The sequence below is a fragment of the Hibiscus syriacus genome, unplaced genomic scaffold (genome assembly GCF_006381635.1).
Source record: "Hibiscus syriacus cultivar Baekdansim isolate YM2019G1 unplaced genomic scaffold, ASM638163v2 tig00111000_pilon, whole genome shotgun sequence".
NCBI classification, from domain to species: Eukaryota; Viridiplantae; Streptophyta; class Magnoliopsida; order Malvales; family Malvaceae; genus Hibiscus; species Hibiscus syriacus.
In genome coordinates this window covers 55,633-198,517 of record NW_024062947.1, presented here as the reverse complement: position 1 = coordinate 198,517, position 142,885 = coordinate 55,633, and the positions used below count along the sequence as shown (strand labels likewise).

At 34.9% G+C, this 142,885-nt stretch overlaps 14 protein-coding genes, 1 long non-coding RNA gene, 1 other non-coding gene and 3 pseudogenes across 19 annotated transcripts; 6 read left to right on the top strand and 13 right to left on the bottom strand.

Moving 5' to 3' along the window:
• Positions 1-2,941: 2,941 nt before the first annotated feature.
• LOC120149291 (bidirectional sugar transporter SWEET14-like) lies at positions 2,942-4,592 on the bottom strand. The gene is given in 7 exon segments (XM_039162130.1): positions 2,942-2,950; positions 3,116-3,235; positions 3,818-3,976; positions 4,056-4,144; positions 4,147-4,265; positions 4,349-4,385; positions 4,550-4,592. Coding segments are annotated over 7 exon segments (576 nt in total).
• A 573-nt stretch (positions 4,593-5,165) lies between these two features.
• Positions 5,166-8,840, bottom strand: LOC120149264 (probable serine/threonine-protein kinase At1g54610). The gene is made up of 7 exons (XM_039162109.1): positions 8,481-8,840; positions 8,104-8,388; positions 6,728-7,045; positions 6,325-6,552; positions 6,015-6,115; positions 5,819-5,942; positions 5,166-5,600 (listed from the first exon to the last, which is right to left on the bottom strand). Exons 1-7 carry the CDS (start codon positions 8,838-8,840, stop codon positions 5,253-5,255), a joined length of 1,764 nt encoding a protein of 587 aa, XP_039018040.1. The 3' UTR covers positions 5,166-5,252.
• A 7,483-nt stretch (positions 8,841-16,323) lies between these two features.
• LOC120149335 lies at positions 16,324-38,385 on the bottom strand. Its single transcript, XM_039162153.1, has 3 exons — positions 38,379-38,385; positions 17,254-18,977; positions 16,324-16,656 (listed from the first exon to the last, which is right to left on the bottom strand). Exon 2 carries the CDS (start codon positions 18,946-18,948, stop codon positions 17,293-17,295), a length of 1,656 nt encoding a protein of 551 aa, XP_039018084.1. The 5' UTR covers positions 18,949-18,977; positions 38,379-38,385; the 3' UTR covers positions 16,324-16,656; positions 17,254-17,292.
• Positions 20,276-31,846, top strand: LOC120149338. The gene is made up of 3 exons (XR_005518468.1): positions 20,276-20,289; positions 31,509-31,517; positions 31,718-31,846. It is a non-coding gene; the product is annotated as an uncharacterized LOC120149338 (long non-coding RNA).
• On the bottom strand, positions 23,731-25,933 carry LOC120149337 (putative mediator of RNA polymerase II transcription subunit 24). Its single transcript, XM_039162154.1, has 2 exons — positions 25,014-25,933; positions 23,731-23,979 (listed from the first exon to the last, which is right to left on the bottom strand). Exon 1 carries the CDS (start codon positions 25,927-25,929, stop codon positions 25,081-25,083), a length of 849 nt encoding a protein of 282 aa, XP_039018085.1. The 5' UTR covers positions 25,930-25,933; the 3' UTR covers positions 23,731-23,979; positions 25,014-25,080.
• LOC120149336 lies at positions 28,039-32,074 on the bottom strand (annotated as a pseudogene).
• On the bottom strand, positions 33,217-38,375 carry LOC120149334 (annotated as a pseudogene).
• Positions 38,386-53,687: 15,302 nt separating the features above from the next.
• On the top strand, positions 53,688-60,497 carry LOC120149289 (protein MHF1 homolog). The gene is made up of 4 exons (XM_039162129.1): positions 53,688-53,846; positions 53,957-54,033; positions 54,694-54,748; positions 60,323-60,497. Exons 1-4 carry the CDS (start codon positions 53,722-53,724, stop codon positions 60,495-60,497), a joined length of 432 nt encoding a protein of 143 aa, XP_039018060.1. The 5' UTR covers positions 53,688-53,721.
• A 5,563-nt stretch (positions 60,498-66,060) lies between these two features.
• On the top strand, positions 66,061-73,633 carry LOC120149270 (protein MEI2-like 1). Its single transcript, XM_039162113.1, has 16 exons — positions 66,061-66,481; positions 66,976-67,171; positions 67,374-67,419; positions 68,048-68,338; positions 68,817-69,241; positions 69,367-69,525; positions 69,690-69,806; positions 69,896-70,044; positions 70,372-70,454; positions 70,565-70,626; positions 70,756-70,960; positions 71,220-71,874; positions 72,245-72,329; positions 72,452-72,520; positions 72,621-72,800; positions 72,960-73,633. The coding sequence occupies exons 2-16, from the start codon at positions 67,094-67,096 to the stop codon at positions 73,122-73,124; spliced, it is 2,769 nt and encodes a 922-aa protein (XP_039018044.1). The 5' UTR covers positions 66,061-66,481; positions 66,976-67,093; the 3' UTR covers positions 73,125-73,633.
• On the top strand, positions 70,511-98,234 carry LOC120149272 (calnexin homolog). Its single transcript, XM_039162114.1, has 8 exons — positions 70,511-70,519; positions 75,685-75,690; positions 95,544-95,669; positions 95,756-95,825; positions 96,236-97,362; positions 97,450-97,521; positions 97,605-97,718; positions 97,813-98,234. The coding sequence occupies exons 3-8, from the start codon at positions 95,589-95,591 to the stop codon at positions 97,942-97,944; spliced, it is 1,596 nt and encodes a 531-aa protein (XP_039018045.1). The 5' UTR covers positions 70,511-70,519; positions 75,685-75,690; positions 95,544-95,588; the 3' UTR covers positions 97,945-98,234.
• LOC120149288 lies at positions 75,123-77,085 on the bottom strand. The gene is made up of 6 exons (XM_039162128.1): positions 76,939-77,085; positions 76,704-76,823; positions 76,511-76,603; positions 75,996-76,364; positions 75,900-75,945; positions 75,123-75,412 (listed from the first exon to the last, which is right to left on the bottom strand). Exons 1-6 carry the CDS (start codon positions 77,083-77,085, stop codon positions 75,123-75,125), a joined length of 1,065 nt encoding a protein of 354 aa, XP_039018059.1.
• Positions 78,131-80,816, bottom strand: LOC120149276 (succinate dehydrogenase assembly factor 2, mitochondrial-like). Of its 2 annotated transcripts, XM_039162120.1 has the most exons (5): positions 80,716-80,816; positions 80,524-80,634; positions 80,300-80,426; positions 78,598-78,666; positions 78,131-78,514 (listed from the first exon to the last, which is right to left on the bottom strand). In XM_039162120.1, the coding sequence occupies exons 1-5, from the start codon at positions 80,799-80,801 to the stop codon at positions 78,368-78,370; spliced, it is 540 nt and encodes a 179-aa protein (XP_039018051.1). In that variant the 5' UTR covers positions 80,802-80,816; the 3' UTR covers positions 78,131-78,367. The 2 variants fall into 2 exon arrangements, with proteins under 2 accessions (XP_039018051.1, XP_039018050.1); XM_039162119.1 differs by having other exon boundaries at positions 80,524-80,816.
• TRNAT-CGU lies at positions 83,564-83,635 on the bottom strand. Its single transcript has one exon. It is a non-coding gene; the product is annotated as a tRNA-Thr (tRNA).
• Positions 91,986-93,811, top strand: LOC120149273. The gene is made up of 4 exons (XM_039162115.1): positions 91,986-92,016; positions 92,177-93,012; positions 93,085-93,243; positions 93,414-93,811. Exons 2-4 carry the CDS (start codon positions 92,182-92,184, stop codon positions 93,639-93,641), a joined length of 1,218 nt encoding a protein of 405 aa, XP_039018046.1. The 5' UTR covers positions 91,986-92,016; positions 92,177-92,181; the 3' UTR covers positions 93,642-93,811.
• A 61-nt stretch (positions 98,235-98,295) lies between the features above and the next one.
• LOC120149287 lies at positions 98,296-103,861 on the bottom strand (annotated as a pseudogene).
• Positions 103,862-110,506: 6,645 nt separating this feature from the next.
• Positions 110,507-115,646, top strand: LOC120149269 (chaperone protein ClpD, chloroplastic-like). Of its 2 annotated transcripts, XM_039162111.1 has the most exons (12): positions 110,515-111,338; positions 111,911-112,071; positions 112,164-112,393; positions 112,533-112,641; positions 112,722-112,852; positions 113,171-113,272; positions 113,357-113,638; positions 113,720-113,823; positions 113,953-114,247; positions 114,479-114,712; positions 114,849-115,082; positions 115,301-115,646. In XM_039162111.1, the coding sequence occupies exons 1-12, from the start codon at positions 110,677-110,679 to the stop codon at positions 115,610-115,612; spliced, it is 2,856 nt and encodes a 951-aa protein (XP_039018042.1). In that variant the 5' UTR covers positions 110,515-110,676; the 3' UTR covers positions 115,613-115,646. The 2 variants fall into 2 exon arrangements, with proteins under 2 accessions (XP_039018043.1, XP_039018042.1); XM_039162112.1 differs by lacking the exon at positions 115,301-115,646 and having other exon boundaries at positions 110,507-111,338; positions 114,835-114,978.
• A 491-nt stretch (positions 115,647-116,137) lies between these two features.
• Positions 116,138-118,968, bottom strand: LOC120149274 (superoxide dismutase [Fe], chloroplastic-like). Its single transcript, XM_039162116.1, has 9 exons — positions 118,856-118,968; positions 118,729-118,772; positions 117,969-118,043; positions 117,360-117,548; positions 117,102-117,273; positions 116,888-117,006; positions 116,728-116,754; positions 116,598-116,621; positions 116,138-116,471 (listed from the first exon to the last, which is right to left on the bottom strand). The coding sequence occupies exons 1-9, from the start codon at positions 118,908-118,910 to the stop codon at positions 116,253-116,255; spliced, it is 924 nt and encodes a 307-aa protein (XP_039018047.1). The 5' UTR covers positions 118,911-118,968; the 3' UTR covers positions 116,138-116,252.
• Positions 118,969-121,293: 2,325 nt separating this feature from the next.
• LOC120149286 (probable pterin-4-alpha-carbinolamine dehydratase, chloroplastic) lies at positions 121,294-124,298 on the bottom strand. Its single transcript, XM_039162127.1, has 3 exons — positions 124,283-124,298; positions 123,101-123,483; positions 121,294-121,773 (listed from the first exon to the last, which is right to left on the bottom strand). The coding sequence occupies exons 1-3, from the start codon at positions 124,296-124,298 to the stop codon at positions 121,549-121,551; spliced, it is 624 nt and encodes a 207-aa protein (XP_039018058.1). The 3' UTR covers positions 121,294-121,548.
• Positions 124,299-124,579: 281 nt separating this feature from the next.
• Positions 124,580-127,207, bottom strand: LOC120149275 (polyadenylate-binding protein 1-like). 2 transcript variants are annotated; one of them, XM_039162118.1, is made up of 6 exons: positions 126,932-127,086; positions 126,732-126,834; positions 126,196-126,261; positions 125,438-125,629; positions 125,229-125,353; positions 124,580-124,985 (listed from the first exon to the last, which is right to left on the bottom strand). In XM_039162118.1, the coding sequence occupies exons 2-6, from the start codon at positions 126,792-126,794 to the stop codon at positions 124,940-124,942; spliced, it is 492 nt and encodes a 163-aa protein (XP_039018049.1). In that variant the 5' UTR covers positions 126,795-126,834; positions 126,932-127,086; the 3' UTR covers positions 124,580-124,939. The 2 variants fall into 2 exon arrangements, with proteins under 2 accessions (XP_039018049.1, XP_039018048.1); XM_039162117.1 differs by having other exon boundaries at positions 124,585-124,985; positions 126,191-126,261; positions 126,932-127,207.
• Positions 127,208-142,885: the final 15,678 nt, after the last annotated feature.

Here is a 142,885-nt window from a genome sequence, read left to right as displayed (position 1 = left end):
AAAGGTCAAGTTGCCTTGAAATTTTTGTTTAACTATTTAAAATAATTTTAATTAATTTTTAAAAAAATATTATTTAACATTAATTATGAATATATATGAACTGTAATATTATAAAAGTTGAATAGAAAATTAAATTATTGGATTAAAATCCATAATTATGAGCACATATTTATAATGTGTATTGTTATCATAAAATATGACATAAATTAAACGAGCAATTATGTTATAAATTCGTAAGATATTAGAAGTGTCACGGTAATAGAAGTGTAGATACTATTAGAGTTGTATTTATAATTCGATGAGGGACAGAGTTATAAGTAGACAATAGCTGATTCTAAAATCAACTATATAAAGGGGTTATGCTCCCCAAGAAATAGACAATCTCGTATTTACTCTTATCTCCGTCAGAGAGTTTTTGATCTCAATTATACCTTTGTAATTGAGGCCCCTAAGAATTTTCGATCTCAATTATACCTTTATAAGTGAGGCCCATATTTTTTTCAATCTCAATTTCTACATTTATAATTAAAGCTTCTAATTTTTTACAATTTCATAAAATTTTCAATTTCTCATCCCTTTCTCCATCTCTCTAGTTAATTCATTTACTTTTGAATTCATTTAATTTTGAATTAAATCTAATTATATTTGTTATTCTAACGATAACATAATATGTTATTCTTTATTTTTAATTTATTATTAATAATAAAACTCCATATCATAATTTATATCCACGTTTGATTTTTTTGTTCTCTTAGTTGTATTTAAGATGTTTTCTTAACAAAACAATGAAATTAATATTAAAAAAAGTTTAATAATTTTTCTACGATATTAAATTAATTGTTTAAAGTAATGGAGTATATTTTCCTTCAATCAGGGCCTATATTTTTTTTGCTCAGGATCCCGAAAATATTCGAGACGGCTCTGGTATGGCGCTTTCTTTTGGTTCTCATGGATTTTTCATACCTTCAGAATCTTCAAGCCCAAATTGTCGCAATATCAGAGTTAAGGTCTGACGGGACATGCGGCCTTAGACGCTTCTGGTCTTCTCTGTGACTAAGTACGCCTTACCCAAGCCTAGTGAGCATGTGTCGACACCGTTTTTTTCTCGGGCGAGGAAAGACCGATACCGACTCGGGGGTTTTCTCTTTGATAGGAATCTTTCAAAAGGTGAGGAGTCGCCACTAATCATTTAAGGTACAATTGGGACACCATAAAAATTGGGTGATTTTAATAAAATATTTTTTTTATCAAAACACTGAGTTTTAGGGTCTGCAAAAATCCAGAAATCATGTTCAAGAGTCAGTTACGAGTGGGGAAGGATTAGCATCCCAACAAGCGCCCAAAAATTGATATCTGATTGATTACCCTATATTTAAAATCGAAAATTTTGAGTTCGATCTTTATTTAATTTGAAAATCATTACGGATGCAAAGTTGAAAATGATATTATTTTATTGGGACCAATAACATTCACTCCCAAGCGTAAATGTGGGAGGTTAACTATTGTGTCTAATAACTGAATATTGCCTCGTTTTTAGAAAAGCATGATGCGGTCTCTGAAAAGGATGTTGACCTATTTCGGGAATCACCAGTAGTCACCCCTTGAACAAACTTGCGGGAGATGTACCATTAATTCCCTAATACGTGAACATTGTTTTGGGTTTGAAAATAGAATGCGATCAAATTTTTTTTATTTAATCCTAATTAAGCTAAGGTAAATTAAAGGCTTTTTCTAGCTTAAGGTGTCAAATTATGAAAATTAAAGGACTTAAAGGCACAAACCTAGAAGTGTAGGTTCTAATATTAACCTTATTTGATTTTTACTCAATTATTGAATCGAATAACCGAGATGGCCCTCGAGCATTTACGCGAGGGCCTACTCGAATTATCCCCTAAATTAAAAGACTAGTTTGAAATCTAATCTAAAATGGAGGCTCTATTTAATTATGTCAAAATTAAAATACTAATCGGAGTTTGGGGACTAAAAGGACAAGATCTAAAAGTATCGATTTCTAAAAGATTTAAAAGTTTAGGGACCTAAATCAATAAATTCCAAAGGTTGAGGACTAATTAATAAACCAAAATTTTAAGTATTATATAAATTATTAAACCTAAAGTATTTTTTAGAAAATATTATTTATTAATAAATTTTAAAAGTCGAGCAATCGATTCGAGTAATCGAACATCTTATGCAAAAGCTCGACTCGAATTGCTCTCTAATTAAACTATAGTGCCATCCTAATTTCTAGGTTCAATTCGAGTGTTAATCTAATTTAAAATTAAATTTAAGAATTTAAACTATGAAACAAAACAATTAATAATAAACTTAATTAAAATAATTAAAATAACAAATAAATAAATAAAAAGTAAAAAAAAACATAAACACAAGGACCTAATTGCAAGCTCAAAACCAAATAAATGAAACATATAATAAAGGATTAAATTAAAACAAAAAAACTTCGAAGTCTAAATCGAAACAAAATAAAAATAAATGAATTAGGGAGTAAAATACAAAACACGCCAGAAGTTACAGGGACTAAAAGGAAATTTTCTAATTTATTTAAGCCTAAAACAACTTGTTAAAATAAAAAGGAAAAAAATACAAAATCAGTTCACGAAACTTAAAAAAAATAAAATGTCACTACACATGACCAAAGTGCAAAAACACGGATCATTTTGTCACACGTCAAAATGATGATATACCACATGCCACATGTCAAAATAGTGATGACATGACATATGTCACATGTCGAAATTGATGAGGTAAAGCCCGGTGGGACTGAGTAAGTCTGTCTTTGATAGTGTATTCTCTGGGAGTCATCTCGAGCAAGCCGATGAATGGGGTATGGTTTGCTTTTTCTCGTTTAGCTTATCAGGTAGCTTTTGACAGTTGCTATTTATGTGCCGTTGGGTAGCTTATTTTGGGTTTTCATTAATGAAATTTAAATTTGCTAGAAAAAGAAAATAGATACCAAAATGATTATTCAGTTAAATATTAAGGGTATTTTTGACATTATGTCATTAAGGTGAAGAGATTGAATCTTCAAGTGGAATATAGTACAGGGACTAGAACAACAATTTAACCTAGCATTATGTATATTGTTAAAAATACTCACAGAGATATAGAAGTCTTTAAGGATGAGGCCATAAACGAACCACATGATGGCACTGAAGGCGAGAAACAATGATAAAGTGAATGGCATTAACTCCACGCTTTTGGTGTTTATCACCAACCTCTAGCCAAAATCAAAATACTAAGAATTAACAAATAAAGTTAATACAAATACATACATACATACATACATACATACATACATACATACATACATACATACATACATACATACATACATACATACATACATACATACATACATACATACATACATACATACATACATACATACATACATACATACATACATACATACATACATACATACATACATACATACATACATACATACATACATACATACATACATACATACATACATACATACATACATACATACATACGTACGTACATACATACCTACGTACATACGTACATACGTACATACGTACGTACATACATACGTACGTACATACATACATACGTACGTACATACATACGTACGTACATACATACATACGTACGTACATACATACATACGTACGTACATACATACATACGTACATACATACGTACGTACATACGTACATACGTACATACATACATACATATACGTACGTACGTACGTATGTACGTACATACATACGTACGTACGTACGTACGTACATACGTACATTTTAATAATTAATTAAATAAATGATACCATTATGCTCAAAGGAGCTGCAAAAACAGCCGCCGATGTCACCACACAAGACCATCCTATCACATGGATTCGGCCTCTCCCTTTGGCAAAGAAATGTGTAGTGAGCACCAAAACTAGGGCTCCCATGTTGAATACCACTAACAACTTCAATGTCAAGATCTGCATTTATTCTTATACGTCGTTAGTTAGTGAATCAGATATCGATAATTTTATATGAACAGTGTAAATATGTACATACCTGAGATTTCTTCGGAGCGTAAACGAGGAACACGACGATGTAGACGGTTTCCACGGCGCAGCCGATGGAGTTGATGGTCAACAGAAGTAAGCCTCGGATTTAAGCATGGCCTAATAGATCCAGAGCACGACGCTCACCAGGGCAACGACGCAGGAAAGCGATTCGAACCCTTCCGTCGATTTCTTCCTATACACATGAACAAACGTCGGCCTGCAATCCATCGATTCACATGTTATATACATATACAAAAATAACAAAATCTTTTCTAAAAAATGGGAGAAAAAAACACCTACAAAGGAGCTAGGTACACCATGCAAGAGAGGATGTTACCTATACAAATATTCATCATCATTGTTGGGATTTCAAAAATGAAAATAGATGTTAGTTATATGTATGCATGAGCATGCATGTATGTATGAGCATGCATGTATGTATGTGTGTGTGCATGTATGTATCATATCCATGAAGGAAGAGATGAGGAAATTCAAATATACCTAGAATGCCAGAGACAAATATCCATGGATGATGGAGAGCCATTTCTACTACTACAACTAATTTATATATAGGCTCAAATCATGGGGGTAGAATATGATTTGGACAATAACTGATTAAACAAACAAACTCGTGTTTTTTGGTTGCTCTTCCGATTTTAGAGTTTTACCCTAACTAATTCTAATTCGAATCGACCCGTATCGCTCACCAAATCTTGGTGGGTGAGTATGTCAGCAATAATTTTCTGCATATACAAGGATTTAAACTCAAAATATGATTAAACGATATCAAATTGCTTATCAATTGAATTAACCCATTTTCTTTTTTGTTTTTATTTAATTTTTTTCTTTCCAATGTTTTACCCCGATTGTAACTTATTTACATTAAGGAGACGTTTGATTCACGAAAAATATCATTACGGAAGGAATAATATTTTTACCTATATTTAATTTTGATTCATGCAGGCAAAATGAAGGAATAAACCTCAAAATTATACATTAAAAAACTGCATGACTAAATTGTGCTTGTTGAGAGACTGTACAACAAAAAGTGGGATTGCATCGGCAGATTATACACCAAATGATTTGGGATCTTGGCGTGGATTATACACCAGATACTTATATCATCAGATACAATTAAGGGATGGGAAAACTACATTTTCAAGTTCCTTAAAAACCAAAGGTTTATAAACTTGGAACACTAATTCTAATTCTGGCTACGAAGGACCTCGGACTTACCCCGGAATAGAAAATCCATCGATAGGCCTATCGAGGACGGTTTGAAACCGCGAATGAACTTTCGAGACGGAGCCCTCTGAGGGTCTTTATTGGTTTTCCTCCTCCTGGAAGGGCCGTCGGCAGGTCCGGGATTTTTAGCGGATTCGGATAACTTGGAGTTGAAAACCGATGAGGTGAAAGAAGTGTCGGTCGTAGCGAATGATAGAGGCCCTTTGTGTGATGCATCTAATGGATGCCCCACGGCTCCATCTTGATGGGGAGGTGGGAATTTCTCACTCTTGCTCTTGGCATTTGTTTGTGTCATCACTCTCCATTTCTGGAAAACCATAAAAGAAATCGCAAGTATCGACATCAAAATCCGAAGTTCGAGCTTAACTAATAAAACCAAGCATTAAAGTTTGAGCAAATATTATGCAGCAGCTTGGAAATTTCGTTTGCGAGAAAATCCCGAAAACAATTGCATTTGCCAAGTAGAGTCCTCATTTCTGGATTAAAGAGACACGAATTAGAACAAGAGAAAAGTCCCCCACTTACATCCAGGTTTGCTTGAATTTCAGCATTTGCTTCGGGGGCAGGAACCGCCCGGCTAGCACGTTCGCTAACTCGAGTTTTCCTTGCAACATCAACTGCATTAACCTTGCCAGCTAGACCTTGTTGCCTGAATGGAAAAATTAATATTAGTTGCCAGAATACAGCCGAACTGCAAAAAGAAAAAAGAAAGCCAGCCAACCTTCGCGCTTGCTCGTCTCTCAATCTTACATCCATTTCTTTACTGGGTGGATATTTTGGTAAACTCGATGGCTCACAAGCATATGGTTCAGAGGTAAAGAACTGCAAACAGGAAATTAAGTATTTCACAAACCAATGTATAGATAATGCAGCAAGTGATGGTGAGAAGTGAGAACGGAATGTCGAGTATCCAACACTGAATATTTGATTATTCAAAGGGTATAGATCACGCAAGTCCTTGGATTATAGGTAACACACGATTATTGATTCTTTTTCCCGAGAGTTGCATTTACAAAGCTGATACAACTCACTTCTCTGTTAAGAGCTGCAGTGGCAGTACTTCGTTCTTCGGGGTCTATTGAAAGAAGTGTTTCGATGAGAGGTAAAGAAGACGATGGGAAATCCTTGAAAGTTTCCGCTATACAGCGTTTATATGGTTTCTGTGGCTTAAAGAGAGTTGCATTTGGCAATTTGGATTTCTTCCAATATTGCTCAGAAGGGGATCCACATAACTTAAATATCTTATGCAGTTGCTCAACCTAAAGCAGGAGGAAAAAAAATCCGATGTTACAGATCGAAAATAATTACTTATTTAAACCACAGTTCACATTCATTTGACTCGAAAACACTGGTTCCTGATAGATTTACTAAAGATGAAAAATCTGATAACAGATTGTAAGAGCAGATTGACAAAAGAGACAGAAAAGTTTGTACCTCTGTCCTTCCTGGCATTATCGGCTTCCCCGAAAGTAGCTCAGCCAAAATGCAACCGGCACTCCAGAGGTCAACCCCAACACTGTAATAAGTTGCCCCAAGAAGTAGTTCCGGTGGACGATACCAGAGTGTAACAACTCGACTAGTCAAGGGTCTCTTCTGTTCAGGGTCGTAAAAGGTAGCCAGTCCGAAATCAGCAATTTTTAGAATTCCTTCATTGTCGATAAGGAGATTAGAACCCTTGATATCACGATGCAAAACACCTTGTTTGTGGCAATGCTCTAGCCCGGAAAGTAATTGCTTCATATAGCACTTTACCTGCCAGCCAGAAGGAAGAAACATCAAAAACAAAGCAATCATCTAAATTTCACCTCTTCTGCAATGCAAACTCCGTTAGCCAAACACCGACAAATGTAAATTCCGAATATCAAAAGCCTGAACCAGCCTTGCATGAGAATATATAAATAACCTCAATTTTACCTGCAAGTTAAGCATTTAATTTGAGATGATCATTATTAGGGCCTAACTGTTTCTAGCCTCTCCAAGAAAAGTAGAAATACCTTCACATATAGCACCAACATTACAACCTACTGCCATTTCTCAGCACTTTTACACATTCAGCAACAATTATCGAATTTCAGCCACAAACCAACATTCGAAAAAAAAAACAACAAACAACTATAAGCTTATATGAAATATTTATTTCCGGTGAATTTGTCTTTAAAAAGGTGGCAAATCACCAGGTTGGAGGGATGTCTTGATCACAACTGCAACCTCCTATGAAGAGAATCATTGTCATAAATATCTTAAAAACCTCGAGTTCATTTGCAGATAACTTAAAGAAACGGTCATCATTTCCTATTAGCTTCCAAGGAACAGAGTGTTAAAATGGCAGTGAATGTTTATAACTATAGCAGCTCATTCTGTTTCCGGTAACCGAAACATAACTAAGCTAATTTACTATTTAACTGTTGGAAAAAACAGGATCCTTTCCCCTTTTTGTCATGTTATATTACATTCATTCCATCAAGAAACTGTGGAAAACAACTCCAAAAATTGATGTGAAGCAGGAAATTTCCATGAATTCGCATACTCAAAAACAGTACAAAACCATTAGCTATGGGACCCAAGTAGCAAGCGAAAATAGTTGAGAGCAACATCAAATGCCACATCCAACACAAACAAAAAAAGGTACAAGAATCATACATATACATACATACATACATACATACATACATATATATACATATATAGATCATAAAATCTCAAATGGACAAGCAAGAGCAAAATATGGAAAGAACCCAAGAAAAGTAATCAAATATTAATGGTGAAACCCAGCAATAATTAAGAAGCCATTTGATGAAAGAATGGTGTACCTGAGGCTCAGTGAACTTAATTCCATGGCAGGCAGCAAGGCCAGCAAGATCATGCTCCATGTATTCGAACACCAAGTAAAGACTAGAAGACATTCTTGAAGTAACTAAGCCTTCAAGTTTGATTACATTAGGATGATCGAGCTTCCTTAATACAAGAATTTCCCTAGCCATAAACTTCACACTTTCTGGTTCCAAATTATCAAATCTTACCTTCTTTAATGCCACTATTTTACCTGTTAGTAGATCCCTGGCTTTGTATACATTGCTGTAAGTCCCTTGCCCAATCTGAAAAAAAATAAAACCCATAATCGTTAAAGATGTTTATAGCAAAGGAAGCTTTCAATTAAGCCTAAAAAGACAAACAGAAATGGATATACCTTGTCAAGTTTCTCAAAGGTGTTGGCGCGTCTTGGGGTCCATTCACGGATGGCTTCACCGGCTACAGCCATCAACCACGACGGCCACCCTTGCTGGTTCAGGTCTGAAGACGTCCGCCGTCTTTCCGGAGCAGGAATGGTCACCGGGAAATCGCGACTATGTCTAGCCTTCTGCTTTTGCGGTCTCTGTCTCTCCCGCTGTTTGACATCCACGGCTTCATTGACTGAAACGTCCGTGGATGTCTCACCGGAGCTCCGGCGAAGACGAGTACGTGGAGGATGTGATGATTCAACGGTGTTGCTCCGGTTCCGGCGATCAGATGACGGTGCCTGTGATTGCTTTCCGAAGACGCAACCCATTATCTTCCTCTCAAGGCAAATGCATTGGGAGGGGGATAATGTAATCCGATTAACGGAAAACCAGTAACGGTTTTGCAGTCAATAGGAAGCCTGAAAGTGAAAACGGCAACGTTTTTGCAATTTTCAGGCGAGTTTTAGAGAGAGAGAGAAGAAACAATGAAGAAAAACCGCAAAGAGAGCATAGCTTAGCTTAAGCTTAACTGAGAAACTGAAGTGAGATTCATATTCTAAAATAAGGAACCGACTTTCGAATAATTACGAAAATGCCATTCTATGGTAATAAAGAGGTCGACGGCCGTCAGAATTATGATAAATTAATAATAATTTTCTTTTTGGATTACAAATTAATTAACATGATAAATTGGAACCAAATTTAATTCAATTTGGTCACTATAATTTAAATTTAAAATTATTTGTACAAAAATTAATTTCGGATTACTTTTTTTAAAATATTTTTAATATTTTTATCGGACAAGTTACACCATAACTCATTCAATGATTAGTAAGATTATAAACGGATCACCCAATTTCAAAAGGCCACTATGGAGTCATTCAATTAATCAGGAAAGAAAATTAAAAAAAATAGACCAGGTTTTGAGCTTCTCAAAGATTGAGAACTTCATTCGATAATACAAACACTCGAGAGATGCATGTCAGATGAAGAATATATCCCACGATGGAGGCCATTTGACGGTGGACGAGACTGAAGAAGTTCAATAGTTTGAGGTGATTTCATGACTTTTAAGAGAGTTTCTCGGGAATCTAATCCGATGAATTGAACAAAGAGATCGATGTGAATATTATGGTGATAATTAGGGTTCATCAACTACTGTATATGATGGGTGACGACATTTGATGAAGTGACACATGATCTGAATCTCACCATCGATTAATTGAGTGACTTAGTTGTTACAAATCAATTAATTGAGTGGCTTGTTTGTAACATTCTAAAATTGAATGACCTATTTATAATTTTATTATTAATTACATGAAATATGATATAATTTACGCATAAATAAAAATTATACCTAAAATCATCGATTTTTTTTTACTCAATAATAGTTCAAATCTTAATTGACTTGCTTAAAAATCAATCTGATTTTATCAGTTGACAGGGTTAATAGTAAAAAGTGAAGCAATTTAGTAAATGGTCTCATGATGTAACTTTCCGATGGTTGAAAGTTATATTTAAATATATATTATCTTGTATTTATTTTATATTAATCAAAAGTTTTAGGCTTAAGTTTGATAATGTTGAAAAATCGGGTAAAGAAAACGGAAAGAACACACGAATTTTAACGAGGTTCAGCAATGTGCTTACGTCCTCTGTGTCCTAGGCGGCGCTAGAATTTTTATTCAATCTCTCATAGATTTTGGTTACATCTCCTTTTATAATAAATAAACAAACACTGGTACATATTTACAAAAATAAATATGTACCGTAGCACCCCCAACCCACATAATCGCAACCCCCACTACGAGACTTTCTTTGTAAGGACAGATGATGTTCGCTTCGCTCACTCCGATCCATCCTCTGTCCTCTTTAGTGATACATTTATGAGTCATACCTAACAGATAACCTTGTTGAAGAAACGAGACAGGTTAAATCTCGAGGAAAATCACTTTTGGGGGGAAAATGAGTATGGGATATCACAAAATACTATTTCAATATTTTTGCACAACTTATCTCTATAACATAAACTCTAAAAAGTTACAGAGATTACAAAAGAATTACGTATCTCTAAAATAATTATTTCTCATAATTCTAAATGCTAAGACATACTTTCTGTTTATACAATCAAATATTTGGTCACCAAGAATCTTCATTCCATAAGAATTTTTTACTAAATAAATTTAATCACCAAGTAATCTCCAATCAGTAGAATCCAACTTAATTTATAATTAAAATTTAATTCAATATCTAACAATCTCTCTCTCGACAAAAATCCCATTAGAAAATTCATAATAAGTGGTTATTTTTCGCATCTGTATAGGTAGGTAAAGCCAAATCACACTAAATTTTTTCTCTCATTCATGTCTTATTTTACCTTGATCTCACATTGGTTATTTTTTTCTCTTACAAATTCCTAACAATTTTGAATGGATGACATATTTTGGTAAAAAAAAGTACGAAAAATAGTCGTTTTGGTATTATTTGAAAACATTGATTGATGCACAAACCAAACGATTTCGGTGGTAAATGAATCATTGTTGTTATTTGATGTCTCGGGTTCAGCACTGTGAATGTTAGAGATGTGAACGTTCAATGTCGAATGGTTGAGAGTTATATTTGAACATATATTGCTATCATAGATTAATAAAAAAAAAATCTTAACAGATACCAAATTTTTATTGGAATTATGCTATTGTGTGAATACCAAAATTCATAATGCAAAAATTTTATACATTTTGCTATACCTAAAAATATTATGGCATTTTGAGTACCAAAATTTATAACACAAAAATGCTAAAAATATTTTTGTGTACTTAAAAATATTGTGGTATTATGGTATTTTGAGTACCAAAATTTACAACACAAAAGTAATAGCTCAAAGGAAATTGTTGGTGTACTATTTCATTGATTGAAAGATATTTAAAAAAAAAGAGTAAATTACATTATATAACACTAATCTTTAGTGTTGTCTCATTTATACCACTAAACTTTTAATTTTGTCAATTATAGCACTGAACTTTGATTTTCATTTCAGTTATATCATTGAATCGTTAAATTATTAACGACACAATCACGTGACCAACGACTGCCACCGTAGATACCTCACCAAAACTATATTGTTTTGATCTGGAAGGTCACGATTTAACGGTCCAATGGTATAATTGAAATGAAAACCAAAGTTCAGTTCTATAATTAACAAAATTAAAAGTTCAGTGATATAAACGATACAACATCTAAAGTTCGATAGTATTTTAAGTAGTTAATCGTAAAAAAAGAAGTCCATAATAATAAGAGACCGGAAATGGTCAGTCCATTATTCATATTATCCCGAGGAAATTTTGTCTGCCATTGAAATATTTTGAATGAAAAATAGTAATAAGTTAAAAACGTGAGACCTACCATTTTGTTGGTAATTCTCGTGTCATAGTTTAATTTAAGATTAATTTAATATGATTTTTAAATTTTTAATATTATCTTATTCGACTTAAATAGTTACATAATTTGTAATATTTTCAGTTATATTCGAAAAAATTTATATTATAATAGATTTAGTGTTTATAACTAAAAAGTTGTACGATTTGTTTGAATATATATTACTTTGTACTTATCCCTGATTAATCAAAAAATAATTATACGATTTGTAATAATTTTAGTTGTATCCGAAAACGTTATGAATAAGGTAACATTTTCGATCTTAACCTAAAATATTATCATGTCTAACCTAAAAGATTACGCTTCTGATTAAATTTTCGGTTGTAACCGATTTATACCGATGTTATATTAACAAGTTATATTTTAGAATCTCCTCTTATTAAAATTACTGCAAACATTTTGTGGGAAATCCATTTAATTGCACTCCAACTAAGTTCCAGTATATCAAGATTTTGTTATATGATACATTTAAGGCATAACAAAATATCGCCCAATATTTATCAAAATGGTCATTTTGGCCCTTATTCTTTTTTTTAGTATTTTGGCCTCCAACATTTCAATTTGAGACAAAAAGGTCTCTCTATAGATGAAAATCATTAGTTAAAACATGATTAACGCTCCAAAATAGGAGCTTTTTAATCTAAAATGAAACGTTGAGGGCTAAAATGCTCCAGAAAAAATAGTAAGGGCCAAAGTGATTATTATGTAAAATATTACGGATCTTTTTGCCCTAAAATAAAACATTGTGGGCCAAAATACTCCAAGAAAATAGAATAGGGGCAGAATTATCATTTTTAATAAACATTGGGGGGCTAATTTTGACATTATGCCATACATTTAATGTAGACAAAGAAGTTACATAAATGAGGCTGATAAAACTCACCTGTTTATTTTACTCGCTTTAATTGCCTTCCCACACCTCCTTACGTTAATAATTTGCACTTCCTTCCAACCTTTTTCCTTTTTGTCTCTTTCAACTTCGAATTTTCTGTCACTTTCTTATGCACGTTTTTGCATTGCCTTTGTGCTATGCCCTCTCTTTTTTCTTAATTTCATGTTTGTTGGCATAGATGGAACTACTAGTAGGGGTCCTGGTCACCCGGGATGGACTGAGAGGGCTGATGGGACGATCGTTTCCCTGAAATTTTTAAATTCTTATATAATTTATGTGTTTTCTTCATGGTTATCAAAACCGGACCGGACTGGCCTATTTAACCGGTTGAATCGGGAACCAGTGGCCTGTCCAGTCCGGTCAACTTCTAAAACCAGTTTTGCAATGAACCGGTTTAAAACCAGTAGAACCAGCTGAGAACCGGTAAAATCGGTGTGAACCGACTGAAAACCGACAAAACCAGTGTGAACCGCTGGTTCTCTTTTATTTTTTTTTAAAAAAATTAAACCAAACGACGTCGTTTATTAAACGAGCCAAGTCAAACTCGAGTATTGCTGAGCTCGACTCGAACTCAAAAACTTTAAAAGTAAGTTCAACTCAACTAAAAACTCGCGAGCTAAAAATTATCAAGGTCAACTCGAACTCGAAATATAATATTGAAACTCAAACTCAAAAAGGCTCAAACTAAAAAAAAAATCAGAAGCTCGATTGATGCCCAAAACTCGAGCTCGATTGAAGCGAAATAATAGTTCATTTTGTGCTCACCACAAGGCTCCGTGATTTTGAATGACAAATTATCTCTATTATTTATAGAAGTTAGTTGTGATGCTCTTCTATGTTTCATAGCCATGTGGGATTGTTTTGTTCTCCTATTTTTACTCTTCTATGCTCTTTAGGCGTTTTTCTGTAGTGATGTATATATTAATATTGATTTGAAAATTATATAATTTTTTAAAAAATATTATTTTATATAAACCGGTTCAACCCGGTTGAACCAGTACCTTCACCGGTTTAAGGTCCGGTCCAGTTTTAAAAACATTAGTTTTCTTTGTATTTTTCATTGATAATGCGTTTTTGTTGCCTTAAAATTTTATAAATCCGCTCCCCTAATTTAAAATCGCGCGTTTGTTCCTACTAGTCACCTCAATCTTGGTAGCTTTCCACACCATCTAATGCGTGAACACCAAAACTACTATTTCTAATTCTTTGTATCACTTTTATGTTATAGCAAAAATGTCAAGAGATTCGAGCATGACGTATGGGGAGTTAATCGGAGATTGTGGTTGTAGATATTACTGATTTAAAGATAGAGGGTTGAAGTTGGAAAAAATATTTAAAATTAAGATCGAATCGATATAATATATACATGATAAGGTCTAAATGTGTTATTGTATCAACTTAAAAAAATTATAGTATCATTTTCATTAAGATTTAACGACGGATGATCAATATTTTAAATTTTAAAAACATTGGTGATAAAATTTAAATTTTTTTTTAAATTGGATGACCAAAATAGAAGCAAACCTTAGAGTTGAAGATTACACAATCTATTATGACTGACATCGTCATTTATGATGTAATTGGAAACAAAACATTCGTCTTTCTCTTCTCTTTCTTCGTCACAGTTTGATATTTCTCGAAATTCCCTCGAAATCGATAAAAATCAACTTAAAGTTTCAACGTTATATTGATTTTGTTTACAATATTGGATGTAAAATCATCATGAAATCAAGATATAATATTTCCCCCTCCTTCGACCTCCTCACCGATCAAATTTGAAAGATAATACTTTGGCGTCAATGAATCAAAAGGGTTCAAAAATTTTGGTTTGGGAGAAAAGTTTCATGGGAATTTTGCATGAATTTACTTAATGATCGAGTGACCAAGAAAATGAAATTAAAAAATTGAGTGGTAAAAAAAAAATGAATGACCAAAACATAAATGTAATAAAAGTTGAACGACTAAATAGGTATGTCTGATTGAAGAGTTTTAAGATGTTTTAGAGAGATAATTGATAATCAATCATGTTGTAAGAAGACATCTCGATCTAAAAATTCTTAGATTCCATCCGAAAATCGGCCCAACTCAGATAATGTTCCATTTCGAAGATATTGAGACATTGGGGAGTTAAAATTTTGTCCAATATTCCCTTTGGTTGGTGAAGATTGAAGTGATATGGTGAGGATGGCACCAAAATAAATTAAAATTAGATACCAAAACATGACAAAAGTAATAATTTAGATATTAAACGTATAATTTACCCTAATTATAATATCTATGCTCCAATATCAACTTAAATACTTAATCCATGAAGAAGAATCTTTATCAACGATTTTTTTATTATAATTATTTAAATATTTATAATGAAATTTTATTTTAGCTATAATACTAAAATTTAAATATTATTTAAGAGGTTTAACGTTTAATTATATCATATGAATCAATAATTAATAAAAAAAAATGTTAATAATTGGAGTTGGTTAAAAAATATATTTTCATGTGAAGGTATATATATATGTGTGTGTGGGGGGGGTAAACTACAAATTTATTACTTAAACTATTAATTTTGGTTTTATTAGTACCTAAACTTTCATTTTTTTCAAACCATACCTAATGTTCAGTTTTCATTTCATTTTAGTATATTTCGTTAAAAACTTAACACGTTCAGTACCTAAACTATCGATTTTGGTCCGTTTAATACCTAAATTTTCAATTTTTATAAAACTTAACGTTAAATTTTGAATGGTGTACTAAAATGAAATAAAAACTAAAATTTTTAACGACAGGTACTAAAATGAAACAAAAACAAAACTTTAGATGTGGTTTTAAAAAAAATAAAAATTTAAATATTAAAATAAACTAAAACTAATAGTTTAGATACTAAACTCGTAATTTACCCTATTTATATATATCGAATTTCAATGGGCTTAAAGCCGCCCAATTTAAGTCCAAAAACTGCCACCCAACTTAGGATTCAGTTCACATCGAAATGGGCCAAATAGGGCACCCGGTTTTTCATTTAACTTATTAAAATATCTGGTTTTTTATTTTGCAGAATACGGAAAATACTACGGTGATGTTGGAACTCGTCACGTCGAAGTAACGAGTTTGTCCAAATAATTTTTTTATTCAAATTCGTCACCTCGAGATGACAAGTTCTAATAAAATATAATTTTTAATTAAATTTTATCACATAGGGGTAAAAGTTTGGAAAAAAATTATTTTTTATTAAAATTTGTCACCTCAATGTGACAAATTCGTCATCTCAATGTGACAAATTCGTACTATATAAAATATCGTAGATCCAAAATTAAAAGTCTAATAGTCAACTTGTAATAATGAAAAGACTTAGCAAAATAATGTCCTATAGTCGGATGACCATTTCTGAGCTTTACCCTAATTTTAAATACTTATTTGACTAAAAAAATGAAACATCTATTTGATTTTACTTTCCAAAAATAATAATAGATGGGCTGAATCTAACTGAAAAACAATTCAAGGTAGGTCCTTACCTGTTAAGGTAACACCCAGCAGAGGATTGCATCATTTAGGTTTAACAAAGAACAATTGCACATGCTTTAGACCCACACCTGTATACATACACCAACCACCAGACATCCGAGATACCGGTCGAAATCTTTCGATCCATAGCTTTCTGGTCATATACAGGAAGAAAAAAATCGAGATATCGATCGAAATCTTTCGATCGAGTAATATCCGAACGGGACACTAACAGAGGGTTGGTTCAGAAGAGCTGGAAAGATGAAATGCTTGCCTGTTTAGGCAAGCTTTGAACCAATGCAGCCAGATTCTTCAACCTAAAGCACAATCATAAATCATCAAATTCATCATCATTGTTCACCTAACTACCAAAACAATCAATGCTTATTATCATAATCTTTTGCTACTTTGGGGAGCTAAACCCCAAATGGTTCATTGCGTACCGTTTGACGGTAACTAAACTCGGAACAAATACAGCCGGATTCTTGAACTTGAATTGAAACACAACCAAAAGAATTATCATCATCATTGTGCATCTAACTACCAACTCAATCAATGGTTGTTGTTATCATCTTTTACACTTTAGGGAGGTGTTATGGGAAAAGCTTAACTAACCCCAAATGGTTCATTGTGCATCCAATGCTTGAACTTTGTAAGTTAAGCTGAAAAAAGGAAGTCTATGCAAAGTTGAAAAGAACTCGAGAAAGTTGCGAAAACAGAGCCATAAGATCACACATAGCTATGAAATCATTGAATTTCGGGCAATAAAACCGAATGCCAGACTAATTAGGTCATCAAAACCTAAGATTATGTCTCTACAACATGAACAATTGCACTAAACATATAATGTAGACTAGCTCTAAGCAAATAGACATCCAATATGAACAAAGGAAGAACACAACTATGATACATACAGTTCGATAAGGCCTCGTTTTGAAGATAACCAGTCATTGCTATGGCCTGGCGAAAACGCCCCAAATCTTACCCTTCCCGAGACTCTCCAATAGCTTCTTAGCCCCTTCAACATTCATCTCAACAAGTTTCTGCAGGTACACACGAGCGCCAGCAGCAACCATTTGCTTCCTACGTTTCTTGGAATGTACAAGTTCAGACAAGAGCAAAACAGGGTACTTTTTATCAAGATTTTGAATCGAAGGATCCAATAACATCACAGCGCTTACTATCCCTCTATCGTCCTTTCTGAAAAACTTCTTGTTACCGGCGTATAACATGAGCCTCGACAATGCCATCGCACCACCTTCTTTTTCTTCAACAGCTTTCCCATCTAGCATTTTAATCAATGGCGCAATACATCCACATTCACCCAATTCTTTCCTCGTTTTCGAGGAAAATCCGAGCTCGAAAGCGGCTTTAGCTGCCGCGATTCTTACCCCGGATGCCCCACCGTTCAAAGCAGCCACGAGACGGGCGATGAAACCACCGGCAACTAGAGATTCGGCAATGGGGTGAACGGATGATAAATGCCTAATGAATTCAAGAGCAACTTCAAGGCCTTTCGGATTCAGAGATGAATCCATAAAATTCTTCAAACATTTAATCCCACCTTCCTTTACGATCAATAGCTTCAAATTCGAATCACTGGAAACCAAATTACATAAACAGCCAATGGAATTCTCTTGTGCTAAAGCAGTCCCGGAAGAAACAAGGCCGATCAAAACAAAAACCCCGTTTTCTTCGATAATATTCTCTTTAATTTCATTGAAAGAAGTCAAGTTCCTCAAAACGCCGGCGGCGAAAGCTTGAGAACCGGGGGTTCCGGCTTGACAAATCTCTAAAAGAGACGAAATCCCACCTCTGGAACCGATCGCTCGAGCGTTCTCTTTCGAAAACGTCAAGGCTTGTAAAGCGATGCAGGCTTTCTCCTTCGCGAAACCGCTGCCGGATTCGAGGACTCGGAGGAGATGATTCAAAAGCAACAACCCTTCGGCGATCAAAACGTGTTTGCTGGACTCCACCGTCGATACCCTCGAAATGGCGGCCACGGTCTTCTCCTTCGTTTCAAAACAGCTCGAATCAAGTAACCGCATGAGAACGGGAACCACTCCCTGCGCCACGGCAATCATCACGTTCTTATCGTCCTCTTGGAGTAAACCCAAGAGCGAGTCTATAGCTGAGTTCTTCGATTCGGCCGTTCCGATTTGTAACCGAGTTATCAAGTTCCTCGACTCAACTCGCACCGCTTCTTTCTTCGAGGAAGAAGTCGATACAGCACCGTCTTGAAGAACTCCACTACGAATCAAAATCTCAGAGTCGGAGATGTGCCGGTTCAACTTAGCCAAAACGGCGTCGAGGTCGCTCTGGGTCTTGAGCTTTCCTTCTGTCAGACCGGCGGGTTGACATTTCTCAGAAAGTGAGATGGCGTCGTTTAAGGTTTGGGTTATCGAACGAAGCAGGTCAACGGCGAGGGGAGTGGAAGAAGAAGAAGGGAAATCGGAGAGGTCAACGAGTTGATCCTGGAGACTAGAAAGCTTGGATTTGATCAAACTCCATTTACCTTTGAAACTGTCGATGTTCTTAATTTGATCCGAAAGCGAAACCAAAAGACGCTTCGAAATGGAAATTGGGTCGTCTTCTTCAGGTACTTTCATGGCGGCTGAGACCAGCTTTCTATCTTTTTCTCAGGTTTGATGATTAGAAAGTTTGTGCAGAACGAAAAGGGCCAAAAGTGAGTATAAATTAGAGAGAGAATTTAGGGTTGAGAGTCTTCGATCCTAGAGAGGGAGAGGGAGAGGGAGAGGGAGAGGTTTACAATGGACGGAGCAGCGGCAAGTGAACTGGCTTTGCCTGGGGATATACTTTGAGAGACGTGATACTTTGTTTGAGTAGGACACGCAACTCAAGAGCGTGAAGTCACGTGCATTTTGACTTTAACATTTCTTACTTCACGCGAAGATTTATTTAGGATAATTATAAATTTGGTAACTGAATTTTATTATCTTTCCTATTTCACTCAATATATTTTATTTTTTAAAATTTTTTCATTGAACTTAATAGATTGAGTTTTTTATCACTAAGTCATTTAACGGAAACGAGACTTTTTATTTTTAATGGGTAAATTATAAATTTAATAACTAAACTTAACTCTCTCATATTTCACTCTCCAAACTTTTAATTTTTTTAATTTAATCACTAAATTTTATGCATTGGATTTTTTGGTAAAAAACCACATCATAACCGTTTGTGAGAAAATGACTGAGTGATTAAAAAGTTTAATGTATTAAGTTCAGCGAGGACATTAAAAAGATTTAAAGTATAATGAGTGGAATATGAGGGATAATAAAATTCAATTATCAAATTTGTACTTTACCATTTATTTATTTTTACTCAAATATCACTATAAAAACTTATTTTTAAAAAAAATTAACACTCATTTTCAAATAATTTATAAGATAATAGTGTTTGTTAATCGATTGTGTCATGTAATATAAAATGTGTCCTATCAACCATCTTTTTAAAATTACATTTGACAATAAGAACTTTTATCTATGATAAAATATGAGATTGGTCATTTTCTTTTAATTATTAAATTTTAAAAATTAAATTTTAGTCATTTACGTTATTAATTTATTAAATTTTGATAACTTATATTATCAATTATTATATTTTAGTCATTATTTGTTAACTATCGTTAATTTTGATGATGTGATATGTTAGTTAAAATAGATTAATTTTTAGTTTTACTTTTGAACTTTAAATATAATACTAGTTAGACCTTAAACTTTAATTGTGTTATTGTTGATCCTTAAACTTTAAATAAAATATCAACTTGATCTCTAAATTTTATAAAAAAAAAATTCTCGTCGTCGTCACCATGTACCATCGTCATTGACGATCACTATGGGTCGACATTAGCCACCATTATTGTCGACTGATAGACTTAAAAATTTACATTTCACTCCTCTTTAGATTCGAGTATTAATTTCATCGAAGTACTCTAATTTTATCTATACGTAATTGACTTCCAAACGTACTCTTGAAAAAAAATATAATATAAATATCTATATTATAATTAAACCTTTTAAATATTATATAAAAAATTTATCAGTGAACAAAATTGGAAAGTAAGAAATAAAATGGAGCGTGAAACACACGTGAAATAAATGGGCGAAGGGTGTTGAGAAATTGAACAGAAAACAGCCAAAGCGTGAAACACCAACCAGAGGGCTGCCACAGACAGAAAGTTATAAAACTTACGAATATTGTTTATTTAGGTATTTTGATAGTAAACGGTGTTAATTTTCATGTCAAGTAATACATGTCGCACTCTGGTAAATTTAAATTTTTTATTAGAAATTAAAAAAATTAAAAATATATTTTTTAAAAAAAGAAAACACAAATTTTAAAATAAACTTAAAACTTTGAAAATCTTCATTTTAATCTCTAAACCTATGCCGACAGTCGATGAAGCTCCACCTGACCTCCCTCCCCCGATAACCAAAACCCCTATGAAATTGTGACTGATCGACGATGAATCGACGTTTTATACTCTGTGAACCCTAGGTTGAAAATCGTAATCCCACGTGATTTCGACGATCAATCGGCGACAACTAAGACGGTGTATGACTAGGAGGATGTCAGGGGCTACATCGATGGCAGTAGGGATGAGCGTTAGATCGAACCGAGTCGAGTCAAAAAAAATTTGAGTTATTCGAGTTGACGAGTCATATTTTACAATTCGAACTTGATTTGAAATTTTTTTCTAGTCGAGTCGATTTTTGAGTTTCTGTTTAAATTTAATTGTAAATATTTATAATATTATAATATTATTTGATTCCAATTTAAGTGATTTTCTATAACCATATATACAATAAAAATATATTTCTTCATTTTTTTTCATATGTAATATACATATATCATACAAAGTCCAAAGACTCGAGTCAAACTTGAAAATAAATCTACTAATTACTAAAAATTTCGAGTTATTCGAGTTGCATTTTACGACTCGATTTGAATTTGAATTTTTTTCGAGTTGAATCGAGTTTATGAAATTACAACTTGAACTCAATTCGAGTTGAATCGAGTCGAAAAATTCAGTTTTTCGAATCGATTCGAGTTTTGCTCACCCCTAAATGACCATTGTTGTGGCCGAAAAGGGAGGCGACTGCCTGTTAAAATTAGGGTTTGGGGGTTTAAGGGGTTTGGGGCTATTTTACAATAAAAACAAACAAATTATGGGGTCCATTTTTAACGACTTAGATTCTTTTAATTAATTTCCGAGATCTTAGTTTTGTAATTCAAAAAGGTATAATGATAATTTAGTCCTTAATATTTTCATATTTTGTTACATTGACCTTTATCATTCTTATAATTTACATATTTTTTTTACTTTTTATCATTGCTTATTTCTCTTACAAAAATAATAATGTATTCAGACTCTGGGTTTATGTAAATTTATAAAATGGTAAAATGTTCTTCCACTGGAGTGTTGAGATATACAGAAGTACGAAAATAACTCTGTCCAACCTAAAAATTGTTCGCTTAATATTCATATAGACAGGGACGACTCCGCCCGATTTTAAATCAACTATCGGCACGAGCCTTCGAAATAGAAAATCGGACCATCTATTATGCTCTCTAGATCAAATCCATGGTAGTTACATGGAGAGGCATCCATGTTAGAGCTCGATAAGGAGTGCATTCTTCCACGAGTCTCGAGTCATACCACTTTAGGACATTTCCTCGAACAAGGAGAAAGTTGTTATACCTCCTCCGCAATCAGGTCACATTAAATTACATCTTTGGAGTTCCTTAAAACCTCCAGAGTTTTATGTCCTTCGACCAGTTATAACCTCATGATACGACCATCGACATGCCCACGTGATATACTAAGAACTGAGTCTACTTAAGTTGCCCATCTACAGATAACCGTTACGATCTTATGTTTGACACCAACACTAAAGGTCACATCTCTCGGTCAAGACCAAAAGAAAGATTTAAAACACTATACACCAATTTAACCTTGTGGTCTATAGTCCAAGATTCAATCGACATTGAATCCTTGGGGATCTTTTTCTTATTTCAATCGCAATATAAGTTAAATACAATATTTTATCATGATATAAAAAAATCTTTCGCTTCACCCAATCTACAGGTTCAATCCCCATCAATAATATAAAAAAAAAAATCTTGGGTAAACTATGCAATTAATACCCAAACTATCAGATTTAGTCCGTTTTAATACATAAACTTTCAATTTTTTCAAAATAATACCTAACGTTTAGTTTTCATTTTATTTAAGCACCCGCCGTTAAAAAATTAACACTTTTAGTACATAAACTATCAGTTTTGATCCGTTTTAGTACCTAAACTTTCAATCTTTTCAAAACTTAACGTTAAATTCTGAACGCTGATACTAAAATGAAACAAAAATTGAAGCTTTTAATGGTGGGATACTAAAATGATACAAAAAAAATGAACTTTAGATATGGTTTTGAAAAAAATGAAAATTTAAATACTAAAATGAACTAAAATTGATAGTTTAGATACTAAATACGTAATTTACCCAAAAATCTTTTGCTTCACCCAATCATCAGGTTCAATCCCATCACAAGCTCCTTTCATGTTCTCTTAATTTCCTGTTGTTGGGATATCATATCAATTAACAGCTCAATAACTAAAATTATTATTATTTTTCTTTAACACCAATTACTTTAATTAAGTACAAGTTAATGACAAAAAAAGAGAGGATAACTTAGATTCCAAACCAAACATCAAGTCAATGTCTAGTAATCCACATTCAACTAGGGATGGGCATGAGACTCAAACTCGACCTGATCGGGTCATTTATTTTAAAAAAAAATCGGGTTCGGATCGAGTTTTTTAAATGTGCTGTTCGGGTCGGGTCGGTTTTGGATTTAGGATGAAAAATACCCAACCCGAAAAATATATATAATTTTACCTTATATATTTATGAATAATTACAATAATACCCCTCTATATATTATTATTTTTCAATTAATTCAATGTTTTTATTGAATAAAAATAATATTTTATTATTATTTCGGGTCAGGTCGGGTTTTGAAGTTATATATCGAGTCGGGTTAAACCTAGTTTTGATCGGGTCGGATCGGATCTCGGGTGGATGATTCCTTGTTCTCGGGTCGGGTTGACCAAAAACCCGACCCAACCCAACACATGCCCATCCAATGATTCAACCCTTCACATGCATGAAATAATGATGGGAATTTAATCCCAATCCAGTCAAGTCAACTACAACATGAATAGTCAAACAAAGCAACTAAATTGCAGTTGAGACAAGGTATAAATGAAGAAACTAGGAATGCCTCATTTATTAAACCAACATAAGTCAGCTTATCATTAATGGCTCACTAACAAATTTATAGCAAATTTCATTGCAAACTTATGCACACCATAAGAAAAGGAACTTCTCTTCCTTACGTGCATGTGAATCAAGGCAAGGGAAATGTTCATCTTTGGCCTCCTCTCTCCTTTGTTCTGATGATAAGTGCAGGGATTAAGATTTGGCCGGACCAAACATACTCCGTTCATCGGTTCTGATTCGTAATTAATCAGACTTATATTGCTTTGCTTTGCCATGCCAAGCCAGGCACCAGTTTTAACACTGTCCTCACCAAGATGGAGGTTTTATAGGCAATTTCCTGTCAGCATATAATCCTCCTACATTATCTAGACTTGCCATTTTCTTAATATACTCGCATCCGACACATATTCGAACATTAATATGAGATTAAGATCCTCAAAATATATATAATCTAAGAAAACTTGAGCATACGTATGACGGACACATACCCATATCCGACATGAACAGCTAGCTGTTAAGAAGATATGGAAGATCCTAAAAGTAACATGATGAGAAAAGGAATCATTCATGCATATGTCCCCCTAAAACAGATCCAACAAAATGGCTTTGGCTTCAAGTAAAGGTCAAACAAATTAACATATCTGCTTCAAGAGGAAACGGCTCCTTGAATACATAAACTTCGATAACCAGAGCAAAGAAACATTTATCGAGTCATTGCTTCATTACAGAACTATCAACCTTCGGTATGAATACGCTACAGTAATCCCAACTAGGGTTGTCAAGGGCACAACACGCAGTCTAAGCACTAAACTCTAAAGAGTAGAAGAGTGGTCCATTCATCTACATATGATCTTTTTTGTTGATCAATATGCCTGATTTCCATATGGTCCACGTATAATGCTGAGTACTCTTATACTCAAATCAACATCCCTTTCTTACTAATAGAAAAAGGGAAACATAAGAGAACTTAATCGAGCAGGCTCTTTTATGCATATTATATTTCAAACCAAATACACTTTTCCTGCCCGAAAGTGTCCGAGACGCTTTTGCCAAATGCTTGGGCACATGCCGAGATTAGGATGACACTGATCACGGCAGCTCGTACTTCTCTAATATGTAATCGTAAAGAGGAAAAAAAACCATTTAATGAGAAAACGACAAGAGTATGATCTGAAATTGCTTTACTTTGTCAAGCACTTTCCTTTAACCAAACTAGAAGAAGCTAATGTTTTCTCAGTGTTCTCTAATAAAAATTCTCAGCAATTGTTAGAATTTAACTTGACAAAAGCATCTAAAACTAACCAAAAACCTACTTTTACTACACCAAAAAGAGGGTTAACATGAAGAAAGCTAATAAAAGCTTAAACTTACATTGCAATGGCGAATAAATATGTCCTTGCAAACCCCACTTTCCCCCAATAACCATTACTGGAAAACGTCATAAAAACCCTTTGCTAAGCTTCTGAATGGCACAAAACAATTTCCTCCTAGAACCAACAGCATTGATCCCCATATCCTTCAAATCTTCCAATGTCAGCAACGGCAAAACCTCATCATCCACTTCATGTATCTCGAAAAGACGGGCGTACCTTCCTAAACCCAAACCATTCAGCCATATTGTAACCCCATCATCCAAGGGTCCAGACATTGGCCTCCTCTGGTTGTTCCCATTGTAATCCACTTCCCTCTCATTTCCATGGATACCCAAATTATCCAAACAATGAATCGGGCTCTGTTCTTTGATGGGACTCTCCGAATTCTCCATGTCGAAATCGTCGTTATCCTTGCCGCCGCTGTATTTCTCATCCGTTTCGTTGTTGTTTCCGTTGATATTCACGTTGTTGCCGCCGCCGCCCCCGGAATCGTCGAATATGGGAACCCAGTTGGATCGGATCCGTTTCGTGGAGGGGGGCCGTTTCTTGAAATCCTTGACTCTCCAGCTACCAATTGCGATGCCATATAAATTGTTGTTGTGGTTGTCTTTGTTAGCTTCTCTTTTGTCGTCGAAGGTTTCGTTGGGGTTGGTAACGGCGCAAGTTTTTGAGGATTTAGAACCGACGCAGGAGACGGAGGAAAGGTGGGGTTGGTGTTTCCATTGCTTAGAGGCGGCGGAAGAGGAGGAGGGCCTCCGTAGATGAGAATCATAGGTTTGGTCGCCGCCGATGTCGCCTAATTGAACGCTGGGACGCCTCTGGCGTTTGGATCCAACGGCCTCGGATGAAACGACGGGGACTGTGGGTTGTACGACGCCGTTTAACTGGGCATCTGATTGCTGTATATCCGCCATGGGAAGTGGCTTCCGGGCTTGGAGAGAGGGTGGGAGAGTGATATAAAATGGAAGGGAAAGTTGTGTTGGGTGGGTGACACGTGTCTCCCTTTCCTACCGAAGGGGAGCCATAATAACTTTTGGAGTTAGTTGATTAATATGTCCTCAAACTATTATATTATTTCAAATTAGTACATAAACTTTTGAATATTCCAATTTAATTTCTAAACCATAACCCTCGTTCTAAATTCATCCCGGAACATTTAAACGTTTCAATTCATCTCAAACTATCGTATATGTTAATCACATCGAGTGTTAATAAAACTGTTAGGTCAAACCATGCTATTATATGTTTGAAAAATAAAAAATAGGCTAAACCATGATTGAAACTGTTAGGTCAAACTATCGCTTAAGCAATGTCTCAGGTTCGAGTCTTTGTGAATATAAAAAAATTTCGCTGGGAGACTCACCCACCAAAACCAGATGTGTGATCCGGGTAGATCCAGATTAATCAAGACGAAGCCTTAGAACTGGAGGGTAACCGAAAGAAAAATAACTAATTAAAAATAAACAAGTTATCGCCATATTGGGTGTAAATTATTTTATGTTACATATCCATACTTGATATATGTCATTTGATTCAAACGTCAATTAATAAGTATAACTTGTGACACATCAAAGGATCTCAAAATTTGGGACCTCACACTTTGAACTATCCCAATGTTTTTTTTACTATACACATGTGAGAAGAAAACTTAATTTTAAATGTTTAATTTTTTTTATTTTGTAAGAAACAATCGTAATATGAAATGCCGCATATCATGATGATGATGGAGGCTGCACATCATGATGATGATGATGGTGATAGAGGAAGATGGGAAGAAGAGATTGGCGACACTTATCAGACACCACCACCATCGTCCCTTTCTCCTAGGGTGAGTAACCGTGGTTCGTTAAGAGCATTTGCATTTCTGCATTCCCAGAAGACTCTCATAGTACTGGGACATAAAAGCATAATTTCTCCAATGTGATGAAAAATGCCGCAGGTGCATTCATGCATGAACCTCAAATTCGCAGATTCTCACCCGTATCAACAAATAAAGTCCAACGTCAAGCAAATCTCCACGAGTACTGTCGGAACCGAAGTTAGAGCTGACGCCGAAACTCTCGGATGAGTATATTCCGACGTTGTCGGCCGGATGAGAGCGGCACATTTGCGCGTTGACGAAGCGAAGAACAAGGTTCATGGAAACCGAAGAACAGAGCCAACCAATCGACAAGGTCCATGGAAGGAAGCCAATGGACAAATGGTAGCTTTCGGACGCCATCTACAGCGTCTAAAACCGGTACGACGGTGCATATTTCAGCAGGGACGAAGCCAGAAATTTTAAATTTCAGTGTCGTAATTTAAAAAATGAAAGCGTAGTATACAATAATAAGGTCACCAAATGACACCCCTCATTATATACCGACTCTGCCATGTACTTCACGATACTCTAGACAGGGATTATCGGAGTGGAGATTGCGTAATGGAATTATGCTGTACGGTCTGGAGGCGACGGCTGTGAGTAGGATACAACATGGCAACAGGACTGGAGTTGGCCGGTTGGGGTAGCTTGATAGGTTGTAATGGCGTTGAAACTGAGATTTTCAACCTAGATTTTAGGAGAAGGAAGGGGGAGAAAGAGGAGGCAAATGTAGCTCAAAAATGATACTTTCATTTTGGAACCAAACTCTTGAGTTTTTGGAACGATGATAGCGATTCAACTCGTTTAATTTTTGAAACGATGATCAGGGTTTCAAATCACGGTTCGAAAACGTGATTTCGTCAACGAAATAGCGATTTGTCGCCGTCCGAGTTACTTGCAACGCCTGCAATAGCGCCCAATAGCACCCGCGACGGCTGCAATAACGCCCGCGATGGTCACAATCATGGTAAACTCAAAATGACCGAAAACGCGATGGTGACCGCGATTTGAAACCCTGAAGATGATAAATGATAGTGATTAAAATCCGAGACGTAAAGTTAGGGGTATTAATGAATCGAGTTTGAACGAATTACGTTATGTTTGTTTTGTTTTTTATTGTTTGAAAATTCACATGAACTAGAGAACACCAAACGCACACAACTGAAATAGACATGCACAAAGCTTGGATCAAGTAATCATGCCTGCCAAAGAAAGAGAACAGGCCCCAAACGACAAATAATGCTCTGATTTTGTGGGCATTGATCAACCCTATTATTGCTCTACCAATAACTAAAAGGGAATCCCTTTAAAAACTTGAACTACTAAAAGGTATCATCTTCTTTGAAATGAATTATATCTCCTTCATGCCTCAGCAGTGGCCGGAATAGGCGCAGCACCGCCGGTGGTTGGCCTGAAAATAAAAACAATGAAAGATTGAATACGTTGAGTTTCCGATCTCCAAGCACAAGAAGTTAAAGCAAAATTTAGAAGGAGAATACTTACAAGCCAACGAAAACTTTAAATGAATCATAGATTCCCCATTGGGCTCCGGTAAGGGTTCCGATCATTAGAATACGAAGGGGAAGGCCACGAGTAAAAAGACCCACAGTCCAAGCCTCTTCACTGCCTGCAAAGTTAATATATAGGTCATCTCACCTCCTTTTTCTTAGTATTCTCGACCATTTGATAATAAACGCTCAATCATCGTTATAATTATTGGTACTCAAATTCGAGATCTCTAAAAATAAAAAATATTCCTCTAACTATTGAACTAAATCGTGGTTCTAAGATTATTGAGTCCTTGAAAAGTTAGTCAAAAGTTGATTTAGTATGCCTCTAACATTAAGATTAAAATCGAGTTCAAGAGTCGGTTACGCGTAATATAATACCCAGGTAGTATCTACTTACATCACCAACGGTTGCGCCTTTGGCATTGTTGAGAAAAGAGACGAGGTTGTCAGCCGGATGTGATACGACAGCACAGAAAACACCAGCAATGTATCCACCAACGAAGCTCACCCCAAGCTGCACCGATGTACTGCACTGCTCTTTCGGTGTTGGGATCGAATACTTGTACATCATCTCAACAATTGTTTCAAACGACGCGAATTTCATCATTGTATCTGCAAATACAAACAAATTTATTTCACTCCAAATCTCCAAACATATATTTATTCGGGTAAAATACACAAATGATCCCTCGATTATAGGATACCGTTTTACTGAGTCCATTCGACTATTAAAAATTATATCATCTGACTATTCATTATGTTCCAAACTCGTATTTTTCAGTTAAACAATTTATGGCAATCTGCGTTGAACGTTGACCTACTGACTAAGATATGATAAAATATGATCGTATAATTTTGAATGACTATCATATCTTAATCAATATGTTAATGTTCAACTCAAATGATCATTAATTTTTTAATAGAAAATGACGAGTTTAAAACATAATGAATAGTTAGATGATCATTCTGTAATTTTTAATTGTCTAGGAACTCAACAAAACAACTCTCTATAATCGGAGGATTATTTTGTAACTTTTAATAGTTAAAAAACTCAATAAAATAATATCTTATAATTGAAGACCATTTGTGTATATTACCCTATTTATATCTAACAAAACGTAAATAAATTTAGTTGGCTTACATGGAATCTGTCGACCCCAAAGTGGAACTAGTCCTTTGTACAACCTATAGGAACAAGCAAGATCATATAAACATGTGTGATATAAGCCAATTTAAAGTGCATTATAGAGGCTCTGGGTCGAGCATATAACTGACAATTTGACCGAATCCAATTACTCGAATTGATTTACTCGAATCGTGATCCAAAATATATCCGAACATAATGACCAAAATTTAACTTGAAAAATAGAATCAAACCGAAACCGACCCGAATTTTAGCTAAACCGAAAGTAACACGAACTGAAAGTAACTTGAATCGAACAGAAACCGTTTTGAGTTTAACCAAACCGAAAGTAACCCCAACCGAAAGCAATCGAACTAAAAATAACCTAAACCAAAATTAACCTGAATTTAATTTACCCAAACCCGATCTTTTTTACAAAAATATATCGATAATTTTATATACACTTAATTTGACTTATACCCAACTCAATCTGGATTGACCTGAAGATCCAAAGTTGACCCAAACCGAAAATAATTGATCGGATATTGACTTGACCCGACAATCAACATATCTGATTTGATCCGACCAGAAATCAACCGATCCGTTATTGACCTGACCCGACTCAACCCGACTTACTATAGACCCGAATAAAACTGAAACCCGAAATGACCCAAATTAAATCTAAACTGAAATGACCCAAACCGAACCCGATCCGAATGATCCTTTTGCCACCTCTAAATTTACAAGTGCATTTGAACATTTATTGTCAAATGATCGAAAGTTATTCGAATAAATACTATCTTGTAATCACTTTCTTCCTACTAGTAAAAAAATGCATTATAGAGAGATAACATACCCGGCAACGCCTTCGGATTTCACGATCTTGGGTAATCCATCCGATAAACCTTTGGCAAACCCGGGTTGAGTTTGCACTCGGACTTTGACGGCCTCCATGGGGCAAAGAGCCACATCGGCAATCACCTCGGCTGATGCCGAACCGGCGAGATATATGAGGGTTTTGTATTTGGCTGCATATTCCGGTCCAGCGATGTCGGAATAGTACTTCTTGAAGTACTCGTAGAAGCCATATTTGAAAGCACCTTGAGCACTGTAACCCAACAGCGTTGGGGCCCAACCCTTGTATAGCCCTCTAGCTCCTTGCTCCTTTAGCAGCACTCCAAACCCGGATGTGATGTTCTTGTACTTTGCTGGGTCAATCTGTGAATTTCAACGCCATTAGCATTAATTAATTTACTTTTATTCTTCAATATTTGTAATGAATATTCAACTCGGAGATACAAGAACACCTACTCTATGATATTACCTTTGAAATTTTCCTTTTTAATTTTTTATCTTAATTTTTTAGATTTTTTTCGAATTTTTAATCTCATAACATCAGGCTGTTTATTTTTTGGTTTTAATCGAATTAATCGACCGAACTGAATAGTTTGGTTAATTCGGTAGGCTACCGAATTAGTTCGGTCGGGCAACGGTTAATATATTTTTTAGAATTCGGTTAACGGTTAATTTGTTTCGAAATCGGTTAATTAACCAAATTAACGGAATTAACTGAAATTAAATTTTAAATATATTATATATAACATATGGGTTCAACCCAAACTATTTAAAACTCAATTAATAATTTAAGATCCAATAACTTTTAAACCTAAATCAATATTAATTAATTAAAAAAATCCATATAAAATTTTTATTTTATAATTATATATTATTTAATATAATTGTAAATTGTTTTTTGAATTAAAAATATTCAATTTTTATATAAATTGGAAAATTTAAAAATAAATTCAGTTAATTCGAAAATTAACCGAAATTTATTCGGTTCGATTAATATTTTCAAAAAAAATTGGTTCAGTTGACGGTTAAAGAAAAAAATCGATTAATTCAGTTAATGATAATTCGGTTCGGTCAACCGTCATTTAATCGAATGACCTAATAACATCTTCTTCCAAATCTCAATGATAAGAGATGAAGAAAGAGACAAACAAAGTGATTCCAAAGCTTCAGGAGGCAAAAGCCAACCAAACAATCCTCAAATCCCAAGCAAACAAGTTTAAGGGCATTTAATCAATCCATCATTTCTTCTGATGAACAACGAATTCGAATATTCGATATTAGAAGAAACACAGATCGTGAATTCTATCATATAAAATGAATTATGGGAATAATCAGAGATTAAGTAAAGGAAGAAAATGGAAATTACCTGCATATTACACTTGACGAGATCCATCGGCGTGACGGCGGTGTGAGTGAGGCCGCAGCACAGCAGCCCGCCGACGGTACACGCGGCGTAAAATGCCGGAGAGAACATTTCGATCCCCCCTTCCTTGGGCGACGCTACCACAAATCTGCTCCCTCTCGCCGCTACGATACCGTTCGACGACGTAACGGACGGCGATCGAGGCAGCGCATGATGATTATGATCGGAGTCCAAACACAGAAGACGTTTGGTCGAAGAAGGAGTGGAAGAATAGAGGAAGCTAGGGAGAAGAGATTGGCGAGAGTTATCAGACACCACCACCATTGTTTCTTTCCTTGCGGTTTGCAAAACGCAGATTCGTGAACTAATTTAAAAGCAAATTCGCATTCGCAAAACCGCGGGAGACTTTTCCACAAAAAGGTTCCTTCGTTCGTTCAGCGTTGGCCAACTCATCCAAATTGGTCAAAGTCTGATTTCAGTCCTAATACCTGTAGTAGTTCAACATGTCGTCCCTACATTTTGCATTTCCTCATCCCAAAAGGACTAATTCTTCATAGTTATGGGGACAAAAAACGTAATTTCTTCCATGGAAATTGTAAGAATTCGAGAATGTTTGACTCTTCTGATCAATCCATTGACGCCAGCCATGAGGTAACGTGTTTTACTTGCTTTCAAACCACCACCCTCCCTTCCACTTTCTAACGTTCGAGAAAAAGATTCAGATATTCTTTATGAAATTTGATTCGAAAAATTGATTTTTATTTGATTTGATATGAAAAAATTTGGTTCGAATTGACTTTAAGTTGTAATTTCATAAACTTGACTCGACAAATTTCATATTCAAATCGAGTTATAAAATACAACTCGAATAATTCAAAATTTTTAGTAATTGACTTTCCAGTTTGAGTCGAATCCCTCAAATTTACATCATATGTGTATATCACATATATATATATATATATATATATATATATATATATATATATATATATATATATATATATATATATATATACTATGGTTATAAAATATCATTTAAATTAGAATCAAATAATATCGTAATATTATAAATATTTATAATTAAATTTTAAAAAAAAACTAAAAAAATGAGTATACAAATTAGTCAAGTTTATTTGAGTCAATTTTATGATTCAATGAAATTACAAATTAAGTAGGATTTTTTCTATTTGTTTTCTCGGTTTTTTTAGATTTTACTCTAATTAATTCAGACACATCCGACTCATACACCTGACTTTAAATGGTGAATCTCTTAACAAGAATGTTCCGCATATACAAGACCTCAAACTCGAGACTACGTATACAAGACCTCAAACTCGAGACCGCATATACAAAACCTCAAACTCGAATTTTATTTAAACAATATCGATTGATTCCAGGGCAATGGGGTCAGAATCAGAATTTGAATGTGTTTCCATGAAAGCAAATTTAAGCGTACATTTTATTGTGAAGTAAACTGACAACATAATACCACCAGCACCAGCATATCCTCTTTCAGCCTACATGCAAATTCAGTGTTAGATGTACAGCTTCACTATTCCATAGCCAAGTAGTGCTTTTCAATGAAACAGACAGCATACGGTCTTTAGCCAGTTGAATCTAAAAGAACAAAAAAAAAAAAGAGTACAAACAACATTATCCAGAAAAAAAAAGGGTTTTCTATTTGGTTTTACACAGCCGGAACCGGATCTTCCAACGACTCCGGTGTCCCGCTGCTACCATTGAGAACCGTGACATTTCCGTCCGAGTCCACATCCACGATTACCGAATCACCTTCTTTGATTTCCCTCGCAAGCATCTTCTCAGCCATGCTATCCTCGAGGAGTCTCATAATGGCTCTTCTCAAAGGCCTTGCTCCGTAGCTCGGATTGTATCCTTCCTCCACCACCCTCTCTCTAAACCTCTCCGTCACTTGAAGCTCGATTTCTTTGGTTTTAAGCCTGTCAAAGACTTCCTTGAGCATTATGTCAGCAATCTCCTTCACTTCCAACTTGGTCAGCTGCCTGAAAACGATCATCTCATCCAATCTGTTCAAGAACTCCGGCCTGAAATATTGCTTCAGTTCTTCTGTCACCAGGCTCTTTATCCTGTTGTAGCTGCTGTCCTTCTCGTCATAATCAAGATCAAATCCTATCCGCCGTCCACCCTTTTCAATAACGCTGCTTCCGACGTTCGATGTCATTATCAGAAGAGTATTCTTGAAATCCACAGTTCTTCCTTTACTGTCTGTCAACCTTCCATCCTCGAGTATCTGGAGCATCATGTTGAAAACATCGGGATGGGCTTTCTCAATCTCATCAAAAAGTACAACGGTGTATGGTCGCCTCCTGACAGCCTCGGTTAGCTGACCACCCTCGGTATAGCCAACATACCCAGGGGGAGAACCTATGAGCTTGGAAACTGTGTGCCTTTCCATGAACTCACTCATATCGAGTCGGATCATAGCTTCTTCAGAGCCGAAATAGTAAGCAGCCAGTGCCTTTGCTAGTTCCGACTTTCCTACACCAGTTGGTCCAGAGAAGATAAAGCTAGCAATCGGGCGGTTGGGGTTCTTGAGACCAACACGAGCACGTCTAATAGCACGGCTAATGGCTTTGACAGCTTCATCCTGACCAATGACTCGTTTATGAAGTGTCTCTTCCATTTTAAGCAGACGGTCAGATTCATCGGTTGATACTTTTTCAACGGGAATACCAGTCCACGAAGAGACTATATGCTGAATGTCCGCTTCGGTCACAACAGGCCCTCCTTCCCCTGCCTCGGCCTCTGCTTTGTTCATCTCCTTGTCTTTCTCTTGGATTGCAGTTATTTGAGCCCTAAGCTCAATTTCTCGATCGCGTAATTCCCCAGCCTGTTTAAAAGGATGTATTACAATATGGGTCAAGCCAAATAAAAGTGGGTTTGCAAAAAACTGATAAGCCCCCTCCATAGAAAACAGCATAAAATAACTCCAAGAAACTGAACAATTCTGTACCTTCTCAAAGTCCTGGCCACGAACTGCTTCATTCTTCGACTTTGTTATCTGCCGAAGCTCTTTATCAAGCTCCTTAGCTTCCTCGGGGAGCTGTATCAACAGCAATGTCAAAAAACCAACTTTAGAAACGAAGGCTTATAAGAGCCACTCGTGACTGGACAGTTATACAAACACACCTGCGCATGCCGAAGGCGAACACGAGACCCAGCTTCATCAATCAAGTCGATTGCTTTATCAGGTAGAAAACGGTCACTGACCATACAGAAATCAGAGTGAGGAACAAAAATGGCAGTTCCATTTTTAGTCACTAAGCAATTACAAAGAAACTCAATGAAAATAAGACGACCATGTACCTGATGTACTGGTATGACAGCTGTGCAGCAGCAACTAGGGCCTCATCCGTGTAACGAAGCTTGTGGTGAATCTCGTAGCGCTCTCGCAAGCCTTTCAAAATCAGTATTGTTTCATCTACAGATGGTTCGGGGACTTTTACTGGCTGGAAACGTCTTTCCAAAGCTGGATCTTTCTCAATATGCTTTCGGTATTCATCAAGTGTTGTAGCTCCAATACACTACATTGATTCAGATAGAGTAAAGAATTGTCATATTTGTTTAGAATAAAGTCACATTAACGAAATACAAAAATTCAACAGTTGTCAAAGCTTAATAGAAAATTCCAAAAATCAGAGCAGTGGTCGGGCCTAACATAATTCATATAGAAGCCGGATATAAAATCAACCGTACAAACCCGACCGTAAGAACAAAATTTACCTGCAATTCACCTCTTGCAAGAGAAGGCTTCAAGATATTGGCTGCATCAATGGCACCTTCGGCTGCTCCAGCTCCAATCAAAGTGTGAACCTCATCGATAAACAATATTATCTCATCGCTTTGCTTGATTTCCTCCATTAGCTTCTTCAATCTCTCCTCAAACTCTCCACGATATTTTGTTCCAGCAACAAGCAGACCCATATCAAGAGTTATAACCTGATAAGAAAACAACCATAAACGTGACGATCTAACTGGAAGTAGATAATTAATAAACCAGCACACAAAATTGGTTGCAACTCCGAAGTCATGGAAAAGGAGGAAGAAGAATCAGTAAAAAGGAAATTCTAATGACATTGTTTGTTAATTCATACCCTCAAAAAATTAAGACGATAACACAATACCATCTTTTGACTGGCTCTCGACTAAACCTTGTAGTTCAGGATATCTCAGATTTGATGAAAGTGATAAAAAGCCTCTAAAACTTTACATGCTAAAATCACCACTAACCAAATATTTCTTTTGATGACTATTAATGTGGTAAAATGAAAAACGGCCCCACGGTGATGTATGTTATACACACATTCACAACATTTAACATGCAACTTGTACAAGATTGATGCATGCTTAACGTCAATTTTTTCAACCCCTTAGCTAAAATAAAATGCTTTTAATGCTGAAAGACAATGAATGCACCTTCTTGCCCTCAATTGTCTCAGGAACATCACCGCTAGCAATTCGTTGGGCAAGGCCTTCGGCAATAGCAGTTTTTCCAACACCTGGTTCTCCAATAAGACATGGGTTTTTTTGTCCTTCTACCCAATATTTGGACAACACGTTCAATTTGATCCTGCCTTCCGACAACAGGATCCAACTTACCCTAAAACAGGAAAAACCAGTTCAGAAACAAGCACATAAAAATACCCAAACGATAGGACAAACAGATAAATTCGCTTACCTCTTCAGCTAACTTGGTTAAATTGGTTCCATATTCCTCCAGTGTTGGCATTTTCGTGTTTCCAGTTGATCCTCCTGTAACAACACTAACTTCGTTTCCCTCACCAACCATACGAATAACCTAGTAAATCAAATAGAAAAGATAACCCCAGTTATGTTTTATTATTACAAAAAATTGAACTAAATATAAACAAGATCAAGTTTATAAAGGCATTTCTTGCCTGTGTGCGGATGTTACTTGGATCAGCACCCAAATTCTCAAGAACACGGGCTGCAACACCTTCACCTTCACGAAGCAAACCAAGAAGAAGATGCTCGGATCCAATATAGTTATGGCCTGAAATTTTATAACATAGAAATTGTCTGTTAATCAAAGTAAATTTTCCAAGTCCGGAGAGCATGCAAATGACTCAGAGGACTGTTCTATGAATAATCAACACAAAAAAATGAAAGCCAAATGACAGTTTAAAATCTGTTGTATAAAGGCTATCTATAAAGATATACCAAGTTGGCGAGCTTCTTCCAACGAGAGTTCCAAGACACGTTTGGCACGAGGAGTAAATGGAATCTCCACAGCAACAAAACCACTGCCCCTTCCAATTATCTTCTCGACTTCAACTCGCGCATCTTTAAGATTGATTCCCATGGATTTCAGAACTTTTGCGGCAATGCCAGTACCTTCACCAATAAGGCCCAACAAAATTTGCTCGGTACCAACAAAATTATGACCAAGTCGTCTGGCTTCCTCTTGAGCAAGCATGATTACCTTAATCGCTTTCTCGGTGAAGCGCTCAAACATGGCTTTAGGTACACATCGGCTTCCTCTACCACGTCGAGAAGAGATTGAAATTGCAACCTTAGAATGGAAATCTTGGCCGACTCTGACCATATTACCTAAAGAAGTCAAACCACGCAACCCAGAGAAACTACGTATAGTCAATCCATGTGTTGTTAAACTGCACATCATCTTAGCAGACCTTTTCGATTTTCCAGATTGTTTGGATGGACCATGACTTCGACAGGAAACTAGAGCAGGAACAACAGCCGACTGAGCCAAAAGTTTGGCCATCTCTCCTACCAAGCTATCTGCAACAGAACAAAGTAATCACAAAATCTTCTCTACATGTAAATTTTGCTATAAATTAAATGAACCCAATAGATTTACCCCGAACTAATACAATATAACTTCTTCCAACAGAGTTAACAACACGAGAACTATTAATAATTGATTAAGCATATATGCTATAAAACTAAGGCGCAATAATCCAATAAAAAACATGAAATACCCTTGAATCTATCAAGTGAAATACACTGAACCAAGAGCTTAAATTACAGAGAGCTTCGTACATTCCATATATTTAATTTAATAACCAAAAACCCAAAAAAAAAGCACCGTAAAATTATACAAATTTGAACAGGTGGGCTTATCATCAGCAATCAACAAAAGGGGGAAAAGAAAACAATTTTCTTTTCACACCGACAAAATCCATTAAATCCAAACAACCAACAAGCCTTGAAACCAAAACCCTAATTCAGATTTCAAGAAGAAACAGTCTCTTTAAACAAAAATCCCAACATCCAACAAGCCACGGAACCAAAACCCTAATTCAGATTTCAAGAAGAAACGAGGTCTTTAAACAAAAACCCAAAACTAAAACGGGATCCAAACATCAAACAAGCCATGAAACCAAGAGAAAGCGTCAAATTACACCTCAAGAAGAAGGAAAAAGTTCCACAACTCACCTAAAAGAAGCGATGAAGAAGAACAGAAAAAGGCTGAAATGGATAAAAGAGAGGGAAATATACTAAAAGGGGTATTTTCTTTTAGAAATTGTAGAGAGAAGAGACCATTTTTTCCTCCTTTTTCTTTTAATCTACTGGAAATAGTCGGCCTAAGAGCAAATAAAGAGGATAAATGTGGCTTAAATAAACACCCTCTATCTCTCTTATTATCTTCTATCAACTTCTCCGCTACACTTGTTTGGATGTATGGGCCCGAGAGGATTAAATTATGCTATCGTCCCTTTACTATGCTTCAATTTTTAATTTTGTCTTGATTTTTTTGTTTAATCATTAGTATCCGATCCATTGATCTACTATTTCGGATCAAGTTTTGAGAGGTCTATTATGGGATGACCCTCCCAATTCAATTTGCTTCATTCGTAAATGTCAGAATTCAAACTCTTGATCATACTTAAAGGATCTAATGTAATTCCTCAGAACCCGGGTCAGTAGTTCGAGTCAACCCGAAACCCGTAAGTCAAACCAGATAGACCTCTTAAGATAGTTGGACAATTCAAAAAGGGTATTGGGCTTAGGTTGGCCTAATAGTTAAAAGATAGTGTTGTTTTTAAAAATAAGTTAAAGGGAGAATGACTAAAAGTGTAGTTTACTCGTAGTTTATTTTAAAGGTTAAAAACCCCTTATCTCCCTTATTTTTCACGTGAGTCATTCCCCAAAAATATATTCCCATTTTTCTTCTTCTCCGGACTCTTCTTCTTCATTTTTTTACTTAGCTAAGATCAAGCTTTAAGGAATTTCAAGCTTATTTTGAATCCACCAAGGTAAGAGTCTTATTCTCCTTATCTCAAACTTCATTTCATGCTCTTAATCTTAGGTTTTGGTTAAGATTTATGAAATGAGTTTTTATGGATTTTAAGGAATCAAATTATTCAAGCCATTTTAGGAAAGGATTTGAGTTATAAGGAATGTATTTAAGTTTTATACAACCTTTAGTTGAGTAAATAACTTATTTTTATGACTTGTTAGTGAAAGAGGTTGAAGAGAGTTCAAAAGCCAAGGGTAAAATAAAGGTGAAATCCTAGTTGTTGAGAGAGGTTTTAGCATCCAAAAAATCCAAGTAACACACTATTAGCTTTTTCATATTAGTTGTAGAATCATTATAAAGGACTTTTAGCTAGAAAGTTGAGATAAAACATGTTTAGTAGCTTTCCATGGTAGATTTTATATTTAATGTTTTCAGCATGTTTCTAAGCCTTATTTATGCTCCCTTAATATCATATAAGATTTTAAGAATGTTTGGGGACCTCTTAAGGTCTTTATGATTGAAAAATATAGTTTTTCATGCTTGTTTTATGACTTATGCAGGTAGAGTATCGATCCTATAGGGTTATTATCGATACTTGTTCTTCATTTATAGGTAAAATCATGTTTTATGGGTAGAGTATTGAAACTCTTTTAAGAGTTTCGATACTTTGGGTCATAGTTTCGAAACTCCCAGAATGTATCGAAACTATGCAAAACATAATGTTTAAAAGTATTGGTACTTATATAAAGTATCGAAACTTTTACAGGAATATCGATACTCTTGGGCTAGTATTGATACTTTCATATTATTTTGGGCAAAAAAGTCAATTTTTGAGGGATTTAGACACGAGGTACCCAAACACTTCATTATATCATCAAATAAGACTACAAGTGGAACATTATTAATGTTAATTCAAACTTAGAAATCAAATAATTAGAGACAAATAAGACTAGCCTTGTTTGATACTTGGGAAACGATTCGGACACCCAAGTTTCTTTAGAAAAGCTAGTGGAATCGAAAGTATAGATGCAATCCATATATCCTTAGATAGGGTGCAATGTCTTTAAAACTGACTAACTAAGGCTGAGGCCTAACACTCGCAAGGGGTGGGTTAGTCAGGGATATGTGTCTGATGAAGAATTCTGGGGGCCATATCCTAATAAACTAGAGGGTTTGTGAACTCCGAGATACAGTAATCCCTGAACCGCACCATGATGTCTACAGTAACGTAGAGAGTGAGTATTACAAGAATATTCAATAAGCATATCAGATCAGTAGACTTCATAGCTAGAATTTTAATGATATACAATTAGTATGTTTCAGCTATTAGTATGTCGTTGAGCTAGTTAGCTCAGCATTCGAATTGTTTTTGTGGGCAGGTCAGTAGATCCAGTAGGTTAGGAGCAGTAGATAGACCAAAACCCAGTTTAGACCAGTACAGATTCAGAGTATGTCTCAACATTTTTAAAGGGCATATATTTGTAAATGTTATTGTCCAGTCGAGTCATAGTTTTAGTAGAGCGATCTGTATCATTTTTGTAAAATGTAAATATTTTAATTTGGAGCTCCCCAATGTAAAGATTTTAGTTATTATTCAGTTTATTTTACAGTTATTTTATATTTAAATAAAGTAAGAAAAAGTTGGTCAGTCACTTCGGTGGTTTCGTGTAGCACCTTAAATCGGTCGACTGTGTGTCGTACTGGTATAAGGTGTTACATTTAGTGGTATTAGAGCGTCAGGATTGACGTTTCTGGGGGTCGTGGGTCAGTATCAGTAAAGAGTTTATATGTATACATGCCCCTAAAGAGTTAAGTCATACTTCTATATCTGCAATAGTGATAGTAATTCTTTGTTACCTCTTAATTTTAGAGTTTTAGAGATGGACAGAAACTCAGATCATAGTAGAGAGGGTCGAGATGAGAGTATAGCTCTTTTAATTAGTGATTCAGGAGATGAATTCATCCCATACTCCAAGTATATAGAACCTGGAGACGCAGGAATTGATGAGGTTGCATTCTTTAGGAATTTAACCTCTACCTTAGAGCGGATTGTTAGAGTTATTCCTCAGGCACTTTCTATCCCATCTGCCCAGCCAATACATCATGTTCCTCCAGTTGTAGCACCTCAGGAAACCCCAATAGAGAGGCTCCGAAGATATCAGACCACTGAATTCTTTGGATCAGGGGATGATGATATAATCGTAACATACCAGTGGTTAAGGGAAACCCTTAAAACCCTTTGTCAGTTACATCTTACTCTTAAGGGAATGTTGGAGTGTGTTATCTCGCTGCTGAAAGGTGACACGATTGATTGGTGGGAGACAGTAGAGATGTTGTTAGAGCTCGAACGACCCACCTGGGACTGGTTTTTAGATGAGTTTCGCCGAAAGTATATAGGAGAAACCCACATGAATGCAATGATGAATCGTTTCGCTAAATTGAATCAAGGGGACACGTTAGTATTTTAGTACGAGGTAAAGTTCCTCAGGCTTAGTATATATGCCCCAGAGTTGGTTTCGTTTGAGTATCATTGTTGTCGAAAGTTCAGAAAAGGTCTTCGGTTGGATATATTGACTTACATAGCTGTCAATCCACCACAAGTCTTTGCCGAGCTAGTTCATCAGGAAAATGTAGTAGAGAGAGTTGTGGCAAGAGAGCATAAGAAGAATATACCACATCAGGTCATGACAGAGAAATGACAGAGTCAGTAGAATCAGTCAGTCATCTAAGAGGTCGAGAAAATCTCAGGAGCATAAGAGTGCCATGGTAGGCCAGTCTAGCCGATCAACATAGAGTGCTAGCGGAGGAGGGAGTAGGACCAGTCAACGTAGGAGACCATTGTTTACTGCACCAGTAGCTAGTGCTGAAGGATCGTCAAGAATGTATTCTCATCCTACTTGTTCACGCTGTGGTAGGAAGCACCCAGGAGTTTATAGGTTTGGGGATCAAGGTTGTTACCGCTGTGGGTCTTTAGATCATTTTCTCTGAGATTTCCCAGAAGCTCAGAGTGTAGTTCCACCTTCGACCCAACAGTCAGCTCCGACAGTCCAGAGGCGTGAAAGATTTCAGAGATGAGTAAGTTCATCTGTTTAGGTTGGTAGGGCTATAGTTCAGTCAAGAGTTAATGGAGAGACTATAGTTGCAGCCCGTCAGTATGCAATTAGAGCTCAGAAGGAGGAGGAGAAGGGTGCAGCTAATGAGATCTCAAGTAACCTTACCATATTTCCTATTCCAGTAACAGTCAAAGTTGACTTAGTAACCAGCCCTTAGAGTTAGATGTCCTAGAAGTTGAGATTAGTAGTATATCTCTTTCGAAATTTCAAGGACAAAATTTTCTATTAGGATGGGAGAGTTGTAATGCCCCGGAACCCGGGTCAGTAGTTTGGGTAAACTAGAAACTCGTAAGTCAAGCTAGTTAGACCTCTTAAGATAGTTAGACCAGTTCAAAAAGGGTATTGGGCTTAGGTTGGCCCAATAGTTAAAGGATAATGGTGTTTTTTAAAAAAAATGAGTTAAAGGGAGAATGACTAAAAATTTAGTTTACCCGCAGCTTGTTTTAAATGTTAAAAACCCCTTATCTCCCTTATTTTTCACGTGAGTCATTCCCCCAAAATATCTTCTCATTTTCTTCTTCTCCAAACTCTTCTTCTACTTAGCTAAGATCAAGCTTTAAGGAATTTCAAGCTTAGTTTGAATCCACCAAGGTAAGACTCTTATTCTCCTTCTCTCAAGCTTCATTTCAAGTTCTTAATTTTAGGTTAAGATTTATGAAATGGGTTTTTTTTATGGATTTTAAGGAATCAAATGATTCAAGCCATTTTAGGAAAGGATTTGAGTTATAAGGAATGCATTTAAGTTTTATACAACCTCTATTTGAGTAAATAACTCATTTTTATACCTTGTTAGTGAAAGAGGTTGAAGAGAGTCCAAAAGCCAAGGGTAAAAGAAAGGTGAATTTCTAGTTGTTGAGAGAGGTTTTAGCATCCAAAGAATCCAGGTAACACACTATTAGCTTTTTCATTTCAGTTATAGAATTATTAGAAAGGAGTTTAAGCTAGAAAGTTGATATAAATCATGTTTAGTAGCTTTCCATGGTAGATTTTATGTTTAATGTTTCAGTATATTTCTAAACCTTATTTATGCTCCCTTAATATCACATAAGACTTTAATAATGTTTTGGACCTCACTAGGGTCTTTGGGATTGAAAAATAGAGTTTTTCGTGCTTGTTTTATGACTTTTACAAGTAGAGTATCGATACTATAGGGTTAGTATCGATACTTGTTCTTCGTTTCTGGTAAAATCATGTTTTCTGGGTAGGAGTATCGAAACTCTTTCAAGAGTTTCAAAACTTTGGGTCATAGTTTTGAAACTCCCATAAAGTATCAAAACTAGGCAAAACAAAATATTTAAAAGTATCGGTACTTATATAAAGTATCAAAACTTTTACAGGGGTATCGATACTCTTGGGCTAGTATTGATACTTTCATGTTGTTTTGGGTAAAAATGTCAGTTTTTGAGGGATTTAGACACGATGTACCCCAACACTTTATTATATCATCAAATAAGACTACAAGTTGAACAATAGTAATATTAATTCAAACTTAGAAATCAAATAATTAGGGACAAATAAGACTAAACTTGTTTAATGTTCGGGAAACAATTCAGACACTTGAGTTCCTTTAGAAAAGCTAGTGGAGTCAAAAGTATAGATGCAGTCCGGATATATCCTTAGGTAGATCGCAAGGCCCTTAAAATCGACTAAGGTCGAGGCCTGACACTCACAAGAAGTGGGTTAGTCAGGGATTTGGTGTCCAATGTAGAACTCTGGGGGGCATATCCTAGTAGACTAGAGGGGTGCGTGAGCTCTGAGATGCAATAATACCTCAGTCGCACCATGATGTCTACAGTATCATAGAGAGTGAGTATCGCAAGGATATTCATTAAGTAGATCATATCAGTAGGCTTGATAGCTAGACTTTTAGTGATATGCAGTTAGTATGTTTCAGCTATTAGTGTGTCGCTGAGCTAGTTAGCTCAACCTTCAGATTTTTTCCATGGGTAAGTCAGTAGAACCAACAGGTGAGGAGCAGTAGATAGACCAAAACCCAATTCAAACCATTGTAGATTCAGAGTACGTCTTAGCATTTTTGAAAGGGCATGTATATTTGTAAATTTTATTGTCCAGTTGAGTCATAGTTTCAGTAGATTGGTCCGTATCATTTTTGTAAAGTGTAAATATTTTAATTTGGAGCTCTTCAATGTAAAGATTTTATTTAATCTTCAGTTTATTTTACAGTTGTTTTATATTTAAAGAAAGTAAGAAAAAGTTGGTTAACTATTTTGGTGGTTCCGTGTAGCACCTTAAATCAGTTGATTGTGTGTCATACATGTCTAGGGTGTTACATCTAATGTCTCATCCCACTTAAGGATAAACATAGGTTGGGTTTTCAATCAACCCGACCTGACCTAAAAAATATACACCCTCCACCTAAAACTTGACACAATCTAATTTTTAGGGTGACTTCACCCGACTCGAACCCAGTCCAACTTTTTAGGATAAAAATCGAACTTGATCTAACCCAACCTGACCCGAAACAAATAAATTTATTTAAAATTATTAATTTTATTATATAAAATATAGATCTAATTAAAAATAATAATATGGAGAACAATATTGTTATAATTATTCTTAAATATATAAGGTAAAATTATATTATTTTTTGGGTCGGGTTAAACACTTTTTATTTTAAATTCGAACTAGATTTTATCCGATTTGAAACCAACCTTTTTGAAAGAAAACAACCCAATAAGATCGGATCAGAATTAATTGAATTCAAGTCATGTGTCTATCCCTAATCTCACTAGATTGACTAATTATTGATTTTATCTTATTATTTTAATTTGATATAGTTTAATCAATTTCCCTTTTCAACTCATAGTTAACGGCATGGTTTTCAGAATCGGACCGGTTAACGAACGGTCATGCTACTGGTTCACTGGTTTAACCGGACGACGTCATAATTATTTAAAAAATTAAATAAAATACCAAAAATATTTAATAAAAAATAATTTTTTATATCACAAGTCATATTCAAAGCAAGTCATAACATATATAAGTTAAAAAACATAAAATCAAGTGAAACAAAATGATTCAAATTAACTACAACATAATCTTTAAGGTAAAACATATTAAATAATAAATATAATATAACTATAATTAAAAAATAAATTTGGGATTAAAAAATCATAACAAAATGATATTGTTTGGTTTAATTTTTTTTTAAAAAACAATCTCACATGGCTAAGAAACATAGAAGAGCATTTTCAAAAGTCTAAAGAGTAAAAATATGAAAACAAAACAATCTCACATTGCTAAGAAACATAGAAGCGTATCACAACTAACTTCTATAAATAATAGAGGTAATTTAGCATTCAAAATCATGGAGCCTTTTGGTGAGCATTGAGTGAACTATTCTTTCACTTCAATCAAGCTCGAATTTTAGGCTTCAATCGAGCTTCTAATTTTTTTTTGAGTTCAAGCCTTTTTGAGTTCAAGTTTCAATATTATATTTCGAGTTTGAGTTTAACTTGATAATTTTTAGCTTGTGAGTTTGAGTTGAGTTGAGCTTACTTTTAAAGTTTTCAAGTTCGAGTCAAGCTCAGCAATACTCGAGTTCGACTTGGCTCGTTTAACAAACGACGTTGGTTTATTTAAAAAAAAAACAAAAATCCCGGTTTTTACCCGTTTTTAGCCGGTCCGGTTCGAACGGTTCAACGGTTCTGGCCGGTTCACTAATAGCGGTTCAACCGGTTTAGATTGAACCGGATTAAACAACGCTTCCTGGTTGAACCAGCCGGTCCGGTCCAGTTTTCAAAACAGAGGTTAACGGTATTGACAATTTTGGCCAGTTGGTAGCGTTATAAAAATGGAAATGTTATATATCTTCTATTGAAATGTTATATATCTAATAAAATGATCAAATAAAAAATTAAAATAATATGTTAAATTTGATTTATTCTAATTAATTTTATGTATTTTTAATTAAGATTTATGTGTAATTTTGAAATTTATTTCAATTTTTTAATCAATACATATAAGTATAAGGTAGTATATGTTCAAAAAAATTTTAACTATCTTATATTGAATGTTTGGACTCATGACATTCATATTGCTCGAACACAAAACCTCAAAGAATAATAATAACTCTTTTATTTAGGGACGAGAATGGGTTGGGTTTGGGTCGGGTTTATGCCAACCTGACCCGACCCGAAAATTTTACATCCTTCATCATACCCGACCGACCCGACTTTTTGAGATAAAATCCGAACCCGACACGAAATAATAAAAAATATTATTTTTATTCAATAAAAATAGTGATTTAATTGAAAAAATAATATATAGAGAGGTATTATTGTAATTATTCCTAGATATATAAGGTAAAATTATATTTTTTTGGATCGTGTATTTTTCACCCTAAAACCTAATTCGATCCGACCCGAACATCACCTTTAAAAAACCAGACCCAAACCCAAACCCGATTTTTAAAAAAAAACCTAACCCTATTTGATCGGATCAAATTGAAACCCGTTAGGTTGAGTTTCCATGCCCATCCCTACTTTTATTATTAAGAGTAAGTTATATGAAATTGATGGTTAAAATATATTTCAAGTCCATGTGTTCTTTATACATTTGATTTATAGTCATCTTACTTTTATTTTTAGAAAATTAATCCTATTTTTATCAAAGAATCATCTCTAATTGTTAATACCGTTAAAATGTTTTCATTAAATTCATTGATATGATATTTTAAAATATACTTGAGGCTTACAAATGTATATCTACCAATAACCAGTTGGTCTAGTGGGATAAGACACTAGGTCCCTTAAGCAAGGTTAGGAGTTCGAATCCTGACGTTTGCGAATGAGCAAACTGGGTTAGGAGGGTCGTCGTCGCCTCTGCAGTACCTGAACTGGATTAGTCGATCAATAGATCGGATACCAATGATTAATTAAAAAAAATGTATTCATTAAATTCATTGATATGATATTTTAAAATATAAAAATATGAAGTTGAAAGTTTCGTAACCAAAAACATGGCATTGTAATAACTTGAATTTAAAATAAAAAAATAATATTATCCACAATTAAACTCAAGTTTTAAAATTCAAAGAGAAGAGAAATTAAATTCCAAATATATAAAAAGTACAAAGATTTAGGGTATATTTTAACATAAATAAAGGTATAAGGATTAAATTAAAAATATTATAATAACACTTCAACAATAATAATTAGTAGTATTAACAATTTAGAGTAACTAATAAAAGTATAAAGTTAAATTCAAATTTTAATATAATAAAAGGACTAAAATTGTAATTTGATGATTAAAATCTAGCCTCTGGACATTTTCAGTTTTATACTTTACGTCCATATATTAATCTCAGTCCCTTTCTCGTTCATAGATATTTTAGGTCGCTTTGACTAGTTTGCCCTTTCCCGGTATGTTATGAATTTAGGGGTGGGCACTGGGCACTGGGCACAGGTCAAGTTTCGGCCAACCAGATCTGACCCTAAAATTGTATCACCTTCACCCGACCTTCATTTGACCTGAATTTTTTAGATAAAATTCAAATCCTATCAGATCCAAAATAATAATAAAAATATTATTATTCAATAAAAATATGGATTTAATTAAAAAAAATAATAGAGGGGTATTATTATAGTTATCTCTAAATATAGAAGATAAAATTATATTTTTCCCTAGCCGAGTCGAGTATTTTTCACCTTAAACCCGAACTCAAACCTGACCCGAAAATCACTTTTTTTAAAAAAAACTAACTCTACCCGACCCGAATCTTAAGTTAAAAAAACCCCGATCCGAGCTCGGATCCCATGCCCATCCCTAGTTCTGACTGATCCCTTTTAATGTATTTTGGGTGTAACAATATTAAAAGAAGGTTAAATTACAAATTTCATCATTGAACTTCATACCCTCTCCTATTTTGCTCACTGAACTTTAAAGTTTTTAGTTTTCTCACTAATCTTCATATATTGGCTTTTTTTTTGTTATTTAACTTTACTCTCTTCTATTTTGATCATTTCGTCAATAAATAGCTAACAGTGTTAAAAAATATGTTGTTCTAAAACAAACTTTTACCAAAACGACATCGTTTTGCATCGATATAGCAACTCATTTTAACTTCATTAACTATTTAACGTTCGAATGACCAAAAACCCCAACATATTAAGTTCAGAGAGTAAAGTTCAGTTACCAAGTTTGTAATTTACCCATAAAAGAATCATTTAGACTTTAGGTTATCATTGTTATATTTTTTTGACACGTCATTTTTAGATATTTTTTAAAATTTTAAAATTTAATAAAAATATTGATATATTTTTTTAAATAAAAAATATTTTATGTTAAATTTAGATAATTAATTATTATTTTAAATTAAAATTTGATATTCATAATTTAAATTTTATTTAACAAAAGAGTATTTGAATATTGGAAGAAAAATTTGCAAGAATTAGGACCTCTAAATTGTCTTCTTTATGAAAACGTCAAGATTTTATTTTTGGGCTAAAAAACATCAGACGTTTTATTTATGGTTTCTTGTACAACTTTACTATCCTTCCTATTTGTGTCCTCTTCCTTACGTTTAATCATATTTTTTTACCCTTTTTCTAGAATATGATAAGAAATGGGTTATTATACAATTGCTCCCTGATTTTGGCTTCAATATGCAATTTGACACCTAATATTGTGCGCAATTTACCCCCTAACTTTTTAGTAGATGCAATATGGCCCCTAACTTTGGTTTTGATATGCAATTTGGCCCTTTAACTTTGACTTTGATCTATAATTTGGCCCTTAACTCGTTAACACCTAGACCACTTTCTAGCAGTGAGTAAAACTCGACTCGAACTCATGAGTCTCTTCTTTTTCATTGTCATATCCTCCATCATGCATCTTTTATTTGTGATGCATCTTTGTTACTTTCTTGGCTATTTTTCTTTTTGTTCTTCTTAACCATTTTTTTGGGGTTTGCTTTTTGTTGATTTGGAATTAGGGGGCTTCAATATTAGTGGTGGCGCTATAGGGATGATGGTCGGATCTTGGTTTTTCGGTCGGCCGAGAGGTCTCGGGTTTCGACGGTGGTGATAATAGTTCGGGTTTGTGGTGTTGGTTTGAGGATTAGTGACTGGTCGGGTTGGATGTTGGAAGGATGTTGTGCCTTGGGTAGGAAGGAACTTTTTCTTATAGAAGGAATTAGTTTTATTGAAAAGAGAAAATATCAAAAATCTCCAACAAAAAATAAATACGAATAGAATCATTCGAATAAAAGGTTAAAAACCTAACTAAAAACTCCAACAAACAATAAATACGAATAGATCTAACCGCATCGATAAATGAACTATGAAACAAATATAGATAAAAAAATCCTATCAAAATTCACTAGACAAAATCTAAATCCAAAAATGCAAAGTCGAATAAATCAATATAAATTTTACGATTTTTTCCCATCCACCACTATCTCATGTCATTAGGGATGGGCATGGGTTGAGTTGGGTCGAGTTTTTGGTCCATCTGACCCAACCCGATAACAAGGGATCCTCCACCCGAGACTCGATCTAATCCGGCCAAAACAAGATTTCACCTGACCTGAACCCGACCCGAAATAATAATAAAAATATTATTTTTATTCAATAAAAACAATGACTTAATTAAAAAAAATTATATATAGAAGGGTATTATTGTAATTATTCCTAAATATATAATGTAAAATTATATATTTTTTCCGGGACTGATATTTTTCACCCCTAAACCCAAACCCGACCCAAAACCAAAATTAAAAAATTCTGACCCGATCCGATCGTTCGGATCACATGCCCATCCCTACATGTCATGTAGGTATAAATACCAAAATTCTGCAGTTGAATGGTGAAGTCAAAAGCAGATCAAACGGATAGTACTATGGGCACTGAATCTCAACCCCAAAGCATACTTAAGAATTTCTTTTTGTCTTTCTTTGTCGTGTTTTTTATAGGCGGAAAATCGATTATAATGTTATTTAATATATCAAATACAATGTAAGATTATAAAATATATTCACAATATTATATTTTTGAAAATGTTGACGGGCGTATAAAAGATTCCAGGAATTGATGGGAAGAATGAATTTGCAAACAATTGTAGTCAAAAGATCGAATTGAGTAAAATGCAATGTTAATGGTCTAAATAAAAAAGAGAGCGCATTTTTTATAAAATAATAAGAATTGAAGTTACATATGTATTCTATATTGGTATATGAGGATGTGGTTCAAATTTGATAAAAAATGGACTTAAAATAAAAAATTAATTGAAGAAATAAGGAGAATTGAAAAATTGAGGGACTAAATTGAAAAATAGAAAATTTGTTATCGAAAAGAGAAATTGAAAGCACATATGTATTCTATGATGGTTTAAGATCAAATTTGGTTAAAACTAGACTTAAAATGAAGGAGTAATTGAAGGAATAATAAAATCATAAACTAAATCGTAAAACAGTTGAAATAAATAGTCAAAGTTTCGGCTTTCGAGTAACTCGAAATTCCAAATTTCAACTCGACACGAACTCTAAAACCGAATTAATTCAAGTTGACTCAAATAACTCGAAATTAAAAAAAATTGATTTTCGAGTCGAGTTTTGCTCACACCTAATTTTATCGAAAGAACAATCCGACGAAGGAATATATGAAACTATGGTATACAAAAGATCATATAAGCTAATCAACTCCTCAGGCTTGGTGACCACCTCACGCCTAGTAAGTTTCTCTCTTTGCAATGCTAACCAACAACTGATTGCGCTCAATTGTCTGTTGTCCTAGCACAGCACTAACGGCCTCATCAACGCAGACGTACGCAAGAATTTGTGTCAGGGGTGCGAACATAAAAGATTATTTAAAACTTTAGGGGGTGCGAGATTATTAAAAGTCTCAGGGGTGTGAAATTAAATAATTCATATAAAATATAAAGAAAATATATAAAATACAAGGGAATTTTAAATTTCTAGGGGGTGTGACACCCCCTTGGTCCATCCCTGCTTATCAAAGACCAATTAGGTCATCTTTTACATTTTCAGCACTACCTGCGATGGCCTAGAGTGTATGCTAAATCATTATCAGACATTGGAAGCTAATTTTTTCAGAAGATTTGACATATTTTACACTATAATAGACACATTTCTTACAGCCAAGCAGCAGGTAGCAAGTCACTCAAACGGGATACAGGCCACAGTATTCATGGTAATAAAAGATACTACCGATGCCTACAGAAATGAACTGACCTCTAGCTTTGATTTGAAGAGGTCCAGTGCAGGACCTTCCATTTCACCAATCTGTAAAATACATTGAAGCATGAGATTAAGCAGAAATATTAGCTATTAGGGATGGGCATGGGTCGGGTTGGGTTTTTGGTCCACCCGACCCAAAAACAAGAGAGCCTCCACCCGAGACCCGACCTGACCCGATCAAAATAAAGTTTCACCCGACCCGACCCGAATATATGATAAAAAAATCCGACCCGACCCGACCCGAAATAATAAAAAAAATATTATTTTTATTCAATAAAAACAATGACTTAATTGAAAAAAATTATATATAGAGGGGTATTATTGTAATTATCCCTAAAAATATAAGGTAAAATTATATATATATTTCGGATCGGGTCGGATTTTTTTTCACCCTAAACCCGACCCGAACCCGAATTTTTTTTTTAAAAAAATCTTACCCAATCAAGTCGGGTCGGGTTTAAATGCCCATCCCTATTAGCTATCTACTTTAACATTATACTGCATTATTTATATGCCTGGATACAATTGGAGATGAGCACAAACCTGGCACTTTTGAAATTTCTCAATGCAGTGTCCCAATTCCAGTCTTGCTCGAACAACAAATTCCCTTTCATATACGAGGCGTAGGCCTAAAAAAAACCAAAACAAGAGCAAATGTGAAGAAAAGCAGTAATGCTTCATAATTAAAACAGTACAAGTCATCCACAAACACTCTAGTAATTTAAGCATTCATTGCAATAAAATCGGAAATTTGATTAAGAGAATAGGTTCCAGACATCCCTAGCTTCACTTTTCCACGAGTACATACAGTATATGCCCAGAGCACAGTCCACATCTGGATATAGCAAACCCAACCAGGATTTTAAATAGCGTTTGTGGCCGCGTTGCGTTTATCGCGATTGCGGACATAACGGCTGCCATCGTGGTCACTGCGGGTGTCGCGATCGTGAATTTTTTAAAATTTCGCACAACTTATACTAAAACATATAATTATAATTATAATGAGTCATTTTCAATATCTTTAGAATGTTTTCTAAACGAAAATGACATATATATAATATAGTTTAATCAAATAGAATACTTTAAAAATCTGATGATAGAGTAAGATAATTAATAATGAGTTGATGACATTGTGAATACATTATTATTTAAAAGAAATAAGTTATTCAATCATTAATGTAAGAACATAAAACTATGACGTATAATAATTAAAGCCGCAACAGGACTAAATTGAATAGAACACGACTAAATTGAATAGAATTAAAATAAAAGTATAAACTTAAAGAACACAAACTTATGATTAAATTAAATAAAAATTAAAGTTTATATTCTAAAATAAGGATTAAATTATAAATTCTAAAAGATTGGAGGGATGATAAATTAATATATCCCTTAAAATATTTAAGAATTTATTTAAAAAATTAAAAAAATAGAAAATAGGAAATAGAAGTAAACGGCCCAAAAACAATATACTTATTGTTTTTTGAATTAAAAATCAAACATAAAAACAAAAGAACTTACCAGAAACTATTTAATATTTTAATATAATTTTAAGTCTTATATCTCTATTCTCTTCTCAATTTTAAGTTTAACCTTTCATTTTTCATAGGAGCTAAGGAGCATACTCTAGCATATTTTTCACCGGCGACGAAGCTCATAAGACTCCAGATTTTCCTCAAAATAGTTTTGTTTTGTCGGCTTGTTCTCTTTTAGGTTTGATCTTTGCCTTGATGACCTGTAACCGGTGAGTCTTCCTGATGATGTGTTTTCTATTTTTTCTAGAGTTTAAGAGTTTTTTTGAGTGATAATTTCAGCTTTTTTTACGTTTTATTCCGATGGTGAGTCTTTTCTGGTTAGATTTTTGCGTTTTTGGGTGAGAATTCTATTTTTTTCCAGTAACGGTTGAAAACGGTGATAGCGCTCTGTTATCGGCGCTATCCACCGTTATCCCGTTAAATTGAGGGCGTGACGGACCGTTACCGGCGTGAATCTATTACCTACCGTTAAACTCAACAAAATTGGTTTCGGACGACGGCGCGACCGTGAAATAGCGGACGCGATCGCGTTTGCGTCCCGCTATTTGAATCCCTGAACCCAACCAGAAAGAGAGAACTCATTCCCCTCACTGTGATGCCTCCTCAAACGATTTATGCAACCTCCTCAAACGAGCAGTGCAATACCTCCTGCAGCCCAAACATTATTCATTTAAATATTAACAATATCTAAATATAAGAACATTTCAATAATTCTCTGTTGAATGCTTTCCGAGATAGGTGCTCTAAGTCGGGCGGAATTGCGACCAGCGAATGTTGGGCTTTTAGTTTTCAGTTCTTCAGATTGTTGCTTTAACATTTACATCTGATTGTCAAGGTCGGGAAATTAGATCCCTAGATTCGAAGATGGAAATCGATGAAGATAGGAGCGATTTCGAGAAAGATGAAGAGGAAGACGACGACTCAGTTTCCGATCTCTTGAGAGATCGCTTTCGTCTCTCCGCCATCTCCATCGCCGAATACGAAGGTCCGTTTTTCACCCAATTCCGATTCTTTTTTCCGGCTTCTTTTTCTTAAATAAAATATTACAGGATTTCCGTATTGGACTGAATTGAATTTTCAAATCTTCAACTAATTGAAGCACAACTAAGAGAAACAGTATGGAGATTTCTCAACCGATTGTAGCTTGCATCACCGATTTGACCTTCGAATACATCGGTAACTACGCAACATTATGTTATTTTCTATTTCAGTTTTCCTTTTATGTTATTTCTACTTTCGTATTTTTATTTGAAAACATCTTAATGCTCGAATTCACTGGATTTGGTTTCTATATAATCGTTGTTTTATTGGGTTTAATGGTGTAGCTGAATGAATAAATTATTTTGATTTTGTGTCAATTTGCAATATCGGCCTCCATTGGAGGTTATCATTGCTGTTATATTAAGAACATCTATGAACTTGGTATTAACAATGTAAGAGTTGCTTCTGCATTTGCGAAGGCCTTGGTTACACTTTTCGTGGTGCGACAATCTCGGTTGCCATGAAACCGAAAATATCACCCGGTGCTCGAGCACAATCAGCTTTCGATGGCTTATGATATCAAGCACCATTGGACGCCATTGAGACTTGCTGCCCATTAGTGCTCGAGCATTAAGGCTGTTGGTCTAAGTATTATACAATTTGAAGTTATTTTGAATATGACTGTATATTTAGTATTCTCAGTATGCCTGGTGGGAATATAACTATAAACGATAACCCATTTTTAATCCTGGAAAGCGAGAACTTGTTGTCGCTCACATCACCCTTTGTGTTGTTTGACATTATTATGAAAAAGCTCCCCCGAACCAATGAACCATTCGGCTGCTTGAGTTGCAGGTCTCCTGGCAAAGGACCTTGATCTATTTGCACCCCATGCTGGTCGTAAATCCGTGACACCATGGCAGATGTCATAGTTTCTGGTGAGTGTGTCACTAATCTCAAATAATTGATTTATTTCTTCTTTTATTTTGAGTTAGTGACGCTGAAAATCATTATCATCTTCTAAGTAGTGATTTATTTCGAGAGAGAGAGAGACCCTGGTTCTTTCATATCGATGTGTTACAGTAGTGGATTCATATTTGTTCTGATTTATAGAAATATAAAACCTATTCACTTCAATTTCAGCTCATAGAAATAATCATTTAGTTGCCTCGTCGAGGTCTATTTCATATCAATAGGTTAGAAGTAGCCAAATCGTATCAATATGTTGAGGTCCATTTCATATAGACAGGTTAGAAGTAGGCAGTTCATATTTGTTCAGGTCCATTGCAACATAAAATCTATTCTCTTCCACTTTCAGCTCATAGAAATAATCATTTAGGTGGCGTTTGGTTCGCTGGGATTCCTTGGAATTAAGGGGAATTGGAATTCAATTCCACCACTTTCCCATATTTGGTTCAAGTTTTTAAAGAGGGAATTGGAATCTAATTCCATCAAGGGAGGGAAAGTAAATTTCATCCATAACATGATGGAATTGAAATCTTTTGGACGAGAGAATGTGAAATTTGATCATACTATCCTCATCAATCTTTTGCTTTTCGAGTCGGATTTTTTTAAAAAAAATTCGGGTTCGGGTCGGGTTTTTTTAAGTGTGATATTCGGGTCGGATCGGGTTTTTTTAAGTGTGATATTCTGGTCGGGTTTGGGTTTAGGGTGAAAAATACCCAACCCGGCCCGAAAAAATATATAATTTTACCTTATATATTTAGGAATAATTACAATAATACCCCTCTATATATAATTTTTTTTCCAATTAAGTCACTATTTTTATTGAATAAAAATATTTTTTTATTATTTCGAGTCGGGTCGGGTTGAATTTCTAATTCATATATTCAGGTCGGGTCGCGTTGGGTGAAACTTTATTTTTGGTCGGGTCGGGTCTCGGGTAGAGGTTCCCTTGTTCTCGGGTCGAGTCTCGGGTGGAGGTTCCCTTATTCTCGGGTCGGGTCGGGTGGACCAAAAACCCGACCCAACCCAACCCATGACCATCCCTAATTGGGATGATTTTAACTTATGATGTTTATTAATATGATTTTATAATTTATTGAAATGAATAATCAATCAATAAAATGAAATTTTAATATTTTTAAAATTTTTATAATATATTGCTACATGTAAGTTATAAAACAAATTAAAATTAAGCAAAAAAACAAAAAGGGATATTCTGTCATTTTACATTACTGAAATCAATTTCATCTGACATATCTGCGCACCAAACAGAATATGAAATTGGATTCCAATTCAATTTCCTGTCAACCAAACATGTTTCAGATTCATATTACAATTCTTTCACAGATTCCAATTCTCTCAGAAACACTCCAGCGAACCAAACGCCACCTTAACTGCCTCGTCAAGGTACATCTCATATTAACATGTTCAAAGTAGCCAATTCGTATCTGTTTCAGATCCATAGAAACATGAAATCTACTCTCTTCAATTCTCTGCTCATAGAAATGAATGTTTAGCTAATTCTTTGTGGTATGTATCATAATGATCCATATTTTGCTCAGTTCCATTGTGTTAGGATTTTCGGACGCTCGAATAGACAACCGGAAAGGTTTGCAAAGAGGGGTCAGAACGGTTTTGTGTTTAGGGAGTAAGAAGATTGAAAGATAGAAAATTGCACAGCGATTTAGAGTGGTTTGACTTTCTCAATCAAAGTCTACATCTACTACCTTAGCTCCTCACCAAGGATTTTCCAACAAATTTACTAATTTGTTCTTTCTTTTGAGGACAAAAAGATAACCTTACAACTCCTTAGTTTTTCCGGGCTAAACTAGAACCTTTCCCTAGCTTTTACATGGGATAAGCTAGAACCTTTCCCCTTTACAAAAGGATAAAAGATGTAAACAAGAAAACCTCTCTAAGGTAGGTGTTTACAAGATTGAGCTCACAAGAACAAAATATTTACAAGAGAAAGATGAAATAAGAATGAAAAACTCTTCTCTTGTGTTTGATTGCTTGGATAGTTGTTCTCTTACTTCTTCAAGTGTCCTTAACTTGTATTTATAGATTGGAATGTGTTTGATGTTGTATATAGTCGTTGGGGATGTTTTGGAGTCGTTTGGAGATGATTTTTCTACTCAAAAAGGCTGCCCATAACATGATGCATCGATGCATGATCAAGGTGCATCGATACCCCTTCATTAAATTCAAATAAACTAGTTGTTACTAGCCGTTGCAGCCTTGATGCATGGATGCATGGCAGGATGCATCGATGGCAGGATGCATCGATGCATGGCAAGGATGCATCGATGCACTAATTGCATTCGATGTTTGGATGCATGGATGCATTGCTTGATGCATCGATGCATTAGTGCAGATGCATGGATGCACTGCAGGGATGCATGGATGCACTGCAGGGATGCATGGATGCACTTTGACACCCTTTAGCATTTTTGCTCAAATCCGATTTTAATGGACTTTGAATTATTTTTGAAACCTTTTAAAACTTTGAATAAATTCAATTCAAATCCAAAAACATTTTGCAAATTCAATTCAAGTCCAAAAACATTTTGCCTTAAATTGTTATATCAAAACATAGTTCAACAATCTCCCCCTTTTTGATATAACAAAACATTTGAAAAATTGTTTTTGGTAAAACTCCCCCTTAATAAATTGTTTAATGAAAAAGATATCAATTGTTACCAATTGTTGGAAAATATATGAAAATGTTATGCTCCCCCTTTTTCATTAAGAAATTGAATATTTCAAACCAAACTTCTCCCCCTTTTTGTTATATAAAAAATAATTCAATCTTTGAAGTTCAAAATAACTTTGGAGAGTAAGTAGTAAATTTGACATTTAAAAATCATTTGAAAAATCAAAGCTCCCCCTCAATAAATGCATTCCAAACAAAATTTAGCTTTTAAGTTCATGACACTTAAACAAAATATTGAATTTCTACAAAGAATAACAAACATGTTAGAGGCACATGAAATTCAATATATCCAAGTCTAAAATACTTTATGCAATACCAATTGTTGAAATTTGATATTAATACCAATTGTTAAAATTAAGTGCATTTGCATAAAGTTTTCCAAAAATGTTATGCATTTTTAAAAATTTGATATCAATTGCTAGAGAGATATCATTTTCATTTAGACCAGATGCATAAACATTCAAATTTAGGCCAAAAATTAAAATTTATAAAATCAAAGTATTTTGAAATTTGATATCAATTGTTAGAGAGATATCATTAGCATTTAAAACCAATTTTGACCAAAATTCATTATGATGAACTAAAAATTCTCAAAAAATAATATAACTTTAAAATGTTCATCATAATCATCTTTTCAACATACATGAGATTAAAACAATGATGCATAATCATTTAAAACCAAAACTCATGCATGCTTAAAATCAAATGAGCAACCAAATAACCAAAATTAAAAGCATTAAGCTTAGAGGTTACCCATTCCTTTTTCAAGTGTGGCTAGAGCATCTTGAATATCATCACTTTCATCACCATTGCTCCCACACACCTACAAGAGACATTTATTTGGATTTTGGTATCCAAATTGCTTTGGATCCTTGAACGTTAGTTTCAATGCCTCTTGTTCCCTTAGGAATCCATACTTGTTTAATTTTAAAACGCTTTCCTTTCTTCAAAGGACAAGTATGTTCCTTATGACCATGATAATGACAATGTGAACATATTGTCATTATTGAACTAAATGAATTATTTAAAATGATTTCTTTTTCTTTTGTTAAGCATTCAAGCTTAACTTTTAAATCAAAATTTTCTTTTTCAAAACTTTCAATTTTTATTTTTGAAAGCTCTAAATCCTTTTTCAAAATTTCATTTTGGCTTTCAAAATCTATTTTTGTTTTCAAAAGAAAATCATTCTCGATTTTAAATTTTGAAATCATTTCTTATATTTGGAGTTCATGGTCTCAAACTCCGAATATAACCTATTAAAAGCATCTTGTAACTCATCAAACGTATAAGAATTAAATTCGTTTGAGTTAGAAGATACCTCGGGCTCTTCATTAGCCAATAGAGACACCACCTTTGTTGGTTCTTCTTTCTTGTTTCCATGGATTTCCTCGAGCTTATTCCAAAGCTCCTTGGCACTTGAACATGAAGAAACTCCTTCATAGATTTCAGGACCAAATGCACACAACACCATGTTCATGGCCTTGGCATTAAGTTGAGCTTTCTTCCGTTCTTTGTCACTCCGCTTATTCTCCTTCTTCTTTGGAGAAGAGTAGCCGTTCTCGATTATCTCCCATGCATCAAGATCATTGGATTGGATGAATACTTTCATTAATTTCTTCCAATGACGATAGTTGACTCCATTGAAGTATGGAGGCTTGTCGGTTGGTAGGGAGTCTTCCATGTGGAACGAGTCGGAGGTGGAAGCCATCTTCTCGGTTGTGTCGGGAATTGGTAGATCGTCTTCTAGGACCGTCTCAAGGTGGTTAAACTTTCTTAATGAGTTAGGCTCTGATGCCAATTGTTAGGATTTTCGAACGCTCGAATAGACAACCGGAAAGGTTTGCAAAGAGGGGTCGGAACGGTTTTGTGTTTAGGGAGTAAGGAGATTGAAAGATAGAAAATTGCACAGCGATTTAGAGTGGTTCGACTTTCTCAATCAAAGTCTACATCCACTACCTTAGCTTCCCACCAAGGATTTTCCAACAAATTTACTAATTTGTTCTTTCTTTTGAGGACAAAGAGATAACCTTACAACTCCCTAGTTTTTTCGGGCTAAACTAGAACCTTTCCCTAGCTTTTACACGGGATAAGCTAGAACCTTTCCCCTTTACAAAAGGATAAAAGATGTAAACAAGAAAACCTCTCTAAGTTAGGTGTTTACAAGATTGAGCTCACAAGAACAAAATATTTACAAGAGAAAGATAAAATAAGAATGAAAAACTCTTCTCTTGTGTTTGATTGCTTGGATAGTTGTTCTCTTACTTCTTCAAGTGTCCTTAACTTGTATTTATAGCTTGGAATGTGTTTGATGTTGTATATAGCTGTTGGGGATGTTTTGGAGTCGTTTGGGGATGATTTTTCTGCTAAAAAAGGATGCCCATAACATGATGCATCGATGCATGATCAAGGTGCATCGATACCTCTTCATTAAATTCAAATAAACTAGCCGTTACTAGCCGTTGCAGCCTTGATGCATGGATGCATGGAAGGATGCATCGATGCACTAATTGCATTCGATGTTTGGATGCATGGATGCATTGCCTGATGCATCGATGCATTAGTGCATATGCATGGATGCACTGCAGGGATGCATGAATGCACTGCAGGGATGCATGGATGCACTTTGACACCCTTTAGCATTTTTGCTCAAATCCGATTTTAATGGACTTTGAATTATTTTTGAAACCTTTTAAAACTTTGAATAAATTCAATTCAAATCCAAAAACATTTTGCAAATTCAATTCAAGTCCAAAAACATTTTGCCTTAAATTGTTATATCAAAACATAGTTCAACACATTGAAACATAAAATCTGTTCTCTTCCATTTTCTGCTCATAGAAACGAACATTTAGCTGCGTCGTTGAGGTCCTTCCGCGATGAGCTTAAAGGAAAGGAACCCCAATGTGAAAGGAAGAGGAAGAAAGTACTCAGAAAAGACGATAAGGCTATCGAAGGTATTGTGCATATCCCTGATCTCTGATTCCTGATTTTGGATAATTAACCCTATCTGCAAATATTGGACATTACAGGTCTTTTACACACTATAAGCTTACAAAAATATGCAAAACCATGATAAATGGTAATTCAATTTGTAATACAATCTATTTTCACCTCAAATTTATTTAGGTTAAGTTACTTGGTGGATTACTTGTACTACAAGATTGTTAGTTATTAAGCTGAGTTCAAATTACTCGAGTTACTGAGTGAATTGAATTCACATATATTAGCTCTCTGATTTGAGTAACTAAATAATGTAATCGACTTTTTCTATAAATATTTTGATGTTAATTTTCATTTCTAAAAGAATGAAAATATTTATAATATAGGGTAAATTACAAATTTGGTAACTGAATTTTACTCTCTCCTATATCACTCACTATACTTTAAATCTTTTCAATTTTCTCACTGAACTTAATTCTTTTTTTTTTCACTCAGCTGGTAAATAATTAACGGCGTTAAAACGGTCTGTTATATAGATGAAACGATGTTGTTTTTAATGTTGTTAACTTTTTAATGCCGGAGTGACCAAAATAGGAGAGAGTAAAGTTCAGTGACAAAAAACCCAATGCATTAAATTCAATGAGGAAATTGAAAACTTTTAAAGTTCAGTGATAAAAATAGGAGAGAGAAAAAAGTTTAATGATGAAATTTGTAATTTACCCTATAATGTATATATTACTGTTTTTGTTTTGAATAGTCTATTGTGTTTACAAGATAATATATATTCATAATCCTTCATAGTCGTTGATAATGTATACACACTCTCAAACACAACTGCTTGAACTCAAAACTTGTAGGGAGAACAACACTCCCTTTATCATTGAGGTCACTCGATCGGTTCATTATTGATTTTCTATATATTAAGAGGGTGTCTGAAGAATATGATCCCGATTTAAAAATCGAATACGAGTAGTGATGAACCGAGGGTGAGGCGGTCAAGGTCAGTCGCTCTCCTGAAAATTTTATAAATTCGCCCCTTAAAGTTTTGTAAACTCGTCTTCGTTATAAAATCTTGCATTCGTTTTTAGATACAAATATGTTAAAATGAGTTAATTAAGTTTGCATTAATTGTTTATGAAGTACCGAATAATTGTGAATTTATATTAAATAATCCACCGTCGTGATTGTGATAAGATAATTTATCAATATTGAGGAAGAAAAGAACCGACAAGAGCATGTTGGGGAAGATAGTAGAATCCATAATTAGGGAGAAATGTTTAGGTATTCCATTATTACAGGGATCATATTATTCCTAACTCTGCCTAATTTAGGTACTCCATTATTTCATTTTTTTTTTATTTTTGTGGTTGTAAATTATGATTTATATTTGATACTTGGTTTAATATAAAAATAAGTGTTTAAATTATACTCAAAATTTATTTTTGGCGTCTAAAAACTTTTTCATTGAAAACATGTGTTTATTGTTTTTTCTGTTACACTTTTAGGTGCTTACAATTAAAAAAAAATTATTAAGTAACACGTGTTACGTTCAGATTTTTTAATAAAAATATTTTTAAATATTATTTTATATTTTTTAAAATAAAAAATATAAACGTGAAACATGTCACTTAACGGTTTTCTTCAACGGTAAACACCTAAAAGTGTAACATAGAAAATATCAAACACTTATTTTTAACAAAAAAATAATTAAGATTTCAGTTCTTAATTCATATTTGAGGTAAGAGATTTGTCTTTATAATATATTTTTGTAGTATTAGGTGACAAATCTAGAAGTATCTTTAAGAGTAGATATATATATATATATATATATTAACAAAATAATCGTACGAGGTGAGTATAAATAAAATTTCAATGTGGACATTATCAGTTAAATGAATAATATAAAATTTTTTTTTGGATTTTAGAGTGAATATGTGTCTACTTTGAAAAAGTCTTGCATCTGTCATCTATAGTATTCGATTCGAACATATTGTAATCAATAAATTAAATATTAATAATTATAAAAAAAATGAATTTTAGGTGAAATTACAATCTTGTGATGAGAATGTGACGTACTAATAAATGACCGCCACGTGGAAATTTAAGCGTACCAAACTAACACGGCGCCGGCTAGAAACTTAACGTAGCTCAGCCGACATCTTCAAACGGTAATCCCCCACCGTTTTTTGATTTTCTAAAATTTATTATTATTAATTTAAACATTTTATTTGTATATTAAGAATAGTTTTGAAATTATTAAATAGTTTTATTGAACAGATAAAAATATAATAAACTATGAATCTCAACAAAATTATATAAAAAAATTGAATTAAAATAATTATATTGAAGATAAACTTCATCAACACTAAACTAAAAAAATCATATAATAATTATTCAACCTAATAAAAGAAGAGAGATAATAAAAGAACAGAAAAAAAATCAATAATATTTTTTATAAATAAAAAAATATTAATAAATAAATCAAGGATAAATTACGCGTTTAGTACCTAAATTATCAGCTCTGATCTGTTTTAATATCTAAACTTTTAATTTTTTTTCAAAATCATACCTAACGTTTAGTTTTTGTTTCATTTTAATACCATGCTGTTAAAATTTTAACATAACTATTATAACTTGAAACTTTTTTATGGGTACATTACGTCATTCATCCTCTAACTATCTTATCACTCCTATTTTGGTCATTGAAGTTTAATTTTTTAATTTAATTATTTAACTTTCAAATTACTCATAATTCAATCACTCTAACTTTCAAATTTATTTTTATTTTAACTATATATTAGTAAAATAAAAAATATCATGTCATAAAATATTATTAATAAAATAAATTAGAGTGATTAAAACATGAGTTACTTGAAAGTTGAGAATTTAAATTAAAAAATTTTAAACTTTAATGACCAAAATAGGAGTGAGCATATAGTTAAGGGATAAATAAAAGAAGAGATATAATAAAAGAACATATTTTTATGGCACGCTTTTTATGAATTTAGGTACGTTTTTCGTATATCTTCGTGGTCATTTTGTATTCATATAAGATATTTTTTTGATGAATTTGTCGGTAGTCAAGTATTGTCAAATCTCCTCTTAGGTAAATGGTTGTTTGTAGATATCAAAATTGTGTAATGAAGTAGCATGTCAGATAGTTTCGTTCGCTCACCACTCTTTTTTCACTTCGTAAAAAATCTCGTTCAACAGAGACAAGAAGTTTTTGTGAAGGTTACATTGTTTTTTTTATGTTGGTCGTCATTATCAAATGAATGATTTATTTAGGGATGGGCGTGGGACGGATTGGGTCGGGTTTTTGGTCCACCAGACCCAACCCGAGAACAAAGAGTCCTTCACTCGAGACACGACCCAAATCTGACCTGATATATAACTTAAAAATCCGACCCGACCCGAAATAATAAAAAATATTTTTATTCAATAAAAATAGTGACTTAATTGAAAAAATATATATAGAGAGGGGTATTATTGTAATTTTTCTTAAATATATATGGTAAAATTATATATTTTTTTCCGGGACTGATCGGGTCGGGTATTTTTAACCCTAAACTCGAACCCAATTTTTTTTTTAAAAAATCTGACCCGATCGGATCGGGTCAAAACCCGTCGAGTTCGGTTTCCATACCCATCCCTATTTTTTTTTATTTATAGTTTAATATTAATATTTTTGTTTTTTATTTTTATTAACAAAATCCAATTATCCTGGTTCAAAAAAGTTAATAGAAAAAATTGAGTTTACCATGATATTAAAAATATAGATCAAATCAACAATGAGTTAATTTAATCAAATAATATTAATTTTTTATGAAATTTAAAATTAAAATATTATAAATAATATAAAATAAATTTAATAATTATTTAATAATAAATGTATATAATATTTAATTTAAATTAATGTAGAAATGTTTTTATTAATTTATAAATAAATTGATTAGCGATAACTGAATAAAAAAATATGGGCGGAGGAGAGCCGTAAATAGGGATGGGCCTAGGTCGAGTTAGATCAGGTTTTTGTCCACCCGACATGGCCCGAGAAAAAGGAATCCTCCACCCGAGATTCAATCTGACCCGACCAAAACAAGATTTCACCTAACTCGAACCCGACCCGATATATAACTTAAAAATCGACCCGACCAAAAATAATAATAAAAATATTATTTTTATTCAATAAAACAATGACTTAATTGAAAAAATAATAATATATAGAGGGTTATTATTGTAATATTTCCTAAATATATAAGTTAAAATTATATACTTTTTTAGGTCCTGTCGGGTATTTTTCACCCTAAACCCGATTCGACCCGACCCAAACATCACATTTAAAAAAATTCGATATGAACCCCCCAATTTAAAAAAAAACCGACTTCATCGGATCAAGTTGAAACCTGTCGAGTTTGGATCTCATGCTCATCCCTAGCCATAAAGGCGTAAACGATAGAGCCGTCGGTCGTGTTTTAAGGAACATATCTTATTTCTCTTTATCCAGAAATGTAAACAAATAAATAAATAAATAATATAAATATCCTTTTTATGTTTTGTTTTCTCTCTTTCATTTATTAATTCATTTATTAATTTAGGATAAACACATTAGAGATTTATTGAATTATGCTCAAATAATAGTTTTAGTTATTAAACTTTCAAAAGTTACCTATAATCATTGAATGTATTCATCTATTATAAAATAATTATAAATTTTTATTTATAAAATGGTCATTAATATCAAACTTTATACTATGATCAATAAAATGATCAAATACTGACTTTATTATAATATTCTAATGATTACTCGGTAATCAGTTGGTCTAGTAGAATAAGGAGGCATTAGATCTCTTAAGCAAGATCAATAGTTCGAATCCTAACATTTGCAAATGGATCAAATTGGGTTGGGAGGATCGCTCTTGCCTCTGTAGTATATGATATGGGTTAATCAATTAATAGATCAAATATAAGTGGTTATACCAAAAAATTAATATCACGATGATTGTTTTATAATAGATAAATAAATTTAAGGGTAAATTACGTATTTAATACATAAACTATCAGTTTTGATCTATTTTAGTACCTAAATTTTCAATTTTTTAAAATCATACTTAACGTTTATTTTTTCATTTTATTTTAGTTCACGCTGTTAAAAACTTAAGGTGTTCAGTACCTAAACTATCAATTTTGGTCCGTTTCTGTACTTAAACTTTCAATTTTTTTAAAACTTAACGTTAACTTTTGAATGAGATACTAAAAGGAAACAAAAACTAAAGTTTTTAAAGGTAGGGTACTAAAATGAAATAAAAACTAAAATTTAGGTATGGTTTTGAAAGAAAAAAGAAGTTTATGTGCTAAAATGGATCAAAACTGATAGTTTAGGAGCTGAACATGTAATTTAACCTAAATTTAATGATCATTTTGTATCTTTTGAAATTTTAATGTATCAAAATGTGTATTTAAGTGACCTATAGTGTACTTTATCCATTTTATTATTTTCAAAACCAACTCTTTTTTTCCTCCGTTTATTTTGTTTTTTAATTCTGTCTAAAATCCAAAATCTATTTCTTTTTATCTGTTCAATTGTTTCTCTTCCTAAAAGAAACTCATCGGTGAGCGACCGGCGAGAATCCACATCTCGCCGGAATTTCGCTTTCTTGGATCTTAGGAATTTTGCAATTTCTTTTGCCTCTCGGGATCGAGCTGCCGAAAGAGGGATAGAGAATTAAATTTCATTTTTTTTCAAAAATTTATGTCAAATGATTCCGTAATTATGGTTTTGTAGAAGAAGACAGAGACCAAAAAAAAAACATAAAAAAATAATTCTCTCTCGTGTGGCGAGCTATGGCTTGAAATGCAGGAAAAACATGATTAGGTCCCTTGCTCTATCTTCTTCTTTTATGCCTTGAATTATTTTTCCTTCTCAGAATTGCTCTTTTTTAATATTGAATTGCGTGTTGCTTTCGACCCGGGTGTCATTTCATGAAACGGTTCACGGAATTTTCAAGAGATTTGGTTCAAAAGGTAAGGTTTGGTTTCTGTTTCATTGAGGTCAAAAGCTTTTTTCCAATCTCAACTTTGTAGGTTAATTTCAGAATTTAGGCATTTTTCGTGACTGAATTCCTTGATCTGATCTGCGATTTTGTAGGTTTTTCTTCTTTTTTATGGTTGAAGCTGAACAAATCATTTGTATTACTTAAACTGCATAAAAAATGCCGGGGAAAGAAAACTAGAATTTAGCATCATGTGTGGTTTTTTAATGGGAAATTCACCTTATTCAGCATCATGTATGGTTTTTTATTCACCGTTAAATTTTGTTTCCCCCCTCTTTCCTGTGTTCATAAATTCATAATTTAGGATTTATGATTTTTTTTTTTTAAATTGTCGTTGGTGAGTGGCTTTATATTTGATGGTACATATTGTATCAACTTATTTGAATTCTTTAGAAATGCTTTGAAGTTGTCAATTTTTGAAGAAAATATCTAGCTTTATATCCGATCTTCACTTCCTTTGAATAGGGATTGTTTTTGTTGAATGCTTTCCGAGACAGTGGCATTAAGTCAGGCGGAATTGCGACCGATGAATGTTGGGCTTTTAGTTTTCAGTTCTTCAGATTTGTGGTGTTGAAGCCGAAGAATGCCATTTGAGATCATGGATCAAAGGAATGCAGTGGCATCATCCCACTTTTTAGAAGACACTCGTTTCACTGCTGAGGTATTCTATGGAACAATGATACAACCAGTTTTATAATTTGCTTTATATCTTGAGTTTATTGGATGAGTCTGTATTTCTTGTTTTAGATGATATGGTAGGGTTCCTGTATGTGCTCATTTTGAATTGTGACCATTTTCTAGTCACTGTGGCAGAGAAATGTAATTCATTTCATGTTGCTTTAACATTTACTTCTGTTGGGCAGAGACAAGTTGGATTCTGGAAACCGAATACTATGTCTGATTATCAAGGTGAGATCAATGCTATTGTTAAACTGCTCATACTTTCTGCTGCTAATCGGTTTATTTTAAATGCATTGACGGGTCCAACTGGCTGTCAATTTCTTGTTAGTAGACTCAGATCAGAAAATCATAATTTCTAGCTTTTGTTATTGTTAAACTTAATAGATGACCAGCTCTTTATCTTGGTGACTGTGAGGAGATATGGTCCCTGACTTGGGGATTTCATTTGGGATGTATTTAAGAATTGTGATTAACCTTCATGACGGAGTGAATAACGCAAATATATTATTTCCAAAGTCACTTGATATACTTGGTGTCAGTCTTAGACACTTTCATTTCCAAATGCTTTATTTATTGTCTGAATTGACCCTCTAGAGAGATTTTCTTGGAACATGGGGTTTGTCTCTTGAGCACGTTAACCTCGATTAATTTAGTAAATTCACTTAGTTTTCTTATTATTTTTAGCAAATATGTTTCGTGTTTTGAGGAATTTTTGCTGATGTCACATGTTAAACTTCGGAAATCATTCCTAAATCTTGAATGTTTTAAATGAAAACCTTTTTTGTTTTTTACTTGTGTTAAAAGAAACCTTGTGCATGGTTTGTTTCCTGTGTGAAAAAACTTCTGGTCTTTGCAGACAAGGTCGTTAGTTCATCCCCGTTGGAAAAACTGTCTACCGAGCATATGGAACTACCCCCATCAAATTTGGCAAGAGATCAAGAAGATGGGGTAAACATTGATCGGAAGGGAATTACCAATCTATCTGAGACGCATTCATGGAGTTCTGTGAATCATGATCCAAAATCGATGTCAAATTTGTATACACAACCAGCAGTGAACTTGAATAGAAACAGCACCAATGGCAATGTGATCCAGCATGAAAGTAGTCTGTTTACAAGTTCATTCTCTGAAATATTTAAGAGAAATTGTAAGTGTTTTTATCTACTTGCATCAACCTTGTGTGCATGTCAATGGGTGTCTCTACTAATGTGGCAACTTAGTTTTGAATTTCATGTTTGCGCTTTTTCTCTCCTGATTTTCTAATATCAATTTCTTATATAGTTTTTTACATGTTGAATCTTTTGATTGCTGGCAATTAATTTCCTACCATGGCATGCAAAAATTTCTGAAAGAAATTATGATATTGTTCTATTAACTAATTATTCCATTGATGTCTATATTGTTCATCTGTTCATTCACACACATGTTTTCTCTATTTCCCTTTTTATCTACTAGAGGTTCATCAAAATAGGACATTTTCTCATCTGACTGTAAACTGGGGCTAATATTGATCTTCACTGCACTGATCATTTTCCCCTAATTTTTTCTGGTTACTTGCTGCCTTTTTTATTTGAATAAATTATAATATTTTATCTGTTATTTCCTTTGCTTTTCTCTGTATGCAGTGAGATTATTGGGGAACGATCTACCTTGTCAACATGCCGGTTCAGCTGCTTCACACCATGAGGGAGAACCTTTCAAACATATGGAAGAAGTTGAGGCACAGACTATTGGGAATCTCCTTCCTGATGAAGATGATCTCTTCTCTGGGGTGATTGATGACTTGGGACTTAAAACTCATGCCAGTAAAGGAGATGAATTAGAAGACTTCGATCTATTCAGCAGTGGTGGAGGAATGGAGTTAGAAGGGGATGATCGTGTATCCATGGTTCCAAGGAATTCAGATCTTGTTAGAGTATTGAATGATCAAGGGAGTTCAAATGGCTTAATTGTAGGTGAACATCCATACGGTGAACATCCTTCTAGGACACTTTTCGTTAGGAACATTAATAGCAATATTGAAGACTTGGAGTTAAAGGCTCTCTTTGAGGTTCGTGTTCCTTTCAATCTGTTTCACTGTTTATTGAGACTTTTTGCGTGGAAAATCCATCAATTATCGTTTTAAAGGGTACATGTTCAATTAAGTTGATTGACCAACCTGTTTTCTTCTGTCAGCAATATGGAGATATCCGAACTCTCTATACTGCCTGCAAGCATCGTGGGTTTGTTATGGTTTCTTATTATGATATAAGGGCAGCCCAAAACGCAATGAGGGCTCTGCAAAATAAATCACTGAAGCATAGGAAACTTGATATACATTATTCAATTCCAAAGGTTTGGCTTCAACCAATTTGTTCTGGATGATTATTGCCTAGTTTTGTTGTCGTTACCGTCACTGCTGGTTCAACTTACAACCTTGTTTTGTCCAATTTGTTGATGAATCTTCATGTGACTTGTTGCTGCTTTATCTTTTATTTTCCAAACTCTTTTGGCCTCAGGAAAATCAATATGAAAAAGATGTTAACCAAGGGACGCTGGTGGTTTTCAACCTTGATTCTTCTGTTTCAACTGATGAACTTCAACAAATATTTTGTGCTTTTGGAGAAATTAAAGAAGTAAAGGATTCGTTCACCTTCTTTTAGCTTCAAATGTTACTTATGTTTGGATGATAATGTATAAGTCATGTAGTTAATTTGTGTGGCAGATTCGTGAAATTCCACACAAGCATGACCATAAATTCATAGAGTTTTATGATGTTAGAGATGCAGAAGCTGCTTTTCATGCTCTGAATAGGAGTGTTATTGCCGGAAAGCAGATCAAACTTGAACCAAGCCGTCCATGGGGAGTTAGACTGTAATATCATAAACTGGTTCCTTTTTTCTTCACTTTCTTTTTGAAGAGTTTCCCCTTTTTCCCATTATCATGGCATGGCTCCTGAAAGTGGGAATTTGTTTTTATTTATTTATTACATTTTGATTCTATTTTTGGTTCTATGCTTTACTACTTCCGTACTTAAATATGAATTTGGAGTTGGTAAATCATGCTTGATATTTTCTAGATACCTTATTTGCATTTTGTTATACAAGTTGTATTCGTTTCCTTATTCTTTATATTTTTAAATGAAAAAACTACTGTTTTCTATGGCTTCTATAAAATAGTTATTCAAAGTTCCTTTTGTAGCTTTATGCAACAGCCCGAGTCAGAGCAAGATGAACCTAACCTATGCAAAAGCACTTTTGATGAGTTCTTATCAGGCAACGGTGGTATGCTCTGCCTTTAATATCTGCAATCTTATCAATTCATCATAAACTGTTGTTTCAGAGAAAATGTTTCTATTGCCTCATGGTTCCGACTTTATGATTCATTCTGACAGTTTCTCGAGGAATAACTGCATCTGGCTGCGTGGATAATGGGTCTACCCAGGTGGTTGTACCTGTGAGTAAATTTGTTGAACCCCCTCGAAGTTCGAGTGTTCCAATTAACTTAGCCTCTCCAGCAAGAGCAGCGCCTGTAGGAAAACAAATAAGCTTTCTGGAGCCTGACCACTCTCTAGATGAAGTGAAGTTTGCTAACGAAGGTGTACCAAGTTTCCATTCCCATTCCTTACCCGAATGTCAAGATAGCTTAGTCAATGGTATTTCATTCAACTCCTATAGCACCATAACGGACATGGCTAGCGGTGCCAGTCCCATGATGGCTGAAGGACTTGATAATAGGCACATTCGGGGACCACGGTCAAATGGCCACCTGATGCAACCCAACGCAGGAGGTAAGCTCAGCTGATTATGGTATTCAATATTAATTAAAAATGTTTTCCTGCATCTATGTTGCACTCCTTTGTGGATTCATATGAGTTTCGTAAGTCAGTATGTTAATATATTTATAGAGCTTCATAATTTATTATGTTAATTTTTTTTTTGTGTTGATGTAATTCTTCTTTCTTCTTGAATTCAGTTATGTTTCTTATGTTTTGAACTTCAGTATCTTAAGTTGCCTTTTCTAACTTTGTGTTACTAAAATCTCTCTAGTTATTGGGTCACCTGGAAATGGAAGCTTGCCACTTAATGGAAATCATTACTCGTGGAACAGCTCCAACTTGCGCCAGCAAGATCTGCCAAATTTTATGGTTTGGCCAAATTCTCCATCGTTTGTCAATAGCATTCATGCCAACCGCCTTCAACGTATCCCTGCATTTCCTAGGACGACTCCTGTAATGTTGAATGTAGGGTCACCTGTACACCACCACATTGGCTCTGCGCCACCAGTTAATTCTGCGTTCTGGGACAAGCGGCATCCCTATACCGGTGAGTCCCCTGAAGCTTCGGGTTTTCACCTGGGATCTCTTGGAAGCATGGGCTTTACCAGTAATTCGACATCGCATCCCTTGGAATTTGCTTCCCACAACATTTTTTCTCTTGCTGGTGGAAATTGTATGGATTTGACGAAAAATGGTGGGGTACACTCTTCTCAGCAGATAGGCAACCTATTCCTTGGCAGGAACCCTATGATTTCAATGCCAGCATCTGTTGATTCCCCTAATGATCGTGTTAGAAGCTTTTCGCACCGTAGAAATGACTCAAATTCTAGCAACGCTGATAAGAAACAATATGAGCTTGATATTGACCGGATCATACGCGGGGAAGACAGCAGAACAACACTTATGATCAAAAACATACCCAACAAGTACGTGAACTACTCCTCTTGCAAATTACAATCATTTTATTCTTTATGTCTAATGTCTTGAGTTGTTCTTTTTGCTATTACAATAATTTCATTGCAAGATATTGTATCTATTTACACTTTCTTATGCTCGAGGAAAATTGCACGATGGATGATCATTAAGTCGCAGATAGTCTGTGATGATTATCAACAATTTGCCTTTAAATTCTCATCATTGCTCCTAAATGGAGTAATTAATGACGGGCCATCAATTTTAAATGATTGATATGTTATGCAAGTGATCATACTTTGGATTTTTCATTGCTTGCTCTGTGTCCTTTCCCTATGCTTCTTATTTCAAACTGATTATCCACTCAAATGGTAATTTTTGCAGGTATACCTCAAAGATGCTTCTGGCAGCGATTGATGAGCACTGTCGAGGAACTTACGATTTTATTTATTTGCCAATTGACTTCAAGGTAAGTAAATTAGTCAATCGGGCATTTCCAAACCTCGACACCGTGATACATACTTGGTTGTGTTACATTTACCTGTAGTTGAGTTTGTTATTAACTGTAAATTTTACAAATAACTTTTGCAGAATAAATGCAATGTAGGCTATGCTTTCATCAACATGATCGATCCACAACAGATCATTCCCTTTTATAAGGTTCGATAATCTCACTAATATCTCTTAGCTGTGCAAGTATTGTCATTTCCATGTGTGTCGTCCAGTTTTATTTTCGGGTTAAATCAATACATCTTTTCAGGCATTCAATGGCAAGAAATGGGAGAAGTTCAACAGTGAAAAGGTTGCATCTATTGCGTATGCTAGGATCCAGGGAAAGGCTGCTCTTATTACTCATTTTCAGAATTCAAGCTTGATGAATGAAGATAAACGTTGCCGCCCTATTCTCTTCCATACTAATGGCCCGAATGCTGGTGATCAGGTAGGTTATCTTGACACCATGAATAAGCTCAATGCAATTTTTCTTTTCGTTCTTGTTTCCCGAAACTTATTGTTTGTTTTACTTGTGCGGCATACCCTATTCTTGTATCTGTAATAGAGAAGGATGTTTTGAGTATTTAACTCCTACTTTTTTTTGTAGGAGCCCTTTCCTATGGGTACCAATATTCGACCAAGACCAAGGAGACCTCGAACCACTAGTAATGACGAGAACCACCGTCATGGTAGTTCTTCAACTTTATCTAACACGGAGGAGTTTTCCAATGCGGTCGACTCATTGACGGGTTCTTCCAAAGACTCTGATTGAACAGTGTGCTTATCCATCTCTAACTTCCCAAGTTCCAAGTATCTGAACCATTTTTTTCAGTAGAAATTACTCTGTGTTTTGATGGTGGCCTGATGACTCTTTTTTTGACATAGAGAATCAATTCCGGGAACCAAAATGTATAACCGATACTAAACTCGACAAATTTTGTTTTTCACCGAAGCCCATTCCAAGTGTAGAGACCAGTGTAATAGTGGCTTCAAATTTTGGATAGTCTTTGACCGAAGGGGTATCGTGTTGTATAAAAGTACCCGTGCTTATGCACGACCTTAGGGATCCTTTCGTTGTTTCTGTTTTGTATCCCGGGTTACGCGAATTTCATTTTCTTGTCCCGGAGGTTTCGGAATCCGTACGATGCCCCTTCTTTTAGTCTGTCTGGGGTGTAACTGCTCCAAGAGAGGGAGCAATGAACAACACATCTAAGTTTTCTAGTTGTGAAATTTCTGAACTTTGTTCATCTTTAATGGAAATACATTTGTTCTTCTTTGGCCTCTTCTTATGCCCTCTCTTATTGCTATATTTTGGAACATACATCTTAGACGTCTATTTTGTGGTGAAAATTTTTCATTCTTCGAGCTACCACTCGAATATAGGACCTTGGTTCGAATAATATTGAAGAAGAGATGCACTCGGAGTCTTCGTTTGTCTTGAAATACTCATGTTTTACTTTTTTGTACGATGCATGGATATCGAAATATGATATTTACACAAGAGGTGTTAAAAAATACTCGACTCGAATTATCCGATCCGTTGACCTGTCGACCTGATATAAGATTGCCGAGTATTTTAGAGATAAATACCCGATTTTGCTGGTCGGGTACCCGACCTATTATTTTTGGCGGGTTTCCGGGTTGAGCCCTGGTCACAAAATTAACCTTAACGGGTACCCATCACCTGTTGATCCAGTTCCCTTTTCTTATTTTATTACTATTTTTATTTTAAGTTAGATTTTTCATTTTTAATTTTAAAATTATTTTACCCTAACATTCTAAATCTCTATTTTTTTCAAATTATTTCAACTCAATATTTAAATTATTTATTTTAATCTTAAATTATTTTAAATTTAGTTGTAATTTTATAATTTTATTTTTAGATTATATAATTTGAATTTATAAATTTATGTTTATTTTATTGTTATGTATTATAAACTTTTAAGTTTTATATTTTTTTATGTGGATTTTTCTAAAATATTAATATAAATTAAAAAATAAAATAAAATAAATATTAACCAGGTACCCGTGATCCGAAAATGCGGGTACCCAAGTTTTATGGCTACCCGACTTACGGGTATCCACCTCTTACGTGCCAGGTCATGGGCCGAATTTTTTAGACCCGAAAGTTCCGGGTACCCGACATTTCAGATATCCGAAAATACAGTACCCAAATTTAAACACCCTTAATTTACACTCGAATTCAAGTAACACAAATATATATTTTTTATTTCGATATTCGCCAGATTATGCTTAGTAAGAACAACAAGGGATTTAGGAGGTTTTGTCTGAAAATGAGAAGGGTGAAACTGATGATGATGGCAGATGCTTTCATTAGCCTAGGATATGAGTGGAGGTCTTGCGGATACTTATGCCAAGTTTCTTCCTAGTAGTTATATTATGCATTTTCCTCAAATGTGAGAGCTCAAATTTGACAAATTTTCCTATTGTTATTTTTTCAACTTAAAATAAAAACAATTATCATCAAATAAATTTTATATAAGTGTAATCTTCTATTGTTATTACTAAATAGTTACTCTTAAAATAAAATTTGAGCATAAAAGTAATGTTTTTTTTAAAATTTGAATTCAGTCCAAGTTTGATTAGTTTAAAATATGGCTACGATACACATGAAAACTAAAAGCATGTTTCATCAAATGCTCCTAATCTTTTCCTAAAAGCATGCACTCATAGTAGGATAATAATAACAAATGGTCCATTGGCTCAATGAAATTGGAAATAGTGAAGCAGAATCTAACCTTGGGAGTTATCAAGGACTCAGGGGCCAAGGGTTGATGCGCTTGCGTGAACCCGCTCGCTGGACTGCCGATGAAGGTGATAAGCCTAACGGCATCCGAGTGTCTGAAGCCAGAGCTTGAAAATTACTCTGAACGACTGGCCTGTGATGTAATGAAGGCCTTGCTCTTGTAGATTGATGCTGCTTGCTGTTGCTCTCAAAGTAGAGAAGCTCTTTAGGTCCCATTGGACTCCCAGGTGTTCGGAACCTCCTCGTTTTCCGATGTTGTTGTCGTTTCCCCCGGCTTCCTCCATGCCTAAGAACTATGTACAAGTAAAACAGTATGAGAAGTTCCCTTACGCAACAGTTTAAATAGAATTTCTCACGCATCAAAATTAGTCGTTGGTGAAGTTTTCACTTAATGCAGTACTTCCATTAGTTCACTCGGAATGCATTGAATTCGATTCAATTACTGATGTTCGCCATATATTATTGGCAATAAGAAACACTAAAGGAATCGCCAAGAAGATTTGCCTAAGTTTCTACCCTAGTAGTGAACCTAGTAGTACCCCAACATGCTCAATAGGAGCACGAGAAGAAAGTGAAATTACGATTTCAATTGATTTCTGTCATTAAATCCGACTGTTAAACCTAGGAAATAGAACTTCAAAATCTCTACAATCAATGAGGAATTCACCAGATCTCAGTAAATCAAAGAGGCAAGTATGTAACTACAATGATTCACTATCATATTGGCGACCACTAATTCATTAATGAATTACTAGTTTACTCAAATCTAGTTATTGAGACCTACGGGTGGCACAGCACAAAAGCTAGACCTATGCGCCTCTCTGGTCTACAAAACAATGAACCACAACTACAAAGCAAAAAACTGGAAAATTATACCTTATGTGAGGCATGTTGAGCAATATGCTCTTTTTGAATTGCAACAAGGAACTCATAGCATTCCTTCATTCCTGTCACTTTCTCTTCTGTCTCCTTTAACTTGCACAGTGCGTTGATCCTCCCCTCCTCTGCTAGTCGGACCATTTTCCTTGCTTTCTCTAACTCATTCCTACTATTTCTCATGGATCTTTCAATCTCATCCAAAGAGTCCAGCAGGCGAGCACATGTTCCAATCTTCAAGTCAGCTTTGAGACCTTTGACATACTCCACCATTGGGATACACATTCTTTCAGATAAATCTCCCACTAATCCCTCCATGTTGTCCTCAACTGAACTAAGGTACAAAAAGTGGATACCAGATTTCCCTAACTGAACTCATAATAAGCTAAAGCAAAGATTAGAATGAACAATAGAATAAAATAAAAAGATTTGAAGTTTGGAAATTGATAAATCTCCTTGCAAAATGAAAAAAAACGACTTCTACTAAATAAATGAAAATTTATTGATTAAACTACCTTTCTGGTCTGATTGCTCCATTCTCCCCCAGCTACAGTTGGCGATATCAATGGTGACTTAGTTGTGAAACAGTTCAGACGGAATCCCTGGCCCTGAAATGAAATCAAATTCGATTTTGAAAACTAGTCTTAGAAGTGTTTGTTGTTTTCTGATTTCATTTTACTGATTTAGGTTTTTCGAATTCTGAATTACGGGAGAGAAATCAGCATCCACGACGATCGTGTTGAATCGTCCCTCTTCGGCCATTTCCTCTGTTTTCAAACCAACCAGCTTCATCGATGGAATCACCAAGGAATAAAACACATCCTCCGCCTGGAAAATCAAAACAAAAATCAACGGCGATTCATCGTTTGAACTTATCAAAGAAAAATGAAATCAAACATAAATGAAACGATGAAAATCACGATAAGCAAAACCAAAGCGATACTTCGCCCAAACCGGATTTGATCTGCGATTTCAGCTGTTGATAAGCAACCTTCACTTGATCATGCCACGAAGCGAGTCTCGTAAGCTTAGCGCCGATCGAAGCCGTCGATTCAGACGCCGAATCCCGCAATCTCCGTCGATTCTCCATTTTTGGCGGGAAAATAATTCGAACCTATGCTTCTTAATAGTAACAGTTCATGGATCTAAGAGTTGCCCAATAAACCAAAAGAGAGAGATGAATTACTGTTTCTCTTTAGAAAACAAAATATCTATCGAATCCTCATAAAGCTCAAGTTCAAATCAAGTAATCGAGATCAATCGAGTGTGCTTGCATAGTTGATTATATTTTAAATTTATTTTTAGTTAAAAACGGGTAAAGTACACAAATAGTCCCCTGACTATAAGGTGATGCTTTTTTGCGTCCTTTGGCTATTAGAAGTTACAAAATGATTACCCAAATATTCATATATTCCAAACTCGTCATTTTCCACTAAAAATAGGCACTGGTTTGAACTTGACGTTAACCTATTGAGTAGAACATGATAATTTAGTATTAAATTATTAATTTTGGTCTGTTTTAGTACCTAAACTTTCAATTTTTTTAAATCCATACCTAACGTTTAGTTTTGTTTCATTTTAATATACCGTCGTTAAAAATTTAACATATTTAGTACCTAAACTATCAATTTTAGTACCTAAAATTTCAATTTTTTCAAAACTTAACGTCAAATTTTGAACGGGGTACTAAAATGAAACAAAAACTAAACATTAGGTATAGTTTTAAAAAAATTGAAAGTTTAAGTACTAAAATAAATCAAAACTAATAGTTTAGACACTAAATGCGTAATTTACTCAACCATTTATGCAAAAGTTGTATTTTGTTTGCGTGCCCCAGATTGGTTGAAGCAAGGAATTGGGTTTTTTTTATAAAGATTGCAAATTGGGTGTGGTAAAACTGAAATTTCACTTCCTTTCTTCACGAAAAGGAAAGCACCACAATTTCTCAAGAAAAGATGGGTCAATCCCTAAATTATTTCAAATTCTAAATTAGTCTTTGAGCTTTAAAATATTTTAATTAAGTCCTCAAAAATATTAGTATTGTATCAATTAGATCTCTCTAGTTAAAGACTTTAAATACTAGATATAACATAGAGCATGTTAAAGAACAATATGCATAAAAGCACATCAATTTCCATGTAATCTTAACCGATATCTTTATTTCATAACCATTTGCTAAAGCACAGATAAAAAATGGCAATTCAAGCCCCAATTCTTATGCTATAAATCTCCATCTCCACTGCAGCAACTCAGCAATGCAGCCACCCTTATTCGTATTCTGATATACCGTATCGAACAAAAACATACACGAATACTAATATGTTCAAACTAAACGATCTTCAGAACCTGCTATCTCAAAGGAAAACAAAAGGCTACCGATTTCCGGTGATCGGGCCATCGCGGCCCTTCTTGATATCGTCCCACCCTCTCACCCCTGGCTGGGCAGGGGTTGCTCGGGTCTCGGGGGAGGAATAGTAGTCTAGGTTTTTCAAGACCTTCTCTTGCAGTTCAGAGAAAACCTATACAACCAAAGATCATATAAGAATACTGGGAAATAAAGGGAACACAAGTGCAAACTCTTATGTTTCGGGTCATCTCTTACAGGATTAACAGTCACTGCTTCAGGTGGTTGTTCTTGACCGGTTAACCATTTCCAGAGGTCGGGGTTTTCCTGCAAAGGAGAACTAGAAGTCTCAAGAAAAATATGGCAAGCATTTGGATTCCAATGAGAAGCATGACTTGTTGATTCCTTTCCTATATCGGCTTGAGAAAGGTTGTTTTTACAGTTTTTAGAGACTTCATGGATAGAAATACATGTTAACCAGTTTTCATAATATGTTCAACAATATCATCCGTTGGAAGAAAACACATTGCTGGCCTCTCTACTATCTGCTGTCAATTTCCATGGCCAACATCAAAATCATCTCAGCGATGGGCCGGGGTGAGAAAAAGTCGGTTCGAATCGACTTAACTGAATTGACTTAACCCTAAATTTGGTTTTTTAGGTGGTTCAAATAAGTTACATCAGTCAGTTACCAGTTATAAATTTTCATAACTGAACTGACCTACTATATGTAATATATAATTTCTTAACCAAAACTCAAACCAACTTCTATTTGTGCTCTCATACTCGGAAGGAAACAAGAGAAAAAGGAAAAATAATTCGGTTTAACCAACTTATCCGAGTGATGTTAATTGAGTTTGGTTAGGTTGGTTAAAGTATGGGGTTGGTCGGTCAAATTCGTTTATCGAAATTTTCAGTTGAACTGCCGGAACCGACCGTCTATTCTCCCCTAGTTATGAGAAAAGAAAGGTTAGTAGCAAGCCAAGGCTTGAGTTGGTAAGTGGACAGTTCAAGCTTAAAGTGCAAGCCAACATATAAAATGGAAAGCCGGAATCGGTTGCCGATAAGCTCAGATAGAATTGCAGCAGGCCGTTATTAGTATAAAGAAAAGACCAAATGCTGATGAACTACTTCTAGGACAAAGAATTCTGTATCATATTCATCAGATGCCACTAAAGACTTGAAAACAACGATTGTCTGCCTGTAGGGCTCTAAATTGTAATCCTATTCCAGAGAGACAAACCAAAGCAAATGAACACAAAAGGCTTTCTTACACAAATTGAGCAGAAAACAAAGCATGGATGCTCAGCAGGGATGAACTGAAGGGGGCGGGTGAGGACAATTGCCCTTGAAAATTTTAAATTCTTGTATATTTTAGATATTTTCTTTGTATTTTTCATTAAAAATCTATTTATGCCCTCTAAAATTTTATAAATCCGTATCTCTTAAAGTTTTATAGGTTCACCCCTAGCATAAAATCATTTATCCATCATGATGCTCAAGTATGCTTCAAATTGACAGGGTTCAGATATAGTTTTGAACTTCTACGCATGTAAACTCATCTTATAAGAAATAAAAAAGGATAAATTACGCATTTAGTACATACGCTATCAATTTTAGTCTATTATAGTACCTAAACTTTCAATTTTTTTCTATACCACACTTAAAATTTAGTTTTTGTTTCATTTTAGTACCAGCTGTTAAAAACTTAACACGTTTAGTACCTAAACTATCAATTTTGGTCCGTTTTAGTACTTAAACTTTCAATTTTTTTCAAAAGTTAACGTTAATTTTTGAACGAGTACTAAAATGAAACAAAGACTAATCTTTAGGTATGGTTTTGAAAAAACTGAAAGTTTAAATACTAAAACGAATAAAAATTAATAGTTTAAGTACTAAAGACGTAATTTACCCTAAAAATAATCCTTCAACCAAAAGATGGAGAGAGAAAGAAGAATACCAAATCAAGGACGTGAATAAGAGCTTTAATTCCATTTTCATCCACGGAGTGGATATGTTGTTCAACCCATTTTCCCAAAACCAAATCCAGCTCCAAAAACCCTCTTTGTTTGCTCCTATACAGAAATCTATAAAATTCAAAAACAGGGATCCATCAAAAATTCAAAAATCCAGTTAAATTTTTATGATCAAAGCCAGAGAAAAAAAAATACCCAGAAAGCTAACCTGTTAAAGAGGCGTCTTTTGCTTTCTTCGTTAGAAAGATCGATGTTCAATGGCTGGGCGTAACTAAAATCAGTGGAACAATAATATCTTGAAATCCAACCATACTGTGGCCTGATGAAGAGCAAATTTCTTGCTAATGTGATAATTGACAAAAGCAAACAAACGTGCAACGAGAAAAGGGTTAATGTGTACCTGAAAACGGTGGTTGAACGGCCGGCGACGGCGGAAGTAGTAATGACACGGTGGGCGTTACGGAGAGCTATTATGAGGGTAGCCATTAGCTTAACCGCCGATTGTGGAACTCTTGAGAAAGTGATGAAAATTAGAAGGCAAAATGAGATATAAATTGGATAAACTACGTCAGTAATCACTGAAGTATGATTAAATTTCTTTTTCAGCACTCAAATTTTAAAAATAACGAAAGATCACTAAAATTATTATTTTTAATAAATCGATCACTCGATGATTAACACAGTTTCCTCGTTAATAGAAGATTAACTTGTCACATACTCACATTAACTCATCTAATCATATTCCACCTCTATCCTTCATGAAAAATACAAGTAATCTCTCCCTCCCTCTTTTTAGGGTAAATTATACATTTAGTACTTAAACTATTAATTTTGATCTGTTTTAATACTTAAAATTTCAATTTTTTAAAATCATACATAACCTTTAGTTTTCATTCCATTTTAGTACCCTATTATTTTAAATTTAACACATTTAGTACCTAAACTATAAATTTTGGTCCGTTTTTAGTACATAAACTTTCAAAAAAAATTAAAATTTAACGTTAATTTTTGAACGAGGGTACTAAATTAAAATAAAAAGTAAAGTTTTTAATGGTTGACTACTAAAATGAAACAAAAACTTAACTTTAAGTATGAGTTTGAACAAAAATTAAAAGTTTAAGTATTAAAATAAAATAAAACTTATAGTTTATAAACTAAATGCGTATTATGCATTTTTTATCACCGCGTTTAATGGTGTAACTATTTTTTCTCACCTTTATTATTCTTTCCCCTCCTTACCAAATTTTAATTCTTACATATTTTAAAATATTTTCTATTAAAAATCTATTTTTACTCCTATATTTTTATAAATTTACTTCCTAACATAAAGTCTTGTTTACGTTCGTAATTATCTCGATATAATTTTGGTTTAATATTATTTTAGTTCATGTAAAAGTAAATATTTAACTTTAAAAAATATAAAAATTTATTAAATATTTAATCAAGTATAGATTGAACTAAAGAATGATAAGTCCGTGTTCTCAAATTTTTGGTCTAATTACAATTTAAGTCCTTATAAATTTAAATAATAGACAAATTAGAAATTATCTTTTGAGTTTTGAGTTTTTTAAATTTAGGGTAAATACAAAGTAATATATGTACGAAGACTTTCAACTATTTGATAATAAACGCTCATACTCTTACATACGTGCTTGAACTCGGGACCTCGAGGATAACAACAATTCCTTAATCACTAAAGTCGTTTGGTTCATACTGAATTTTGAGTTTAAATACCTAATAAGTCTTTATATTTTTCTTAAATAATATAATATTTCGACATTACCAATATTTAATTCTGACTCCGGCACTGCTGCTATCTTTTTTTTAACCATTTATGGCATAACCATTCATCATACCATTTGATCGCAATGACGTTTTTCCATCATAGCCACCATCTTGTTTTTGTATTTTTTTTTTCATGGAGAGAGAGAAAGAAGGTCGATTAGCATGGTAAAACGATATGAAATAAGTAAGTTTAAGGTGTCACAACAATTCTATTGTTATTAGGATAAAGATAGTTAAGAGTTAAATGACTGATTTGTTATAAAATACTAACATCAGTGACTGTTTTATTACTCTTGAAACTTTAATACTAAAAAGAAAAATCTACTAATATTTTAGTGATTATTTATGTAGTTTATAATATATATATATATATATAATAAAGTTATCTCAACATTTATTTAAATGCACAAATCGAGCAACCTTAGTGGTAAAATGAATTACTGTTATTCTTTGAGGACCCGAGTTATAGCACCAAGAATGTCAAGAGTGTAATGTCAAATGATTTAGAGTTATTTTTGAACAGATGTTGTCTTGTATTTACCCTAAATTAATAAAAAAATATTTATACAAATAGTCTTTTGACTCATATTTTTGTTTTAATTCTCAATATTTAACCACTAAAATCATTTAATAAATTCTATTCGAGGGATTTTTAAATATATAAAAAATTATAAAAATTATACTCACAAATTCAAATAAAGTAAGTTTCATTTGTTGACGATCAATTAAATAGAATTTCTTTTATTTTATATACTTTTAAATTTATCAAATCGATACGAATTAAATTATCTCATTGGTTAAAAGAATTATTGTTATTTTTAAAAGTTATGAGTTTGACACTAACAACCGCAACAGATGTGATTGAACATTCATTTTCAGATGATTGAGAAAATTTTAAACATATATTACTTTGTAATCACCTTAGCTTAATAAAAAAATTATTAAATCTTAGTTTATCTTGTTGATACTCTAAAAAAAGTAAAATTGAAATGAGAAAAATTAATCTTGTAAGTAGGGATGGGCATGGGACCCCAATCTGATAGGTTTCGACTCGACCCGATCGAATCAGGTCTAGGTTTTTTTTTAATTTGGGTTTGGGTCGGGTCAAGTCGGTTTTTTAAAAGGTGATGTTCGGGTCGGGTCGAATTCGGATTCGGATTTATGATGAAAAATACCCGACCCATAAAAAATATAATTTTACTTTATATATTTAGGAATAATTACAATAATATCTCTATATTATTACTTTTTTCAATTAAATTACTGTTTTTATTGAATAAAAATAATATTATTTTATTATTTCGGGTTGGGTCGGATCAGATTTAGATTTTATCTCAAAAAATCGGGTCGGGTGGAGAGTATATATTTTTCAGATCAGGTTGAGTCGGGTGAAGGATGTAAAATTTCGAGTTGGGTTAGCCAAAACCCATCCCAAACCCCACCCATACCCATCCCTAATTGTAAGCCCTTGGTGAGGATCGAACTCACGACCTTTTGCTTACGAAGCAAACGCACTACCACTATGCTACAAAGGCAATTTACTAAAATTATATGTTCTTTTAATAAAATTTTCATTTCATATACATCAAATTTTATTAGTGAAAGAGCTGAGCCAAAGCTCTAAATTAGATAATAAAAAATTGAAGAGATTAAGACAAGAAACAAGAGTCAAATAAAAGTTTAGAAGAGATTAATTTAGGACATTGTTAATTAATAACCCAAATAAATCCTCATATACCAAAAAAAGTCATAGAGGGGACAAATTTAAAGAAAAAAAGAAGAAGGAAGCCGTAGGTTATGAGAGAGGAAGGACGATAGAGTAAAAATATAACATCTTAAATTCGACTCAAACATTACCCGAGCTAATAGTGTCACATTAGATGATCGAAATAAATATTTATTCAGTTTATAATCAAGTCAAATATGCAAATCATCAATGCATTCATTTTATCAATGTCGAGGTACTAAATTGCTACGCATAACAAACATAAGGACTATAATAAAATTGATAGCATTTATAAGACTTAAAAAGTCCATTTTCCCTTACTTCAATAAGTGGGTATCGAATTCAAGTGATATCGGAATCACCTTCAAAGTTTCCATCCTCCGCGAGTCTAGGAAGTTTTGAGGAAGTAATATGTCTGTAATGCCCTTAAATGTTATAGATCGCACACGTGCCACACTGATCTATTCAACGAGCTCATAATCTTGGTCGAAAGGTTTGAATAATCTCTCAAATTTCATCATAGTGGGAATAAATCATTGTAATTGTTAGTATTCAATAAGAAATTTCTAGTAAGCGCGAGTCATCAGTTCACGTAGACTACATTCCTACCCTTTATACACCTTGCATGTTGTTCCTATCGATTGAATGATTTAGTGAAATGTTCGGATCGATGTCACAAGAAGTTCATGTTGAAAGTAAACAAAACATGGGCGGCTGATTTGTTTAAATCAAGTGGGGCGGCTTGAATTCAAAGTTAGGCAGCCCATTTTTTTGAATTTAAGAAATGATTAATTACATTTTAGTCATTGCACTTTAGGATATTTTCAAAAATTAGTCCCTAAACTGCAACTATAAATACCCTATCTCATTTAGCTTCAAAAGCATCCCAAATCTTTCTCCTAATACTAGAGAGCTTTCTTCTGAGTAGCGAGTGTTTTGTAAACACCTGTAAATTTTCTCTTTTAGTAAAAGATTTGCAGCGGTCCGAAGACATAGGCAAAATTGGCTGAACTCCGTTATCAATTTCGGGTATTATTTTTCCACTTTTATTTCATATTCTTACTAATCTGGTTATAGGGGAATTACCCGTACTCGTTTTATTTCCCAACAACTGGTAATCAGAGCTTTTAGTTGTGAATTTTGTCAATTTTTTTGCGAGATTACTATTCACGTGAATAGTGAATTTCGTGAATAGTAAAAAATTGTCAGCGATACGAATTTTTCGACAGAGGTGTTCTAATACACGATGGTTCGCAAGAATTGTCAGAAACGATCCAAACGAAGCCAAATTCGAGTGGGAGCGATGGCTGCAGATGAAGGGAATGTGAAAATTAAAAAGTTCGATGGTGCGGACTTTGGTTTTTGGAAGATGCATATTGAAGATTTTCTATAAAAGAAAAATCTATATCAACCTCTCTCAGGAAAGCAACCAGAGGGCATGAAGAATGAAGACTAGGCTCTTCTCGACATATAAGCCCTCGGAGTTATCCGACTGACGTTATCCCGCAATGTTGCTTTCAACATAGCAAAGGAAAAGACCACGACGGGTTTTATGGCGGCTCTCTCCAGTATGTATGAGAAGCCATCGGCCTCAAACAAAGTTCACTTGATGAGGCGATTATTCAATTTGCGAATGTCGGAAGGGGCATCAGTGGCTTAACACCTAAATGAACTCAACACAATCACAATCCAGTTGAGTTTCAAGGAAATTGAATTCGATGATGAAGTTCGAGCTTTAATTCTCTTATCATCTCTACCAGACAGTTGGAATGCTACTGTTACAGTAGTCAGCAACTCGTCGAAAAACAACAAATTGAAATTCAACGATGATCGAGATTTGGTATTGAGTGAAGAAATTCGACGGAGAGAATCGGGAGAAGCATCAAGCTCCCCAGCCTTGCACACAGAGTCTAGAGGGAGAACTTCAGAAAGAAATTCAAATCGTGGCAGATCAAAATCCAGAAGGGGAAAATCAAAAACGGGAAATAAAGATTTTACCTGTTATAATTATGGCAAGAAGGGTCACTTTAAAAGAGATTGCCGAGCATTGAAGAAAGATACCGGCGCACAGGAATCTGCCAACATAATAGATGAGACAGGTGATGCCATAATTCTAAGCGTCAACAGTCCAATTAAATCATGGATCTTGGATTCAGGGGCATCTTTTCACTCCACCCCATGCCAAGAAATCATGGAGAACTATGTCAATGGTGATTTTGGGAAGGTTCATCTAGCTGATGATGAAACCTTGAAGAACATCAGAAAAGGAGACATCAGATTAAAGCTGCCAAACCAGACCACCTGGACGCTGAAAGGAGTGAGACATATTCCTGTCCTTAAAAGAAATCTGATTTCTGTAGGACAACATGATGGAGAAGAATATAGTACAACCTTTTCAGGCTGTGAATGGAAGATTACCAAAGGAGTACTCGTCATTACTCGTGGTAAGAAGATTGGTACTCTCTATGTAACCTCAAATTTAGAGAATATCATTGCAGTAGCATATGCTGATGGAAAATCAAACATATGGCACCAAAGACTTGGCCATATGAGCGAGAAAGGGATGAAAATACTTTTATCAAAAGGAAAGCTGTTGGATCTAAAGAATGTAGATGTCGGACTATGTGAGGATTGCATCTTTGGAAAACAAAAGAAAATCAATTTTGCAAAGATTGGCAAGACACCCAAGGCAGAAAAATTAGAGTTGGTTCATACTGATGTATGGGGACCATCTCCAGTTCCATCTCTTGCAGGCTCACTATATTATGTAACCTTCATCGATGATTCTACAAGGAAGATGTGGGTTTATTTTCTGAAGAAGAAATCAGAAGTCTTTGATACATTCAGAAAATGGAAGGCCATGGTGGAAAATGAGACTAGTTTAAAAGTCAAGCGGTTGAGGTCTGATAATGGAGGAGAGTACAAAAATAGTATATTCAAAGATTTCTGTGCAAACAATAGGATCAAGATGGAGACAACAGTTCCCATGACACCACGACAGAATGGCGTAGCAGAGCGCATGAACAGAACTCTGAATGAATGTGCCAGAAGCATGAGGATACATGTCGGATTGCCCAAATCTCTATGGGCTGAAGCTATCAACACTGCAGCTTACCTGATCAACCATGGGCCCTCAATTCCCTTGGATGGCAGAATACCAGAGGAAGTTTGGAGCAAGAAAGAAATAAACCTTTCACACTTAAGAGTGTTTGGTTGTATTTCTTATGTACACATAAACTCTGCTGAAAGAAGTAAACTTGATGCTAAGTCCAACAAATGTGCCTTTGTTGGTTATGGTGGTGATGAGTTCGATTACCGGTTTTGGGACTATGAAAATCGGAAGGTCATCAGAAGCAGAGATGTCATTTTCAATGAGAATGTGATGTACAAAGACAGGTCAACCATGGAATCAAGTAGCTCCAACACCGAAGCTGAAACAAAAGAATTTGTTGAGTTTGAGGAGATTTCTGGAAATGATGTTCAGAAGCAATTCAAGAAGAACCAGGGACACCAGAATTAAGACGCTCCTCCAGAATTCCTAAACCAACCCAGCGTTATTCGCCTTCTTTGCACTACTTGTTGCTGACTGACAATGGTGAACCAGAGTGCTATGATGAAGTAATGCAGGTGGATGATTCAGTCAAGTGGGAGTCTTCCATGAAAGATGAGATGGACTCGTTTATGTCAAATCAAACTTGGGAATTAGCTAAATTACCACCAGACAAGAAACGCTCCATAACAAGTGGATTTACAGGATCAAAGAAGAGCACGATGGGAGAAAACACTACAAAACAAGATTGCTTGTCAAAGGCTTTCAGCAAAAAGAAGATATTGACTACAATGAAATTTTCTCTACAGTCGTAAAACTGTCTACAATCAGACTGGTGTTGAAAATTGTAGCTGCAGAGAATTTACATCTTGAGCAGTTAGATGTAAAGACAACTTTCCTTCATGGTGATTTGGAGGAAGAAATCTATATGAGGCATACAGAAGGCTTCATAGAGGCAGGCAAGAAAAACCTGGTATGCAGGTTGAAGAAGAGCTTGTATGGTTTAAAACAAGCTCCTAGACAGTGTTACAAGAAGTTCGATAACTTCATTAGTAACAGTGGTTTTACCAGATGCCGAGCAGATCATTGTTGCTACATCAAGAAGTTCGATAACTTTATTATTTTATTGTTGTATGTTGATGACATGCTTGTTGCAGGTTCAGACATGAAAAAGATTATAAACTTGAAGCAAAAATTGTCGAAACAGTTTGCAATGAAAGATCTGGGCGTTGCAAAGTAGATTCTTGAGATGATGATTAAGAGAGACACAAAGGCGAAGAATTTGATGTTATCACAGGCTGAGTACATCAACAAAGTACTCTCCAGGTTCAACATGCAAGATGCTAAACCAGTAAGTACACCTTTAGGTGTTCATTTTAGACTCTCCAAAGAACAGTCACCAAAGACGGAGATAGAACGTGCACATATGGTAAAGGTACCGTATGCCTCAGCAATTGAAAGTCTGATGTATGCCATGGTTTGTACCAGACCAGATATGGCTCATGCAATGGGAGTTGGTAACAGGTACATGAATAATCTGGGCAAGGTACACTGGGAAGCAGTCAAATGGATCCTCAGATATCTGCAGGGTACCACAAACAAAGTACTTTGTTTCAAAGGGGGAGATACGATACTGACAGGCTATATAGATGCTGACTTAGCTGGAAATGTTGACATCAGAAGGAGCACTACAGGATATGTCTATACTCTAGGAGGTACTGTAGTGAGTTGGGTTTCTCAACTACAGAAGATAGTTGCTCTCTCCACAACTGAAGCAGAATATGTCGTTGTTACGGAAGCCAACAAGGAGATGGTTTGGCTCAAAAGTTTCTTGGAAGAGTTAGGCAAGAAACAAGAAAACAATGTTTTGTATTGCGACAGTCAAAGTGCTATCCATCTAGCAAAGAATCCGTCTTTTCATTCCAAGACGAAGCACATACAATTACAATATCATTTTATTCTGTCTCTTTTGGAAGATTGGATTTTGAAACTTGAAAAGATTAGTGGAGCTCAAAATCCGACAGACATGTTAACAAAGACGGTGACTACGGACAAACTGAAGTTGTGCTCAGCTTTAGTGGGCATGCTAGAATAACAAGACTAGAAATACTGCTGCATTGATCGAGGTGTGAAGACAGATTAAAATCAGTCTTCAAGTGGGAGATTGTTCAAAGTAAACAAAACATGGGCGGCTTATTTGTTTAAATCAAGTGGGGCGACTTGAATTCAAAGTTAGGCAGCCCATTTTTTTGAATTTAAGAAATTGTTAATTATATTTTAGTCATTACACTTTAGGGTATTATCAAAAATTAGTCCCTAAGCTTCAACTATAAATACCCTAGCTCATTTAGCTTCAAAATCATCTCAAATCATTTCTTTCTCCCAATACTAGAGAGTTTTATTGTGAGTAGTGAGTGTTTTGTAAACACTTGTAAATTTTCTCTTTTAGTAAAAGATCTGCAGCGGTCCAGAGACGTAAGCAAAATTGGCTGAACTCCGTTATCAATTTCGGATATTATTTTTCCGCTTTTATTTCGCATTCTTATTAATATGGTTATAGAAAAATTACTGCACTCGTTTTATTTCCCAACAATTCACTAAATTTTATTATTTAAAAGAATGAAAAGTCGGAACAAGATTTTCATAAATGAATCTATAGAAAATTCATTGATGTAACGTAACTAAATCTCCCTTTTATATCACATGAATAAATTAGAGAGACTTAATCGAAGGACCTTCGAAACTTGATTTTAAATGATCTATTGATCGATTAATCTGGATCGGATACTGTAGAGACAAGAACGATTCTCCCAACTAGGGATGGGCATTGGTCGGGTTTGGGCCAACTCGATCCGACCCGACCCGAAAAATATATATACCCTCCACCCGACCCGAACCCGACCTGATTTTTGAGATAAAATCCAAATTCAACCCGACCCGACCCAAAATAATAATAAAAATATTATTTTTATTTAATAAAAATAGTTATTTAATTGAAAAATAATATATAGACGAGTATTGTTGTAATTATTCCTAAATATATAAGGTAAAATTATATTTTTTTTGGGTCGAGTATTTTTCACCTAAACCCGAATTCGACCCGACCCGAATATTACCTTTAAAAAAATCCGACCCGAATATCACTTTTTAAAAAACCCGACTTGAGTATCACCTTTTAAAAAAATCCCGACTCGAACCCAATTTTTTTTTAGAAAAACCCGACCCGGTCTGGTCGAAACCAGTCGGGTTCATGTCCCATGCCCATCCCTAATCCTAACTCAGTTTGCTCCATTCACACAATCATCAGGATTCAAACCATTAACCTTACTTAATGGATCTAGTGTCTCAATCGACTAGACCAACTAGTTGTTGATATTTTAAAAGTTGTTAATCATCAGGATTCAAACCATTAACCTTACTTAAGAGATTTAGTGCCTCATTCGACTACACCAACTAGTTGTTGATATTTTAAAAGTTGTTTTAAGATTTTAAATTAATCTCAATTCTAACACGGAAATAAGACAAAGTTGACAATTAAAACTAATGCTTGTCTATTTTTGTTTTAAAAATATTAGACATCACTTTCTTTATTGAGACCCCATTTATAAAAATCATCTCAATGTACAAGGAAGTTTCCATGTTTCACCTTAACACGGAACATACGTGTGCTTAAATTTGGACCGATAGCTCAACATTCATAATAAATCTTTGTGGAAGAAGATATTGTAGGAAACAACACGTTATCCAATTTAAATAGGGATGGATCGTGCCTTGGAATTTTAAATTTTCTTATATTTTAATTTTATTTTATATTTTTTTATTGATTATCTAATTCCGTATATTTTATAATTTTATAACTTCTCTTTCAATAATTTTTAATATAATTTCTTAAGTCTGCATCAAATGACTTAAATTAGGGTAGTGTTTAATTTTGATCCCAATCTACATTTTTTTATTAAATTATGTTGATTAAAAAGTAATATATGTTCTAAATATTATCGATCATTCGACAATAAGCGCTCAATCATTCAATGTTGCAGTCGTTGGTGCTCGAATCATGATTTCTAGAAATAAAAATCGTTCATTTAATTACTTAATAAATTAAGATTAGGGTTGAATGATTCATTTTAATTAAGTTATTAAATATGTATTAGTGGATAGTTAACAATGATAAATTATAAATATTATAAAACACCGTTGAACTTTGTTTACTTTTTAGATAAAAAAAAGCTCCACTTTCGATTTTCTTAGTACTTTCTAGACGGTAGAGTATTTTATTTCCGATCTCAACAGTGGAGAGGTAGAAAAGAAAGAAAAAAAAAATATTTTTATTTTATGTTGATCGAACGATGGGTATCGTAGAACATGTTCGTTTTTCTTCTAAATTCTAGATTGAATTTCACGAGTTTCGAATAAATTTTGAGAAAATTTGAATCGATGAAATGGTAAGAATCAATAGGCCTATTCATCTATGTCTTATGTGATTGAAAAAGATGCAAGAGAATAACGATTCGGTATCAACACGACGCATATGTAACACTTTAAAAGTGTCTCTTTATAGCAAAAAAAAAAAAGCAAAAAAAAAATTGATGTGACCAACGTACGACTTCCACATCATCATAAATCGATCATGCTACCATGCTATTTTTTATTTAATACTCGATCGATTAAAATAAAATAATACACGAGTTCAACAATCAAATTATTTTTTAAAAATTTAATAAACCCAGGGATGCAGTCGCACTCGTTAGAATTTTTAAATTCTCTTATATTTTATATGTTTTTGTATTTTCTATTGATCATCTAATTTCGTACCTCTAAAATTTTATAACTCTGCACCCGTTAAAATCTTTAATATGACTTTTTAACTCCGCGTCTCTTAACATAAAGTTCTACGTCCGTCCCTACCACCATGTAATCTTGCGTCCGTCCCGTTTTGTCGAATAAATTAACTTGGTAGCCATCTTTGAAATCAAAGGTTTACAGCTATTTTTTTTTTATTTTTTTTATTCAACGTGAATTTTAAAATAAAAAAAAAACCTTGAAATTTTCGTAGCAAAAATACACTTTATATATATATATTGAACTGAATCCATTAGAATGCATCACCTTGAACACCAGAAGCCTAATCTCTTCGGAAGGTAAGTTGCTTCAGCAGCTCTAATCTTCTTTTATCGTAGATTTATGATAATATACTGTTTTCATATATGTATACATATACGTATACGTATATGTATACGTATACGTATACGTATATATTTGCTTGATTATATGGTTTGACTCAATATGTTGAACTGACAGGAAAAATGAAAAGTTCCAATCTTGGATGGTTGGTTTTGGTCGAAATTTTGGTGACTTCAAGCCTACCATTTACAGTAGCCTCTGGGAGAGTGAGAACTGGTGTTTTTCTGTCACCTAAGATCGAGCTTGAACCGGGGTTGGTGTCGAATAAATTCTATTTCGACGTCGATTTCCCGAGAGGTCATATTGCCGTGAAAAGTTTCGATGCCGAAATTGTTGATGAGGCCGGGAATCCTGTTCCGCTGTATGATACTTACCTGCACCATTGGATTGTTGAGAGGTTCTTTGTACGCGAAGGTTTGTGGACTCGCGACGTTTCGAGACTCAATAGTTCGGATTATATCTCTGGGAGGAATAGCGGGATTTGTAACGATGGGGTTCTCGATCAGTTCTTCGGTCTTGGTTCCGAGACACGAAGAACTGCGACACATATTCCCGGCCCTTACGGGATAGAAATCGGTAACCCTGCTGAGATTCCTGCAGGGTTTGAAGAGACATGGGCGATCAATGTTCATGCGATCGACACAAGGGGAGTGGCAGATAGGATCGGTTGCATCGAATGCCGGTGCGATCTTTACAACGTTACGAGGGATGAATCCGGAAGACCTCTGAGTCCAGACTACAAGGGGGGCTTATTATGTTGCTACGACGGTGCACGATGTAGGAGGAATGAAACGTTTAATGGCATCAAAAGAACCCTTTACCTTCGATACACCGTGACGTGGGTCGACATGGATAGCTCGATCGTGCCCGTTAAAGTTTACATATTCGATATTACCGACAGGTGGAGGAGGTCTAGAAATTCAACGGGGATCAATGCAGAGCACGATTGCATGGTACGCCAATTGTTCATTTGCTGCAATGGTTTCCCTTTTTTTTGGAATAAATTTTGTTTATCTATGATGCAGGTTGAATACGACATCGAATCTTGCCGATCCACGGGATCGGCCAGATACAGATGCATCGACGACAAAAGGATTAGCCTTGACATGCCATTCAGTGGCTATGTTATTTATGGTGTTGGGCACCAACATGTTGGTGGCTCTGGTTCTGCTCTCTCTAGGAAGGTATTGAAGTGTCCTTTTATACATACATAGTCTAGAAACTGTGGTCAAATCGACACGATTTCGGGTCGATCGGGTCAGGTTTTTGCATTCGGGTCGAATTCAACATGTCTAGATGACGTAACATTTTTTCTTCTAATGTCGAGATGTGCCTGTTGTTGCATGACAATCAGGATGGCAAGCCTTTGTGCAATTCGGTACCGATATACGGGACCGGGGTGGAAGCCGGGAACGAAGCCGGGTACGTCGTAGGAATGTCGACATGCTACCCGAAACCAGGAAGTGTGAAGATATCTAAAGGGGAGACTCTAATTTTAGAGTTAAATTATAGCAGTATCCAACAACATACAGGAGTTATGGGGCTATTCTACCTCTTGGTTGCCGAGAAATTGCCTCAGTGAATATCATGGCGTTGAACCAAATTGTATTGTGTGTGTACTACCGAGTGATTGATTTAGGTCATTTGGTGTCTACTGTTAGCTTTATTATGTGGTATTCTAGCTGCTTTGTTTCCCATTATTATCATGTGAAAAAATACATAAATGATCCCTGACTATAGGGTGTTTTTTTATTGAGTCCTCCGACTGTATGACGTTACTTTTTTAAGTCATCTGATTATTAAAAGATATAAAATGATCACCCGAGTATTCATTTTGTTCCAAACTCGTCTTTTTTCATTAAAAAGTTGATGACAGTTTGAGTTGGACGTTAACTTACTAACTAAGATATGATTTAATATGATCACAAAATCTTAAATGATTGTATATCTCATTCAGCAGGTTAACGTTTAGCTCAAACTAACATTATTTTTTAACGAAAAAAGACGAGTTTGGAACATAATGAATAGTCGGTTGATATTTTATAATTTTTAATAGTCGGAATACTCAATAAAACAATAGTTTATAGTTGAGATACCATTTGTGTACTTTACCCTATTATCATTTAGCGTTTTTAATAATATTTGAAGGATAAAATAATTAATGTAGAGGTTGATAAAAAGACGATAACCGACGTTGGCTTAACAAATTTGTCATTTCCGTCGTCAATTTATCTTATAATAATTTAGTGATTATTATATAATAATTTTATAAACCTAATGACCATTTTATAATAATTGATAACAATTAATGATTATCTTATAAATATTGAAAAATTTAATAATTATTTAATAATTTTAAAATTTTAATATTAAAAAATTATTTCAACGTAATCTAATGATCTATTTATACACTTTATTTATTAATAAATTTAAAAATGTAATGTTTCTATAATAAATATTTATTTCAAATTAAATACATTAAAAAATAATTTGACGGGTAGAGTAAATAAATAGTTCATAGATTATAGAATATTATTTTATTGAGTTATTTAATTAATAAAAATTATAAAATAATCTTTCAACTATATGAAATTACTTTGTTGAGCATCTCGACTATTAAAAGTTATAAAATGGTCATCCGACTATTCATTATGTTCCAAACTTATTCTGTTCCGTTAAAAATTTGACGGCAGTTTGAGTTATATGATAACATGTTAATTGAGATATGATAAAATTTGATCTCATAATTTCAAAATTATTATCATATCTAAGTCAACATGTTAAAGTTCAACTTAGATGACTGTTAATTTTTAACATAAAAGGATGGGTTTGGAACATAATGAATAGTTGAGTGACCATTTTATAATTTTTTTATAGTCGAATAACTCAACAAAGCAACTCCGATCGCTTTACAACTTTTAATAGTTAAAAGATTCAATAAAACAATATCATATAATCGATGACCATTTGTGTGTACTTTACCCGTACTTTAATCACTATAATTTAATATAATTTGATCATGATATTTTTTATTTAATATTATGATTTGATCCATATCAATAATACCGTTAAAATATTTCCTTATTAGGTCGATGTAAAAATATTTAAAAAAAAATATTATGTCATTTAAAGGGTAAATTATTATTATTATTATTATTATTCAAATAATCCACATTAAAGGTCTAACATAAAATTTTAACACTACCTGTGACTTGAACTAAATTATTCTCAAGTATAGGGACTAAAAACAAAATTGTACCAAAACGTTTCCAAAAGAAAGTTAAAGAAAAAAAGTATACTAATTATACCATACATAAAGCAAAATTCGTGTCATTCGTCGACGTGGCATCAAACCATTGGGTAGTTTTACGTGGCGCGTAGTTTCATTGGGCAAAACAAGTCGACGCCAGTCTCGCGAAGATCTATAAAATTAACACAAACACAGTGGGGGCTTCTGTGTAGACTTGAATTCAGATTCAAAAAGGGGGGAAAATCTTCGATCATTAGTTTTAGGGTTCTTTGGTTGAAGATGATGGGGCGTTTCGCTCTTCTCCTTTTCCTGGCTTTCGCTTCATTTCAGTGCCTCTGCTTCGCCGCCGATGATGACACGGTAAACTTAGTTATTTCTTTAAACCCTAGATTTTTTTAAGAATGTTTGAATCTGTGTAAATTTGAAGTGATTGGGTTTTGTTTTAGGTCTTTTATGAATCATTTGACGAGCCGTTTGATGGGCGATGGATCGTCTCTGATAAAGATGATTATAAAGGTGAGATTGCTTCTTTTTTTTAAGAAAAATTAATTTTGTTTTTCTACTTATAGATCTCTTCTGTTGAATGTTTTTTTCATAGCGTCCGCTTTCTTTATGCTGTTTTGAAATGTTTCGAAGTGTTGATTAGTTGTGGAGGTTATTTGAGATTTCGCGTTCATTTAGAACTAGAATTAGAAATTGAACTAGCAATATATGGGTAGAAAGCTTGATCTTTGGGAAAGTTGGATTAGTGATAAGATATTTAATGATGTTTATTTATGTACAATCCGACATTTCTTCGATCCGGTGCTGGTGTTATTTGTTAGATTGATGATGTTTAACTTTGCTATGATATGATGCTCATTGGCCTGTTAGATGTTTCAGGTAGTTGAAGGGTATAGATTAATGGTGTTTTGGGTTATTTTCAGGTGTATGGAAGCATTCAAAGAGTGAAGGGCATGATGATTATGGTCTTCTTGTGAGTGAGAAGGCGAGGAAGTATGCGATAGTGAATGAGCTCGATAAGCCTGTGAGTCTCAAGGATGGAAGCACTGTGCTTCAGTTCGAGACTCGCCTCCAGAACGGGCTTGAGTGTGGTGGTGCATATTTGAAATACCTTCGTCCTCAAGAGGCTGGATGGAAGCCTAAGGAATTCGACAATGGATCCCCTTACTCCATCATGTTTGGGCCCGACAAATGTGGGGGCACAAACAAGGTGCACTTCATCTTGAAGCACAAGAATCCTAAAAGCGGGGAATACGTTGAACATCATCTTAAATATCCACCTTCTGTTCCGTCCGACAAGCTTACTCATGTGTACGCTGCTATCTTGAAGCCTGACAATGAAGTTAAAATTCTGATTGATGGTGAGGAGAAAAAGAAGGCAAATTTCCTCTCGGGTGATGATTTTGAGCCTCCACTTATCCCTGCTAAGACAATTCCCGATCCAGATGATAAGAAACCCGAGGATTGGGATGAGAGAGCCAAAATTCCAGATCCCAGTGCTGTAAAGCCAGATGATTGGGATGAGGATGCACCCATGGAAATTGAAGATGAGGAAGCTGTGAAACCGGAAGGATGGTTGGATGATGAGCCTGAGGAGATAGATGATCCCGAGGCAACCAAACCGGAAGATTGGGATGATGAAGAAGATGGTGAGTGGGAAGCCCCCAAAATTGATAACCCAAAGTGCGAGGCAGCCCCTGGTTGTGGTGAATGGAAGAGACCAATGAAGATGAACCCGTCTTACAGGGGAAAATGGTCTGCTCCTCTCATCGATAACCCCAATTACAAGGGTATTTGGAAGCCTCAGGAAATTCCAAACCCCGACTACTTTGAGCTTGACAAGCCCGTCTTTGAGCCTATTGCTGCTATTGGTATTGAGATCTGGACAATGCAAGATGGCATATTGTTTGACAACATTTTGATCGCCAAAAACGAAAAGGTTGCCGAGACCTACAGGGAGACCGAATGGAAACCCAAGTTTGAGGTTGAGAAAGAAAAGCAGAAGGTTGAGGAAGAAGCTGCCGACCCAGGTGGACTTTCAGGGTTCCAGGTAACGCATTGACAAGGTTACTTCGTTGATGTTGGTCCTCTAAATCTTTATCTGTATAGAATAAAGTTTGTTGTTTCTTTCCTGCAGAAGAAGGCCTTTGATGTCCTATACAAGGTTGCCGATATTCCTTTCTTGAGTGAATACAAGCTTCAAATCCTTGTAAGTTGTCGTAAATATGCTTGTTTATATGCGAATTAATATTCATTAGTTGGTTTTATCTGAAATTGTCTTCTCCCTTTCAGGATCTCATTGAAAAGGCAGAGAAACAACCAAATATCACTATTGGTGTGATAGTCTCGATTGCCGTGATCATCCTCACAGTTTTCTTAAAGCTCATTTTCGGTGGCAAGAAGCAAGTAAGATTTTCGAAGCAACCTTGTTGGTCTATATGATAGCGTTCCTTTCTTCTATAGCTTTTGGTCTCAACTCCATTGATGAATCTCTTTGCAGCCAAGAGTCGAGAAGAAACCAGAGGCCGCGGAGGCATCAAACAACGAATCCACCAGCGGAGAAAAGGCCGAAGAAGAAGAAGAGAGAGAAGAAAATGCCGCTGCTCCACGCAGAAGGAGACGTGAGACTTGAGAGAAATGGTCGTGAAAAGAGGTGAATGGAGGTGATCTGTTTTCACTTTGGGACAAAATTTTGTGCTTTTTAGAAGTGGTTTGAATAGATGAAACATTCTTGGTACTTGGGTGGGATGTTTTTAGAAGATTGTATGATTTGAAGAGACACAGTTTTCATGTGTTTTTTTTTTTAATCTTGGATCTAAAACCATCCCCAATCCTATGGGGGGGGGGGCGAATGAATGCTAGAACTTGTAGAATTTTGTTATATTTACTCGTGACAGTGGGTGAACACACACTTGGATCGGATTTCATAGGGGTTTAATATTGTGAATGATCCTTTCAACTTAATATGTTCAATTTGTAAATGTCAGCATTTGAACGTCTTCGCATTGTTATGATTAACAGCAATTTGCTTGAAAACCCTGTGCCAATCAGGCTTAGCGAAGTGGGATTTCACTCGTACCGGAAACTACGTCGGCTCCGTTTTTAGCGTAATTGAGAGACTGAAGCATGGTGGTTAAAGCTGAACGAGCGTCGCCTCCTTCGTAAACACTGGTGCAGTAATTGTGGAGTTCTATAACATGGTTATGGTCCATTTCAGCTACTTCATTCATTTTTCCTTTGAACCAATCAAAGGATCCTTGTTCCCTTGTCACCCAATAAAAGTATGCCCTTCTTGTCTTGAAGTTTTCTAGCCTCCTTTTGGAATTTGAGGAGCTGCTTTTACTAATGGCTGCCCCCTTCCCATTCTCTAAACCGCTCATCTCTTCTCCTTCTTCCTTGGTCTTCATGTTGTTTACTATGTCCTTGACAATGCTGATCATCGGGGTTGCTCCGATCCCCAGTCCGACTAGCAAAGCCACTTCATATTTCTTGTAGTCTTGTGCCGGCGCTCCACTGTCCATCGATTAGAACTCTTGAGAAACTATAGGAATCACCAATTAGATCAAAGAATATCATGTTGTTAGCACATCGTCATTCATGTGAAATGAAAGTGAAAAAAATAGGTTAAAATACATAAATGGTCCATCGGCTATAGTATATTACTCGGTTGAGTCGCTCAATTATTAGAAGTTACAAAATGGTCACCCTTCACCCGACTATCCTATGTTCCAAACTCGTCCTTTTTCGTTGAACTATTAACGATCATCTGAGCTGAACATTAACTTGCTGATTGAGATATGATAAAGTTTAATCCTAAAAACCCTGGTGATTGGACTCGACTTGATCGAATACTCACCCCTAGGCATCTAGATGCATTGTTACTCGGACTCAAATAGTCTTGGATACGGGAATGATCAGATTTTTTCGAGGTTTTCACGTATTTGGAGGAGCTTTGGAGGTTATATATCCCCTTATCCATGTGCTGGACACGGATACTTCAAAAGAAAGGAAGATTCCAAGCTACACAGGATATAAAGATTGATACCTTCCAAAGTTATGTTTTTGTTGCTTCAAAAAGTAAAAAAGGAAAGAGATGATTAAGTTAGTCATGAGTTTGACTCTGGGTTGGCAGATCCTTGCAAGTAGTCGGCTCTAAGGAGGCCACTTTTCCCATTAGTAGGTTGTAGACACACCTGGAAGAACAAGTTAAACATAAATCTTAGCAGCCTTAAACAACATTTCCAACACTAAAACTCGGGTTTAGCTTAATTGGTCCGTGCTGCACGTCAGAGATTATGATGGAGGGGTGACTTACCTCTGAAAATACAGTCCTCAGTTGTCGAGTCCAGTCACCGAGAGTCCTTATATGAACACTAAGATATTCGTCACCAGGGGCCGAAGTAATCAAAAATGGATGCCTGTTCCCATGTAACCAAATCATTGCCATGTTAAAACAAAGTTAGCAGGAAAAACAAATTGCAGGCTATGTCTGAACCATATAATGAAGGCAAAGGCTTACCATTCGAAAGGAGACACCGCGGCGCAATTGACGAACATGTATTGTCTGCTCTTGTATCGAAATCCATGAGGCTTCGACATGTGAAGTGCTAGTACATTTCCAGGATTAACAGCAACCTGAAGTTTTCAATGGCAGAAATTAGAAACCCTGATGAACTTTATGATACATTGCATTTGGATTGTGTTCAGTGTGACATAGTGCTTACCTGCTGTATTGTAACAGCCTTGGTGCTTGATCTAAGCAGCCTTGTCAATCTTTCACATAAATAAAGGAGAACTGGAACAGCCAAGTACATCCAAGTCTGCCATGTCCAAAACAAATTAATTCAAAAAGAAATGGTTTTTACAGTAAGACGAGTTTGTGGCCGTTGCTTACCTTTTTCTTGATAGTTTTCTCGGTCAGGAAGAGCTTAATTCCATGGACAACGAGAAGTGTGTAAACAATGACAAATAGATGGTGAGAATACCAGAAGGCATTGAAGCCAGTGAGCTTCTTAAGTGGCACAGGAAGGTTCATCTTACCGCGCCTGAACCATGGAGTGGCTAGTGTGAAAGCTATGGCCATTAACACAACCATTACAATCCCAGTTACTCCTTCTACGTGCCTAACAAAATGCCAATAACTCTGGGTTGTTTTCCAAAATATTTTATCATTGGTTTATATTCATCAGGTGTGGCACTAAGCAGCAGAGGGAAATCGCATGCCAAATGAGCAATTCCATGTATGCCGACCCCAATCGAAATCGCAACTGCAATCACCTGTAATATAAGCAATTGATTCATCTGGTAATTCCATCATGCATGCAATAAACCCTATGTTAAATGTCTGTGTTATTATCTTGTGGAAGTTAATATTGTCGTCAAAGGGAATTACAACGCCAAGTTTCGTCTTGTTCCTTAACCAGGTGATGGTGTTACGACAGACTGGTAGCAGAACCAGAGCCATATTCAATTTAAGTGTCTCGGCTGCACCTTTGGCAAAGCAAACACAATTCCCCAACACATCAAATACGTCTTTTCGTCTTCGATATTCGACATACTTGTAAGCAAATAGGCCGCACATAGCGCCGATCCATAGAGCCATCACCCAAACTCTTAGCCAGTTATCTACCAAGAAATACTTGGTGTCCCTATAGAATCTCCTCACCGGGTTATGGTCATGTGTAGGCTTATGCTTCTGGCTTATCATAAGGCTCAGGTTTTGGCTTTCTCCTCTTTCGGATTGATTCGGTGCTTGTAGGAGAAGCATTTCCAGGTTGTTCATCTGGTTTGAAGTTCAAGAACTTGGGTCATGGAATTGATGTCAAAAGATTAAAAGAAGCAAAACCTACAATAATAGTAAAGCTATTCGAATTTTACCATAATGTATCCTAGATTATCAGGGTCTAATTCTTCCATAATCAAAGCAGCATATTCCTCAGCTTGTTTCTGGATATTTGAGAGTTTGTTTGCAGAGGCACTGAGGCTGATAATCTGCAAAAGGAAATCAACATTTAGATGTAATTACTCTAAGGAACATATTATATAGTCGACTTCTTGGTTATATATGTATCGATAGTTTCATCATTCTGACAACATTTTGCTTGAAGTACTGGAAAAAACATAGATAAAATGCACATACACTCGCCGAACACATACCTATGTCCCAAACTCACATCTAAGTCCATGTAACATAGACTGCAATCACTCCAAGGAACATATCATATAATCAACTTCTTGGTTATATGCATCCATAGTTTCATTACACATGATTCTGACTACATTTTGCTTGAAGTATTGGGAAAAAAACATAGATAAAAGAAATATACACTCGTCGAACACATACCTATATCCAACACTCGCATCTAAGTCCATGTAACATAGACTGCAATCACTCCAAGGAACATATTAGATAGTCAACTTCTTGGTTATATGTATCCATAGTTTCATTACACATAATTCTGACTACATTTTTTGCTTGAAGTATTGGAAAAAAACAGAGATAAAAGAAATATACACTTGTCGAGCACATACCTATATCCGGAACTCACATCTAAATCCAAATAACATAAGAAACTTGAACATCGAACACAAACCTATATCGGACACTCACACCTAAGTCCATGTAACATAGACTGCAATCACTCTATGGAACATATCATATAGTCAACTTCTTGGTTTAAGTATCAATATCTGATTCTATCAAGGACCCAGAGACACGGATGGACCGAGGAGGTTGGGGGACAACTGCCTCGGTGGAATTTCTAAATGTTCGTATAGTTTAGTTATTTTCTTTGTATTTTCTTTTGATAATCAAATTTCGTCCTCTTACATAAAATTTTGTAACCGTCCCTACCTAAAGACATATCTGACTCCTACAACTAAGACTAACTAACATGAGCTGCAATTAGCATGCCATGGCATTACCTCTTTGACTTCTTCCATCTGCATCTTTATCAATCCTGGCATTCGAGGTAATCGGGTCAAATTTTCAAGTTCGGATCGAAATAAGCTCAAAGGAATTTACATGCAAAGAAAATTTGAAGCCTGGCATCGAAGCTTTGATTCGAGATCTGATCCCAGAACTCTTTGAGGCGAGCCTTATCAATGGAATCGCCATGAAAGTTTCGGTTTCGAGCAAGTGCATCAAACAACAGCCCTGCAAATTCCTTAGACTCCATTCCTGCCATTAAACACATCGATTCTCAAAAATGTCTCAACTGAAATGAAAATTCACATATTCATTGCTCTCTCAAAAAAACGTACCTATGCATTCTCCAAAACTTTCACGAGGCAAAGATCTTTGTTCGAATCGGTAATCTCATTGAACCGCTTTTCAACAGCTGCCCATCCATGTTCGCCATCAGTCTTGCTAATGAACTTGAGCCCTTTCAAAGCATGAGCCTCCCCTGCCTTAGCCCTGTCGAACCGGCCCGGCTTTTTAGAGAACGACGTTAAGCGCTTCAACTCGTGACTCACTTGCCTATTCTTGGCCGAAGCATTCCTCGCCATCAATGTTCCCAATGTGGTCCTCTTATCGAGACCTTTGGCAATCAAACTTAGCTCCGGGTCTTCTTCCAAATCGCCTCCGTTTGCGGCCTTTAAACTGTGAACCGCCATCGAGTCATCGGAAACATCGAGGGTAAGCTCAACGTAACCGTCGTCTTTGGATGAGCTCGGTTCCGGGACGTTGAACCGGGCACTTTTCCTGGGTACCCTCTTGTTCAAAGGCCCACTCAATGGACCGCTATGGGGAACTTTATCAGTCACTGAATCCTCTGAACTTATCGTCTTCAGCTCGTTTTTTGAATCCCAGTACACAAATGGTAATTCCTTATCACTTAACAACGCCGACAGATTGAAAAGCAGAAGAAGATAAAGCTTGGTTTTTCTCTGCAAATTTGAAGACTGGATCTATGGGGTCATTATCATTCAACCATGGAGTATGGAGTATACTTAATATTATCAAGGCAGCTGATTTAGAGTTTCCCTTTCCAGCTTCTGTTTCACGTGCGTCATATTGTTTTTTTTACCAAGATTACTGGGATATTAGGTGTTGACTATTAGTATGCTTTAATACAAAGTAAGGGTTTAAATTATACCTCAAAATATAATTAGGTGCATAACATTTTCAATGTTATATTTTTATGTATTTAGATCGTAATGACGATTAAATATTATCGTTATTTGGCACATGTTATGTATATAGAATTTTAAAACTTATTTTATTTTAACAAATTAATATTATAATTAAAAAGTTAAAACCCCCTCAAATTTCATATTTTTCGTGGTTGGTCGATCACCGTCAGTCCATGATCGTCATCTTTGACACCATCAAAACCGTTTCGCTGTTGCGACCAAAATCCATTCCCCTAGCCACAGTAAAACTGCGTTGATCGTCGTTAAAAAAACCGCAAATGGTCACCGAATTTTTAGGTTTTTGTTTATGATTTCATACGATTTCGATGGTCATAGTCGTTCGTATGGTATACAACTGTCACCTTTGTGTTCCTCGTGCTTAGAACAAAACTTGAACGATGATGATCATTCATCGTCGGAGGTGGGGTGACAGAAGGGAGAGGGACGACGATAGGAAGGGGTTTGATTTTTTTTTAATTTTATTTTTAAAAAAATAATATTTTATTACTAAAAAAATTTAAAAATATAACGGTAAACATCTAAAAGTGTAACGGAAAAACGTTAAACACTTATCTTTAACAAAGAATTCTTTAGGCACCGAATCGTATTTCAATGTATATTTTAGACACTTATTTTTATATTAAGCCTTGGTTAATTAATATTTTTATCAAACAAGATTATTTTGAATAAGAATTTAAAATATTAAATACTACATCACTTAAAAATATAAGAGATAAAATAATAATTTATGCATAGATTAAAAATTAATTTTGCCATTTTTTTGGGATGGGTGAAATAATGCCTTTAAAAAAATATTACCAAAGCAATCCACCACCAATATTATTTCTCGGGCTAGGCCTTAGAATACTCTAAGAGTGCATAGAGTCTTCACTTAAAGATTCTAAAATTACTATACATTTTTAGTTTTGGCAAAATTAAAAACACATGGATTACTGTGAGCACCATTTTTTTCATTTTACAATCAAACCTAAACCCTTTCAACCCAAACCCAAATAAAACCCTAAAACCTGACCAAGCTCAAACTCAACCAAACACCAAATCCCTACCACTATCAGAAACACAGTCAGCAAGCAACACCAAATCAGCAGGCAAAATCCTTTTTTGTAATGATTTCGTATTTAAAAAAATAAAGCAAAAAAGATGTAAAATCAGGGCTTATTTAAACCCCGAGCAAATCTATAAACGGGGGTTGGATCCCTTTGATTTCGCAAAGCAATAAAATCAGAGAAAATCTTAAGGTATTTTTATATTTACCTACCCTCATTTTCGAATAAGAAAATATAGCAAAAAAATAAACAAAACTACTTGCATGTAAGAGTAAGTTAGAGCCGAGAGTAGAAGGGTTGAGTGGTTTACCTGAGTCGCCGGTTTGTCTTAACAACGACCGGAGCGTGCGAGGAGGTGAAAAGCCAGCGGTTGGGGTTGGCTTTTAAGGTTGTTTTGGAAGTTTCTAGGTATTTTTAGCCTTAAGTAGGCGTTTAGGAGGGTAGATCTGCGTTTTAGAAGGATTTTGGGTAAGTTTGGGATTTCCTTCCGCCCGTATGCGGTGGCCAGAGACGGAACGGTGATCGACAGTGGGCCGACTAAAACCAGGCGAGAGAGGAGAAGATCTCTCTTATTTTTTTTCAAAAACACGCTGCAAATAAAAACAAAAGTTTGTATATATAGAGTGGGTTAGGGGAATTTGCACTTTAGTCCCCCTAACTCATGCATGTTTTTTATAAAATGGCCACTAAGAGGGGTCGTTTTTATAATTTACCCATTTTCGGTTTGTGCTTTATATTTTTGGTGAAATTTCTGTTTAGTCCCCTTACTTTTAGCATGTTTTTGCATTTTAGTCATGTGTAGTGACCTTTTAATTTTTTAATTTTTCGTGGACTGATTTTATAATTTTGCCTTTTTATTTTAACATATTATTTTTAGGATTAAATAAATGGTATAATTGCCTTTAGGTCCCTTTAATTTTTCGTGTGTTTTTGTATTTCAGTCACTATTCTGTTTAGTCTTTTATTGTTTCGAATTAGACTTCAAATTTAATTTGTTTTAATTTAGTCCCTTATTATATGTTTCATTTATTTGTTTTTAATTAGATATTCATGCAATTAGGTCCTCATATTTATGTTTATTTAATTTATTTAATGTTTTTTACTGGTTTTTATTATTATTTGTGATTCTTTTTTTAATTAGGTTTTTTAATTGTTTCAATATTTCATAGTTTAAATCCTTAGATTTAGTTTTTAGATTAGGTTAACTTTCGAATAGGATTTAGAAATTAGAAAGACACTTTAGTTATTAATTAGAGAGCAATTCGAGTCGAGTTTTCGCATGAGATGCCTGATTACTCGAATCAATTGTTCGACTCTTTTTAAAATAGATTGATTTTCGATATTAAAAACGTTTTAGGCTAGTCCCTTTTTAATAGAATAATTTAGATAATAATTAGGCTTTTGGGTTTATTATTTAGTCCTCAACTTTAGAAATTATTGATTTAGGTCCTTAAACTTTTAGTCTTTTAGAACTCGATATTTAGACCTTGACTCTTTTAGTCCCCGAACTTCGATTAGAGCTTTAATATTGACATAATTAAATGGGTCAAATAGAGCCTCCACTTTTAGTTAGATTTCAATATAGTCCTCTTAATTTAGGGAATAATCCGAGTCGGCCTTCGCGTAAATGCTCAAGGGACCATCTCGGTTGTTCGATTCAATAATTGTTTTAAAAAATCAAATAAGGTTAATATTAGAGCTTACATTTAGGTTTAATCCCCTAGGTTCCTTAATTTTCATAATTTGAAACTTCAAGCTAGAAAAAACCTTAATTCACCCTTAGCTTAATTAGGATGAATAAAAATTTATTTGATTGCATTTTATTTTTAACCCTAAGACAATGTTCACTTATTAGAGAATTAATGTTATATCTCCCGTAAGTATGCTCAGGGGGTGACTACTGGTGATCATGATTCCCGAAATAGGTCAATATCCTTTTCAAAACTGCATCGTGATTTTTAAAATTAAGGAAATGTTCGGTCATTATGTTAGGGGCGAATGCTATCGGTCTTAATAAATGGATACACTTTTCAATTTTGCACTCGTAATGACTTTAAAATTAAATAAAGATTGAACTCAAAATTTCTGATTTTAAATATAGGGTAATTAATTAGGTACCAATTTTTAGGCGCTTGTGGGGTGCTAATCCTTCCCCACGAGTAACTGACTCCCGAACTTGATTTCTGAATTTTCGCAGACCTTAAAACTCGGTATTTTTATAAAATTAAAATGTTTTATTAAAATCACCTGGTTTCTATGGTGTCCCAATCGCACCTTAAATGATTGGTGGCGACTTCTCACATTTCGAAATTCTTTTCAAAGAGAAAACCTCCGAGTCGGTATCAGTATTTCCCCTCCCGGGCAAAAAACGGTGTTGACAATTACTATGTGTCTTACACTTAAAAAAATTAAAACCGCACCGTTTTCTTAGCGTCCTCCCCTTTACAATGTAACAATGACCCTAGATTGAGAAATAATATGACGAAAGACTTATATGGGGAATTCTTTTTTCTCACTACTCTACATGAGCAAGGAACCCTTTTTTTCTCTGTGTTCTCAAACTCATTCTGCTTAATTTGTTAGGTAGTCTAACTTGAAGCATCATCATCAACATCCTCAAACTCTACAAATAAATCCACATGAGATACATAATGAGAGTAGTATGTCTCAATCATACCACAAAGGTCGATATCATCGCTTATAAGAAACCTCTTAAATGATACTGACAATCTATAATATAGCAAAGAAATTCTTTTTTTCCTCTCGAGTTTAACATTTCTTTCTATTTTTAGATTCAACTCCTCAAGTGATTTTTTTTTGTTAAAAGACAAGCTTAAATATTTGCAATAAAAAATGTTTGCCTGAATAGTAACCATCCTAGCTAAACAACTAAAACTTTTGCCTGAATAGATTAAAATTAGCTTTCACCTCGTACACACACATATATATAGGCCTTAGGAAGCTATCCTATAAAACGAGTCTACCCAAATTATTGTGTCTTGTTTGTCCTTGTTCGCAAAAGATATTAAACATCATACAAAAACTTTATATAAATACATAATAACAAAATAAAATAAAAGGCAAAAACCAATTAAGAGGAAAAATCTTACTTCATATAAATACATAATATAAAAACAAAATAAGAGGCAAATACATCATAGTAAACACACAATAAATAAAAAGATTGCTCTGAAAGAGTCAGATTTATCGATGTCTCCTGGAATATGTTCCATAGGATGTGGTCGTCTACTTCTATGAGGGTTTATTCTTCTATTTTGCTCATCGTCGTCCCCATCGTCTTCATCCTCATTCTTCTCCTCCTCATCATCATCATCATCACTCTCAACAACATCGTCTCAATAAAGGTTGAATGTTGATATATGACCTATGTAAAATAAGGACCCTGGAGGTGTATGACTGACGATCCTACTACTCACTGAGAACTGCGAAAATTGTGAAAAATCAAACATCGATGTCTGTTACGCATATTGCGGTTGAGGTATTTGTGGTGGAGGACTACTCACAACATAATTCGCGTAGGATCTAAATGATGGATCCGTAAGCATAGTCAAAAAAATATCTGCTAGTGGGTGTCATAAAACCATGTGGGCTCTATACGTAACTAAACGGTGGTAGTATCTGAACTGACGGATATGACATATGGACTTGCAGATGTGGTATCTGAACCGATTGTGATGGCATCTGAAACAGTTGCGTCTCCATGTGAATTGGAGGGCTAGGGATATAAATCAATGTCACTGGTTGTTGTGTAATTGTTTCGATGGCATAGCCGAGGATGACCCGGAAGCACAAACTCTTCGTCTAGTAGTGAAGGGACGATGATGTTGTGACGTTGAACATTTTTGTCAGCGACGATGAATTGCCCCTCTTTGTGCTTTCGCTAAAAGTCATAATAACTTCCCGTTTACGTTGAACCATTCAATATAGCCATCCAAACCATCAAACCAGTTTCTGTTATATATATTGTCGATGGGGCAAGCGTTTATGTCGGTTCTCCCACATCGCCGACCAATATTTATGCTTCACCAACCAATTTACCTCTTTTTTGCCTCATTTATCGATGTTATGCATATTGTCGAGGTTCCTTGGTGCTTCTAGAATAAATTGTGTAAACCCAAACTGACGAAGCACACAATCAGTCAGATGTCACTCAATAATAGCATAACAAATAAGGTGCACGACTGCCACCCATACATCCAATATCCCACTAAGGTTAGGTGGGATGCAAACCCTTAATTCATTGTCCAAATATGTCAACCATTTGAACTAAAACAAAAATATATATTTTTTTATCAAAATTAAAATGATATTCAAATTATATAAATACAATTAAATAAAAAATTACTACACCAGCTTTCTGGTCAATGAGTAATCAAATATCTTGTAATTCTTGTAGGATATCACAATGATTTTTTTTCTATCTCTTGACCACTTATTTAATATAAATATATATATGTCATTCTATAATAATCGAAAACAATAAATTTACTATTGATACCTTGAAAGGAACGGAAAGACATATGGCTCATGCACGATCGGACACAAAAAAGACATGTAGTATCGTGCCCACGATTAGAGAAGCATGAGACAACCGCAAATAGCAGTATTCTTATAATTTGTAGCTCGACTCATTTCTCTAAACAAAAAGGCCAACACTGCAGATCCCCAACTCAATGTGCTGACTACTTTAAAATCGATCATGCGCCTCAACCACATACAATGAATCTGGTTTCGAGATTTGTCAGGTATCAATATACTTCCAATGAATTGTAGTATATATGTCTGGGCAAATGCTTTTTCCTCGTCCTTCGAACAATTTTTGCGTAACTCTTTAAATTCATTTTTCAACCACCATAATGTTATTCGACCATCGTTGAAAATGGGCGGACAACTTCCAAGATACTCCCGGCATAAACCCCCAATCATCATCTGCCACACAACAAATGACAGTTCCATTGACCGGAAGCCCCAGTTGCATTGAAACATCCTCTAGCGTAATAGTACACTCCCCACATGGTAAATGGAATGTGTGTGTCTCTAGCCTCCATCTCTCAATTAGTTCATAAATCAGGGCGGGTTCAAGATTACAACCTTCTTCAATTTTTGCTAAGTAACTAAATCTAGCCATAGCCAAATATGACCAGATACGCCTTGGTGTTTCCATCTTCTTGTTACGAATAAAAACTTCTAATATACGATCATTTTCCTAACAAATAATTTCTAACCATTAAAATTTGAACTACTATTTCAAAATTATTTAAATAAATTTAAATAAATAAATTATAATAATTTAAATAATATATAATCGATTTCATAATATTCATAAATTTAAAAATAATATAGTTTTATATTCTTACCGTATCGACAAAATGACTCAAAATATTATCAGCATTGAATCGCAACACAGCACCTTCCATTTTTTAACTACAATTAATAAATATTAACTAAATAAGTTTACAATTAAATAATCAAATAAAAATATATAGTAAAATAAAATAATAAAAAATAATTAATTACTTAAATAATAAAAAATTTAATGAATAAAATAATAAATTATAAAAATAATTATATCTTACTAGATTGAAAATAGATAAGAAAGAGAGATATTTAAGTATGATTTATGTGAGTTGGGATAGAGGATTTATATAGGCGTATTCCATGGGATGCGCCTTCGAGAATGTCAGAAAATCGGTAAGGCGTGCCCCTGAGAATGCGCCTTCCAGGGGTATTGACGGTTTTATCGGGTGTCAATGATTTTCGGCTAAGGCCCTTCATACCAACTGCGTCTTACTCCTAAAGTGCGTTTCACCGAACATGTCTCTTTCTCTCATGTATTAGATCGAGCAATATTTACGAAACAGTGACTGACATGCAATATTTTATTTATACCGTGATTTTTTAGTAAATTGCCCAAAAATGGTGGCTTGACGTGTCAACCATACACTTCTACTCCATCCCTTTCTTCTTCCTCTCCTTTTCTTGCTTGGCCAGGCAGTCGGGCAATCCACTATCCTTCAATTTCCATTGGACCTCATCTCTTGCTCTCCCTATATTTTCTCCTTTCTTCTCTTCCTAATACCCTTAATGAACCTCCCACAATTTCTCATCTGAAAAGCAAACAAACAAACAGACGAACGAACATGGAGGTTCTTTGTTCTTCTTCTTCTTCTCCTCTAGCGATTCATTTCCGTTCACGTTGCTTATTTTCCCATCCTCCGTCGTACCCACGTTTACCTTTTCGTTTTTGTCGAAATTCTTTTAGTAATGGCAATTCGATTTCTTCTTCGAATTCATCTTGTTTTGGCCTCTCAATCTCTCGTTGCGACAACTTGTTTCGTGTCAAACATTCCCATTCTCGTAAAAGAAGGAAACCCATTCAGATTTCTGCTGTTTTCGAGCGTTTCACGGAGCGGGCGATCAAAGCCGTGATCCTTTCCCAGAGGGAAGCCAAATCTCTGGGCAAAGACATGGTTTTTACCCAGCATCTTTTGTTGGGTTTGATCGGCGAGGATCGTGACCCCAATGGTTTTTTGGGCTCGGGCTTGAGAATCGAGGATGCTCGTGAGGCTGTGCGTGGCATTTGGCAAGGTGCTGACCGTGATTCGGGTGAGGACTCGGGTGATAAACAACGAGAGCCTATAGTTTCTTCGACGGATGTGCCGTTCTCGATAAGCACGAAACGGGTTTTTGAGGCTGCCGTGGAATATTCGAGGACTATGGGTTACAATTTCATCGCACCCGAGCATATTGCTATTGGTTTGTTCACCGTTGATGATGGAAGTGCTACTCGGGTCCTTAAAAGGTTCTCTTTTCTCTTTTAAAACGAGCAAATTTGTTTCCTTTTTTATGTTGTTTATATATATATAGATCAAGAACATGTTTTGTTTTGAATTGTTTGGCATTTGATAGTTATTATAGGGATTTAAATAGCAGTTGCCGTTGTGTTTTCTGGTCTGTTGTGTTTATTGTCGCAATTGCAGACATAGTGGACACTATTGTGATGAATGCAGGTATTGCAGTCATATAATAACGGTACTGTACGGCACCACTACAGCTATATAGCAGGTGCTATTGTGATTGTGAACCGCTATTTTAATTGTTTGGTATGATTTGTGATGTCTGGCGCTTTTACTTTGCATTCATGCAGAGGGATAGAAACAGGGAAGGAAACTGATGTAACATATAGTTCTTACAATTTAAAAGGGATTTATTAGTTGATTTTCTTATGGAGAAAAATAACAATTTAAATTTAACATTTGAATGTAGATATAACAGACTAGTTATGGCACTTGGTTTCTCTGTCAAGTGATTCACATCTGCTTGAGAGACATGTAAGTTTTCATGTCATTAATTTTTTTTGGCTGAAAACCTCAGATTGGGAGCAAATATAAATCACCTGGCAGCCGCAGCGGTCACCAGACTGCAAGGGGAGCTTATAAAAGATGGTAGGGAACCTTCATTGCCGTCGAAAAAGACGAGTGAAAAATCTCTTTCCGGTTATCCTGGTCCTTTGAGGTCACCCGACAAGCCAAAAGGTAGAAATTTGATGTATTCGTTCTCTTTCTCCATGGTTATTTTTTTTAGAATAAGAGAGGGTAATGCTTTGTACCTGACATGCGATTTTTAGGGAAAAGTTTTTTGGCTCAATTCTGCGTGGATCTTACAGCTCGTGCAAGTGAGGGACTCATAGATCCTGTCATTGGCAGAGAGAATGAAGTTCAAAGAATTATTCAGATACTTTGTCGTCGCACGAAGAATAACCCGATTCTTCTTGGTGAAAGTGGGGTTGGTAAAACAGCCATTGCCGAAGGACTTGCGATTAGCATTGCACAGGCAGAAATCCCAGCATTTCTCTTGGTCTGCCTCTTCACAAGTCATTGATATTCTGGATAGCTAGTTCCATTTTTCTTGATCCAAATTCTTATTTTCATACTTCTAATGAGTTTTTATGATGTATCTCCAAAATTTCTTGATAAATTACTCTTTCCGTGCACAGAATAAAAAAATAATGTCATTGGACATAGGACTGCTCATGGCAGGCGCAAAGGAGAGGGGAGAATTGGAGGCACGTGTTACTGCTCTGATTAGTGAGACAAGAAAATCAGGTGCCTGCAATGCAGAGTTACTCTTTTGGGAGTTGAAATCTATTTTATTGTTTCTCATACTTGGTGTGCCTGTTCTTTAGGTAATGTTATTCTTTTTATCGATGAAGTCCACACACTTATTGGATCCGGTACGGTCGGCCGGGGAAACAAGGGATCTGGTCTTGACATCGCGAATCTACTGAAGCCTGCACTTGGTAGGGGTGAATTACAGGTAACTGTTTCTCATATGGTAATTTTAGAGTACCCGAAATGTCAAAAACATTGGTAATGTATCTGGATTCCCTCTTGGAATGAAAACATTGCACCCTTGTTCCTTATAATGGACTCCAATTCCCTTTCTTCTGCGGAGGTTTCTTATACGGGTAGAGGACAATAAGGGCATGCCTTATTATTTTATTATAGATGTTGTGTTTCTTCTTATTATGATTGTCATACTTTGATGTGTGCACTTTGGAGGAATGAGTTATGCTCGTTGATTGAGCTCTTATTTTTCATTTTTTATCAGACACTAATTCTATATCTTTTGCAGTGTATCGCATCAACAACTATAGGGGAATATAGGACCCAATTTGAAAAGGATAAAGCGTTAGCTCGAAGGTTCCAACCAGTATGGATCAATGAACCAAGTCAGGTTGTTTTAAAGCGAACTATACTATATGCAAGTAATCGTCCATTTCCCTCTTTTCTTATTTGGTTGTGATGTGATGCCTTATAGGAGGATGCGGTTGGGATACTGCTTGGTCTGCGTGAAAAGTACGAGTCTCATCACCACTGCCGATACACTCTGGAAGCACTAAATGCTGCTGTATACCTGTCAGCAAGATACATTGCTGATAGGTATCTTCCGGATAAAGCAATTGACCTGATTGATGAGGCCGGAAGTCGAGCTCGTATTGAGGCATATAAGAGGAAAAGAGAGCAAGAAACTGACATTCTCTCGAAGACACCTGATGATTATTGGGAAGAAATCAGAGCCGTTCAGGCAATGCATGATGTGGTAATTTCTTTTATCCTATGTGTACATTAGCTTTTGATTTGTAAGCCTGTAATCTCCTTTCCGCACTTCTGTCATGGATAGGTCATGGCCAGTAGGTTGAAAATTGATGCTGGTGTTTCCGATGCGGATGATTCCAGTGAACTCATCCTAGAATCCCCTTTGCTGTCTACTTCAGAGAAGGACGAGTATGCTTCCTTTTCTCTTCTTTCTTTCTTTCTTTCTTTGTAGGCTCATGTTGAAGGTTACATATTAGCTTCTTGGACCTTTACGCTTTGTCGGACAACCAACTAAATTTTTCGGGGAGATTCTTTCAGACCTATAATGGTGGGACCTGAAGATATTGCAACAGTTGCTTCGGTTTGGTCAGGGATACCAGTGAAGCAGATCACTGCAGATGAAAGGATGCTTCTAGTTGGCCTCGATGAGATGCTTAAGAAAAGGGTTATTGGTCAGGATGAGGCTGTCGCTGCCATTTCTCGAGCTGTTAAGAGATCTCGTGTTGGCCTAAAGGATCCAGATAGACCAATTGCTGCAATGATCTTTTGTGGTCCAACCGGGGTTGGCAAAACTGAATTAACAAAAGCTTTAGCAGCATGCTATTTTGGGTCGGTAAGGCTTCATGCTATTATTCAAGCCTTTTCTCTCTTTGAGATATCCTGGGTATGCCAGATGTATCTTAGATAAGCTTTATCTAAGGATATAACTTTTTATTTCGGCATGAAAGGAAACCCGTTAGTACGTGACAATCGCATATGTAAGGTTGTTTTTTGGTTATGTATCGCTTGGCCCATATCACCGGCTCGATCATGCTATCTCTTTCTGTATGCCAATTTTTTGCAGGAGGATGCCATGCTGAGATTGGACATGAGCGAATACATGGAGCGACATACTGTGAGTAAATTAATAGGATCGCCACCAGGTTATGTCGGTTATGAAGAGGGAGGTATGCTTACGGAAGCTATTAGAAGACGACCCTTCACGTTGTTATTGCTTGATGAAATAGAGAAAGCTCATCCTGATATATTCAACATCCTTCTCCAACTGTTTGAAGATGGTCATCTCACAGATTCACGGGTTGGTTTGTTGTAAATTCCACTTGCTTGAGACATTTGAAGATAAATAATCACCATTTATACATGGCCTTAGCAATTAATAACCTTGATTGGTATTTTTATTATCGGTGTCTCTCATTCGAGATTCTGTTAATCAGGGTCGAAGAGTTTCTTTCAAGAATGCATTGGTGGTGATGACTTCTAATGTGGGTTCTTCTGCGATCGCAAAGGGTAGGAGTGGCTCCATCGGTTTCATACTCGAGAACAAGGAAGCAACTTCGTATGCTGGAATGAAGGCTCTAGTAATGGAAGAACTGAAGGCATATTTCCGTCCCGAGTTACTCAACAGGATTGATGAAGTAGTTGTCTTTCGGTCTCTCCAGAAAGCTCAGGTTTGTACCTTTCTGTTTATTCCTTAAAGAGTAGCCATATTCTGTTTGTCCCTGGAAACCCCTTTCACATGCTACATTAAGTTGGTATCACTTCAAGCACGAAAATTTTCCGAGATTCAGAATAAGAGGTGATACAAGGCTGTAAAGTCTCTTTATCATCATCTCGGATTATGTTATATTGATACACCGTCGATCATATCGATTTGGTGCCTTTTCAGATGCTTGAGATTGTAAACCTGATGCTGCAAGAGGTTAGTGCTAGACTTATATCTCTGGGAATTGGTTTGGAGGTGTCTGAATCAATCAAGGACCTCATTTGTCAACAAGGCTATGACCAGACATATGGTGCGCGGCCCCTCAGGAGGGTGGTTACCTTGATAGTTGAAGACCCCCTGAGTGAAGCCCTCCTGGCCGGAGATTACAGACCCGGAGAAACGGCAGTTATCGATCTGGATGCTTCTGGAAACCCCACTGTTACAAGTCGATCAGATTGGGACATCAGCTTGTCTGATACAGCATCCATGTTCTAGTTGCTTATTCCTGGTACCATTCAATTTCGTGAATCGAATATTTCAGGTTTCGGATTCGGCATCTGTAATTCATCTCTCTATTCTTTGGTTACAGTATATATTATTACATGATGTAAATTTGTACATGTAAATAATGTAGGAAGATTTTTGGGTAGTTTGATAGTATCCATTGTGTATATAAGCAAAGCTTCAAAACTTGTCAAACTGTACATATGGAGTATGTATTTCATTCTCCCAACATTCCTGAATTTCTACCATTTTTAAATATGTACAAACAATAAATGTATATTGTATCATTTTATATTCAATATTCTGGTGAAATGTGTAATGCGATACATAAACTTCGATTCGATTTAATTTTCGCCCCAAGCTATACGTTGGAGTATGACACATCTAATAATTGACGACAACAATGTAATAAACAGACATACTGAGGAATTTCACAAAAAATGGCAGTAGTTTATTGAAACATTACTCGATTTTCTACATCTACAGCTAACCAGTATAGCTACAAAAAAAATACAACTGAAGGATCTCTAGTTGCTTGGCCGCAAAAACATACCTCTATATCGCTTTCGGAGATGCGACAAAGATATAATCACATGGTGTTCTAATACCATCATTGTATGTTAATCGGAATTCATTCGGCCTCCGAATCATCGTCACTATCTACATACATCTCTAAACCTTCATCATCTTCATCGCCATCAGTCGGTTTCCACTCTTCTTCCTTTTTCCTCCTCTCTTCCTCCATTTCCCTCTCAGCCGCTCGAGCCTTTGCTTTTTCGAGTCTAGCATTAACTGTTTCCCAAGATACAAGCTTCTCCATGAACACTGATATGTAATCTGCCCGTCGATTCTGCCGGAAGAAAAGATTTTCGTAGTTTTTTAGATTCATTTGACAACATTACATCGGAACCAACAAATAAATTCTTCATCACACGTCCAAGTAATTAAAGGTAATTAAAGGTAATGAAAACTTCACCTGAAAGTCGATGTAATAAGCATGCTGTCGACATAGAACATATCCCACCAGTGGAATTAGTATTAGTTAAATGAATAATTCGGGAACAAATTAATATCAGATTGTTCAAACCGAAACAAAAATGTCGTACCTCCCAGACATCAATGGTGAGGAGTGGCTGTGGAAAATAAACAGATGATAATGTTAAATGCATCAATCTAATAAATATAATAGCATCTGCAAATTGCTTTCTACATTAGCTAATATACATATATGGTTGTAAGATTAATTAGGAGCGTGTAGGTACTCACAAAGTAGTCCCAAACAAGTGGATTCACAGCATTTGGACTTTTCACAATTACGAGCTTCTTATCATTTTCCGATGACCAAGGATTCACTGCGTTTTCCACACCAAGCCTATTTGCTTTGTCTGGGTAAAATTGACACATTACAGTCCAAATTATGCTAAGAACTAGAGAATTTTAATGGAAAGAAGTAAAGATGTCATTCTAAGAGGTCACATACACGCAAGCCATGCCCAGCCAGAACCAAACTGTGTAGCTGCAGCAGACTTGAACTCTTCAGTAAATCGTTCAAAAGAACCAAAATCTCTTTTGATCAGATCTAGAAGATCCCCGGAAGGCTTTCCTCCACCACCTGGTCTCATTGATTCCCAGAAGAAATCATGGTTCCAGGCCTGCAAACAGGTTATAAAACTTGAAGGAAAAAAAAAACATAATATGCAATTGGATATTCACATTTGCATGACATATATGGATATACCTGTGCAGCACTGTTGAATGCAGGGAGTATGTCACCCCTGTTGTAAGTAACACTGATAATGTCTTCCAAAGACAGCCCTTCTAGATCTGTTCCTAAGACTTGCTTGTTTAGGTTCTTCACATAGGTTCTATGATGCTTTCCCCAATGATACTCCAGGGTTTCTTGGCTCATATGGGGTTCCAATGCATTCTGGGAATATGAAGAAATAACAAAATTTTAACATTCTTTGCACGTCAGTTTATTTCTCTGCATCATTTCTTATTTTCCTTGGACCTCGGACATGAACATTAACAAATGTTAGATGATTTCTCCAAACAAAGTAACATATTATATCTCCAACAGGCAGCAACAAGTCCGCTATCGGAATAGAGGCCGTTAGATAGCGGTAACGGTATCATCCGAAACTGCTATTGCATTACCGTGATATCCACAATAACTGCAATAACATCCATTATGTTCGCAAGCACAATAAACGCAATGCGACCACAACGTCGATTTAAATCCTTGGGTCTAACTATACCCCATTAACACCCACTGGAAGCTACTAAAAAAAGATTGAATTTTTCAATGAAAACGATACAAAAAACATAACTTTTGAGTTTTTTTTACCAGGGGATATGGAGGTGGCTTCAGCTCATATGTTGCCGCTATAACATTTGAAGCATCTTTCCTCAGAATGCGTCTCTGCAACAGACAAAATAGTTTCTTTGGCTAAGAAATGTAAATGAGATAAGAAAGATCCCGAACTACTCGAGTTAGACTTATCAAAACTCGATTAACACTCATTTCGAATGGACTAGACTCAAACTCAAACACGACTTGAGTTCACGAACCAAAACAAACAACTTGATACCTAACCCGAAAAGCTGCCAAACGAAAAAAATAATATAATGAAATTTTAATTTTTAAAATTAAATTATTAATAATATTAACATTTGTACATTGTTTTTCTTTATAAACACGAAAGTTCAGGATCGAATGAACCGAGCTCGAGTTCAAACTTTCAATTGAGTTAATTCTGACAATGTTTAGAGTTAAAGATTTTTAGCTCGAGTAGACTTTTAATTTTTTTGATTGAGTTCCAATCAGGCTTGACAATTGTTCGAACTTAGTAAATAATAAAACTCGTGCTCGACTCTGTTCGTTTGTAGCTATGGTAAGAATGCGGCTATGGGATGAAAACAAATTAATTCTAGCAAATGCAAGTAGCTCAAAAACTAGAAAGCTCTTTAACATTGAGACATTTCGTCGAACACGATGGGTACATCACTCCACATCCCATTTTCCAACCCAAAATCCTCTAAACAAAAGAACAGATGAGAGGATACACAGTATGGATAAATGGGAAGGCAATGGAGCAAAGCAGAACCTGGGCTTTCATACACGGGTGGCTACGAGTGGGTAGGCGAAGTCCTGGTTTTCACAAGCTCCACTGTTAGCTAATAGACAGAGAGGAAGAAGAGGGTAACGATGGTGGCAAAAGTAGTAGGAGTAACCTTGGGAAGGAAATGTGAAGCTTGATGAAGCAACCATTGAAGCAGCTGCCGCCATTCTTACAGTGGGTTTCTTTTGAATTTTTTTTCCTTTCTAATTTTCTTTTTAGAAATGGTAAATAATAGAGAAGATGGAAGCCGAGATAAGGGTAAATTATAAATTTAATCACTTAACTTTACTCTTTCACCTATTCTGTTCATTGATCTTTAAAAGTTTTCAATTTTTTTAATAAATTTAATATATTAATATTTCTTATCATTGAACTTAACTCTCTCTCTCCTATTTTAATTACTCTAAACCGTTATATTTTTAAAGGCTATAAAAACGATGCAGTTTTAAAAGAAACAAAATTTTCACAAAAATAACGTCTTTTGTATCTATATAACAATTTATTTTAACACCGTTAATTATTTAACGATCGAGTGACCAAAAAACACAATGTATCAAGTTTAATAAGAAAATTGAAAATGTTTAAAGTATAGTGAGTGAAATAAGAATGAAAGTAAAATTTAGTTTTTAAATTTGTAATTTACCCCTGAGATAAAAGAGGTTTGAAAGTTTAACTACGATATAAGCGATTTAATTTAAGCAACTTAAGGTCGCCACGCTAGATTTTTTTGGGTAAACTAAGCATTTAATACTTAGTCTATCAATTTTGGTATGTTTTAGTACCTAAACTTATAATTTTTTTCAAAGTTATACCTAATGTTTAGTTTTTATTTTATTTTTAGTATGCACCATTAAAAAACTTAACATGTTTAGTACCTAAACTATCAGTTTTGATCCATTTTATTATCTAAGCTTTCAATTTTTTTCAAAATCATGTCTATCGTTTAGTTTTCATTTTTGTGTCTATCATTAAAAACTTAACGTGTTTAGTACCTAAACTATAAGTTTTAGTTTGTTTAGTACCTAAACTTTTATTTTTTTAAAAATTTAATGTTAAATTTTGAACGGAGTACAAAAATGAAACAATAACTAAACTTTAGGTACTAAAACATATCAAAATTGATAGTTTATGTACTAAATGTGTAATTTACCTTTACTTTTTATATAAAAAATATTTTGATGAAGTACACAAATAGTCCATCGACTATACAACAATGTTATATTAAATTCTTCGACTATTAAAAGTTACAAAATGATTCTTTAACTATTTGTTTTGAAGACTCCCAACCTTTACTCATTTAACAACAATTCCTTTAATTGTTGACGTAGTTTAATTTATACAAATTAAAATTATTCTTTATCTTATGTGAAAAAAAATTGCATTAAATTTGTTGATAAAAGTAAATTTTATTTATATATTTCGAATGGTTTGCCTCTTTTGATTTGGATAGAAAATTGTAAAGTGAAAATATAGTTGTTAATCGAAGTTTTTATATAACATATGAATGGCCATGAGAAGTCGATGTTTTTATTCGATAGATAAATGGTCATGAGAAGGAGAACAGAGAGAAGAAAAAGAGTGGTTGTTAGGGTGCGAGCCCTTTTCATAGCTACGTTGAGTTGTATTTATAGTGATTTTTTGTGCGTGTATTAGTAAACTAGGTAAATTTACTGGTTAAATTATAAATTTTATTCTTAAAAATTATGTGGGTATGTTAGAGATATTATCTAAAGGCATTGTCTATTTATTAGGACTGATTTAAAAACTTCATAGTTCCTTCTAAATGAATGCAATCTTATCTTTGATAGAAGGGGTAAATCACGTGTTCAGTATCTAAATTATTAATTTTAATATGTTTTAATATCTAAATTTTTAATTTTTTTCAAAACCATACTTAAATTTTAGTTTTTGTTCAGAATTTAACATTAAGGGGTTGTTTGTTTACTTCAGAATGATTAAGTACTGAATGATTCAAATGTTGAATGATTCAGAGACTCGAGATGAATTATCTCTGAATGTGACATGTTTGTTTACTGACTCTGAATCATTTAGAATGTACTTCTGTGCTGAATAATTCAGCACTGTTTTGCTAAATCAGTTAACACTGAATCATTCAAAGGTGCGAAACAAACGCACTGAATGTTGAACGGTTCAGCATTCAACGCTGAATGATTTCATTAAGAGGTAAACAAACAGCCCCTAAGTTTTTAAAAAAAATAAAAATATTAAGTACTAAAACGGATCAAAACTAATAGTTTAGGTACTGAACACTTTAATTTTTTAATGACGAGATATTAAAATAAAATAAAACTAAATGTTAGAAATGATTTTTTTTAAAAAAAAAATTAAAAGTTTAAGTACTAAAACAGATCAAAACTTAATATTTTAAGTACTAAATACACAATTTACCCTAAAAAATATACGAAATTGAAAATAATCATTATAAATAAGAATCGAATCAGAAATCGACATTAGGGTTCGATTATGATTTTGATATTCCAGTTTCTTGCTAAGCTTGATACATTTCTGAAATCAAACCAGGCCATCAACTCGTTTCTCATCAACCGCATTGGAATTTCTTGAGTCCTACGACTTTCCATGGTTTCACTTTCATCACACGTGCTCCGATATTTCCGAAAACCGGCGTGCTTCGATCTATGCCCAAACTCGTTTACGGGGAGCGAGATCCGATGTTTTTATCGCATCGATCTTGGAAGCCACGATGAAATCGTTCAAGCTCAAGCCAACGGTGAGCAAAGGGCAATGCAAAGCAATTCATGGAAGGGGGATGATTTTCGTAGGCAGCTAAAGGAAAAACAGTAAGTCGGAAAGTTTACCGATCGACGAAGTCCATAGCTCAGCTCGGACTTGATTCGGTTCTTCCAAGTGGATACTTGGAAAATGACCGGTGGCCTCCGTAACCTTATAGATCCGATTGACGAGTTCGACTCCGGATTTGAAATCTTTCAATTTCCACAAACACCGCAGTTTAAGTCCACCTTCTTCATCCAACAGCCTCCAGCCAACAACCTACAAGCAACAGCTATTCTCATCAACTCATTCTCAGTAATAACTAAAGATGCTTATACAAAATGTTATCAGCATAGTATCTTTCCATTTCAATACGACTTAAAAGCTTGCTTTAAAAGGATGAATGTTTTGGCCGGCGGCCGGAAAATCTTTAATCGAAATGTTAGAATCTAGCCGGAGATTTGCAGCACTAAATCAGGGTCTTCAAGCCGCTAATATAAGACATGAGTTATTCTAAACATACATTTGCAGCCCTAAATCAAAGTATGGTTGTAAAATAGACGAGAGAGATCACAGCTAATTGAGTTCGATACAGTCAAAACTCAATTAATACTCAAATTGAATGAATACGACTCGAGTTTAAACTCGACACGAATTCTTAATGAGTCAAAACAAGCTAATTGATATCTGACCCGAAAAACTCGCTAGCAACTCAAAAAAATAACATATTAAAATTTTATTTTTTAAGATTAAATTATTAATAACATTAACATTTAGGGTAAATTACGTATTTAGTATCTAAACTATCAACATTAGTCCGTTTTAGAATCTAAACTTTCAATTTTTCAAGTTATACTTAAAGTTTAGTTTTTGTTTCATTTTAGTACATGTTTAGAACTTAACATTAATTTTTTTTAAAAGTTCAGGTACTAAAATAGATCAAAATTGATAGTTTAGGTACTAAACATGTTAAGTTTTTAACGGCACGTACTAAAATAAAATGAAAACTAAACGTTAAGTATAAATTTGAAAAAATAAAAGTTTAAATACTAAAACGAGCTAAGGCTAATAGTTTAAGTACTAAACACATAGTTTATCCTAACATTTATATGTTTTTATAAAAAAAATGTAATATAATGCATTTATGTACCTTTAGGTTTGAGTTTAAATAGAGTTTGAACTTCGAGTTAAGTTTGAGATTGTTTCAGGTTCAAATTTTTTTCGAACTCGAGTCGAGATTGACAATTTTAATCCTCAAGCTTTCGAGTCGAGTTCAATTTTAAAATTATTGAGTCGAGATGAGTTAAACAATACTAGAGCTCCGGTCGACAAGTTTACAGCCCTAAATCAGAGTCTTCCAAGCTGCTAATGCAAGACATGAGTTGGGGTTTCCTAAGCACGGAATTACGATAATTTCCACACCCTAAATTTGAAATTCCAAAACAGACTGCCAAAACTAATGAACAGTAACTTCTAATTTGAAGGATTGCTAAAGCACCAACGAAGCTAACAACGGAAACTAGAGAAAAGCAATTCAATCCCAATTAACATGAAATCACCATCAAGGGGGGGGGGGGGAAGGGAGAAAGGGTAGTTGCAAAATCACCTTCTTCAACAGAGCCTTAGCATCATCGAGGGACATGGGAGGCTGCAAAGGAGAATCAGGGGAGCAATCTTGCTCGGCAGGGGAGAGAGCCGTGGCATTGGGAATAAGGATCTTATGCTCGGTGTCAACATTTCCCAACACTTTCTCGGCAAACCCACTAGCTATTTCGGCCGGGAAAGGATCCCGAGCCCCGAAATCACCCAAGAAATCATCGGCGCTAATGGCTCGAGTTCTGAGGAAGACTCGACTCTGACCCTGAGTTGACGGATAAGGAAAAGCAGTGACCGAGTGGTGGCGCGGAGAGGAGGAGATAGGAGGAGAGTGAGGGGGAGGTGAGCTGCGGAGGTGGAAGCCATCGGAGGTGAGCAGTCTGTGGTGTTTGCCTTATCTGGTCCCTTGAAAAGTGTTTCAAGCACCTTTAAAGCTGCGGCCCTCAACTCTAGTTTGGTTGGTTCCTAACCATTCAATCTGCTAGTGGCTGGTGCCGGACGTGCAAATCAAAGGAAACTTTGCAATTGGGTAAACTACTATTTTGGTCACTAATGTATTTGTTTGGTTTTATTTTGGCCATTGAACAATGAATTTTATCAATTAAATCATTTAATTATTAAAATAATTTATGAGATGACTATCTAGCTCAGTTGGTAGAGCACAAGGTTCTTAACCTTGAGGTCGTGCGATCGAGTCTCACGGAGGGCATTTCATAATTCGGATGTCTTCTACGGAAGTTGCTCTCAACCTGGTGTTGGGGGCAGCCTACTATCTTACCTCTCCCTTACCCCATTACATATGGGAACAAGGGACAACCAATTATTAAAATAATTTCAGTCAAGCCACTAACTGTTAATTGTCAACAAAAATACGAAAATTCAATAAATTTGTATAGAATTATTGATATTGAAGTTAAATAAATTTATATAATAATATATTTGATTTTTTTATTTATATATTCTATTAATTTAATCTTAATTTTAATCGAAAATAGTTTAATCATTCTTCAATGAGATGGAAGTACGTGTCATAAAGATACTTGTGGAAGAAAATTCAGGTGGAAATAAGAGCATTCAAACATAAGAGGCATAGCCTAGTTCAATACCTGGTTCATAGTTGACAATATTTTATATTATATTATTGGTGAAAATTAAAGGAAATAAAAATGATATTAAAATGGTATAGATACACCTAACCACTCAGCCATGTTTAGTTTATGGTTAATAACATTTTATATAAGTTATTATATTGACATTATTAATATCCAGTGACGGATCCATAAATAATTTTTAGGGTGAACGCACATATGTTGACAATAGAAAATTTTTAAATAGGGTATGTACAAATAAAATTTTAGGATGGACATCGTAAAATAAGTAACTTATCAAAGCAAACTCAGATTTCAAGGTGGGCACGAAAAATTTTCAGTGGAAACTATCAGTAAAATAAATAATTAATCGAAGAAAATTCGAATTTCATAATAGACAAGGCACTCTCACCGAGCTATGACTCCGCCACTGTTGGTGTTCGAATTAGACACATTCCTTATACAAAATGACCACACATGCTCCGCTTATGTCTGCATCATCAACACCCAATGAATATTTCACTACAATATTTGCATATTTGCCTCTTTTAACCTGATTTGAACCCAAACCATATGCAAAGATCAGATGAATGTATCCCTTCAGACTCCAGCAAGCTCACAATTCGATAAAAATAAAAATAAAAAAGCCGGCCAGCCCTTTGGCAAGCTAATCGGAGTTCGACTTCCTCCGTTCGTAACAACAACACAATGAAGCGATCGCCATCTCGAAATTCGCAACTTTTGACATTGCGAGACCCATTCTAATACGGTCTGTATCTCGTAGGGCGCCTGAACCTTGGAAGCCTCCTGAAAATCATTCGATAACAGGGTTATCTATCCAGCGGAAAATCTCGTATACACGGAAGTGAAAGGATCTCCCTGTGCTGGATAGCAGAGATCGTAATAGGTATAATTCCGAAGCACATGGAGATCCTTTTTACAGAAAATAAAAACCAACACTGTTTCTAAAAGCCCGAGGAGAAATCAAATGTCAAGTTATCCTTTTTACCATGCAACAACCAGACAAAGAAAAAGTGTTGGCATGCTTACCCATAGCTATATGGAGGATAGAACACAGGAGCCGGCATAAACGGTCTTCGGGAGCGGAAATATGGGTTGGGTCGCCTTCCTCGATATTGTTTCATTCCAGGAACATTTGTTCGTTTCGCAGAAACCTGCGAGTAAGATAAACACGCTCTTTATCATCATGCACGTCACATGAGTGACGTAATAATCCACAAACTAATCAAGTTATAAACCTTCAATTGACGACCGTGCAATTCTGATTCACTTAAAAGCACAGCGTTTTGAACAGCATCAGTTTCAACAAATTCAACATAGGCAAATCCTTTGGGCTGGCCAAACTTGTCGGTCAAAATTGTCACTCTGTTAACTGTTCCACAGGACTGGAAATGCTGTTGAACTTCCTCAGGGGAGCAAGCGTAGTCTACCTGTTGTTACAAAGATATAAAAAGAAACAAAAGGTTAGCCCGCATCGAGTTACACTACATTACATCGAGGCCATTTTAATTATACACCTCAACAATCTATAAGTCAGCTAAAGAAGCCAAACGATGTATAACGACATGAAAAACTACATTGGCATTTCCTCATAATAAGTTCTTAAGGGTCAAACTTGTTTAAATAACAATGAACATGTTGTATTCTCCATGGAGATGCAAATAACAACTATGTTACTCGGAAGTATCAGATAAGGATCGGACACAGGTATGATAGTTTTTCTAAGTTTTCCATGCATTTGGAGAATCCTTGGAGGTCGACTTGGATGCTTAGCTACATTCACTTCAAAATAATGAAGAGTCGAAGAAGTATAGCATTTTCAAGCCAATATGCACAAGCATAAAACATAGTAAGGTAGAAATCAAACTGGTAAATCTCTTCTTATCATCAAGATATGAATTCGACTGACATTTAGCCAAGAAAACAGATAAAAAGGCTCGAAATATATATTTTCTTTGAAAAGGACATCGGAAAGGATTGATAAACCTCACATTACCGACATAAATCGAGCGAGAATCAACTTCCTCCTTCTCGGCTTGGGTCGCAGAAGTACCTGCGGAATCTTCGTATACATCCGGGAAAAGAAAGCAGAATCAAATCAGTTTCCTATAAATAATAATTCAAACACAACATTCCATAATTCAAAAATGAATATTCAAAATCGATAATATTTTATATTTTCTGTATGTAATTTTATCGATAATTTGTTTTCGACCTTCTAACATTTTATAAATTCGATCTACACTAAAATTCTATAAATTCGTTTCCTAATATAAAATCCTATATCGTCCTTGTTTCTCAATTAAAGACAATTAAATCTAAATCAAAGTAAAAGCTGTTTTAAAATATAGCCAAAAAAATTCAGATCGAATACAATTTTCTTTTAACGAATTGGTTGTACGTTATGTTTCAGGGTAATAAAATTCAGAGGTGCTCTTGTCCTCCTTCCGATGTCCTTCATGTTACTGATATAACATGAAGGATATGAAGGGGGTTTTAATGAGGCCTAAGTTCTATCAAAAAAAAAAAAACCTTGGCCACCGCCCATTTCCTTCTGGACTTTAGACTGTATTTCACGTAAAGCTCCGGCCTCATCTTCGATCTCCTTAAGTCTCTTTTTCATTTCCTCCAAGTCCTAAAATCAGATGTTTTAAACATTTTCCCCCATTAGACACAAAGCTCAAGCTAAAGCCTAGGGAAAAGGGGCTAAAAAGTAAAGAAAAGAGGGCAACCTTGGAGTTGGAATGAGGATCATGCTGGAGATCAAGATCGTTGCCTTGGTAATCTTCAGCTCCACCAGGCATGTCCACGTCGGCGTCCATCTCACCTTCCTCATCGGGAATCTCCCCTCCGTACACCTCGGGCTCCTGCTCTTCGTGTTGCTCCATCCTCTCCCTTTCTTTCTCTTGGGTTCCGATAGTGAAATCGATCAAATTAGGGTTTTGAATTAAGGTCTCTTAATGGAATTCAAACAAAAACGAAAGAGAACGACGGTGGCTCTGTGACTATGTTTCTTCCATGGAATATATTGGCAGAAGGCTAAATTTGTATTTATAACTAATAGTTGGGGGTAGTTCTGGGTTTTCCCTTCTGCTAAAATAAGAGGCCTGGTTTTAGATTAGTTTTTGTAGTTTACTGTAATATCCTTCACGTTACATTTCACAAAATCGGATTAATTTTGTTGGGTAAAATCACTAAATTATGCTCTAAATTTTTTTTATCATAAAAGCTTTAAATATTTTAAAATAATTATTAAAATTTTACAAAATTTTAATTTATGGTAAATAAGTTAATTATATTGTTTTCACTTTTTTATTATAGGGTAAATTACATGTTTAGTATCTAAATTGTCAGTTTGATCTGTTTTAGTACATAAACTTTTAGTTTTTTTTAAAATCATACCTAAAATTTAATTTTTATTCCATATTATAACTATGTTCAAAATAAAACGTTATGTTTAAAAAAATTGAAAATTTAAGTACTAAACGGACCAAAACTGATAGTTTAGGTACAAACGCGTTAAGTTTTTAACGATGGGTGCCAAGACGAAACAAAAGCCAAACGTTAAGTATGATTTTGAAAAAAAAATTGAAAATTGAGATACTGAAATGTGTAATTTTAAAAATTTTATTTAAAATTAAAAAAATAAAATTATATATATATATATATAAAGTGTCGCAGTTGTCTTTCGATTGGTCCAGAATTGGGCTTCGACTTGAAATAAAAGTGTTAGAGTCTCCGCCGATCATTTTAAAAATAAATTTTAAGTTGATCGGACAACATCTTACCTGATTTGTGTTTTACCAGACATATGTCGGATTCAAGAGTCGGTTACAATCAATGAATGATTAGCACCCTTGAACTACCTTTTCGGTACCATTTAATTTGTCGGGTCTCGTAATTGCAAAAATTAAAATTAAAATTTAAAAATTCAATTCGAATTGATTACCTTTGATTGATTGAAATTACTACTGACAAAGTCAAAAATAATGTTAAATTAAAATAAAAATATATTAAATAAAAAAGGTTAAAAAAGGGTTAAAAATAAATAAATAAAAGAGAAAATCGCCTCAGTGACCAAAAAAAAAGTTATAATATACGATTTTAACCAACTTTTTTGGATTTGCCAAAATGACCAACAAAATCGCAACGCGAAATAAAAATCGCAACGCGATCCCCAGAATCGCAAATCAGTTTCCAAAATCGCAACGCGATTCTTGAAAATCGCAATGCGATAGTACAAATTCGCATTGCGATTTTCCAAAATCGCAACGCGAATATGAAAATCGCAACGCGAACACATAAATCGCAACGCGTATCCGTAAATCGCAACGTGTATCCGTAAATCGCAACGCGTATGGGTAAATCGCAATGTGTATCCGTATATCGCAACGCGTATCCGTAAATCGCAACGATAATACATAAAATCGCAACGCGTATCCGTAAATCGCAACGCGATATTTAAAGCGCCATTATAATCGCTACGCGTATTTTATTTTCAAATTACAAAAAGAATATTAAGACAAAATCCCGTAATCGCAACTCATAACCTAAAACCTAAAATCACAACTCAGTCCCATCTCCATCTCTCACTCTCTACGGCGAAGAAATCCGTCCCCATCTCCGAAGATTTCCGTCCCCATCTCCGGCGAAATCCCTCACAACCATTCACGGTCATAAATCCCTCACAATATTCAGAAATGGAAAATCAACCTCCGAGGGTTAGTTTTTTTAATTATTTTTATTTTGAAATGTTTGCATTATTGTAGGTTTTTCATATTGAAACTGATGATAAGTTTACTGGTCATTTCAATAATAGATTAACCATTTCACTTAGATTTCATTTCGCGTTACGATTCTGTCGTTGCGATTTTCATTTCGCGTTGCTATTCTCTCGTTCCGATTTTCAAGTTAGTATTTGTCTTTGTCTTTGTTCTGTCTTTTGGTTGAAGTAATGCAATCCATTCAAGTTTCAATTTGCAGAAGAGTCGCAACGAGATAAATGAAAATCGCAACGAGAGAATGACTGTCGCAACGAGAGAAATGACAATCGCAACGAGAGAATCGCAACGCGAAATGAAAATCGCAACGAGAGAATCGCAACGCGAAACCAAAATCGCATTGCGATTTTCATTTCGCGTTGCGATTCTCTCGTTGCGATTTTCATTTCGCGTTGCGATTCTCTCGTTGCGATTGTCATCTCGCGTTGCGATTCTCTCGTTGCGATTTTCATTTCAACCAAAAGACAAAACAGTGTTGCAAATTTTAGTTTCAAGAATAAACTACTACTTTTTATGTTTATTGTTTTTGGTATATCTTCACAGTGTAGTTTTTGGTATATCTAACTTGGTATGTTTATTGTTTTTGTAGAAATTTTTTTCGGCTCAATTGACCTTGAGAAATAAAGTCAGCCTGGCCACTACAATTGCAAAGAAGCTTTCACCTGCTCAAAGACAATTGTTTGAGGAAACCTGCTTCGGGCCATGGCTGAGAGTACAGCATCCGGGTGGAGATGCTAATTTGACCCATTTGTGGCTTCAGACCATGACATCAAATCTACCCGACAGTATACAACGTGGTGAGGAAGAGATATGGTTTCATTTTCCACCAGCGTATACTTGTTTTGGGCGGAAGGAGTTCTGCTTAATCACTGGTCTACGATTCAGACACGATGATGTAGGCCGGTACACTCGTCATATCGCCCACCCATCATGGTTATCCCGGGTTTTTCCGGATGAGTCAATGGAGAAGCCGAACCTACATGTCGACGACCTGAAGAAATTGTTTAATAAGAAAGCTGGTTTCACTCGGATGGATGACGTCGATGTTGTCCGAGTATGCCTTCTACTACTTGTGTATGCCGGCTTTTTAGGCAGAGAGGCCAGACAACCTATTCATCGGGAGCTAATAATATTGGTAGAGGACCTGAATGCATGGAATCTGTTTCCGTGGGGTTCGTATATATGGAAAGCTACCTGGACTAAGTTGTCGTCTGCCTTTGATGACCGCAAAAGTTTGCGGGGCGATGGGTCCAAATACACTTTGTCAGGCTTTGTTTGGGCCTTTAAGGTAAGAATTTCTATATAATGTTTCTAAAATTATAATTAATTATTTAACAATTACTAATTTTGTTATTATATTGTTTGTAGATTTGGATATTCGAGGCTTTCCCCAGCATGCGTACATATGCAATAAAAACGTCAAATGATATTCCCAGGGCTATTTCCTGGAAGAGGAAAACTCTGTTGGATTGGGAAGACTTAATACCATATGCCACAATAAATAATGTAAGTTAACACAAATACTTTCATATAATATATAAACAAGTTATTAATAGTAGACGTTTAACTTTGTTTGAGTTTTTATATTTTAGGAGGCTAACATTCCATTACAAAGACTGACACCCACGGAGGAAGAGCTTGCCACTGATTGGTGGCAAGCTAGTCAGAATTTTTTTGATGGCACGGATGATGAGCAGCATCCACTTCCTCCAATTCGAGAGCCATCACCTCACTAGAGCCATCACCCGATCGACCCGACTATACACCTCTAGAACGAGAGCCATCACCTATCCCGTCACATCATCGAGCCTCTTCTCCACCATCACCTCATGATAGGCGACCGGCAAAGATGCCACGACTCCTATCTCCCTGTTCTCCACCTCCACCTCAACGGGATGAGTCAAGGGAGTTACGTGATGAGGTCAATGCCTTGCGTGAGGAGATCGGTACTCTACGCGATAACGATGGTGCATGGCGTGTGGAGGTGTCAACTTTACGTGGTGAGGTTGCCGCTCTACGTGAGATGATAGTATCGTTGCAGAATGAGGTTCATACTCTACGCAACGAGGTAAGTTTAAGATTTTCCATATTTAACTTAATGATAAATTTACTCGTAATTTCACTTAGATTAGCCATTTCACTTAGATTGCTTAGTAAATTTATTCGGTTGCTGCCAATTCTGCTAAACTGTGTATTCTTTAACACTGTGAAATAGTATTTGTCTTTGTTTTGTCTTTTGGTTGAAAGTAAATTTGTTCGGTTGCTGCCAATTCTGCTAAACTGTGTATTCTTTAACACTGTGAAATAGTATTTATCTTTGTTTTGTCTTTTGGTTGAAAGTAAATTTGTTCGGTTGCTGCCAATTCTGCTAAACTGTGTATTCTATAACACTGTGAAATAGTATTTGTCTTTGTTTTGTCTTTTGGTTGAAAGTAAATTTGTTCGGTTGCTGCCAATTCTGCTAAACTGTGTATTCTATAACACTGTGAAATAGTATTTGTCTTTGTTTTGTCTTTTGGTTGAAAGTAAATTTGTTCGGTTGCTGCCAATTCTGCTAAACTGTGTATTCTTTAACACTGTGAAATAGTATTTGTCTTTGTTTTGTCTTTTGGTTGAAAGTAAATTTATCCATTCAAGTTTCAATTTGCAGAAGAAGAAATAGTTTACTTTCGCAACACGAAACTTAAAATCGCAACGCGAAACCAAAATCGCAACGCGAAATGAAAATCGCAACGACAGAATCGCAACGCGAAACCAAAATCGCAACGACAAGATCGCAACGCGAAACCAAAATCGCATTGCGATTTTCATTTCGCGTTGCGATTCTTTCGTTGCGATTTTCATTTCGCATTGCGATTCTGTCGTTGCGATTTTCATTTCGCGTTGCGATTTTGGTTTCGCGTTGCGATTTTAAGTTTCGTGTTGCGAAAGTAAACTATTTCTTCTTCTGTAAATTGAAACTTGAATGGATAAATTTACTTTCAACCAAAAGACAAAACAAAGACAAATACTAACTTCAGGGTATTAGTTTGAAACATATTTTTCTTTGTTATCTGATGCATTTTGTGAACTATGATAGAATAATGACTTGGGTGAATACAATGCAAGTTTGAAACATATTTGTCTTTGTTTTCATTGTTTAAATATCATGTCTGTTTATTTACTGATTTTTGTATTTAATTATTTAGTGGCCCGATAGAGTGGATGCTTTACGTCGGGTTATGCTTGCACGACGGAGTTCACGCATCAGACAGCGTGCACGTGCTATTAAGTCTCCGTACACCCCAATAGTGCGAAGACACCGCAAGAAGAAGCCCGACTCGCCTGTCATCCCTCAAGAGTCCACTCCTATCGTTGAAGAGGCCCCCTCTATCATTCCTCGAGAGTCCCCTCCCACCGTTCAAGAGGCCACTGTCATCATTGAAGAGGTCCCTCCCACCATTCAAGAGCCCGATTCACATGGCGTCATATGTAGGCTTCTTGAGAAACCCTCTGACGTGCCGGACATGATGGATTCAAGTTGGCTCTTGTATGAGTTACCGGCCAGTACCATACCGATATCTGAAGAGGAGAGGGAACAACTACCGGACACAATTCTGGATAACACCCTTTGGGCTAAGACCGCTGTTGATTTTTATCTACATGAGCGGAGCCAGGGGTGTTTCACTGACATATGCAAGCTCACCGATGATATCTATTTGTTGCTTGATCGGTCTTGGTGGGGCGTATTATTAGGGGTCGAAGACAATGGCTATTTCGATGGGGGGGTAAGTCTTATATTTTTCTTATATTTCAATTTGATTAATTTTTTTTTTAAATTTATGTAAGTCACTAATATATGTCTTTTTTTGTAAAACAGCATATCGATGCGTGGGTGACACGTCTTCTAATAATAAGAAAACTTAAGAAAAATAAAAATATACGATATACAATTATGCCGACGTCTTTTCACGCCGTTCACTTGAAGAATGCACGAAATGAATCATTTGATTTGGGCAATGGACAAGCTAAACTTTATCCTGCATGGTGGGAGGTCGATAAGGTTAGTATTTATTTTAGATTGAGTTTAAAGGTTTTATAAAATAAGTGCGCAAATGAATGAATTATTACTTATGATTGCAGGTGTTTATCCCTGTTTTGGAACGTAAACATTGGATTCTCGTCGAGCTTCAGCTCCCATCCCTTAAGACAATAGTGTATGACAACATGATAAATTACATATCATTGGCTGATTTAAGAGATGTTATTAAGGGATGGAGCTCTCATTTGGCTAAATTCTTGGATGCGATCAATTATTGGACTCGTTCTGGAAACAAGAAGCCAAAGAAGCTCAATATTACAGTTATTAGAGACGAGACCGCGCCACAACAAACGAGCGGAGCCAGAGGAGATTGTGGTCCTCTCGTATGCTTGGCGTTGGAGCGTTTGACGACGGGAAGCATCAAGTATCTACCTCCCACCGATAGAGATAGAGCTGCAGTAGGCTTGTGGTTTCGGCATTATATGGCTAAATCGATATATACGAGACGCTGCCTACCTGCATCCGCGTTATAAAAATGTCCATAAACAATTGGTAAGTTTATATACTTTTGGTTTGAAAATGTTTGGTTAAGTACCTAGAATTCAATAATTTGCTGTTTGTAGGTTTTAGATGTGTAGAAAGTGTTGTTTGAGCAAATGTTTGGTTTTTGCAGGTTAATCTCAGAAGTGAACTGCGTGAAAATGATGTATGGCTGCAAAAGTTGATTCAATAGTTTAATTGATTGTTTTTGATTGTTTAATTGATTTGTAAAAGTTGATTCAATAGTAGATGATCGGAAATAAGAATTATTGCTTATTTTTGATTGTTTAATTGATTTGTAAAAGATGATTTGTAAAAGTTGATTTGTGTAATTGATGCGAATATAATTCTTATTTGTGCTTGTTTAATTGATAGAAATGTAATGGTTGATTTTGTTGATTTCAATCTGCATTATGTTGAAGGCAAAATTGACTATCGCAATGCGAAATGAAAATCGCAATGCGAAATGAAAATCGCAACGAGAGAATCGCAATGCGAAATGAAAATCGCAATGCGGAAATGAAAATCGCAATGGGAGAATCGCAATGCGAAATGAAAATCGCATTGCGATTCTCTCGTTGCGATTTTCATTTCGCATTGCGATTTTCATTTCGCATTGCGATTCTCTCGTTGCGATTTTCATTTCGCATTGCGATTTTCATTTCGCATTGCGATTCTCTCGTTGCGATTTTCATTTCCGCATTGCGAAATGTAATGGTTGATTTTGTTGATTTCAATCTGCATTATGTTGAAGGCAAAATTGACTATCGCAATGCGAAATGAAAATCGCAATGCGAAATGAAAATCGCAACGAGAGAATCGCAATGCGAAATGAAAATCGCAATGCGAAAATGAAAATCGCAACGAGAGAATCGCAATGCGATTTTCATTTCGCATTGCGATTCTCTCGTTGCGATTGTAATTTCCGTGTTGCGATAGTCAAATGCATGCCTAATAGTGATAACAACTGAATAACAAGAGTTGGTTAAGTCAAAATGGTTGGCCTGAGTCATTAATTCAACTGAAAATGTTAAAAGTTCACACATAAAATCCACATAATACAACGTTTACATTTAAAAATCACCTAAGTTAACAGTCCCAAAAGGTGAAGCCAATTGTGATTGGGATTTTGAAGATGGTTGCCTTTTGCTTGACACCATATGAGCTTTGGATTTTGATGAGGATCCATATTTGGTAGAGGAAAAGATGATTTTGATGGCACTGGTGATCCACATGTCAACCTTGTATGACCACTTTCCTTGCACCGACTACATGTCGATCTCTTCTTCTCTTCACCCTTAGACGGTATACGATCGTGACTTTTTGGTCGGCCAGGTAGCCTTCTGTCCATGGCTGGTGGCAAAACTGTTTGTAAGTCATCTGGTATGTCCCACTCAGAAGGATGTGGAATAGGGTAGACAATCTCGGCATAAGTCTGTCGATAAACTTCTGTAGTGTAGCAATCCATAGCGTATGCGCTTGAATCATCTTGGTTTAAATGAAGAGCAACTTTATAACATGGCCACACGGATAACCAGATGTTTGCCATTTCATACAACTACACGTCTTTGCATTTAGATCGACTAGCCCATTTAAGTTATTATCCAGTACTTGAAACAAAGTGTTTGAACATGGTTCAACTCTCCATGACGTTGACTTCACAACACGTTTCGTTATCTTTTTTTCAGTCCATGGTGTAACACGATGTTCCAATGTTCCTGTAAATTTAAATAAACAATACTTAGTAAAATATATAAATATGATAAGTTACGAATTCAAAGAAATAATACCTGCATGGTTTCTTTCTTGTAGTACCACTGTTGAATAGAGGCTCGAAAAAACTCCATTAACATAGTAATGGGTAATTTCCGGGAATGACGACTTAGAGCGTTGATTGATTCTGCACTATTAGACGTCATGAAACCATATCTTGCTCCAAGTTGATGTACTCTTGACCATCTTTCAAACCCGACATCTTCTAGTGTTTGAGCACACTGAGGCAAAACATGTCTTAAACAATTTATATGCTTATTGAAATCCACTTCCCGATAAGCTTTTACAGCCTTCCAGTATGTCCATTTGTGCTTTTTATACCAGCAGACCTTGATTTTAGATTTCTATACAAATGAACACCACAAAGTCCATGAAAAGCATCTGGGAAACACCTTCTAACAGCGTTGTCAATTGAGTTTGCCCTATCGGATATGATTGTCAGATTGCTAATAGGACCTATGCAATCCCTAAGATGCCCCATAAACCATGTCCATGAATCAGAGGTTTCAGATTTGCCAACCCCGTAAGCTATTGGCAATATCCCATTGTTAGCATCCATGGCTACTGCTAATAAGTTTACTCCAAGGTATCGACCTTTCAAATGTGCTCCGTCAACTATAATAACTGGGCGCATGCAAGTAATAAACGAACGAATCTACAAAATAATATACACAAGAAATATAATCATTTAAATGTGAAATGCATGTAACTAACAAAAATGAGTCAACAAAATTATATTGATTTACTAACCGTAGCACCAATGGCGATAAACAGCAACTCAAAGCGTCCATCTCTATCTGTTTTGATATGAGTTACCGACCCAGGATTTTTCAGCTTTAAATTGTGACAATAAGCCGGCAGTTGGGCAAACGATGCTTCTGGCGACCCCCTCAACAATTCCAAGGCATAACATTTTGCTCTCCAAGCTTGAGAATATGATATACTAATCTTGAACCGAGCATTCATGTCAGTCATAATTTCATGTCCCCGATATACCCTGCCATTCAAAAACATTAACTCAGCCAGAAAACCACCCAACACCTTTTTGTTTGCCTGTCTATGGTGAGGAAAAACTTGGGTTCTTGAACATGTATGTTTATCAATAAAAGTCCTAACTTGAAACATTTTGCAATCTTTTATTCTCTTTGCAATCATACGCCACGTACAGTTTTTGTCAATCATACACCTTGTTTCGAAACGATCTTTGCTTGATTTGTTAACTTTTAGTTGATAGCCATCTTCCACACATTTCGTATACAAAGCTATCTTCAAGTCTTCCTTTGTATCAAAACAATCATCTTTCTGACACGAATAACTTTTGTGTAACAATCAACTGCTTTCTTTGCCAACTCTTCTTCCGGTAACTGAAGTAATTCTGGCATATTCCAGTTATACTCCCGTGGCATTTTCTTTTCTTCGGGGACTTTTTCTTCTTCTTTTCTTCTTCAGGATTATATGAATTACAGAATGGATGTTCAACATGTTCATTCACAGTCGTAACTTCCTCCTCATTATCATCAACAACATCTTCCTCGGCAACAGGTGTTTCATCATCAAAATTCGGGTATTGACCAATATTAAAATCATTACACACATGGTCTGTTTCTTCTTCTGAAACATCATAAAAATCCGTGTATTGAACAATATCAAAGTCCGGATATTGACCAAGACCAAATTTCGAATACTGACTAGTACTCACAATTTTTTCTGTTGGCTCATCATCGTCTAACTGGTCAATACGAAAACCGAAATTTGGTGCTGAAAGTTGATTGGGATTTGGATTAGAGAAAGGTTGTGGGTTTTGAGAAAAACTTAGTTGATTACTACCCGCTACTGACCCAACAATACTACTTCTAGGTTCAACAACATACAATGTAACATCATCTTGTGAACACTAATGTAAGCAATGAATCGTTCAACATCTTCATTGTCGGTTAACAAATAAACTTTACCATTTCTCTGATAAGATAGCCTAAATCCACTTAGGGGCTCTAAATTCAATTTATTTGAAACACGTAGCATTAGAGTTTCATAAGTTAACTTTTGTAAAGACAATTTTAGTTGAAGATTCATGGGTAAAGGCATATATTGTAAAACACCATGAACATTATCCCATGACCCTCCAAAACACAAATCTATCCAAACATGATCAACATTAGATGATTTCATGGTTGTAAATTAATTTACTAAACAGACGAGCTGCGAAACTAAAACCTGTTGCCGGATTGGGAAGGATGTCGTTGGATATAGGAACGGATGTCGCCGGAGAGAGTGATAGATGGAGATGGAATGAGTTGCGATTTAGGGATTTAGTTTATGATTTCAGTGTTATATACCCAAAATTTCAGTGTTGTGATTTACAGATTCTCGTTGCGATTTACGGATTATCGTTGCGATTTACAGATTCTCGTTGCGATTTACGGATTATCGTTGCGATTTACAGATTCTCGTTGCGATTTACGGATTATCGTTGCGATTTACGGATACGCATTGCGATTTACCCATACGCGTTGCGATTTACGGATACGCGTTGCGATTTACGGATACGCGTTGCGATTTATGTGTTCGCGTTGCGATTTTAATATTCGCGTTGCGATTTTGGAAAATCGCAATGCGAATTTGTACTATCGCATTGCGATTTTCAAGAATCGCGTTGCGATTTTGGAAACTGATTTGCGATTCTGGGGATCGCGTTGCGATTTTTATTTCGCGTTGCGATTTTGTTGGTCATTTTGGCAAATCCAAAAAAAGTTGGTTAAAATCGTATATTATAACTTTTTTTTGGTCACTGAGGCGATTTCTCTAAATAAAATCATGCTAACAGAAAGAATACTTATAAAAGAAAATAAAAAAAAATTAAAGGAAATAAATAAACAAATAAATAAATAATAAAGAAAAAGAAAAAAATGTTAATTTTTTAAATGAAGAAAAAAAAATGTTAAATTAAATAACAAAAATAGTAAAAAAAGAATGAAATAAAAACTTAAGAGATTAAATTTGAATAAATTAAAACTCATGGATCAAATTGATGTTAAAATGAGCTGCAAGAGAAAAACGCATTAAGTTTTTAATGATGGCTACAAAAACGAAACAAAATCTAAACGTTAAGTATGATTTTAAAAAAAATTAAAAATTTAAATACTAAAATAAAATAAAATTAATAATTTAGATATTAAATACGTAGTTTACTCTTATTTATATTAACTTTGTCCTTCTACCAGTATCAAATTGGCCGCAGTGTTAGATGCTTATTTGTTAATCAAGATCTGGAACGCTTCTTCGCTGTCGGTTTCGATTTTTAACTGTGAGATGCATTTATTCCACGCGTTCAACATTTCTATGTAGATCCCCAAAAGTTGAGCTTTTAGCATCGATCATACATTATTGTATTTGTGTTTGTAGAAGTCTATAATATTTTTTATTCAAAAAAAAATTATTTATTATGTAAATTATTTGATTAAAAAATTAATTTTATGCTTTTTAAAATACTTAATTATTTTTTTCTTGGTTCTTAGGTTAACTTTCAAATTTTTAATCATAAATGAAACGAGTGGAATATTTTGACGTTACTGATATAAAAAAACACCAACTCAAAAGCTATAATTGTATTCATTACTAAAAGTTATATTAAATTAATTAATAGTTAAATGTCATCTCTCTGCATTTCCTACCCCTTTTTACTAGCCAATATCCACTCCTTTTCTCTAGCTCATTCAACTTCGACTAAAGCATTACTTGTTCTTTTTGTCACAACATCGTGAGGATGTTGTGTTCTCTTCGTATCCGCTCGAATGTGCAATTATCAAATTCAATATAAAATTTTTTAATACATTCCTATAGTTAATTAATTGATATTAGAAAAATAAAATAATATTTTTTAAGTTTAAAATTTAAAATTTAATAACTTACTTAGAATCGTAATCGACTTCGTATTACGTTCGCTAAAACTTCTATTCTCTGCGAGTTAAAAGGCATCATTCCTATATGTCCCAATGTGAATATATCTTTCTCCAATAGCTCTTAGCTTGGTTGCACCATAATCTATTCTATTGATTGTAGCCTTCTTCCGGCTTTGTGAATTTTTAAATTTTATGGCAATGTAATCGTGATAAGGTTTATCGTATTTCTCTCAAAATCTTGGAACACACCCCACCACCAACGCTGCTTCTCTCAACGGAAGCATCAACAGAGAGTATGGTGGTGGAGTCGTATTCCAAGATTATGAGGTGAAACACTTCTTCATAAATTATTTTTATTATCGATTTATCAAATATTTCACATACACAAATATATAATATACTCGAGCAACTGCTACTATTAAATAATACAGATGATCTTTATTTATAGACTAAGACCTCTTACATCCAACGGTTGAGATACTATAAAGTGGACATCTAAGATCTGAAGAGGTGGAATAAAGTTCTCTATGTTACACCTATTCTAGAGCATTGTAGACCAATCTACTTGTATTTAGGTGGAATTGACACTATTAAAGGGTCTTCAACATTGATTGGTTATTAATTGTGTTAACTTAAAACCTACTCTACTAATATAATTAATCACAATATTAATAATATAATAAACTTGTGAATGATGATGTGATCATAATTGAGTTTAACTATGCTTCATGGTTTTCAGAACCGGACCGGTTAGCGAACCGGCCATGCTATCGATTCGCTGGTTCAACCGGTCGAATCGGTTCGACCGGTTGGAAAAACCGGACGACGTCATAATTATTTAAAAAATTAAATAAAAATATCAAAAATATTTAATAAAAAATATATTTTTTATATCACAAGTCATATTCAAAGCAAATCATAACATATATAAGTTAAAAACCATAAAATCAAGTGAAACAAAATGATTCAAATTAACTACAACATAATATTTAAGGTAAAACATATTAAATAATAAATATAATTATATAACTATAATTAAAAAATAAATTTGGGGCTAAAAAATCATAACAAAATGATATTGTTTGATTTAATTTTTTTTAAAAAAACAATCCCACATGGCTAAGAAACATAGAAGAGCATCCCAAAAGTATAAAGAGTAAAAATATGAGAACAAAACAATCTCACATGGCTAAGAAACATAAAATAGCATCCCAACTAACTTCTATAAATAATAGAGGTAATTTGACATTCAAAATCATGGAGTCTTTTGGTGAGCATTGAGTAACTATTCTTTACTTTAATCAAGCTTGAATTTTAGGCTTCAATGAGCTTCTAATTTTTTTAGTTCAAGCCTTTTGAGTTCAAATTTCAATATTATATTTCGAGTTCAATTGAACTTGATAATTTTACTTGTGAGTTAAGTCGAGTTGAGCTTACTTTTAAAGTTTTCAAGTTCGAGTCGAGTTTAGCAATACTCGAGTTTGAGTTGGCTCGTTTAACAAACGACGTTGTTTGGTTTAATTTTTTTTTAAAAAATACAAATTTGGTGATTTTTCTGTTTTTTTCCGGTTTTCGACCGGTCTGCTTTGAACGGTTCAACGATTTCGACCGGTTCACTAGTAGCGGTTCAACCGGTGTAAATTGAACCGAAATAGACAGCGATTCCCGGTTGAACCGGCCGGTCCGGTCCGATTTTCAAAACAATGCTATGCTTTGCCTAATTTCTTCCAAAAATATATTTTTATGTGATTTTCAGAATTATTCCACTTGAATTCATATAATTTTTTTTTTACTTTTTAAGTTAGGATTTTGGAATCATCCATCGTTTCTTTTGATTTAATTGGCGTATTATTAAGATTTAATAGTTAAAATTTGTATAAAAAAATTTAAGGGTAAATTACATAATTAATGACTACATTTATTCTCTCTCTTATTTTAATCATTGTATTTTAAAAAATTTAAAATTTAAAATTTATTTTTGTCGCTCTATCGTTAATTTTGTAAAGATATAATTACATGTTTTAATCGAACAATTTTGACTCCGGCAGGATCAGTTTGACCGACAATGGCAACACCAATTCCACTTAGAAAGTAAAGCTAAATTTAAAAGGCTTAATACTAAAATAAGGGCTCAAATTATACATTTTTTGTTTCGCCTGACTCATTTAAGTGTTTAACGTTACAAACGTTATTTATTTAGTTGCCCAGGCCGTAAACAGTGTTAATTTTTCTGTTAAGTGACACGTATTACAACCTGATAATTTTAAAATATTTTAAAAAAATCAAAATCACTAGATTATGACACGTGTCACTTAATGAAAAAATTAACGTTGTTGACAAACCGAGTACCTAAATGGATAACATTTATAACGTTAGACACCTAGAAGAGTCAAAAAATTAGTTTAGACACATATTTGAGGAAAACGATAAAATTTGAATATTTATTTTAGTATTAAATCAATTTGAAAATAAGCGACGAATATGGGTTTTAAATTAAAAAAAATATAATGATATATCTAAAATTATAACAGATAAAATATTAAATATTTACTGTTAAAAAATTTATACATCAAAACATATTTTAAGTACTAAAAAAATTGTATTAAGCCTGAATTGATATATATATATATATATAACGGATTGAGATCAGCCACGTCTTGCCTAGGTTCTCTCAATCGCATGCTGTTCTCTGTGAATCATTGTTTCTTCCTGGGCTTCGACTCGGTTCTCACATCCTTTTTTATTGAATCTCTTGAATTCGTATGACTTTATTGGTTTCGTTTGGTTAGGGTTTTGGAGCCATTCATAGTTTCCTTCGATTAAACCGATTCATTGAGCAACTGATCAATCGCAGCTAAAATCTGAATCCCTTTTTATTTTGGGGGGGGGGGGAATTTCAATGGCTTCCACTAAAGAAAGTGACATCGTTTTCTCTTAACACAAATTCTGAATGGAATATGTTTAACACAAAGCATGTTTATTTTATTTAATGAAGAATTTTCAGGCCCAAAAACGTGTACAAGGATCCGGATGATGGGCGGCAACGATTCTTACACGAATTGGAATTCATGCAGTGCCTTGCCAACCCTACTTACATCCACTGTAAGTTCTCAATTCTTCCTGAATTAGGGTTTATGGTAAAATCCCCGAATTAATGCTCAATTAAAGGCACGAATTGGATCAATTGTTTGTCCATCGTGTCAAATTTTAATTAATCTAAATCATAGTCTTGTTCTTGAAATTTCGTGCCGTTTTCATTTGCTTTGCATTCACTTGTCGAATTTTCCAATTGGGTGCATTCTTCATGATAATGCTCACTAATTTGTGATGCAGATTGGCTCAAAATCGCTATTTCGAAGACGAGGCATTTATTGGATACTTGAAATATCTTCAATACTGCAACGACCAGAGAACATAAAATATCATGTCAGTAACCTGAAATCTCCTTTGTAACAAAAGTCTTATGTATCCGCTTTAAGACTGAGCTCATGCAAAAGACAACTATTCTGATGGTGATTGATAACCAGAAAGAAACGCAGTTGTTTTTATAGGGTTGTAATGTTTTGTTTTAAGATGCATATCAAACATAACCGTAGCATATGTTAGGAGGAATATTTTCAGGCATACAGAACGATACCACATGATTCTCTGGATTTTGTCAACTAAATATCT

Excerpts from the sequence above, each read along its gene's own strand:
- LOC120149264 (XM_039162109.1), bottom strand. The coding sequence starts at position 8,840 with ATGGGTTGCGTCTTCGGAAAGCAATCACAGGCACCGTCATCTGATCGC. Across the intron at positions 6,553-6,727 it reads TAATGCCAGGAAGGACAGAG|GTTGAGCAACTGCATAAGAT; the intron begins GTACAAACTTTT and ends CTCCTGCTTTAG. Across the intron at positions 6,116-6,324 it reads CTGCAGCTCTTAACAGAGAA|TTCTTTACCTCTGAACCATA; the intron begins GTGAGTTGTATC and ends TCCTGTTTGCAG.
- LOC120149273 (XM_039162115.1), top strand. The coding sequence starts at position 92,182 with ATGAAAAGTTCCAATCTTGGATGGTTGGTTTTGGTCGAAATTTTGGTG. Across the intron at positions 93,013-93,084 it reads ATGCAGAGCACGATTGCATG|GTTGAATACGACATCGAATC; the intron begins GTACGCCAATTG and ends TCTATGATGCAG. Across the intron at positions 93,244-93,413 it reads GTTCTGCTCTCTCTAGGAAG|GATGGCAAGCCTTTGTGCAA; the intron begins GTATTGAAGTGT and ends CATGACAATCAG.
- LOC120149286 (XM_039162127.1), bottom strand. Across the intron at positions 121,774-123,100 it reads CTAAGGCTCTGTTGAAGAAG|GTTGTTGGCTGGAGGCTGTT; the intron begins GTGATTTTGCAA and ends TGTTGCTTGTAG.
- LOC120149289 (XM_039162129.1), top strand. The coding sequence starts at position 53,722 with ATGGAAATCGATGAAGATAGGAGCGATTTCGAGAAAGATGAAGAGGAA. Across the intron at positions 54,034-54,693 it reads TTTGACCTTCGAATACATCG|GTCTCCTGGCAAAGGACCTT; the intron begins GTAACTACGCAA and ends CTTGAGTTGCAG. Across the intron at positions 54,749-60,322 it reads CATGCTGGTCGTAAATCCGT|TAAAATCTGTTCTCTTCCAT; the intron begins GACACCATGGCA and ends CACATTGAAACA.
- LOC120149272 (XM_039162114.1), top strand. The coding sequence starts at position 95,589 with ATGATGGGGCGTTTCGCTCTTCTCCTTTTCCTGGCTTTCGCTTCATTT. Across the intron at positions 95,670-95,755 it reads TCGCCGCCGATGATGACACG|GTCTTTTATGAATCATTTGA; the intron begins GTAAACTTAGTT and ends GTTTTGTTTTAG. Across the intron at positions 97,363-97,449 it reads GTGGACTTTCAGGGTTCCAG|AAGAAGGCCTTTGATGTCCT; the intron begins GTAACGCATTGA and ends TCTTTCCTGCAG.
- LOC120149337 (XM_039162154.1), bottom strand. The coding sequence starts at position 25,929 with ATGGCGGATATACAGCAATCAGATGCCCAGTTAAACGGCGTCGTACAA.
- LOC120149270 (XM_039162113.1), top strand. The coding sequence starts at position 67,094 with ATGCCATTTGAGATCATGGATCAAAGGAATGCAGTGGCATCATCCCAC. Across the intron at positions 67,172-67,373 it reads ACACTCGTTTCACTGCTGAG|AGACAAGTTGGATTCTGGAA; the intron begins GTATTCTATGGA and ends TCTGTTGGGCAG. Across the intron at positions 69,526-69,689 it reads TACATTATTCAATTCCAAAG|GAAAATCAATATGAAAAAGA; the intron begins GTTTGGCTTCAA and ends TTTTGGCCTCAG.
- LOC120149275 (XM_039162117.1), bottom strand. The coding sequence starts at position 127,087 with ATGGAGCAACACGAAGAGCAGGAGCCCGAGGTGTACGGAGGGGAGATT. Across the intron at positions 126,262-126,731 it reads GGAAATGGGCGGTGGCCAAG|ATTCCGCAGGTACTTCTGCG; the intron begins GTTTTTTTTTTT and ends ATGTATACGAAG. Across the intron at positions 125,630-126,190 it reads GCTCGATTTATGTCGGTAAT|GTAGACTACGCTTGCTCCCC; the intron begins GTGAGGTTTATC and ends TTGTAACAACAG.
- LOC120149288 (XM_039162128.1), bottom strand. The coding sequence starts at position 77,085 with ATGGAGAATCGACGGAGATTGCGGGATTCGGCGTCTGAATCGACGGCT. Across the intron at positions 76,824-76,938 it reads TCAAATCCGGTTTGGGCGAA|GCGGAGGATGTGTTTTATTC; the intron begins GTATCGCTTTGG and ends TTGATTTTCCAG. Across the intron at positions 75,413-75,899 it reads TTGTGCTGTGCCACCCGTAG|TTCTTAGGCATGGAGGAAGC; the intron begins GTCTCAATAACT and ends ACTTGTACATAG.
- LOC120149276 (XM_039162119.1), bottom strand. The coding sequence starts at position 80,801 with ATGGCTACCCTCATAATAGCTCTCCGTAACGCCCACCGTGTCATTACT. Across the intron at positions 78,667-80,299 it reads TTATTCACGTCCTTGATTTG|GAAAACCCCGACCTCTGGAA; the intron begins GTATTCTTCTTT and ends TCTCCTTTGCAG. Across the intron at positions 78,515-78,597 it reads AAGCAGTGACTGTTAATCCT|GTTTTCTCTGAACTGCAAGA; the intron begins GTAAGAGATGAC and ends TTGGTTGTATAG.
- LOC120149335 (XM_039162153.1), bottom strand. The coding sequence starts at position 18,948 with ATGAAAGTACCTGAAGAAGACGACCCAATTTCCATTTCGAAGCGTCTT.
- LOC120149269 (XM_039162111.1), top strand. The coding sequence starts at position 110,677 with ATGGAGGTTCTTTGTTCTTCTTCTTCTTCTCCTCTAGCGATTCATTTC. Across the intron at positions 112,072-112,163 it reads GTCACCCGACAAGCCAAAAG|GGAAAAGTTTTTTGGCTCAA; the intron begins GTAGAAATTTGA and ends TGCGATTTTTAG. Across the intron at positions 112,394-112,532 it reads AAATCCCAGCATTTCTCTTG|AATAAAAAAATAATGTCATT; the intron begins GTCTGCCTCTTC and ends TTCCGTGCACAG.
- LOC120149274 (XM_039162116.1), bottom strand. The coding sequence starts at position 118,910 with ATGGCGGCAGCTGCTTCAATGGTTGCTTCATCAAGCTTCACATTTCCT. Across the intron at positions 118,044-118,728 it reads ACCCGTGTATGAAAGCCCAG|AGACGCATTCTGAGGAAAGA; the intron begins GTTCTGCTTTGC and ends TGTCTGTTGCAG. Across the intron at positions 117,007-117,101 it reads TGGCTGGGCATGGCTTGCGT|ACAAAGCAAATAGGCTTGGT; the intron begins GTATGTGACCTC and ends AATTTTACCCAG.